General features: G+C 45.6%; 3 protein-coding genes and 1 pseudogene across 39 annotated transcripts; 1 reads left to right on the plus strand and 3 right to left on the minus strand.

Moving 5' to 3' along the window:
- Nucleotides 1-2,784: 2,784 nt before the first annotated feature.
- Nucleotides 2,785-35,932, minus strand: Otud5 (OTU deubiquitinase 5). 18 transcript variants are annotated; one of them, XM_087600268.1, is made up of 11 exons: nt 35,441-35,932; nt 35,011-35,286; nt 34,585-34,715; nt 20,866-20,959; nt 10,508-10,572; nt 10,263-10,419; nt 10,017-10,165; nt 5,786-5,989; nt 4,314-4,515; nt 4,116-4,229; nt 2,785-3,836 (listed from the first exon to the last, which is right to left on the minus strand). In XM_087600268.1, exons 3-11 carry the CDS (start codon nt 34,606-34,608, stop codon nt 3,715-3,717), a joined length of 1,131 nt encoding a protein of 376 aa, XP_087456394.1. In that variant the 5' UTR covers nt 34,609-34,715; nt 35,011-35,286; nt 35,441-35,932; the 3' UTR covers nt 2,785-3,714. The 18 variants fall into 18 exon arrangements, with proteins under 18 accessions (XP_087456394.1, XP_087456391.1, XP_087456389.1 ...); XM_087600265.1 differs by having other exon boundaries at nt 20,866-20,956; nt 34,585-34,697; nt 34,827-35,286; XM_087600263.1 differs by having other exon boundaries at nt 2,785-3,839; nt 20,866-20,956; nt 34,585-34,697; nt 34,827-35,286.
- On the plus strand, nt 24,848-25,819 carry Slc25a39-ps6 (solute carrier family 25 member 39, pseudogene 6; annotated as a pseudogene).
- A 2,375-nt stretch (nt 35,933-38,307) lies between the features above and the next one.
- Nucleotides 38,308-53,851, minus strand: Kcnd1 (potassium voltage-gated channel subfamily D member 1). 4 transcript variants are annotated; one of them, XM_087598964.1, is made up of 7 exons: nt 53,729-53,851; nt 51,173-52,370; nt 45,095-45,257; nt 44,913-44,996; nt 44,723-44,821; nt 43,884-44,134; nt 38,906-40,301 (listed from the first exon to the last, which is right to left on the minus strand). In XM_087598964.1, exons 2-7 carry the CDS (start codon nt 52,291-52,293, stop codon nt 40,067-40,069), a joined length of 1,953 nt encoding a protein of 650 aa, XP_087455090.1. In that variant the 5' UTR covers nt 52,294-52,370; nt 53,729-53,851; the 3' UTR covers nt 38,906-40,066.
- A 1,654-nt stretch (nt 53,852-55,505) lies between these two features.
- Nucleotides 55,506-85,458, minus strand: Gripap1 (GRIP1 associated protein 1). 17 transcript variants are annotated; one of them, NM_053807.2, is made up of 26 exons: nt 85,383-85,443; nt 83,322-83,388; nt 83,141-83,202; nt 81,262-81,288; nt 80,458-80,565; nt 75,797-75,935; nt 74,659-74,843; nt 74,416-74,463; nt 73,771-73,802; nt 73,629-73,676; nt 73,390-73,489; nt 71,309-71,386; nt 71,004-71,096; nt 70,180-70,314; nt 66,111-66,206; nt 65,638-65,850; nt 65,386-65,499; nt 64,321-64,398; nt 64,123-64,218; nt 63,936-63,992; nt 63,749-63,848; nt 61,962-62,092; nt 58,355-58,477; nt 58,103-58,196; nt 56,727-56,881; nt 55,506-56,068 (listed from the first exon to the last, which is right to left on the minus strand). In NM_053807.2, the coding sequence occupies exons 1-26, from the start codon at nt 85,422-85,424 to the stop codon at nt 55,976-55,978; spliced, it is 2,514 nt and encodes an 837-aa protein (NP_446259.1). In that variant the 5' UTR covers nt 85,425-85,443; the 3' UTR covers nt 55,506-55,975. The 17 variants fall into 17 exon arrangements, with proteins under 17 accessions (NP_446259.1, XP_087455068.1, XP_087455072.1 ...); XM_087598942.1 differs by lacking the exon at nt 81,262-81,288 and having other exon boundaries at nt 85,383-85,458; XM_087598946.1 differs by lacking the exon at nt 80,458-80,565 and having other exon boundaries at nt 85,383-85,458.
- Between the last annotated feature and the right edge of the window lie 20,316 nt (nt 85,459-105,774).

A 105,774-nucleotide genomic window follows, 5' to 3' on the forward strand; every position in this document is an offset into this window, starting at 1 on the left:
GCAACCTTTGCTTCAAAACTGTAATCTTACAGAAGAGCTGGTCCACTTTTTAGGGAAGGATAACATTCTTTATCACCGTCATCAAAAAGAAGGGGTGAGGCAATGGCAGTTTGGGACCTGTAGGCTGCTTTTTTTTTTTTTTTTTTTTTTTTTTTTGCTGCCATTATCCTACAGAAACCTGGTTAGACTTAGCCCCGTTACCGGGTCTAGCTCTAGAATCCATAATGGCAGGAGTTGGTTCTGGTGGGAGCTACAACTTTCTTGTCAAAGAGCTGGGTACTGAAAGGCTGAAGCAATGGTACAATTACCCCAGCCACATTTGTGTAAGTATCTAGGGGGCCCTGAGTCCAGGAAGACAGCCACACTACTCCAAAGACACACAGAAAGCTCGGCATTGTCAAGTACATGTGAAATCCAACTACTTGTATGCTGGGCAAGGACCAAAGAATCTGAGGTCAGACTGGGCAACATAGTGAGAATATGTCTTAAAAGCAAAAGGTCGGGGTTGGGGATTTAGCCCCTGGGTTTGGTCCCCAGCTCTGAAAAAAAGAAAAAGAAAAAAAAAAAAGAAAAACGTCTTCAGGTTAGTCTGCTGACTTCAGGACCCACACGGCAAAAGGGGAGAAATGACTTCCATAAGATGTTTGCTGACCTCCAAACATGTCTGTGTGGAACTCACATACCCACACATAAACCAAGAGGTGGGCATTTGCATTAAAGATATAGTCAGATACATTCAAGTAGACTTGTCCTAACCTCGTGCATGAAGATAAGTTCAGAATATCCCAGAAACATTCAGTGATATGACTTTACTTGTACTGTCCTATGGGGACACTTAACGCCATGATATGTCCCCACCAGAAACTTGACACACTTGTCACAAGGACAGCAGCACCTCCAGGTATGTACCTTCACAGGAATATTTGTGCTGTTCCAGAAATGAGAGACCCAGAGTCTGTCACAAGAATATAGTTGTTCCAGATACATACATGCGCTGCTCCAAAGCAGGAACATAGGCATCCATGTGCTCCAAACACCACATATGTAATGCAACCAAAAGCAGACCCAATCACATACACACACTATCAGACACGCGGCTTATCACTGAAAGTATCCAGACAAACTACAGATGTACTGTCACTGACAGACCCACGCAAACATGCACTTCTCTCAGATACCAGACACAAACTGTCATAGGCAGAGTCCCACACTCAGTCACCATCTGATACACCTGGAAACAAACACATACACACTCTACCACAAACAGCGGAGTTCAGAGAAACTGGTGGACTCAAGACACTGTAGTCATAGGCACAAAGCAGAGACGCTCCTTGGAGTCTCTCTTACCCCCCCCCCAACATTCCTAGTGTCTTCCTACGAGCCTGACAGGCTTTAGTGGAGGGGGAGATCTTAAGACACGCACGACAAGATAAGTAAGCATCACAGCCCCAGCCCACAAGTTTATTTATAGTACAGTTATTGGGATAGTCGTAGACAGAAGGGAGAGTGCGAAGGGGATCACACAGGGTTTTCTCAGGTGATCCCTCTGTCTTAAAAGACAGATAAGGATGGGAGCTGAAGATAAGGTTAGGGCAAATTGCAAGTAAATGCCAAGAGTAGCAAGAGGCAGGCTGAGGCCAAATGGTACAAACTTACAAAATACGGTAATAACCCCAACATTTGTGCTCTTAAGAATGTACCAGGTATTGTTCCCAGTAGTACATTATTGACCATACACATTCTCTGTCAATACTCACAAATCAGAGAGCATGAGGTAGCAGACATTAATGACCCCTGGAGTTGCAGATGGGGCACTTTAAACTCAAAGAGCGCCCAAAGCCACACGGCTAGACAATGCAGGTAGATTTTAAACACCCTCTTGGCGTGCTCATGCTTGAGCATGTATTTCAGATATCCTGCAGCCACCCACTGGGCAAGCCATGCCCTCACCCGTAGGGCCACCATACACAGTCTTCTGAAAGGACCCTACTTAGGCATAGGGGGAGGGGAATAATACTGTTCTGAGAAAACCCGAGGGCCAGCCAGCCTTCTCAGCCTGGGCTTTGCAAACCCTAGGAGGGATATGAACAGAGGTGTTAACAGACCCGTTTCATCCCCCCAACTTCTAAAATTCAGTTGGGCAAGGGCCACCTCTGGTCACTGTCCCTGATCTAGTCTAATTATCGATTGTTTATTTCTTTATCAGATTATCACAAGGATGAATTATCACAAGCATTCAGGTTGAGAGTGCAAGTTCAGACACAAGTCAGTCGTGGCCTCTGGCTCATTCATAGTCCTTAATTGGCCCTAGGCTCCCGAATGGAAACATGGTAGGTGGGAGTAGGGGCTTCAGTTTCGGTCGATTTGGTTCTGAAGTTTAGGACTTTTAATAAAAATGTCTCACTGTGTAGCCCAGCTGGCTTGTAACTACACTCTGTAGACAAGGTTGGTCTGAAACTCAAAAGATCCACCTGCCTCTGCCCTCCTCAAAGCTGGGATCAAAAACATGACCCAGTTGTAGAGTTATTTGTTGCTGCTTTTGTTCTTTTATGAAACAATCTTGCTTATGCGGCTCACGATAGTCTCAACCCGCCTGGGCTCTAGGGATTCGCTGCCATCAGTCTCAAGAGTGCACCCAACAAGAAGTTAATTTAATAAACAGAAGATCAAAGATGAACCCCAGCTTACAGACAGCACCTACTGGAGAACAAGCAGACCTCTGGTCAAGCCAAATCCTGTGCTTCCCGGAGGCCCGTCCACCCGTCCCACACAGAATAGAGTAGCTCAGGGAAACTGACATTTGGTTTTATTGTGCCAAGGACATTACAGATGGTGGATCTTGTCAACACCTGCAGTGCACGGGTGCCCCATCTGCTGAGGCTGCTCCCACTCCCTAAATTCAAATCTTGAGTAGTGGCCATGATTTCTGAAGACACCCCACTTCAAGCTTCCAAACAGATTAGCGGTGGTGGAAGGCAAAGCGATGCAGCAAGGTCAGACTGTCACTGTCCAAAGCCAGTCTGCCACCCGCATCTCCTGCCACTTCCCTCTGGCTCATATCCTTAGCCCTTCCAAGGAATTGGGGGCCGAAAGACAGCAGAAATCCATCTCCTTCTTGCCCTCTATGCCCCATGGCCAACCTGCCCAGTTCCAAAGCAGAATGTCATCTTCACAGGGCCAGCGTTGCTGTGTACATTGGTTTTCATTTGTTGATTTTGTGAGATAAAGCACATTTTAATCAAGAAAATTTTAACATTGAAGGCTCAGATTCTTCAGGGACTTAGGAAGGAAAATTTCCCACTCCCACTTTTCTTGTCATCATTGTTGGGTGACAAGTTTATCTGATCTTTAAGGAAGGACGAGCAGAAGACTTCCTTTGTCTGAATGTCTCTCTTCTGGGGCTGCCTGGCTGCCAGATGGTCTGTCTCTGTGGGTCTCTTGCCTACCTTCCGCACCCTGTCCAGAGTCCCCTGTGGAATGCTGAGATGGTGCTGTGCAGGGGGGCAATAGGGCACATCAGCTGGCAGAGACCAATGGTGGTGGCAGGGATGAGATGGATGGAGCGCATGGGTGGGCCAGCCAGAGGGAAGTGGAAAAGAAGGAAAAGAGGAAACAAAGGAAGGAAGCCAAGAGGGAAGAAAGCCAAAGAAGTTTGGGTGGCATTAAAGGGCAGGAGTGGGGGATCGGGGATGGTGTCCAGTCCCTGGGTCTCCATCAACTCTTGTCTGGGGGTGGGTCTCTGTGCACTTTGTTTTTCTTCATACTGTCTAGGTATTCCTGTTGGGACACTGCCAGCACCGATGCTAGGATCTCATCATCATCCCAATCATTCAGACCTGCTGGGCAGGAGAGAGAAGAGGACAATGATGATGGGGGGCACCTCGGGCCACTTTCCCTTATTTCTGTTTGATCCCTGGCTCTGGAAAAATCCATCCAGGTCTCCATCATTCATTGACTCCCTCAACTCTGTGAAGCCCCACTAGACCCACTGTGGAGAAAACCTTTGGGGCCTGAAATTTTCCCTCATGCCTCTGACTTGGAGAGATGGCCAGGGACTTCAAAAATCCTCCAGGCTCTCCCAACTTCCAGCTGGCCCATCCCCTAAGAGGGCTTACCAAAGGCAGAGGGGGACATCTGCTGGATGAGGGCCCGGCACTCCAGAGCAGGGTAGAGGGACACAAGAGGAGAGGTGGCCCGATCAGCCCCTGCTGAGAACTGACTGCTTGTACCTGAGGCAGATGAACAATCAAAGGTAGGGCCCACCAAGCAGAGCCTCTTAGCCCAAGCAGGCACCCTGAAAGCAAGTCACTGACCTGGTGCACAGGGTGAAGGAGGTTTGGCAAGAGCTAACACAGTGCCTGGGGAAGGGGGCTTAATGCCTAGCTCGGCATGCAGTTCAGGGTGCTCAGGTGACGAGGCTGAACTTCGTTGCCGTGGGGACCGACTAGTCCATTCCTCCAGGCCACTGGAGGCTGCTGCTGTGGCTGAACTGCATGTGGCACTGGCTTTCCGTGGCTGCAGTAGGGAAGGAAAAAGTGATAAGGACCTACACTGGCTATGACCCTCCTGTGCTGGAGTGCTTATACCCTTTTCCAGAATCCTGGCTACAGCATAGCTTTAATGTATCACAATGACTTAATCACTCCCATATCCTTAAAGGCATCTGACAAAGTCCTATTCTTTCAAGAGACCCTGATCTCATCTCCTGATTCAAACCCTGCTTTCCCCTTAGATTTGCTCTATAACCAGTCAGGGTGATCCTATCTCAAATCCCTTTTCTGTTCACAGCCCTCCCATGGTTTCTGCCTCATTCAGAGCAAAAGCAAAGTCCTCTCCAGAATTCACAAGCCACTATCCAACCTAGCCCCACTACCCTGACCGTACCCACATTCTGTTCAGCTTCAGGTATACCTAGGTTATACCAACTCTGCTGCCCTCACCCAGGCCTAGTTCTGTCCATGTACTCGGGTACCAAATTCCCTTTCTATGGGCTTTCTGCTGAGCTCTACCCTGATGACTGTTTAATACTGTGAACTCAAATCATCCTCACTCAGTCTCATGTATCCCCTGCACCAACTGTCCATTTTTCACCCATCATCCCTCCAACTCATTCATGAGGATTTTAGTTCACTTGGCTACTTGTGAGTAGCCTGAGGATAGGTACTTTGGCCTGCTAGGTTCACAATGTACCCCACTACACTAGGAATCTTCTGCTTCCTGCCACAGGCCTACAATATAAATACTTGCTGAACAGATTATTCAGCTCTTGTAACCAACAGTCATTCCATACCCCTCTTCGATTCCTCAGATGCATGCCTCCCTGCTTCCTACCCTAAAAATACAACCGACTAGGTCCCCCACCCCCACCTCTCCTGGTCTTGCACAACCAGAGTCACAGGCCTGACCAATGCCGTATCTGCCTCAACAGACAGGATCACAGAAGATAGTGAAGGAAAGGCTTTATATCCTCAGTACAGAACGTAGCATGCAAAGGGATTCCAAAAAAGCTGGTCTCTTTGTAGCTATCCATTGTTCCTTTGTGCTACCAGCAGTGGTGGCTGCTCTCTTCGTTTCTTAAAAGCTGCTCTCCTTCACTTCTTAAAATCAAGTGTTGAGAGTTCCAAGGTACGATGTCAAGACTAAAGATGAGATGAGTTATAGATGGGACTGGGAGTTTGCCTCTCTCCCAGATGTCAAAATTTCTTATTTTATCTCTGTTAAGTAGGGGTCAAAAGATAAGAAGTAATAGGTCTTGGTCAGGCCAATGACAGAGTCCATGACCCACCTGGCTGGGTCCCCGGACCTGGCGGGCCTGTTTCTCTTGATCCCTCAGCCACTGCAGGTAAGATTCTCGAGCCACCTGCTCCTCTATGGCCTCATTTGTGGCCTCCCAGTCTGTAGCTCGTTTCTTGTCTTCCAGCATTTGCTGTTCAATCCATGACTCTTCTGATGTCTTTATGGCATTCTTCATCAGGGACTGCTCTGCAAACTGCCAGGGGAGAGGAACAGGGATGTGCAGTGATGCTCTGAACCCAGGTAAGAGCCTGAATGGCTCAAGAAGGCAGGGCCTACAGGCCTTAGCAGAGACAACACAGAAGTTATTCTTACATAGTACTCCTCAGCAGACTGTGTACACATTCATCCATAACTGGAGAAAGCAGGCTTAGATATAAGACCTGGCATTCTGAATTCCTATGGTCAGAAATACTGGCCCAAACCCAAGATACCTCAAGTGAAGCACTAAGTCTGGAGATAAGAGGGGCTCTTCGGTCTAGGCCTTCGTTTAAAGAAGCCTCATCTAGCAATGACTCAATTTCACAGTGTTGAAGCCTTTCTCATATATTCCCAGATAAGGCAAAAGAAAAAGATGAACAGAGAAGTACAGACATGGAGTGGAGGCAGGAATCAAGCGAATACGAGGCTGAGTATGGCTATGTGAGGGAAGGAAGTATTGGTATCATGTGGGTGCTAGGACACTGTATGAGAAAACTTCACATCAAGTTGTAAGACACTAGGGCATTACTGGTTTGTTTTCAGACAGAGGGTCATGGCCTGGTCTGATCTTGAACTCACTATGAAAGTCAAGCTAGCCTGGAATTCATAGCAACCTTCCTGCTTCAGCCTCACAAGTGCTGTGATTACAGGCATGAGCTAGCTAGCACATCCGGAGATGATGCTAACGGAATAATAGAGAACGTCAATGTATATTTCAAGGATTGAATGCAAATACTGCTTCATAAAGTTTTGGTTAATGTTCCGTTTTTCAAAAACAATGGCTTGGTATGCAGCCAACCCAGGTTAGGTTTGAACTCATAATTCTCTTCCTCTGCCTCAAAAATACTAGAATTATAGGCATGTACCACCATGTCCCTAGTAACATCACTTTCATATACACATATATAACATACATAAAAGCATATATGCTAAACAACATAATTTTCTATCATGGTGCACACCAGGGGAAATATATGTAAAAAAGGCTAGATCAAGTCAATTTAAAAACAGGGCCAGCTGAGTGATAACAAGTGCATACACAAAAACCTGGGTTCCATTCCTCCAAAATGAGGAAAATGAAAACTAGGTAAGCCATCTGACCATTGCACAAGTAAAGCATAGGGATGGCAAATGGGCAGATGTAAGAGACCCTCAGCTGGTGATGAAGCTCAAGGGTGTAGCATTAAAACAATGCTCAACACATTTAACAATCAAGTAAACTTAAAAAACACTGAGAATGGTTAAAATTAAAAAGGTAGGAAGATGAAGTGCTGGAGAGAAGCGGAACAGAACTTTCATTCACTGTGATGGTGCCTGGAACAAATCAGGCCACTTCATACAAATAGTCTAGCAGCTGCTTACAAATCACACCATGGTTTTCAAATTCTGTAATTTTGCTTCCAGATATTAATAAAACTAATCATAAAATTTAAGTTCCTACAAAAACCTGAACCCAGCAGTTTACAGAAGCTTTGTTCATAATCATCAAAACCTGGAAGCAACCAAGGATATCTCTCAAATAGGTGAATGATTAAACCAACAGTGTGCCTCCACAAATGGAACAGTGATAACATGGCTAACAAGCCATGAAAAACCATGGAAGAACCTTAATGCATATTGCTACTTGAAAGCAGCATTTTAAAAAGCCTACATACTTATGAGTGCAATTACGTGACTTTCTGAAATAGGCAAAAACAGTCAATAAAGATCAGTGGCTGCAGGAGACAGAGTGGGGAACCTTCAGGGGCTGAAACTAGCTGAATGAATAGGTGCCTGAAAGATAGATGCACATTATTGTTATGCATCTGTCAAAACCCAAGGAACTTTACAAAACAAAGACTATTCCTTAATGTATGCTAATCGCTTTTTAAAGATTAGTTAAGAAGTAACGCTCTGGGGGCAAAACCTCCTAAAGAATTACAAATGTATGCAAAGACGAGCAGGCGGTGGCCTCAGGCATTAGAAAATGAATAGAATCAGTAACACCAAACACAAAGAGAGCATTGGGTATCACCGGACTCCAGGGGTCCAGTTAATGAGACCGCCCCAGCTTATACGGATATGTAAATAGCAGTCAGTAAGTGACTGCAGGGTGGTGCGGAAAGTTTTCTAAACTTTAAAGTGAAAATTTACTCAAAAAGGCTAAAATGAGGCAAATGGTCACAGGATTTTAACTAAAGACATCAGCAATAACCCTAAGTTAAATTAACATATACTTAGGTCGACAGACAGAATTCCCATCAGTGTGACTTCCTTCCTAACACTACAGCAGCCAAAAGGTGGGAAAATTCGTACGACGTCTGCCAGACAATCAACATCAACAGTCATGATCATATTCCCAATACATACTCTTGATGTATTTCTCTGTGCTCTTCTGCCCAAACCCAAAATCCAGGTTAAAATCATGAGAAGGACACCGAGAAAAAGAATTTCCCCGCAATACTTTTGAATAGTTCTCCTTAAAATTTTTGTGGTCATCAAAACAAGAGGAAGGAATGAGGCAGTAACTTCACATTAATATGAATGTCTGAATACCGGTTCACACCGGGTAACAAATGTACCAGTCTGTGCCTTGGGAAGAGATGGAACTGTATACTGAGAAAACTATTCTGAAGGTTGGCAAGACAGCTCAGGGAGTCAAGGGCGCCTGATGAACACAGAGAGCTGAGTTGTTTACAGACCTCCACACACCATTCCCCAAAATAAATAAATGTAAAATAATTTTGAACAATTAAGGCTATTAATTAGAGAAACTTTTTTTTTGTTTTTTTCGGAGCTGGGGACCGAACCCAGGGCCTTGCGCTTCCTAGGTAAGCGCTCTACCACTGAGCTAAATCCCCAGCACCCCCCCCCCCTTTTTTGTGTTCAATTAGAGAAACTTTAAAACATTCAGATTTTTAGAGAAAAAGAAAATAGTCAAGCCAGTAAAAGTTACAGATGAATCTTAAATGATGCTGCTATTAAGTTGAAAAAATTCATTCTGGAATAGCTACATACATGCAGCGTATTTCATATTATATGAGATTCTAGAAAAGACAAAACTGTGAAGTGGGTCACCAGATCAAAACAAAACCAGACAAATTCTTAAGAATTTGTTAAAATAAGAAGTCAAAGGGGACAAGTAAATGTGAGACAGAATCTTGGAAAAGGCTTACCAATAGGACACTGAGGAAATGTATTCTTAATGGACCCATACTGATTTGTTAAGGACAACAAATGTACTATGTTCATGTTAATCATAGCAGGGCATATGGAAATGCTAATATTCTCACAATCACTCTGCAAATATAAAACTTTTCTAAAATTTAGTAAAAAAGAAAAACAAGGCGCCCCTCCCCCAGGTTGGGGGTGTGTGTTGAAGTTGTTTCTTAAGATGAGGCAGGACCACCTTCTGTTTGTAGGAAGTGAAACCTGAATAGAAGTCTTCAAAATCCCCAGGAGGGGGTAAAGGGAAGACAGAGAAGAGGGAGGAGAGGGGGTGGGGAGGAGAGGAAGTGGGATAAGGAGTAGGGAAAAGAGTCAAGGAGGAAGGAAAGAGGGAGGATCAGAGGTGTCGACACTGAAAAGAGGGAGGATGGAGCAGGGAAGATGAGAGGATAGAGACTGTGAGACTATGAGAATGAATGATTATCTGCCAGTAGATGCTGGGCAAATGAACTGTAATCTTCTGACACCTAGGCGGCCTTGGGCCTGTGGGAAGGACTTTCAGTGTAGGCCCAAGCTATACAATCTGCTCAGAGGGTACGCTCCAGCAAGCTGCTCTGAAGTTGGAGAAGATCCGTGTGGAAGCTTGGCTTACTGTTTCAAGTTGAGCTCTATATCCTAAAAGGCCACTCTCAACAAGCGTAACATGAGTGAGCCATCTCATGGACAGGCACATCAAAACCACAGAATGAGTTCTGATCAACAGTAACTCACTAATTTTATATAGAGATGAAACTTGGGTGCAGACATTTTATGGGCTAACGGCAGAGCCAATGATCCATATCTAGCAAATACCTGGGGCACAGGGACCCACTTACCCCTGGTTTAAATGATGGCAGGCCCAGCCCCACACCAATAGTGGCCTTGTTAGGATTCACCACTGAATTATAGTGGATATTCCGGTGGTAGCTGACACGGATGGGTTCATCTTCATTTTGATGGATCCCATGGAATGTGTTGATAGGTTCTGCAGAGAAAGAGAAGGAGGGAGCATCCACAGGGGCCCAGTATGGTTGGCTCTGATGAGGAACCATTAGGCCCTCACCTACCCACTACAGAAGTACCTGTGCTATACTGATACACCTCCACAGGACGGTTGTACATCTCTGCCATAGCCTGCATCTCAATGTGGTTCCCATGGCAGTTGTTTTTCCGCTTCCGATTGATATAGGTGGTGAAGTCTTCTGTGACATAGTTGGAAAAGTAATCGGCATTCTTCATCTGTGGAACAGATTGGAAAATTAAGGTTTGTGTGCAACAGGAATCCCCCTACCCTCCTGCTGCCCCAAGGCCTCCCCCAGGATCTCACCAGATAGTCCATGCAATGCTTTCGCACAACCTCATGCATGTCCTGGTCTCCATACACCTGGTCAGCTGGGGGTGTGGGGACAAAACAAAGGAGAGGATGGGGTCAGACCTGTCACCACCAGAGCTCTGAGTCAGAGTCATAGAACATCATTAGGGAGCAGATGGGCTAAAGGATTAGGGAAACTCCCTTTTCTATACCAAGGCCCAGAAGCTTTGAGTTGTGATAGAGTGGTGGTAAATAACAAGCAAGGGCTGAAAACATGCTCAACATGCACACATCAGCCAGGTGTAGTGGTACATGTCTATATCCCAGCCCTCAGGATGTGGACGTGGGATGACCAGATTATCTTCATCTATCTCCAGTTCTACTATAAGTTCAAGGCCAGGATAGGCTACATGGGACACTGTCTAAAAAAATAGGAGCAAAGTTGAACAATCTTGAAGAGTGAAAGAGTACAGGGGTATACAGGTTAAGAGTAGTATGGTCAAGGGCCAGCAAGATGATTAGTGGCTAAAGGGACTAGTTCAACCCCCAAGATTCTACAGTTGAAGGAGAGAACCAAATTGTTCCTTTAACTTGTCCTCTGCCCTCTACATGGTATTCATCCCAACCACCATACCCACTGATAAAAACGAAATAACAAGTTTTTCAGTTGGGGACAGTGGTGCATGTGTTTAATCCCAACACTCTGGAGACCAGCCTGGTCTACAAAGTGAGTTCTAGGACATCCAGAGCTACACAGAGAAACCCTGTCTCAGCGGGGAAAAAAAGAGGGCAGTATATACCTATAATCAAGGTTGAGTAGTCAAGAGAATTGTCAAGTTCAAAACCTAGATCACATGAGATCTAGTGAGAGTCTATTTCAAACCAAACTAAAGCAAACCCTACATTAAATACCTACCACCACAAAAAATAAATTAGAATCTCTTTTTTTTTTTGAGACATGGTCTCAGGATGTAGCTCTGACTGGTCTGATACTTGACATGTAGACCAGGATGGCCTCAATCTTAGAGTTCTGCCAGCCACTGCCTTCTGAGTGATGAGATTTAAAGGCATAAACTACCATCTGGAACTCATTCTGTAGACCAGGCAGACACTGAACTCAGAGATCTCTCAGTCTCTGCCTCCTAGTGCTGGGATTAAAGAGGTGCGCCACCACAGGTGGCTATGATTAGAATCTTAAAAACTGAAGGAAAGGAAGGAAAACACTTTAAGTTCAGCCAAATAGTAACTAGTGAGGTAAACAGCCGGAGACAAATGAGTCTCTGGGTTTCCTATGCCTCCTCTGTGAAGTGGAAAACAAACAGGTATGAGCTGACAGGTTTCTTGTGGACAATGGACAGTATGTGTAAAGTGGTAGAAGCCCTCTATCATCCAATTCAATGGTGTACACAGACTGATTCCATAAAGCCTCCAGTGATGGTAGTAAGGGGCAGTTCACACCTGAGCCCACTGGCAGCTCAAGACCTGATGTAGTAAAAGAAATCGAATACAGTTTGCTGAGCAGTCATACAGGCTGAGGCACAGGAAGCAGGAGTCTCTTAATTAATGTGGGCTTGAAGTTTAAGTAGACCTGACTTTCACTGGCTGCCTTGAAAAGGGAATTTCCCTGTGTTTCCCCAGAGATACACAGCTCTAATGGGATCCCCCTGAGGCAAAGGGGCAGAGGATGCTAGGAATGGGAACATGCCCACCAAGCAAGCCTGCCAGTCTACTTCTCTGAAGACTTGCCAGAAGGTCTTCACTGCCCAGTGATTCCCTCCACAAGGGTTCGTGTGATATAGGAATCAAAGGCTGCACTGAGTGAGATAGCAAGTGGGCAGCTCCAGCCTCAAGTCATCCCAGAGGTGACGATACCTGAGGGGTGGAGGAGAAGGGGCTGTGAAGGCAGGAAGGGGTAGCCCCTTCACCGATGTAAACAAGGATGTGGCTTCTGTGGCCACACTCCCCCCTAAGTACTTCCAGTAAGTCACATGTCCTGCATACAAGCTGGGGGTGGGGTGGGGGGGCTGCTGCTGCTGCCTTTCTTAGAAGCCAGGACCACAGAGGCTGCTGTGGCTGCCTAGGCTGCTGGAGGAGCTATTTTTGTAGGCTCAGCTTGGAGGCAGTGCAGTCGGCAGCTGCCACAAACAGGAACTAAGATGGGAGTGAAGGGGTTAAATAGGGGTGAGCTATCAGGCTCAGTGAGCTGGGCTGAGATAATGGGAAGCATGTATCTCCTACAGAAGGTAACTTAAAGACCTGAGATTTCTATTTGTCAGAGCTAGATGCCAGATTTGGGAAAGGGGGTTCCCTTTATCTTGCCTTTGTCTGGTGAAAGTACGTGCTACCTCTTAGCTGTGCGGCACTGGACAAGGCCCTTCATCTCTGAGTTGAAATGCCTTCATCCATAAAGTGGGGACAGTAACCCTTCTCTTCTCAAAATGGTATTGTAAAGTAGAGGAGGGATAGAAATATCTCTCTATGGGAGAATATGGCATGCTAGGTTCAATCTTTGGTATGGGGATGGGACTATAAGAATTTGTCAAGTACCTAAGGCCTAAACAGTAGTCAAAACAGGCACTGCAGGCCAGGAACCTAGCACACACATGTCTTTATTCCCCACACCCAGGAACCTAGCACACACATGTCTTTATTCCCCACACCCAGGAACCTAGCACACACTTGTCTTTATTCCCCACACCCAGGAGCCTAGCACATACATGTCTTTATTCCCCACACCCAGGAACCTAGCACACACTTGTCTTTATTCCCCACACCCAGGAGCCTAGCACACACATGTCTTTATTCCCCACACCCAGGAACCTAGCACACACTTGTCTTTATTCCCCACACCCAGGAGCCTAGCACACACATGTCTTTATTCCCCACACTCAGAAGGCAGAGGCAGTAGGATCTCTGTGAGTTGGAGACTAGCCTAGAGAGTTCCAGGACAGGGACAGCTAGAGCTACATAGAGACCCTGTCTCAAACATAACAAAACAAACACAGACACTCCATTTGTTACGAAGACAGCAACTCCTATCATATTGCTAGTTACCCAGCAGTCAGTCAGTCAGAATGCTGAGAGACTTGCTTCTTAAGCCCTTCCTCATTTCTGGTGCACTTCCTCCACCAGAGGAAAGTCCCAAAAGCAGAAAGGAGGGCTACCCCTCCTATTACAAGCACTGCTAGTTCTCTTTACAGAATTCAAGGGTCCCAACGCTGGCCTTCTGGTGCCTGTGTTCAAAACTCTGACAACCAAATTCCTACCGAAGTAATAATACTACTGACCTCTTATGTTGGGTCTGTAGGTACAGGCAAGTTATAGTACTATAGGTTCATCCCAGATTCTATAAGAAAATAACCTGGCACTCATTATAAGCTGTTCCTTAATTTTTTATTTTTAGACACTTGGCTGGAATACTACTTGATATATGGTCCAGGCTGGCCTCAACCTCACAACAATCCTCCTCCTTCACTCTCCTCCCAAGTTATGGGGGTTACAGGTGTACAACACCATACCCAGTTTATTCCTTAATCACTAATATGAGGTAAAATACGAATATTGGTTGGTCGGTCGGTGGTGGTATACACCTTTAATCCCAGCACTTGGATGGCAGAAGTGGGTGGATCTCTGTAAGTTCAAGGCCAGGCTGGTCTATAGAGTGAGTTCCAAGACAACTAGGCTCACAGAGAAATCCTGTCTTGTAAAACCAAAATCATCATCATCATCATCGTCATCGTCATCTCTAGATCAAGGAAATACAAGCAGTACTTTCCCACCAAGAGAGAAAAAAAACCTTCAATGTAATAGATAAAGCATATCATAACTTAATATGAATTAGCTTTTCTAATTTTCCTAGCCCTGTCACTTCCGTCCTTTGGAAAACTCCTCTTCCTCCTCTGCCTCTTCCTCCTCCTCTTCTTCCTCCTCGCTCCACCAGGTGAGCATGTGGGAACTAGGATGCTTTTCCTTGGGGGGGGGGCGCAAGGTGGGAGAAGAATGGCCCACTGGACCCACAAATACAGGGGGAATTCAGAGAAAATGTTTTGAAAGAAACTGAAACTACTCCTCCTGCTAACAGTGCACTTGGCCATATGCACCTATTTTTCCCAGGGTCCAGATGGAAGGGGGGGTCCCCGTTATATTCTACCTCTGTTCCCTTTGTAAGTAGGACTTACAAATTCTCAGCACAGTACTATCATTAGTTTTACTACAGACTTTTAAAGCCCCTCTTTTGATCCTCACCCAAAACCAAAAAGAACAAAGTTCTGTGTGCTAGGGGTGGAAGGAGGCACTGATACAGAAGTATCTCAGCGGCTTAAGATCACATACTTAGCACATATTGGCACCAAAGGTAGAAAGGAGTCAATAGGTGGTCCCAAGTGACATTCCCCCAACCCACCTCATCCCCAGCAGCCACCTTATTCTCCTAGGGCTAGGCCCGATTCTGTCTACTTCAGTTTCCCTGCTAATCCATAAGGTATTAGTTGGAACAAGGGAAAGGCCTGGGATGGAGCAGAGATAACAAGTATCAGGCTGCACACATCCCTAGATTCAACATCAACCTTCTTCCCCATGCACCACACTTTGCTTTCCCTGAACATACAAAGATACGAGCAAGGGCTGGAGAGATGGCGCAGTGGTTAAGAGCACTGATTGCTCTTCCAGAGGTCATGAGTTCAAATCCCAGCAACCAATGGTGGCTCACAACCATCTGTAACGAGATTCGATGCCCTCTTCTGGTGTGTCTGAAGACAGTGACAGTGTACTTGTCATATATAAAATGAATAAATGTTTTAAAAATTAATTAAAAAAAAAGATAGGAGCAAGTGCATAGATGTGCCCACATATTTCTCTATTTTGCATGTCTGCATGCCTCAGCACATGTATAGGTCAGAGGACAACCTGTGAGAGTCTGTTCTTTCTCCCATCACTTGAGTCCTAAAGGCTCAACTCAGGTCGCCAGGCTCAGCAGCAAGCATTACTGGCTGAACCACTTAGTTCCCTTTACCAGCTCAAGTCCACAGTATTTCTAAAGGGCTATAAATGAAAAGTCCTCTATTGCTTTAGAGGGACATAGGAACCATCTACTCCTCAGGTTGCTACCTGACTGTTTCCCTACTATTAAGCTTTGCTAAAGACAGAAAGGCAAACTTTAGGGCTATGCAGATGGCCCAAGAGGTAAAGGCACTTGCTGCCAAGACTGACAACCAGAGTTCCATCCCTAGAACCTACAGGGTGGAAGAATGAAGGAGAGAACAGGCTCCTATAAGTTTTTTTCTGACATCCACATCCACATACTATTGTACACACACACACACACACACACACACACACACACACACACACACACACACGCATGCATGCACACACATGTTTAATAAGGAAAGGAAGCTTGGCTTTTGTGGGGAATTTAAAACCAAACCACACAAACGTGAGTAGACAGACACAGCTGCAAGGGCAACAGCAACCTAGTCTGCTCTCCACTGAACTCATGCTTTTGTGGGAACCCTGGCCTCAGTGAGGAAGCAGCAGCCAGGAAAAGGTCCTACCCACCTATCAAATAGCCATGGTAGGACAGGGTATACACACCCAACTGTCCCACTGGGCACAGACTATGGGCAAGACACATGACCTCAGACCTCTGGGAGATCCCCTGCCCCTCCCTCCTACCAATCTGAGGTAAGTTTTTCTGTTTGAGGATTCCCCTGGCAAAAAACGGGAGAACACAAATGAACCTGAGCAAAGAGAGGTCAAAGAAGGCAGGTGTACAGTAAATAAAGCATAGGAATCTACTATGTCCTAATACAATCTTAAACACTTGTTCTGAAATTGGCTGGCTGACCTAGATAAGACAGGGTATCCTGGCTTTCTCTTGAGGCCTCAGTTCCTTATTTTTATAGAACTGGCAAATCTAAGGCTGGGTGGTGGTGCATGCCTTTAATTCCAGCATCCCGGAGGCAGAGGCAAGAAGATCTCTGAGTTGGAGGCTAGCCTCATCTGCAGAGGGAGCTCTACCATCCAAGTTCTATAGAGTGGGTTCTAGAACAGCCAGGGCCACATAAAGAAACCCTGTCACAAGCAAACAAAATCTGTCAAATAAGAAAGCATGGTGAGCGGGGCTCGGGATTTAGCTCAGTGGTAGAGCGCTTACCTAGGAAGCGCAAGGCCCTGGGTTCGGTCCCCAGCTCCGAAAAAAAAAAAAAAAGAACCAAAAAAAAAAAAAAAAAAAAAGAAAGCATGGTGAGCATATATCTGTAATCCCAATACTCAGGAGGTTAAGACATGAAGATTGTCACAAGTTCAAGGTGCCAGAGCACCTGGTCTACCTGGAGAGTTCCTAGAGTGAGACCCTATCTCAAAACCCAAACAACAAGAAGAAGCAAAAATTTAAAAATGATCTAAGAGCTATCCTTCCCAGTACTGATGATCCATGTTCCAAGACCAAAACAATCAGAAGTGGGCCTGGCTAAAACTTCTGTGCCCTAACACAGTCCTAGCTACTCTATTCTGAAGCCCATGCAGGCACAAATATGTAGCTTCTACTTGGCCCAGAGGCTAGCACCATTGCCATGGCCAGAGCTAGACATTTCTGCTGAGTCAAAGCCAAATGGAGGGAAAGGGAGTGAGGCTCATGTTTCTAAGAGGTTATCTGAGCACAGCAGGGACTGGGTGAGCCACAGGATACTCACCTCCACCCAAGAGATCACTGATGCTCATAAATCTCTAGGAGGAGGTACAACCAGGGAGAAATGGGTACAAGCAATTGATACTGATTCAAAAGTGCTATCTGGATGTCAGAGGTAAAACAAAGGACAGAAAACCACCTACATAGGACCATCAACAATGGAAGAATAAATGCTTGTAGCTGAAAGAAGGAAGATCTAGAGAAGTCAAAGAACAAACTAAGAAACTAGGATAGTGATTCTAATGCATGACCCTTTAATATAGTTGTGCTACTTCACAACTGCAAATTTGCTGTTATTAATTGTAATGTAAATATCTGTTTTCCAATGGTCTTAGGCAAAAAATGGTTGTATTACCCCAAAGGGGGTTGCAAGCCACAGACCATTGGCTCCTAGGGTCATCTTTTCTGCAGACTCTACTGCTATCATTTCATTTCCCCTTCTATCCTTGACAGTGCTGAGTATCAAACCCAGGGGCCGCCGAGTGCTAGATAAGAGCTCCACTACTGAGTTATAAGAAGGCAGAAATGCCCTTCTCTTCAGAGCTTCAACTGATTCTATTTCATGGGATAATGATCCAAAAATTTCAGGAGGGCCTAAAAGCGCCCAGCTGGATATAGAGTGCACAATAGGGTCAGAGAAAGAACAAAGTGTGTATGTGTGCAACGCACTCAATTCCAGCCCAGTTACATGTTCCCTCTCTTAGTCAATACATGGTAAAAAGTTAATGCTTGCAGGCCCTTTGTACAAAGCCTGAGGTGATGGCCATCTGTCCCTGTATAAGCTAGACTGGAAACAGGGGGACAGCGGAAAGCCTGGGGACAAAGTCCCCTTGCCCGGCACGTGTTGTGTACTCTGCACCAGGGAAACCTCTAGAGGAGGCCTAGAAACCAGGGGCCACGTACTTCAGGGGAGAGCCCATAGGACTTGAGGTTTTACAGAGAAAAGCTGAGGGCAGCCCAGTCAGGGGAAATGTGTAGCCATAGTGCTGATAAGGAAAGGCCTTAAACCTGCTGTGGTCAGCTCTTCCTGTATGTTTGGGCCCCTTACTGGAAGGCCCCAATGGGGGGGTAGCTAAATAGACACACACATACAAAAGCTGCTCTTGACGTGGGTTACTATTCACACCAGGTGCTCAATAGCTCCAACCTGCCTCAGTGAACATCTGAGTCCAGATGCCCAACAGCAATCTTGCTTATTCTAACATCCATCCTGAGGCTAATATGGAACCCAGAAACTAATGGAGGTCCTCAGCTTTTCATTCTCTGCTTTCTTTTTATCCCTAAGATACTTCCAAACCCAGGTCTTTCTCTAGTAAGTATCCCAGGGAAAACATGACTTCAAGCCAGCCAGGTAGAAGGGTTGTGATTTTTCTCCAAAGCAACAGAAACCATTACCTGAATAGCTCGTGCTTAATAGAAGGGGTAAGTGGCCCTTCGTCCCACCCATTCCACAAATATTTCTAGCTCTGAGAGACAACTGAGAAGAGCAGCCAGGCTTTACTAGTGCTACTGTTCCATGATGACCTACTATGTATCAAGTGTTAAAGGGATTTACCAAAGTAAATCAAACCATAACAAAACATCAAAACCATCCCAACAGTGGAGTCCTTTAACCCATTCTTCAACTAAGGAAAGGGTCCAGAAAAAAGAGTCACTTGCTCAGGAGCGGTACCTGAACCAACCAGCTTATAACAAACATACAGGTCACCTAGAAACCAAGAACAGACCTAGAAAGAACTGATAGAGTCCCAGGGAGCACCACAATTTCAGGGAGGGGGAACCAGCTTAAGAGCCACGTAACAGTTATAAACTAGGACTAGAACTAAAAGCAACATCTTCTGATTCCCAGTTCAAAGATGTCAGAGAACGATTTTCCTTCAAAGACAGCAGAATCACTGGTGTGGGAGAACAAGCCACACTCTAGTCTCCGTTCATGTAAGTATAAGATTTCATAACTATATGTTTGGTCAAAGATTCATAGCCACAACAGACTCAAAGATCGAGCTTGGGCTTAGCAAACAGTATTAAGAAATTACTAATTCTAGGCTGGCACAGTAGCATATGCCTTTAACCCCAGCAATTGGGAGGCAGAGGCAAGTAATCTCTGAGAATTTGAGGCCAATCTGGTTTACATAGAAAGTTCCAGGGGTTGGGGATTTAGCTCAGTGGTAGAGCGCTTGCCTAGCAAGCGGAAGGCCCTGGGTTCGGTCCCCAGCTCCGGAAAAAAAAAAAAAAAAGAAAAGAAAAGAAAAAAGAAAGTTCCAGAACAGCCAGGACTAACAGAGTCTCAAAAAAATTTTTTTTACCAATTCTTAGCTGTGCATAGTGATGTGCACCTAAAATTTCAGCTCTTAAGAGGCTGAAGAAGGGTGATTTCAAGTTCCAGGCTAGCCTAGGCTAGAGAATGAGACTGTTCAGAAAAGAAAAAAAAATGTTGCTAGCTATGACAACAACACTTTGCTTATGTTAAAATGAGAGAAAACAATGTAGATGTATCTGTTAAAGAAGCACAGAGAAATACTTATGAATGAAATGATAATACAATGTAGTTCATAAAGTAAGGCTATCCATGTGTTAATCACTTTGTGAAGCTATGTCATTAAATCTGAAAGGGTTCACTATTTTCTCTACTTTTATGCAAGTTAAAAGAAAAAACTCTAATATAGAAATTTGTAGAGATCTAGATTTTTTTTAGATAAGACAAATATAGCCTTGGCTGTCATAGAACCTGCAATGTACACCAGATTGTCCTTGAACTCAAGGAGATCTAACCTGCTTTTGCCTCCTGACTAAAGGTATGCTTCACCATGCCCAATCTCACATACACAGGAATAAACAAGGGCACTAAACAGACACCATCCCCAGTATACCATACAAGAGAAATCTCTGGGAACAAACTCGTACATACCAAAGTGACAATATGATACAGTTAACCCACATACAAAATCCTGACTCTACATACTTTTATATAACCCTGGACAAGTCTCTCCCCACTTCTGAGACAATTTTTGGTTCCACATTCACCTAGATTTGGGGATAATAAAAGGGTTTCCACACCAGGTGGTAGTGGTGCACACCTTTAATCCTAGCACTCAGAAGGAACATGCAGACAGATCTCTGAGTTCAAGACTAGCCTGGTCTACAGAGCAAATTCCAGGATAGCCAGGGAGGTCTACACAGAAACACTGACTTGAAAAACAAAACAAGGGGCTGGGGATTTAGCTCAGTGGTAGAGCGCTTACCTAGGAAGCGCAAGGCCCTGGGTTCAGCCCCCAGCTCCGAAAAAAAGAAGCAAAAAAAAAAAAAAAAAAAAAAAAACAAAAAAACAAAAAAACAAAAAAAAACCAAAAAACAAAAAACAAAAAAAAAAAACCAAAAAAGAAAGTAACTAACCAACCAACTAAACACCCAACTGTCTGAATAACTAAGTGGGTTTCCTGGAGTCTTGGTAGAACAGTATGTCAATAGTGATGCCCCTTTATCACTACTATTGCTGTTATCATTACGCACTTAACACAATCCAAGACCAGATGCCAAATGTTAACTTGAGCTCTGTGCCTGTTTACCCTAAAATATCAAGCAGTTACCTCTGCCTCAATCCTGTCTCAAGGACTGCTATTGACTACTAGGACACAGCTCAGAAGCCTTAAGCCCTTCAGCCCTCAGAACCTAGGCAGAGACTCACCTACAGCCCGGAATAGACAGGCACCATCCTCCTTCATCTGCTTGATGATGAAGCCTTTCTTGTCCCGCAAGGCCTTTTCAAACCAGTGTTCCTGCTGGGGGAAAGAGTGGGAAGATCAGCAACAGGGAAGCCCATACACCTTTTCTCCACGGTTCTGCCTTCGAGTGCCTGAGAGGACCAGGTGATGGCCAAAAGGATACTGGGAAAGTCACAGCCCTTCTTGACTACTCTGTGGTCATGAAGCAGGAGACTCAGTCAATGAACAAGAAAAAGACTTAATCCCAGAGAGATTCCCAGATTCTGCAAACAGAAACTTCATCTGCTTTCAGATCCCTGCTCTCAATCTTCCAAGACCTGGCCCAGGCAGCCAGGGACCTAGACCTCCTAAGTGCCTAAACGTGGTGCTTTATCAAGAAGTTTCATCCTGGAAAGAAAGATGCTGAAGACAGTACCTAACTAGAACCCAGATCTTGAGCCCATAAACATGGGGAATCCTAAGATATATTGTGTAAGGCAGAAAATGAACCAAGTATGATCTCAAGTGTGTGCAAACACACTTCTACATATTTAAACAAGACTCTACATATGCATACACACACACACACACACACACACACACACACACACAGCACAAAATTGGAAAAAAAAGTAGACAATAAAATATAATCCCTAGGGGCAGGAGAGATGGCTCAGCAGTTAAAAGCACTGACTGCCCATCTAAAAGACCTGAGTTCAATTCCCAGCAACCAGAGATGGTGGCTCAAAACCATCTGTAATGGGATCCAATGTCCTCTTCTGGTGTGTCTGAAGACAGTGATGGTGTACTCATATACATAAATAAATACAATCTTTTATTCCTAAGTATTAACATTATAGATGATTTTATTTGCCTCTCCCAATAAAGATATACAATTCATTATCCAAAATTCCAAATCTCAAAATGCTTTGAACATCAAAAGACTTGAAAAAATACATAAAATTCAAAGTCTTCACCTAATTCATGCCCCATCATAACCTGAATAGAATATACAAAATACCCTACTTGAGGGTCAAGGTTCAAACATTTTCATGCAGAAACATTTAGGCACTTGATCATGAGATGCTGTTTCAGTCTCTGTTAAAGTATTATATAATACAAAGTATAAACACCAGGAAACTTTGAAATTCTGAATAGTTTCTAAATTTCAAATCACATTTGATTCCAAAATGTTTGGTTAATGAACCTATAAAACTCATACTTCTAGATTAAAATAATAATGACCTTGACAGTTTAAGACATTTTCATTTCAAAACAAGGAGCAGGTATTTCTCAGGTCCCTCACGCCCTCTGCTGGCTACCAGAGGCAGACAGCTTGACCTAGCAACACAGCTGCACCACAAAAGAGGAAGCCTGTTCCTAGGGGACATTACCCTACCTAGGAACTTATAGGCTCCCTGTTAAAGATGACCACAAAGCCGCATTTTTGTACCCTACTACAGGAAATGGATAGAATCCATCTCCTGGAAAAACCAGAGTAGGTATAGTGCCTGGAGGTCTAAATTCCTGGTTTTCAACTCAGCCGGCTCCATCACTGCATTGTTTCCTGGTGGTAGGGAAGCTGCCTAAACTCATACCAGCTACAAAAATCGAAAGCAATTGGTCTACTGATATATCAGCCAAGATCACATGAGTTTTGTCAGGACCTAAAGAGGCTCTGTAATACCATATACTGGTGAGGTGGTCACTAAACATAAAAGAGGAAAAAACTGGGGCAGGAGAGATGCCTCAGCAGTTAAGAACACTGACTGTTCTTCCAGAGGTCCTGAGTTCAATTCCCAGCAACCACATGGTGGCTCACAACCATCTGTAATGGGATCTGATGCCCTCTTCTGGTGTGTCTGAAGACCACAGTACAGTGTACTCAAATGTATAAAAGAAATTTTTAAAAAATGTTTTAAAATTAAAGGCTTACAGGTGTAGACCCAAGAGGGAAAGACCAACATAAAGGAATGTACAAGGGCTGCAGAGATGGCTTAGCAGTTAAGAGCACTGGCTGTTCTTCCAGAGGGACCGGAGTTCAATTCCCAGCGATGACATGCTGGCTCACAACCATGGGATGGGAGCTGATGCCCTTTGTCATGCAGGCATACATTCAGAGACAGCACTCGTATGGATGCATAAATAAATCTTTAAAAAAAGAGAGATGTACAACCCACGCATGGTGGGGCATGCCTTCAATTCCAGCACTTGGGAGGCAGAGATGAGGCTAGTCCCGAGCCCCCAAAGAGATGATATACAATGGAAATACACTCAGAAAGTCCTAGGTGATTGTCTAGACAGAGGATGAAGATGGACAAGGGAAAACCTAACCAGCCCCACCCTTTGGACCAGGAAGGTGTGTCAACCTTTGTAGAGATGACAAATACACCTGTAAGCCTTTAATGTGCTTCCCTGGACAGCACAAACCCATCTGTTTGTACACAACCTTCCAGCAGCCCAGGTGCTTGTCCTGCCCTGGAGGCTGTGCACTAGCACACTAACTAGTTATTCTTGAGTTTATCCTTGCCCACATTGTTAGCCATCTCCCAGAACCACAAGGACTAACTCACTAAGGGGTGTCCAGAAGAGAAACTTTTAACTATAACCCCACACCTTAAAAAGGGGAGAGTTAAAAGAGGGAGAATGGCATTCTCCCAGGTATAGGTGGAAGACAGAAGTAGAGACAAGAAGAGAAAAAGGGGCCTCCTAGTTAATCATCTCACAAAATATGAGTCATCCTGGGACAGGCATTGAAGACACAAAAATGAATCAGACTTGGTCTCTACCCTGATAAACTTCGAGGGGGTTGGGGATTTAGCTCAGTGGTAGAGCGCTTGCCTAGCGAGCGCAAGGCCCTGGGTTCGGTCCCCAGCCCCGGGGGAAAAAAAAAAAAAAAGACTGATAAACTTCGAGGAGAGGGGTAAAAAAAAATACACAATGACGACATACAGTTTGAGTGGGGCTGAAAAACAGATGAATGCTCCCTGGCTTTTGTGAAGCAGGAAGAGACCTTAACCTGACATTAAGGGTGGCAGTTGAGCAAAGAATCAAGACTTGCTTGGTAAGTGGATGAGAAATAAAATTATTTCTGCCACCAAGCATCAGAGATGCTCAAAGCCTGTCAACGTGTATAGGAGAGCAAAGATGCCAGCAAAACTAGGCAGCTAAGCAGGGAAAAGCCAGAAAGGATAAACTCATATTAGCTGAGTGCCTATGCCAGGTGCCAGATACAAAAGTGACCTCATTTCATTGTCCTCACTACAACCCAAGTGGCAGGAAACATTACCCACATTTCGCAAAGGCAGAAAGGAGCTGCAGTCTGGGTAGTAGCAAAGCCTAGTAGTAGAAATGGAGCACATGATGTACTATGAGCAGTGACACATACCTGGTAGCAAGTCCTGGAGAAATTCTAAATGTGCCTAAAAATAAAGGAAGTCTGGCGAGACAGACCTTTTGTGCAAGTAGGGTGTGGGCCCTATGGTAACTGAGTGGCGTCTAGATCTGCATCTAGAGGATGGACCACTAAGCATCCACTGGCCTTGGTTTGAAACACTAGGGCTCTAGCTTTCTCCCTCTCTCACTTTGGGAAGAAAATGTTTAGGAAGTGCTGGAGGGCTGGAGAATAGTCCAACAATCTACAGATTTATTCTGTATTGGTGTCCTGGCCCAAAAAGATTAAGTCTCAGCCCTGAACTTTACATGTTCAAGACCAATCCTGGAGCAGAGTCTGTCTCTCACTCTCTCCCTATCTTTGAGCCTTAGCAAAATGACTAGACAAAGCTGTGTGACACCATGGTATCAAATCCCAAGACCTAAGACAGGACCCTGTTTAAAAGCTGATTTAAAAGCCTAAAAGCTGGTGGTGTGAGGTGGGCACGCATGGACCCTGCACGGGCCGCAGACCTATGGGGCCGCCAGGTTGTGGGGCAAGGACCGGCTCAGAGCCAAAATTGGAACTCCAAGATGGATGATCAGGATCCTGGGGGCATTAGCCCCCTTCAACAAATGGCAGCCTCCAGAGCTGGGGCTGTGGTCACCTCCCTCTTCATGACACCCCTATATGTGGTGAAGGTCCGCCTTCAGTCTCAGAGACCCTTGGTAGCTATCAAATTGACAACTCCCTCCAGATTCTGGAGTCTTTCCTACACCAAATCACCCTCTACTCTACAATCCACACATACTGCAGCTCCCATACTGTAGTGGTGTCCTGGAGCCCCTGTACCTGTGCCCAAATGGTACTCGCTGCACCACCTGGTTTTAGGATCCTACACTGGCACCTTGGATGCCTTTGTGAAGATTGTGAGGCATGAGGGCACCAGGACCCTGTGGAGCAGCCTCCCAGCTACTGTGGTGATGACTGTGCCTACTACCACCAGCTACTTCACGGCTTAATACTAACTCAAGGCCTTCCTATGTGGTCAGTCCTTGACCTCTGACCTCTATGTACCCATAGTGGCTGGTGCCCTCACCTGAATGGGCATTCTGACAGTGGTCAGCCCCTTGGAGCTTGTGCGGATCAAGCTGCAGGCTCAGCACACGTCATACAGTGAACTGGCTACCTGTGTTCAAGCTGTAGTGGCTCAGGGTGGCTGGTATCTCACAGCTCCTCAAGATGCACCCTTCTCAGCTCTTGTACTGGGTCAACTATGAGCTGGTGAAGAGCTGGCTGAGTGGACTAAGACCCAAGAACAGACATCTGTGGGCGGCAGCTGTGTGGCTGGTGGCATCTCAGGAATGGTGGCTGCCTCCGTTACCCTACTCTTCAATGTGGTGAAGACCCAGCGACAAATGTCACTGGGAGCAGTAGAGGCTGTGAGAGGTTTCCTCCCCAGGATCATCAAGGCTGCACCCTCCTGCGCCATCATGATCAGCACTTAAGACTTTTGCAAAAGCTTCTTCCAGAGGCTCAACCAGGAGCAGCCTCTGGACCACTGAAGGCTGAGGAGTAACTGGCTCGTGCTCAGGTGGGAACAGGAGACTGAGCCAAGTGCCTTCCCTCCCAGTCCAGTCACCTAGGCTGTCCTCATCTGGATTCCTGCTGTTTCCCTTCCCAGGATTGCCACTCTCCCACCTCCGAGTTCAAGACCAAATCTGACGGTTGCCCTGCTTTGTATCCCTATGTTTCTTATAGCTTGGCCCCGAGGAGCCAAAAGCCCGGGTCAGGCAGTATTCCCAACCATTTGTTCCTTGTCTAAAGATGATGATCTTCTGTAGGGAAAAAAGTATAAAAGCCTAAGAGAAGTTGGAACGGGCTATGGAACCACTGATTTAGGTTTCGATGCAGTTCTACCAACTAAAAGCCAAATGATGAACTGCAATAGTGTTCCAATCTGTGAAATAGGAATATACACTTCCTAGTAAGTGGGATAGTAGGCAGTACTTCTGGCCAGTAGAGTGAAGGGGAGCAGGTGAGACAATGTCTATGTACCTTGGGTGCTGTCTTTAAATTCACTATATAGATGGAGATCTGCCTGCCTCCTATATAGAGTGCTGGGATTAACAGGGTACCATATCTGTCTGGAACTTTCTTTCCAAAGTGCTATCAAGCCAGCCACTTCAGGTAGATGGAAAACATGGTAAAACCAGTATATATACCTAACACTGCAGTAGAACATCTCTTAATGAGTTCCCATCCCCTCCCTGATCTGGATTAGGCTGAATGATGACAACCTGAAAATATCAGACCTAATGCCTAGAACCTGTATGTGATTTAAAAGGATTTTGCAGAAGTGACTGAGAATCTTTAGATGGGGAATTCATATTGGAACATTAAGTGGGGCCTGAGCACGATGTCAGTTGTGGATGTTAATTTACTTTCAACTTGACTAGACTTGCAATCACATAAAAGAAAACACTACATGTGTTCAGAGAGTCTCCAGATTAAATCTAACTTATCACCTGAATGTGGGTGACACCATTAAATATAGGCTGGGGTCTCAGGCTGAATAAAAAGAGGAAAAGGAAAAAGGAAGTTGAGCATCTGTATTCTTCACTTCTTCCCTGATGCAGCATGATTTGCTGTCTTACATTCCCACCGCCATGCCTTGCCCACTCTGATGGGACTGTATCCCCCAAATAAATCTCTCAAGCTGCTTTTGTCAGGTATTCTGTTACAGCAACAAGAGAAAAGAAATAGTACCCTAGGTGGGTTGGGGATTTAGCTCAGTGGTAGAGCGCTTGCCTAGGAAGCGCAAGGCCCTGGGTTCGGTCCCCAGCTCCGAAAAAAAGAACCAAAAAAAAAAAAAAAAGAAAAAGAAAAAAGAAACAGTACCCAGAAGTGGGGTCACTGCTGTGAATACTGTTCAGACCATTTGTAAGCGTCTGGAGGTGGCTGCAGGAAGAACCTGAAAAGGTTTAGTTCTGTGGGCTAGAGAAGACCTGGAGTTTCAAAGTAGAGCTTAACAGTCTACTCTGGTGGGAATGTGGAGTAACAGAACAGACAGAAATGTGAACAACAAAGTCCTGGTTAAAGAGATCTCAGCCATGTATAAGGACTAGAGGCCATTTGTTTTATATTCTGGCAAAATAATCTGGCTCGTTATGCCCACCAGATCATTTAAGCAAGGTTAAATTCAAAAGTAATGGACTAAGTTGGTTGTAGAAAATGTGAAGTCAGCATAACCTCTAGGTTTAGAGTTATTACTGTGGTTACTACTTATTGCATTAATCCACTGAGGGCACACAAACCATCCAAAGCTGGAAATGTACAGTTTGGTGAGCAAAAAAGCATAAACCAGGTTAAAGTTTTAACTAGGTATGGTGGTTATGTTTATAGTCCTAACATTTGGGAGGTAGAGACAAGAGGATTAGGAAGTCAAAGTCAGCCTGAGCTATAATAACCTACTTTGAGGCCACAATGAGCTACATTAGACCCTAACTCAAAAAATAAAGTTACAGATAGAAATAAGCAGTGTGATGAGGAAAGGAGCTTTAAGAGCTCGAATACCTTAAAGTTGAAGGCAGTATGGTTTGGACAAAGTGGCTAGAAGTGTAATGAAATTTGTGCAATTAAGAAAAACTCTAAGTTCTATATTATACATATATAATATAGCAAGACCCTACATACCCAGGAAAGGCTCCGGGCTATAAAACTAAAAAACATAATGCCAAAAAAAGCAGAGCCTCTAGAGTAAACTGCAGGAAACACTAGAGAAGACAGAGAAAAGGCCACAGCACCTGCGCTTCAAGGAGACTAGGTTCCATCTTGAGCTGGTAGCATAACTTGACATCATCCACATCATGTGGGTTTTCAGACATCCAGAATTCAACAAGGTGAAGCCATATACCAAGGTATTTCGTAGCAGGGTCAGATTGCCTGCAATAAGACCCTAAGAGGCCATTTTATGAAGCTATGAAAGTGATGCTTTTTGCAGAGGTAACCTCAAGGGTATTCGTGATGCCAGAAACATCTGCCAAGGAAAGAAAGCTTTAGGCCAGTGGTCCTCAATCTTCTTAATGCTGCAACCCTTTAATATACAGCTCCAAACGTTGTGGTGATCCCCCCAACCATAAAACTATTTTCAGTATTATTCCATAACTGTAATTTTGCTACTGTTATGAATCATCATGTAAATATGTTCATGTGTTTTTTGATGTGATTCTGTGAAAGGGTTTGGCGCCCAGATTGAGAGCCTCTGTTTTAGGGGCTGAGTGAAGCTGACTCAAGATAGAGGCTACATATGCTCAAAGCACCAGAGCTGATGACGGTACAACTACCCAAGCTTGTTAGAATGCAGGTGATGACATAAAAAGCCCAGGTAATGGGCTTGAAATGAGAGCTCAGGGTTTTCCCTGGTGGGTTTCAGTCTTGCTTTCATTTAATCTCTCTTTGCTAATATCCTCATTCCTCTCTTCTGGAATAGGAATGTTTGCTCATTGTCATTGTACATTAGATAATGCAACTTGTTTGTTAATTTTACAGACGCTCACAATTAAGTCTCACTATGCAACCCTGGCTGGTCTAGAACTGCTTAGATCTACCTGCCTCTACCTCCCAGTTGATGGTATTAATAGTATACACTACCTCACCAGGCCTTAAACTTAAAGATTTTTGAACAATGTTAGAACTGCTAAGAATCTGGCTACTCTTACGATGAACTAAATGTGGTAACCTACCTTGAGACAGCTATCAGATGCAAAGGAACAGGAGTAAAATGTTGATATTTAAAGGTAATATGTTTGGGTGCCAAGTTGAGAATGGGTAGACTTGTGATGATTAACCCCCATTATTAACTCAAATGGATTTGAAATTACCTAGGAAACATACATCATGGTGTGCCTCTTAGGGAATTTCAAGAGCATTAACAGAAGAGCGAAGGCCCACCCTAAACATGACACCACCCAATGGGCTTGAGGTCCTATACTTAAGTAGAAAAGGAGAATGTGTAGCCACATCCACCTCTCTGCTTCCTGACTGCAGACATGTGACCAGCTGCCTTACACTCCTGCCACCAGATGCTGTAAGATGTTCAGTAAACACCAACACCTTGATTTTGGTTGGCCAAGTAAAAACCATTTTGAACTTTTGACCACCAAAACTAAAACGGAATTTATCTGTTGTTCTAAGCCAAACAGTCTATAGTTATTTGTCACAACAACCGCAGGAAATTAACATGTCCCCGTTGTAGTACCCCTTTGGTATGTGAGCTCTAGGGCTTTGTGGCTGAGACTACACACAGCAAGGCTTCCATTCTGTATGATCCGCCTCCCTAGAAAGGGTTAGAATTAAAAGGCAGTAGGGGCTTGAAATCCTCCCTCTCAGCCTGGGAAGTTGCTGACCCAGCCTGTGGGTAAAAGAGCTTCGAATAAAGGGGGAAGGGTACAGGGAAGGATGGCAATAGCATTGGACAGATGTCTTCTCAGAGCCCATGGCCAAGAGGTGTTTAGTATTCTAGGCCTCACAGCTTTGTCCCAGTAAGCTTGGAGCCAACACCACCCCCTCACCCAAAACACCCAGGAACACTGGCTCTGCTCCAGGGGTAATAAACACAGGCAATCCATCCAATGAGAAACACAGACATACTGCTTCTCTAAGGATCCACACAAGCCTACCAGAATAGAAGAAAGAGAACCAAGACCCCACCCCCAAAAACTATTTCTGGGTCACCGGAGGATTAAAAACCCCAAGATCCTATTACTTAGTGATAAAAACAAAAAAGTACAGATAAATGCTATACCATGACATGCTCTGAACACATGCTATCATGCTATCCAAAAGAGACAGTTACAAAGGACTATGTTATTGTATGATTCTACTTGTTTCAGAATAGTTCAATTCAGACAAATTAGTAGGTTGCCAGGAGCTGGAAAGGGATGAAGGAATGGGGGAGGTGTTAAAAGCTATAAAGGGTTCTATGATATTAAAACATTATAAACTGGTGACAGAAGTACAATTCTATGCCTATTTTGAAAGCCACTGAATTGTACACTTTTTATTTTGGTTATTTTAGACAGGGTCTCAACACCCTTAGCTTAGGCTAGCCTCAAAGTTTTAGCAATCTTCTTGCCTCAACCTCCCAAATGATGGGACTGCACTCATGAGCCATCACAGCAGAAAATTGTGCACCTGAGTTTCATCACAATAAACAAACACAAAACCACCAAAGAACTTATAACATCTCCCAAGAAAAAAGAAGTGCAACACTTGCTGAAACATCACAGCACATCTTCTAAAAGATAACGTTCTAGATTGGCAGTAGTGGTATAGGAGGCCCTTAGGCCCAGCACTCAAGAGGAAGAGGCAGGCAGTTCTCTGAGTTCAAAGGCCAGCCTGGTCTACAGAGTAAGTTCAAGGACCACCAGGACCATTACATAGAGAAACCCTGATCTATCCCCAGAGCCAATGGGTCCCACATAAAAACCCCATAAAGGGCGAGAAGAATGTAAAACAGAAGATTAAAGATGAGACTACACCTTTCTTCAGGGCAATGAGTCCACTCTCCTTGCCTCTGCCCATTTAATAGGTAGAAAAACCAAGACCTAAGCAGTGTGGGGTATGATGATGCACAGCTTTAAACCTGGGACTCAACAGTCAGAGGCAGGTCAGATTTCTGAGTTCTGAAGCCAGTCTGGTCTACAGAGTGAGTTCCAAGACAGACAGAGCTACAAGAAACAAACAAACTAACTAACTAACTAACTCCAGAAACAAAAGACCTGGAAAAGAAAACTGCCCAAAGACCACACAAAAGTTTAGTATAAAAAAAGGACTCAAATCCATGTTGCCAGGGCAGGGACTATATCCTTACCAGCCAACTACCCAATTCCAGATGGGCAAGCTTCTAGATGCCAAGAGACTGATGGAAAAGCCACTTGAGAAGATTATCCTGGGGCAAATTACTCATCCTGAGCAAAAAGAACTAGCCAAGGTGGGCAAGGCTAGATGTTTACACTCTATTAACCTTCATGAATTTTGCCCTAAATGAGAATTCTACAATCATAAAACAGTTCAACAGTTAACACGAGTTTGAACTCCAGCCTGCCCAGCTCCAAATCACAAATTTTTTCCACATATAACTGTGGAACTTGATAGCTGGCTACAACACTGCCACACATCATCCTTAAGCCTTAAACCAAAAAGGCTTTGACTTGCACATCAAATCTGGTAAAGAAGCAAGATGGAAAGAGAAAGAATCCAGCTCCTCTTCAAAACATAACCACTATTCACTATCAAGTTCAGGAATACAGGCTTCGAAATCCCTTAAACCCAAAGCTAACTGACAAGTGACACATTAGCGAGAGTAAAGGAAAGTCAGGTGCAGAGAACAGAAGCTGTAATAGTTCACTCTGCAAAGCGTGATGGACTGAGAGGTAGAACCCAGACACATTGACTGTACTGCTAAACCTAGCATCTTCCACCATCTCAGCATGTTTGCCCCTTTCTCCAAGATCTCAATGAATTCTCCTGGCTTAGGAAGCTTATAAACCATTGTTTTCAGTGGCTAGGCTCTCAGTAAGGTGACCATGCCTGAAAAAGGAACCTTATGACATCATTTCTCCAGGACTCCAACCCAAGGTACCTAAAGGAAACACGAGTACATATTCGTAGGACTGGAACCAGAGTTACCATTCAGATTAATCATCTAATCATCATCCTTTGTCAGTACTGAAATAGCCTCTAGGTTATAAACATCTGCAACAGCTGTTGACCAAGACTGGAGTAGCAGGACCAATATCCCTTCTTCTCATCCTCAAAAGGCCAGGTGAAGCAGGGAGACTAGGAGTAGCTCCTCTTTCCCTTTGTGCCCACAGTAGAAAGCCTCTCCCAGTCACAGGGAAGAAGAGCAGGTTTCATGAGTCCGTCAGATTTCCAAGTTCTTATGAAGACAAATATAAGGGCAGAACTGCAAGGAATATATATATATATGTATATATGTGTATATATATATATATATATATATATATATATATATATATATATATGAATGTGGCCTTTTGCATCTCCAACAACAACATACCTTCTCTTTCCTCTGTAAGGGGTAAAGAGACTTTACAAGAACCAGGGATTCATAACTCCTGGACCCAGTAGACAGTGGTTGTGTGCACACCTGTAATCCCAGCATTTGGGTAGCAGAGTACAAGGCCAGACTGGTCTACAGAACAAGTTCCAGGAAATGGAAGGATACACAGAGAAACCTTGTCTTGAAGAAAAATAAAACGAAAAACAAAACAATAACTCCTGGACCTGACATCTCTGAAGCAGATGATATGTTCTACCAGAAATGACAGAAAATGAACAAGAACGGTGGATGTGAGACTGCAAAATAGGAATTTTTCAGATAAAAGGAAATGGAACGTAAGAGAAATTTCCAGAAGTGGGAAGCATCAACGGAAATAGGGTCAAGGGATGCCTCAGGACCTGACAGCCTTCTTGGTTCTGACCTGAGGGTAAAAGTGTTATGACCAGAACACCCAGGTCCTCTGTCCAAAGAAGGAAGCCTCTGGCCATATTGACGATGACTTCATGTCCTCTCCCTGGTGAGAAAGAATCACCTGGTGTGGTGGGAGGCAAGCTGCATGCCTAAGCAAGGACTCAGGCTTCAGTCCCCAAGGCAAAAGAATCTCTTGTCCCTGAGGAAGATGGAAAGAGGCCGAAACTATTTTCCTCATTATTGTATCCTTCCCATGTCTCTGAGGTTCAAATCAACCCCAAAGAGACTTATGTTCCTAAAAGCCTCCTATGAAGAGGGTACTTCATAGTTGTCTTAGATGACAACCCCAAAAGATTCAGGCCTCAGATCCTAAGGTGTAGAACAATCTCTCAAACGACTAATGTGATGTTGAGACTAAGACGCCATTCCTCAGGAAACCTATGATCAGGCCCCACTCAGTCCTGGTGGGAAACGTGATCCTGTGTGTGTCTGAAGAACACCTCAAGTTCCATGAGGAGGAACTTCAGCATTACCTCTACAAACAGTCTTTACTTCCACATATGGGGTTCCTGTTCCTAAGGAAAGCCTTATATATCCTTCATAGAACACTCTCAGGCCCTTGAAGGCAGATTTAGAGAGAGACCTCTGACTTTGCCTGAGTCTCCAAACTGCTCATGTCCTGAGGCTGGAGTTTCTGAGGCAGGGATTTCAGGCCAGACTTAAATAGGTGAGAGTTCTCCACAAGAGATGGAGCTCTTCCTGAGAGAGACTAAAGTTTTTTTCCAAGGAACTTAATCTGGGTTTAGTGACTTGAGAGCTCTTTTCCTGTGAGATTAACAGCTCAACCCCTTGGGTATCAGAGAAATACAGATGCGCAGAAAGGGAAAACTGGGATGTTGAATCCCTGAAGTAAATTTCAATAGGTAAGACATATATCCTTAGGGGAATATATGAACTCCCCCCGGAAAGAGCATAGACACCAGCTTGTGACTGAAAGTGTGTCCCGAAGAAGTCCTCTTGCCTGGAACATCAAGTGTGATCCACAATTCTGATTCTAGGTACTGGTTTTGGCCTTTGTCCCTAACCCGTAGAGAATTTTATCTCCCAGACAGAAGTTTCACAACATGTGAAGGGATGCTTTGGAAATCACTATCTAATAAAAGTTATATGGGTATACTCTAAGCCTTCTATTCTACAAGGAGGTCTAGGTCCCCAAACACAGGTTTAGGACTCCTGAGGGGGCTGCAGGCATGGCTGGTGAACAGACTTGTCAACTGCAAAAGAAGAGGGAAGCCCTTCCTATCACATGAAGGGTTTAGGTTTCTTGGGTTTACTTAAACCAAGGACACTCTCTTACTTGAGAGGTCTGAGGACCCCTCTGAGGACACTAACCTTATTTGAGTTCTTTGGAGAGGGAATCTCAGACTTGTCCTAAAGGAAAAAGTCACTGAACCAAGTCCCTTAGAGAGTCCTGAGATCTTCCGAATCTCAGGAAGGGCTCCAACCTACCTATGACTTCTAGGGACTCCCAATGCCAGTCACTTAGATGAGATCTCAGGACCAAGGCTGACAAATAAGCACTGCAAAAGAGCTCCCAGCACTTATCTTGGAAGTACCTTAGCTTACTTACTTAGAGCCCCTAACAGCAAGTCCGGGGGGGGGGGGGGGGGATGAGCATTTCATCACGCCTCCACCACTAGAAAAGAATGCCAAGTCCAGCAACAAGACCTGGGATTCTTGGACGAATCTCAAACATTTCCTTGGGTTCCTTTCTCAGTCTGGTAGACTCACTTGCTGTTTCTGCCAAACAGCCCCTCACCTTCCAGCCCTTACCTGTTCTACAGTGGCGGGATCCATGGCCTCGATTCGTGCTGCAGCAGCTTCATATTCGTCTTCGCTGTTGTAGCCTGCTCCGACCTCTTCACGTTCCGGACTGGCCCCGCCAACTGCGCCAACGCCGGGAGCTTGACGCCGCCGCTTGCTGTGCCCGGGCCCCGAGCAGCAGCCGCCCACGCCCACGGGACCACCCACGCCCACCACCACCCCTGCCGCGCCCACCCCCGCAGTTGTCGCACCAAGAGCGTCACCGGGACCGCCGCCGGGGCCACCAGGGCCCCCACAAGGAGGTGGAGAAGCCTGCTGTGGCCGAGGGCCCGCGACTGCGCCAGGCGGCACGGCTAGTGCCCAACGATGAAGAGCACCAGGCGGCCCCGGTAGCGGTCCCTGAGGTGGTGGTGAAGCCCGGGGACGGGCCCCCACGACGCCGGAGTCACGGTCGCGCTCTCCTCCGCCCACGCCCGTGCCGCCGCCGCCCACGCCTACACCCCCACCGCGCCGAGGCGCTGGGGGCAGCGGCCCGGGCGGCGGCGGTTCGTTGGCCGGGTCGGCGTCGGGAGGTGGCGGCTTCTTTTTGGGGAGAATAGTCATGGCGGCACCGCCAAGTACCCCACAGCAAACCAGACGCGGAGAACGCCGGGAGAGAACCCGGATGAGGGGGCTACTGTTGTGCGCGAGGCACGATGGGAACAGCGAGGCCTGGATAAAGAGATCGGGACACCGGTTCGAGAACCGCAGGCAGTAAGCAAGTCACGCCCAGAGGAGATCCCGAATGTGAAGTTCGATAGGATGGTACAAAGATAGATTTGTCGTAGCCTATTCTCCCTCCAAGTCCAGCCAAGCTTACTGCTACCTTGTTCCGGGATTCAGCTTCTGAGGAAACACAACCAAAACAAGCGCCTCTTCGCCCCGCCCCTCCGCAGGTTCTTGAACTACCGGGTGGGGCCTCCCGGGCTGTGCGCATGCGCAACAAAACACAGCCCCGCCTCCTGCTCGGAAGTACGTGGGCAAAATGCTCGCCGCGGTGACAACTGCAGACACCAGCCAATTGAAGAAGTGCGTAAAGCCTTGACAACACCCACTAGCCAATCCGGGTTGAGCGCTCACTCTCTCGAGTCCTCCGTCTCAGATTTCAAAGTCGGCAGCCTTCGTCCCAGGTTCTTTTCGGTTCTCGTTCTATTTACTTCCCCCGAGGTTCTAACCCACTGGCGTCAGCACTGTGGCTAAACAGAATGGTCTGTCTCGCGCACAGTAAGACTCGTCTCTTCAAGGATCCCATCTGGAACTCAATCACACTCACTGGAAAATATCAACATTCCCAGAGCATATCGTCCCCCGTGGCGTCACTTCCCGTTCCTCCCATCTGCAAACCTGAAAGGGTGGGCCCTACTTCACCCTGGCAACAATCGTCATCTTGCGGTGATTAGTTCAACAATGCTGTCCATCACTTCAGATGGGCCAACCGCTAGACAGACCTGCACCATACCGATAGTTAAGTATTTGGCGGAAAAACACGCCTTCTCTGTCACCTCCGCCCTCTTACCCTCACGTTCACCTCAAGCTTATGTCTATTGCGCAGGCTCGGTACAGGTTTTACACCACCGCCACCACCATTAAAAAAACTTAGTTTACTCAGGAAAGGAGACTATTTACGAACCAAGACTGTCAGCAACTAGTGTCTCCCGGGGTGTTGGCAAAAAATCCTTGCTATTGAGCAGCTTAGACGCTAATACTAGCTTGACCCTTAATGTCTGAGTGTTTGGAATAAGTCAGTTAACATCCAGTCTATTCTCTTATTTCTACTTCTCTATAGATTAACAATAATTTTTCTTTCTTTTATTTTTTCTATTTGTTTGTTTCGAGAAAGGGTTTCTCCGTGTAGCCCTGGCTGTCCTGGAATTCACTCTGGCCTCTAACAAGATCTGCCTACCTCTGCCTCCCGAGTGCTGGGATTAAACCGCTACCCAGCAGTAATAATTTCTGTGTGTTAGAAACTAATGCCAATAAACGACCTGGTTCTGTGCATTGCACATAGTAAGTGCTATATAAATTAGAACCCGTGTAGTGCAGAAGAATCGTGGACTTTGATTCTTTATAAAGAAGACATCAGTTCTAGGCATACGTGGATCATTATGAACTATTAACCTTATACAAATCATTGTCTCTTTTGAGATTACCTAACAAAAGTGCAATATCAAAACCGGTATTATCATCACTCTGGAGGCTCAGGCAGTAGGATCAAGAGCTCAAAGCCAGGAGCTGGAGAAACGGCTCAGAGTAAGATGGCTTAGTCCTCTTCCCAAGGACTCACGTTCAATTCTAGCACCCACGTTGGGGCTCACAACCACGTGTAACTCCAGTCCCAGGGAACTGACACCCTCCACTACACATGCATGTGATGAAAAATACATACATGAAAACAAAACATCGTAAATTAATTTTAAGAAATTGTGTGTGTGTGTGAAAGAGGGGGATGGTGGGAGAGGGAGAAGGAGGAGAGGGAGAGGGAAGGAATTAGTTCAAGGGTAGCCAGGACTACATGTTGGGACTGTCTCCAACAAAAGATATTTGGGGGAAACAGAAAGACCACCTAACCTCCTCCCTTCAGATGAAACTTTTTTCCCTGAAAGGTATCAGTAATTCGTGGGTAAATATGGGTCCTAGTAAGGTTTACTGTTCCTGTGTCTTCGTAAGAGGAGGGGACTCATAGCTACAGGACTTCCGTGGTCAGAGATTTCTGCCAAATACCTATAAACATTACCCTGAGTTGTCTAATGGCTGTCTTCAGACCTGTATATCCCATTTCCTATTGGCTCTCTGCTCGGCATCTAAAACTGAACTCATATTCATGACTAGCCTTCACCCCATACTTACTATATACCTAGTATGGTAGGAATCTCCTTCAACAGCAAAAGACCCCCTTAGCTAGCCATTGCCCAGACTAGAAACTTAAAAATCAAATTTGACTGTTTCCTCTTCTCCAGCTCTCACCTGCTATTAATTCCAAGTTCTGCCCATTCTATCTCTGGAATTTCACGCCTCTCCAATTCTACTGCTATTATCCTAGCCAACATCCCCTACCAAATGGACTACCACAAAAACCCTTGGCTGATCCTTCTTCATCTAAGACTTTTACTCCATAGCTTATCCCCCATGGCCAAAATTATCCTTCTGAAATGCAAACGTATTGCCTTGCCTGTTTCTGAGTCTTCAGTGGTTCTCTCCCCGCTCCCCCCCTACTATACCTGGGACAAAGTCCCAAATCCATCTCTGTTTCAAAAGCCTTTTGCAATTTGTACTATCTACTTCCCTCCTTCAGTCTTGCACTCACTCCCCTTTCCAGCCAGTTTAAAACTACTTTCAGTTCCCCAAAGGCCTTCCACTCATCCTGACCTCCAGATCACTGGACACACTGTGCCCTCCACCCACGTTTTTTACACTTGATCTTAGCCAAAAGGCCGAGAAATGATCCACCCACGACTTTAGCCTCCCATCTCTTGCTTGACTAACTCCACCTCCTTCCTTGAAGTCTGGCCAGTGTAGGTTACCTGGCCATCTACATGCTTCTGTAATGCAGCAGTCTCAGTTATACCACACTGTACTGTGATTGTTTGTCTGCCTTCCATGCCTATCTAGGAACATTAGATCTAATAATGCTACTTTGCCCGTCAGTGTACCTTAGTGCTAGTACATAAGTGGCTGTTAGCAAATATTTGGTGAATGAAGAAATTACTATCTCTACTTCAAATTAACAACTTGACACAAAGAGTGAGTCTCTCATCCAAGAACTGAAATATGTCAATCTGAATCCAAGATTGGTCTTCACAGGGCTCTACACAACTCAGTCTCATACTAGCCTGGTGTAGCTGGTATCCAGAATAGAACAATATAATGGAGGAGCTATCCATGAGGAAGGGGGATTATTACCAAAATCAGTAATCATTCTATTAGGGTTAGATTTATAGGTTTTTGCTATCAGGAAGCATGGTCTTAAGTTCCCCCTCAAAGTAACTCCATGTTGCTCTAGATCTTGGCTTCTCCTTCTATGAATAAAGGATCTGGAATAGAATATTACCTAAGGTACATCAGTTTTAGGACCATCCGGCCTGTTTCACTGCCTACAGAGACCAACTCTTCAAAGCACCCTCTTTCATTTCTCTATGATCCACATCTTCAAGAAGACAGCACCCATCTACCCATCTACCACCCATCTACCCACACCAGTGCCCCTTCACTGTTGAAAGAAAGTGAGACCACAGTGTTCTTAACCCCTCAGCCGAACCCAGCCCTCAAAGTCAATCCACAGAGTCGGTAGATGTTCGGTCCACATCTCTCCTCTTAGGTTTTATTGACTGATGAAAACTTCATCTTTGTCAGCTGCCAGCTTTAGAGGGACAGAGCTGGAGACAAGGGAACCTGAGATAACGTGAGATTCGGTCTGAGAGCATAGATCCAAGTGACCCAAGAGGGAGGAGAAGACAGCGAGCAAAAGGAGTTACAGCAGAGAAGGAGGCGATATCTTCTATCTCTCCCAGGGGTCAGGAACAATTTTGTCCTCTGCCCACACTATTTCTGGATTTCTGCCCAAGAATATGAAACCAGCCCACGCCAGCTCTTGCTGGATGTTAGTCTCTTATCTCAGCAGGTCCAGACTGCAGACCAACCCAAGAAGGGAGCACATCAGAGAAGAGAGTAGTTAGATGTGGCCCATCTGATCAGAGCACATGTATATGCTGCAGCGAATTGGTCCGAGGCTTTGCACATTGGTATGACAGCAGCTGCTATTGCTAGTTTGCTGGAGGCCCAGCAGAAGACAGGAGGCAGGAAGTCACTTCCAGCAGCTAGCCAGGGGAGGGTAGTGTTTGTGCTATCTCTTTGTTGGGAGAAGCAGCCTGACCCCCTCAGGCAAAGCTTGAGGGTAGCAGGTCACTACAGAGGCCACAGCCCATTAAGCCAGCCCAGGGTTGCATTCCAAGCTTCCAAATCTGGGAAATGCTGGGCCTGAGAAGGACAAAACCTTGCCCCCTAGAGGCTAAATTAGAGTTGAGGGTTCTCTTCCCTGAACCCCCAAACCTGCGCAACACAACCAAAGAGAAGAGAAACTCTCAACTCTTGTCAGACCAGACCTCAAATGTCAGACTATAGAAAGCTTTAACCTGCCTCAGAGGGCCCAAGGGAAGAGGCATGCAAGAGGCCAGCTAGGAGAGAGAGGCCAGTCCCAGCATGCTGGGGCAAGGAGGCCAGGGACCTATGGAGTCCCATGCTTCAAGCTCCCACAAGAAAAACTGTCTGAACTGAGGGAAGTTCCTCGTTCCCTACTTCCCCATCAGATGGGCCATTCTATGAAACTCCATTGCATAGTTCTTGTCTGGGGGCATAAGGAGTTCCCGGGTCTGTCCCTCTTTGCCTCCCCAAAATATGGCTTTGGAAAGGAGTTCCCAAGAATAAAGAAGGCCCTCTGAATGGGCAGGCCCATTCCTCACAGGGAAGAGATCTTGACAGTCTCAGGGAGGAGGCACGGAGTAGCCAAGCTGGAGTTCCTGAGGGTGGTGTTAGCCATGCCACCACTGCCACCGCCACCAGGGGAGGAAGGTTGACTCTCATCTGGCGTGTTGGCAGGAGGGGTGGGGATACTGATGATGGCAGCCACGAAGTCCCGGCTCTCACAGTTCAGGTCAAGGCTGTCATGGGGCTTGGCATTGAGGCTTGAGCGGCTGTGAACAGGGGTGGGGAAGATAGGATACTCTTAAAAAGCCAGCTGAGTAGTTACCATACAGTTTTCACAGTCATTAAACGCCTACTGGGTCCCTTGGACTGTGCTGCAAATTCTCTCTGCATCCTCAGTTATGGCAAGGGACGTGGATTCTCGAGTCAGTTGGTCTTAGGTTCAAATCACGATCATTACATCCCTCTTTAATTGTAGCATGGAAATAAAAAATTTTCCTCAGATGAAATAATAAATGAGACAAGGTGCCTCAACACAGTATGCACACACACACAGTTTTGTGTGGTGCTGAAGACTAAATCCAGAGCCTTGTCATGTTTGTCTATGTATATGTGCATTCCTGGTACCCAAGGGAAGTCAGGACAGGGCATCAGATCACTGAAACTGGTGTGAGGGAATGGTTATAGGTGCCAGGAATTGAACCCAGATCCTCTGCAAGAGCATAAGTACTATGTATTTGTTTTGTTTCTTCCAGATAGGGTTTCTCTATGTAGCCCTGGCTGTTTTGGGGCCAGCTTCATAGACCAAGCTGGAACTCACAGAGATCCACCTGCCTCTGCCTCTCAAGTGCTGGGATGAAAAGCATACACCACCACTGCCCTGCCCAATAAGTACTCTTCAAGCACAGAGCCATCTCCACAGTCCCTCTTGTCATCTTTAACAATGCCAAAATTACTGCAAGAGTCTATACTAGCAAAAGGTAATGGTGGCGCCCACCAGAAATTCTGCCACTCGAGAGGTTAAGGCAGACAGATCCTGAGTCTAAGGCCATCTTTCGGCCACATAGTGAGACTCTATTTCAAAAACAAACCAAACAAACAAAAAGTTTAAAAGTCTACGCTAGCCAGGCAGTGGTGGCATGTGCCTTTAATCCCAGCACTCTGGAGGCAGTGGCATGTGGATCTTTAAATTTAAGGCCAGCCTGGTCTACAGAGTAAGGTCCAGGATAGCCAAGGTTACATATAGAGAAACCCTGTGTGTTGGGGTGGGGGAACAATGTGTGGAAAAGGTCGACACTAAGAATAAAACTGAGTTCTCATTCCTTCCTGATTGTCTACCTTCCTGTTTGTCCCCCACTTTCTACTCTGTGAATAGTAGTTTCCTTGCCAGACTCCTGGTGTACTGAGGCCTCTGGACATTTGCATGGGCTAAACACTATCTGGAAAATTATTCTTGTAGTTACATATATATATATGTATGTATGTATGTAGTATGTATGGCTCACTCCCTTGCCTCCTTCAGACATGGACTCAGACACCATCTCAGAAAAGCTTTGCTTTTCTTTAAAAAATTTTTTAAGAATTATTTTGTGGGGCTGGAGAGATGGCTTAGCGTTTAAGAGTACTGGCTGCTCTTCTGGAAGTCCTGAGTTCAATTCCCAGCAACCACATGGTGGCTCACCACCACCTGTAATGGGGTCCAATGCCCGAAGACAGCTACTGTGTACTTGCATACATAAAATAAATAAATCTCAAAAAAAAGAATTATTTTGTGAATGGAAACTTCTAGTTTCTTTGGATAGTTAGTCAAATGATATTTTCCTGAGGCAGACACAAGTGAAAGGACATAGCAATCATGTGAGAGGACCTGTGAGGAAGGAGTATAAATATGACCCCACAGACAGTGGGAGACCAGCACTGAGCATTGGTTTGGTTTGCTTCAACTCCCTATTCTTCTCTAACAACATGCAGGTATTGGTTCATTTTAAGAGCACTGAGCTCAACTTGTGGTAATGCCTCCATTGAGAGAAACTTGAAAAGAACTGCTTGTGAGGTTCCTGAGCCAGGTTGCTACTTCCCGAGCCCTTGCCTCTTAGGCCAGTTGGCGAGTCTGGTGGTTTCTTCAGGCTTGACCTGTAACTGCTGGTTCGTGCCTGGTGTCTGCCTGCCTATAGGACTGGTCTGCAGCTACTGAGTTGTATTTGGTGTTTGCTATGGGACTGAACTGGTGAGAAAGAAGATTAAGTTCACCTCTGCTTGGTTGTGGGCTAGAGGAAAGGTTGAGCCCGTATTAAAAGTAAGTTGCAAAAAATTTATGCCTACAATTTTGTTTTATTTCATGTGCATAAGTATTTTGTCTGCATGTACCACATGCATGCCTAGTGTCTATGGAGGTCAGAAGAAGTCATCAGATCCCATGGGACTGGAGGCAGAGGTGGTTGAGGACCACCATGTATGGGTTCTTGGAATCAAACTTGGGCCCTCTTCAAGAGCAACAATCGCTCTTAGCCACTGTGCTATCTTGCTAGCCCCAGAAAAGCTTCTCTTGACTACACTACTACAACTGCATCTCCCTACACATTGTTCAGTGACAGAGTATTCAACCTTTGTGAAGCCCTAGGTTCCATTCCCAGTACTAAAAATGGTATTTATTTTTTGAAATAGGCCTCACTATATAGCTCTGGCTGAACTTGAACTCACAGATATCAGGGTACATTTGCCTCCTGAGTACTGGGAATAAAGGTTTGTGCCACTACTCTCAGCCTGGAAAGAGTTTTTTTAAAGAGAAAACCTGAGGCTAGAGGAATGGCTCAGTGGTTGAGTACTGATCTAACAGAGGACCCACACTTGGCTCTTGGCACCCACATCGAGTAGCTCACAACCTCCCGAAACTAGAGCGCCTGGGGATCTAAGCCTAGGGCTTCCATGGGTAACTGCACTCCCATGCACATGCCCACACTGAGATAGTAATTCAAAATAAATCTAGAACTAACCTCTGTACCATCCTCTGCTCAGTATTCTTTGGCCTTTGTTCCTGATTTCCTTTTCTTTTTTCAAAATATTTTTTAAAGATATATGTATTTTATGTGAGTACACCATAGCTGTCTTCAGACACACCAGAAGAGGGCATTGGATCCCATTACAGATGGTTGTGAGCCACCATGTGGTAGCTGGGATTTGAACTCAGGACCTCTGGAAGGGCAGTCAGTGCTCTTAACCACTGAGCCATCTCTCCAGCCCCCGATTTCCTTTTCATTGTGCTACTTACAAATGTCTGACCCAGTATGCAGTCTGGATTTGTTTGTCAATTGCCTTTTCCTATTAGAACGTGAGTTTCAGGACACAAGAATCCACCCTCTCTCCTAAGCCTGTGTGTGTGTGTGTGTGTGTGTGTGTGTGTGTGTGTGTGTGTGTGTATGTGTATGTGTGTTGGGGGAGATAAAACCTAAGGCTTCCAGCATACTAAGCAACGTTCTATCACTGACTGACATCCCCAGTTCAAGTGATTCTCCTGCTGTAGCTTCCTGGATGGTTAGGGCTATGCCCTTATTGCTATTCCATCTAAAGTACCTAAAAGAATGAAGGGCAGATGGCAGTAATGTTTGCGTTCTAGCACTCGATGGCTGAAGCAGAATTATCATCAGTTTGAGGCCAACTTGGTCTTAAACAAAGCAAGACCCTGTATTATAAAATTTTGAAAAAAAATGAAGCGTTCCCAAGACAAACTAAAGGTCCTTCTTGTACAGAGGAATTTGGGGTTGGACTTTACTTGCTAAGCCTACACTCACAATCTCAAACCCATGATCCAAATTCTTCCCAACGGTGGTCAAACAGGTGAGCCAGGTACTTACCTCTGAGGGGCAGGGCTCCTCCGAAGACCCGCTAGTGTGTCTAGCTCCTGCATGCTGCCACGGCTGACAGACGCAGTAGAGTTGGCAAGGCGGATGGCTCTGCGCTCTCCCCTTCTAGAGCAGCAGGATGAAAACAGGCTCCCAGGCCCCATTGGCTGGGATGATACTGAGGTACTGCGGCTGGTGCGACCACCCAGTGAGACAGCTCCAAGGGCCTCACTGAAAGTGAGCTCGTCTGTGAACTCATGACACTGTGGGCAGAAGGGAAGCAGGAATCACAGAGTACCCTATGTCATGAGAGCTGGTACAACTCCCAGGTCTTTGCTTAAGAAAAGTCAGTCCTTCCTGCTTCCTTGCCCATCCTAGAAGTCGCTTTTTATTCTTTGTTTTGTTTGCTTTGGTTTGGTTTGGTTTGAGACAAGGTGCAGCCTATGTAGCCTTGGCTGGCCTGAGATTCACTATGTAGACCAGGCTGGCCTGGAACACAGAGAGATACAGAGATCATCTGCCTGTGCCATAAGACTTGGGCTGGAGAGATGGCTCAGTGGTTAAGAGCACTGACTGCTCTTCCAGAGGTCCTGAGTTCAAATCCCAGCAACCACATGGTGACTCACAACCATCTGTAATGGGATCTGATGCCCTCTTCTGGTGTATCTGAAGACAACTACAGTGTACTCATACAAATAAAATTTAAAGATATTTTTGAAAAAAAAGATTCAGCCTCTTAAAGTATCATGTGATCTCTACAATTGAGTGCTACGGCTTCCATGTCAATGAGGTTGGTGTCAGGCGGACCTCCCCCCCACCCACTACCAATGCAGCCTCCTGTTTGGCCTCACCGTAGTCTTCTCCAAACAATGCAGCAGATGGTGATGCTGTTGTTCGAAAGCAGAGCGGCTCCTAACGCACAGCATCTGTCCCTCCCCACTGCCACTGTCCTAGAACAGACAGAGTAGAGAACAGGTGATGAGCCCCTTCCCCTCCTATCCCTGCTCACCCTCCCCACTCCCAGTAAAGGCCCATTCCCACCTCAAGGCCCCCATTTTGCTTATACTGCAAGAAGGCGTTGGTGGTACCACTCTTTGCCAACCGGATTCTTGCCAGGCGTACCTTCTACAGAGAGGAGACAAAAGGTCAGATAGGTGAGCCCAGGAGCAAGACAGGCTTGGGTCGTCAGGAATGCCAGTGCTCAGAAGGAGAGACAGAGTTACCTGCTGTGCTCGGCGCTTGTCAGCACGCTGGTTCTGGTGGTATATACGGCTGAAGTTAGACACAATGACTGGTACAGGCAAGGCAATGACCAAGACACCACTAAGTGAGCAGATGGACCCAAAAATTTTGCCTGCGATGGTGCTAGGCACCATGTCGCCATACCTGGGAAAGACAGAAAGCATGCCAAGGTTAGAAGAGGTGTTTGGTACCCCCATTCCACCCACCCACTCCTGCCACCTACCTACCCCTGCCACCCACCCATTCCTACCACCCACCTACCCCTGCCACCCACCCACTCCTGAAGTGCTCAATACACGTTGGCAAGCATATGAACTTTCTGAACTTCAGCTTCTTTCTTTCTCTCTCTCTTCCTTCCTTCCCTTCTTCCTTCCTTCCTTCCTTTCTTTCTATCCTCCTTTCTTTTAAAGTTTTATTGTATGTGAATGAGTGTGTGCCTATATGTACATATGTGTGTCACATGGATGCTGGCCGGGTACCTGACTAGGCCAGAAGTGAGTGTCAGATTCACTGCAACTGAACTTAATATGGTTGGGAGCCACTATGGACGTACTGGAAAGGAAAACTGGGTCCTATGTAAGAGAAGTGTTTTTAAACATGAAGCTATCTTTCCAGCCCTAATTTCACTTGCTTTCTTTTTAAAGATTTATTTATTTATTTGTATGCATGTGAGTGTTTTCATATATATATAGTGCACCTTGACTGGTTGCCCATGGAGGCCAGAAGAGGGTGTCATATTCTCTGGAACTGGGGTTACAGACAGTTGTAATGATCACATGGAAGTCCTGGAATTTGAACCCAGGTTCTTTGAAAAAGCAGCAGGAGCTCTTAACCTCTGAGTCAATTTATTTAACCCCAGCTTGAGTTTGTTACACTAAAAAATTTTGAGAATTAGCATTTAGGAATTCCATAACAAAGGACAAAATGTGGAGAAAGACCTCTCTAGTCCCTTGCAGTAGAGGTCAAATGAGAGAGAAGCAGGGCTGCCTTCAGTTTCTATATCTGCTGTCCCTATGTAAGCTATGCATTGGGCATCACTGTCAGCTGGAAATCTACTAATACTAAGCAGAAAGGAAAACAAGAAATGAAGACTGGGGAGAGTCCCACCAACACAGGTCAGATAAGAGGCTCTGTATTGGGGCTGGGGATTTAGTTCAGTGGTAGAGCGCTTGCCTAGGAAGTGCAAGGCCCTGGGTTCGGTCCCCAGCTCCGAAAAAAAAAAAGAACCAAAAAAAAAAAAAAAAAAGAGGCTCTGTATTCCAGGAGTAGTCCCTACATTTTCTAGAAAGGAGCTTTTCTTTTTATTTTATTTTATTTTTTATTCTTTTTCAGACAGGGTCTCTCTGGTCTTTGCTGTTCTGGATTCTCTTTGTAGACCAGGCTGGCTTCAAACTCAGAGATCAATTTGCCCCTGCTTCCCGAGTACTGGGACTCTAAAGGACTGTGCCACCACTGTCCGGCTTTCTCTTGGTAGATAGGTTGGCCTTGAACTCATAGAGATCTGCCTGTTCCTATCTCCTGAGAGGAAGGACCCTTCCTCCCAGAAGAAGCCTTGAAAGAGCCTCAAAACTCCCCTGCCTTCCTCCAAGCCTCCCCTCTCTGATAGAGGTAGAGCAGAAAGAAGCAACTGCTTACTGACTTGTTTTGTAAAAGAGGAAAAGAATTGCTCTTTCTTAGTCTTTTGAATTGTATGTGGTGTTGCTGTTATCATTGTTTTGTTGGGCAGCGATTCACATATCCCAGGCAGACCTCAAACTTACTATGTATCTGAGGATTACCTTGAACTTCTGATCCTTTCGCTTCTATCTCCCCAATTCTGGGATTATAGGAATCCTGCTGGATTCACGTGGTGTTGGGAGATTGAACTCAGAGCTTTAGAGGTGTGAGGCAAGCACTCTATCAGTTGAGCTTTCTTTTTATGTCCAGAGCTTTTCATTTGATCTAAGCATTCAGGACTCTGTTCCAAGGCCTCCATGACGTGAGCATTTCCAGCTATGTGATAAGTCACCTTGGACTAAGCCTCACTTCCGAGCCATGAGATATCACATACTATCACAGTTGTTCTGAGGTCTGCATGTAGCAAAAGGCATCAAGATATCTACTGCCAACTCAACTGGTAGGACTCTTTTTTTTTTCTCTTTTTCGGAGCTGGGCACTGAGCTAAATCCCCAACCCCCTGCTGGTAGGACTCAAGATTCATTGATTTGGTGCAATCATGAACTTCCAATCAAAATTAATCACTCCTTTGAGAAACTTTTGTGCTTCTATTAAGGCACTGACCAAATTCAGTCATTCATTCTAGGGATAGTGAATAGCAACAGCCTACATAATTCTAGCAATGGGAAGAATTTAGAGAAGAATCACAGCATCTGCTCTGCACAGTATCTTTATAAACACTGTAAGGAGGCTGGGGGAATGGCTCAGTCAGTAAAATACTAGCTGTGCATGCAAGTGTAAGGACCCGAGTTCAAATCTCCAGAATTCATAAAAAACACTGTATCATCAGTGGCATGGGCCTATAATCCCAGCCCTGGAGGGCAAAGATCAGCATAGCCCTGGAATTCAGTGCTCAGCCAATCTAGCTAAGTGGATGAGCCTCTGTCTCAACAAGAGACCCATCTCAAAATATAAAAGTGGCAGAATGTGGTGGCACGCACCTTTAGTCTGAGCACTTGGGAGGCAGAGGCATGTGGATCTCTGTGAGTTTAAGACCAGCATGGTCGGGGTTGGGGATTTAGCTCAGTGGTAGAGCGCTTGCCTAGCAAGCGCAAGGCCCTGGGTTCGGTCCCCAGCTCCGAAAAAAAAAAAAAAGACCAGCATGGTCTACATAGCAAGTTCCAGGCCAGTTAAGGTCACACGGTTGAAAGCATGTGTTGTCAAAAAATACATACCAACAGAGGCCAACAAGAAGTCCCAGCTGCAAAGAGCTTGCTTACCTTGCAAGGTTGACAACCTGATTTAAATCCCTGGAGTCCAGGTAAAGGTAGAAGGAAAGAACCAACTCTAGGAAGTTGTCTTCTGACCTCCACATACATGCTATTACATGTACATATGGCTGACACTCATACACCATACATACTTACAATAATAACTTAAAAATACATACAGAGTGAAGGTACACATTCACACACAAATGTGCGTGCGCACACACACACGCACACGGGTGCACACACATCATGACAGACAGAGAGGAAGCTGTGAATTGTGGTACAAGCCTAGAATCCTGTTGAGAAGGATTAAAAAATTTATATATAACCCTTTACATATTCTTAAAAATAGGGTCATGCTAGGTAGCCTCTCTGGTGTGGAACTTGCCTCCTAGCACTTAAGAGACAGAGACAAGAAAAGGATTCACATAAATCTGAAGCCAGCTTGGTGTACAAATGGAGATTCTGCCACAAAACTAAACAGTATTTATGAGAGCTGGGACAGAGCCTGTGGCTACTGTGGTGACATGTTGGGTTTAGGCTCCAATAATGGCCTCCCCCGCTAAAAAAAAAAAAAAAAAAAAAAGAGCATGGTGAGATGGCTGGTTCCATTCACTGCATCTCTCTGAACTGTTTCCTCTCAGGGATTGGCAGTAAAAATTAATATGGATTTAGCCAGGTGGGTTCCCTGGGCCTGGAATCCCAGTACTCAGGAAGCAGAGGCAGGAGGATGGTGAGGTTAAGGGCAGCTTGGCCTTCTCAGGAAGAATCTATCTCAAGGAAGAGAAAAGTAATGCTAAAAATAACTTCTGGAAAACATCAAGAATCACTAAGTCCCAGAGGCAATGCTTGCACAGCAGACGATTCTAGAAGGCTGACAGACTTGACATGAATCCTCAAAAAAAAAAAAAAAAGTGATAGGAAACTGTGTATCCTGTGGCAGAAGTATTCAGAGAACTCACATGGTATCACTGAATCCTCTCCTAGTGACTGCTTCCCCCTTACAAAGGGGAACCTAACACGGTGCTTTGTGCCTACAATCCAAGTAGAGTTAGGCTGATGTAGGAAGGTTGCTTTTGACTCTGAAATCACTTGGACTAAAAGGCAAGCCTGGGCTACATAATGTAACACCATCTCTAAGAGAAGGAGAAGGAACCTGAAAAATAAATTGCCAGGCAAGGGCACTTTAAAAAAAAGAGAGAGAGAGACAGAGAAGGAAACTGGGACCCTCAGGAAGTAGGAAGAGAAAGAGTGACAAAGGTCCTAAACTCTGACCCAGAAATATCAAGGTATGATCAGTGCTGAGAAGGATTCAAAACTTTAAATATAACTCCTTACACATTTTTAAAGATAGGGCCATGCTATGTAACCTCACTGATCTGGAACTTGCTCTGTACTCCAGGCTAGCCTCAAATTGACAGAGATCTGCGTGCCTCTGACACTTAAATGCTGGGATCAAAGATATACCACCACACCTTCTGACTTGTCTCATATAATTTTAACATGTATTTATTTTATAGCTATGATGAGTACACTGTCGCTGTCCTCAGACACACCAGAAGAGGGCATCAGATCTCTTTACAGATGGTTGTGAGCCACCATGTGGTTGCTGGGAATTGAACTCAGAACCTCCGGAAGAGCAGTCAGCGCTCTTAACCACTGAGTCATCTCTCCAACCCTAATTTATTCTTTTTAAGATGGGATCTTACTGTATAGTTTCAGCAGTAGAACTCAATATGTAAACCAGGCTAGCCTTGAACTCACAGAGCCCCCCACCTGCCTCTGTTCCTGGGGTGTTGGGACTATAGGTGTGTTCCACTAACCAAGTTAAATTTTATTATTTTTTTTTACGATTTATTTATTTATTCTATATAAGTACATTGTCGCTGTCTTCAGACACACCAGAAGAGGGCATCAGATCTCATTACAGATGGTTGTGAGCCACCATGTGGTTGCTTAGATTTGAACTTAGGACCTCTGGGAGAACAGTTAGTGGTCTTAACCGCTGAGCCATCTCTCTTGCCCCTAAATTTTATTTTTTTAATATTGATTTATTTCACTTTACATGCCTGAGTGTTCTGCCTGCCTGCACAAGTGTGTACCACATGTATTCAGTGTCGAAGGAGGTCAGAATTCAATTGGAACTGGAATTTCAGATGGTTGTTAGTTGCTATGAGGGTGCTGGGAACCAAACCAAGTTTTCTTAACCAGTAAGCCATCTCTACAGTCCCTTAAATTTTATTTTAAGAGATTTATTTTGCCAGACTTGGAGGCAACATACATTTAATGTCAGCACTTTGGAGACAGAGGCAGGCAGATTTCTATGAGTTCAAGACCAGCCTCGTCTATATAACAAGTCCCAGGCCAGCCAAGGGTGCATAGAGAAATTCTATCTCAAAAAAACTACAAACTAAAAAAAATATGATTTATTCTTATTATTTTCTATTATGTATATTATGTAGCTGTGTGCAGATATGTGCACAAGTGCGCAGATGCCTAGAAGGCCAAAGACATCAGATCCTCAGGAACTGGAATTACAGGGAGTTGTGAGCCATCTAACTTGGGTACTGGGAACAAAATTTGGATCCTCTGCAGAAGCAGTGTATACTATCGTGCCAATTCTCTAAAGCCAGCTCTCTGAATGGTCACAGATTACCAAACTAGAGCTCAAAAGGGGATCAAGGAGACAACCATGCTGTTATGTATCTGTGATCCCGGCCACTTGGAAAGTGGAGGCAGGAGAATAATATGTTTGACTATACATAGCATGACAAACCTGTCACAAAAATGGGGTGGTAGAAACTGGGTGGTGGTGGTGCATCCCTTTAATCCTAGCCCTTGGGAGACAAAGGCAGGCCGATCTGTGAGTTTAAGGCCAGCCTGGTCTACAGAGATAGTTCCAGGAGAGCCAGGGCTACACAGAGAAACCCCATGTAGAAAATCAACAGTAACAAAACAAAATCCAAAGCAAACAAAAAGAGGGATGGCAGGCAGAGGCAGAGCATGTATTTTGTAGGGATGACGTCCATCACCATAGAAGCGTTGAGTTCTGGTTCTAGCCTTCCTAATGTACCTTCCTAATGTTACAGAAAGGGTATGTTGGCCAGCTCCCAGCTCAAGGTCTATACTTACCCAAGTGTGGTCATGGTGACAATGGTATACCAGAAGGCAGCAGGGATGCTTGTGAAGTTGGTCTTGCTGGTGCCCTTCTCAGCATAGAACATGACAGTGGCAAAGATGATGATAGCCATGGTGAGGGAAAAGAGGAGGAAGCCTAGCTCGGAAGCACAGCTCTTGAGGGTGTAGCCCAGAATCCGCAAGCCCTGGGAGTGCCTGGAGAACTTGAAGATTCGGAAGACCCGAAACACACGTAGGGTGACAAAGGCACCAGAGACGTCATCGTTCTTGGGCACAAAAAGCCCAATGTAGTAGGGCAGGATGGCCACCACATCGATGAGGCTCATAACACTACGCAGGAAGCGGCAACGGCTGGGGGCTGCAAAAAGCCGCAGAAGGTATTCCCCGGTGAATATGAGCACACAGGCCGTGTCCATACAGAAAAAGGCTGTAGGGAAGCGGTCACCACACGGCTGCTCTTTTGTGGGCCACCGTGCAGGACCACGGCATGGGATGGTCTCCACTACGTTGGCAATGACTGACACAGCTATAAAGAAGCCAGTCACATAGTAGAAAACCAGTGCTGCAGTGCTTGTGTGTGGGTTTTCAAAGGCCCTCCAGAGTCGCTGTCGCAGGGAGCTGCCTGCTGGAAGGGCTGGACCTTCCCCGGCCTGCTCGGCCTCCTCATCTTCTGCCAGGCGCTCTGCATTCTCCTTCTTGCGGTCCCTATACTCTTCAAGACAGCAGTCACCAACAAGCTCTGGGACTAAGCCATAGAAGGCTAGCTCCTCATCAAAGGCCTGGATGCACTCCTGCCTGGGGCAGTGTAGTCGGCCTGTGCGATAAAAGTTCAGCACGTGCCGGAACATGTCAGGGTCACGATCAAAGAAGTACTCGCCAGATTCAGCATCATAGAAGAATTCCTTCTCTGAGCTGCCTAGCAATGTGTCTGGGTAGCGATCCAGCGTGTTCTTCCAGGTTTCAAAGCGCCGACCACTCACGTTCACCACCAGAACCTCATCCCCTCGGGATGCCTTCACCTCCGGTGCTGGGGGTAGGGGCTGCTGGGCTAAGGGCAGCCAGCCCACTGCTGCAGCCCTTGCAAATGGTAGCCATGTGGCCACACCTGCCGCCATCCTGCAGCTCCCCAGACCCTCGGAGACTTGGGGGTGTTGTATTTAGGAGAATGTGGCTATCTCCAGGATGGTAGAGGCTTGGAGAGACCCAGAAAAGGAAACCAGTGTGTGTGTGTGTGTGTGTGTGTGTGTGTGTGTGTGTGTGTGTGTATAAAGAGAGAGAGAAACAGAGACAGAGACAGAGAGACAGACACAGAGAGAAGGAACTAGAAAAACAGACAGAAGCTTGGGGGGATATTTGGGAGGTTTCTAAGGAACTGAGAAGGGGTTGATGTGCCAGAGAAACCAAGAAGGATCTTCAGGTCTAGAAAGACTGAGATGATTCTAAAGAAGTCAACACATTCCTGAGAGATGTCTGAGGGTGTCCAGAGGGACCAAGAAATAGGTTGGGAGTTGCTCACTCTCAAGAGATCCCAGTAATGGAGGGTCTGTAATCCTTCAGTTGGGTTGGAGAGGAGATGGGTAGGGGCATTCAGAGGGCTGAGGATGGAACCAGAGCTGTTTGAAAGAGGCCGAAGGGCTGTCCACACCCAGAAGACTGCCAGGAAAAGATCCCTGGGTTGGAGCCCCCTTGTAGATCACAAAAGGGGACTGGAGCATCTCAAGGGTAGCCAGGAGGTTGTAAAGATGCTAAAAAGTATCTCCGGAGTGACTAGCACTGCCAAGAATAGCCTGGAGGGTGTCTACAGGAGATCTAGGGAAGGCAGGAGAGGTTAGGATTGGGGCGGGGGTAGCTAAAGTGGTATATGGGACTGGCTTATTTAAGACGCTGGGAGACAGCCGGCAGAGAGGTTACCTGGAGGGGCTTAGGAAGTCTGGTTCATATCTGAAGAGCTCTAGGTGAGAACGAGGGAGTCTAGGGAATCCCGAAGGGCCGATACACAACTGTACTATAAAGTTGGATATAGCCCCCTAAGCACACAAGGGAAACTCAAAAGACTAGGCTAAGAGGAAGGGGATTCCCTCAAAATAGGTTGGAGAGGGGGCGGGGTATTGGAAGAAAGTTGGGTGTGTCTTCCGGGAGAGGGGTTGCTGAACCTTGCAGGATGCTGGTAGAGAAGACCAGAAGGCTGGGTCCCACCGTTGAGCGCAGATCTGAGGTAAACATACACCGAGGAGCTGGCAGTGTGTACCCAGCCACAGCAGTAGCAGCAGTGGGAGCAGCAGCAATAACAGCAGCAGTAGCAGCAGCAGGAGGAGGAGGAAGAGAGCAGCCACAGCCAGGCCTAGGAGGGAAAGGTGGCACAAGCGGGGGCGGGGTGGGAGACAGGGGGAGGAGGCTTCTGGGTCCTTGGAAGGAAGCTCTAGAAGGACAAGGTCCAGTGGGACCCCTGGGGACTGTTCCAGGATGACTAGGGCATGGGGACCGGACCAGGAAAAGACAAGGACAGAGCTATTGACGGTCCCCTCCCTCTCCCCACAGGGCTGTCCTCACCTGTGTCCCCGCTGCAGCAGCAGCAACAGCGTTGGGGCTGGGGGTACCAAATACCGGAGCTCCTGGCCCCCTCTGCAGAGCTGCTGAGTTCCTCCTCCTCCAGCGCTCTCTCCCCGCCCCTCTGGAGCTTGTCGGGAGATGAAGCGAGAGGCAGGGAGGGGCCACGTGGCTCCCAGAGCCCCCTCCCCTAGGACAGCTTGAGAGGGACCCTGGGGAAACTCCTCCTCCTTACATAGCTGGTTGGGCCTCAGTCGCGTCATCTGGAAAATGGGGGTGGCAGGGAGCTTTGCCAGTTCTCCCCACCTCCTACTTCCTGGACTCCCCCTTCTTTCTGCCCAGTTCCTACCCCCACTGCCCCTAGGGGCCCTCACCCCCACCCGTCTGAATCAGCAGCACTTAGCAGAACCAATCGATGGGGAGGCGTCTGTTAATGGCCCCAGAGCGGAGTGCCATGGGGAATGATGCAGTGCTGTGTCCCCTCCCTGCCCCCAGGCTGTGGAAAGGCGGGGAGAGGTGGGGGAGGGAGGGACTGGTGGGGATGTTTCTTTAGATGACCAGGCCTCCAGATCTGCTCTGGAGGGAGAGAGAGCACCAGTCAGGGCCCAACTTCTAAAGCAGACTTTGCTTGAGGGACTTCCAATTTGGAAATGCAAAATGAGGGGCAAGAGTAGTACCGATGGGGACAGTCCAGGTACCGCCCCCCTACCCATAGGCCCCTTGCCAAAAAGAGCAAGGCTTCCCATCTGTCTGTATCCAATGCCCTCAGCTCACACCTCCTTTCCATAGTGGGCCCTGCTGCTGGGTATCAGAACACCAAGTACCAAATGCCTCTGGGAGAAGTCTGTGAGTTCTAACCCCAGCTTTGCCAGTATGTCCTTGATCGGGTGACTTGTTTCCCCAGTTGTCAGACTTATCCCAACTTGACAGTGTCCTTTAGAGCATTCACTGAAGTACCACGAACAGGGTTGGCGTTGGAAAGGCCTGGCAGGAAGCCTAGTCTTAAGTAACTAAAGGTGTGTGAGGCAAGTGTAGTAAAGCGATTTACCCATCCATGCTGCTCACTTGCTTCCTTTCCATACTCCTGACTTGCCCTGCTTTCACTCACTCACTCTTCCACTCACAAAACCAATGATTCTACCCATTCCTCTCCATCCCATCCATCCAGAGTCAACCATTTGTCCACCTATCAGTACTCGTGTGCCTATCACTCCATAGCTTCACCCGGCATGGATGTGTCTAACTTTCCTCTTCCCCTTCCCCCTCACTCACATCTATATCCAGAATTGCACTCCAGCCATTGACACTTTACTCCCAACCCATCCATAAATCCATCAGTCTACCCATATAGTTAATTCATCTGCTTATCCACTTGTCCGCCCTTCTAGACATCCATCTGCCCATTTGTATCTCCATCTATCCATCCCCACTCCACTTACTGATTCATCTACTCATTTATTCATCCAGCCACACATCCATCTACCTAGGCATTTATTTCCCTGCTGCACAACCACCCCTTATTTATCCCTCGGTCCATCTAACCGCTTATCCCGCCTCCCATCGGTTTATCTACACCCTCAATTTTATGCACAGCCACCCACACAGATATATCTGTGGATATTTCTGCTCTACTCTCTTTGCGATGTCTGTCAGGAAGCAGGGGAGGTGAGGAGAGAAGGACTGCTATAGCCAGAGGTCACCTTGCCCATTGCCAGTGCAGTGACCACCCTGGTCCTAACACATCCCCCTCTCGGTTGAAAAGAATGAGATCAGACAGTCAGTGGGTGGGCCCATCTGGCCAGATAGTATTTTGGCCACATAGCCTTTACACACACACTCACACACATACACACGTTGCTGGAACATTGAACATGGACTGCACCCCCACCCAACACCCCCAGTCCCAAATGCAGAGTTTAGCCAGGCTTCCAGACATAAATTAAAAAATAAAATAAAATGAAACACAGTTGGTCTCTGGGAGGGAGAGTTCATGCACAGTTGAAGGCAGATGACCCTGGGAACCAGAGCCGAAAAGGAAAACTCCCTGCCCTTCCCTTAGGATCTCTTTTCCCCAAGGGCCTCTGCCATACATCAGGGTCATCAACACCAGCCACATACAGGCCTCTAGCCCCTTTAATGTCCATCTCCCAAACTATGAGATTTGGTGCCAGCCTCCATATTTTCCCACCGCAGCCCAAGGGAGTGAGTGGCATTCTGGAAAGGACTGGGATAGTCGAGGCCTGTAGATCTTTAGTTGGCTTCTCCAGGTTCTAGGTCTGGGTCAGGGGACCCCACGCATTCCTTGCTGAGCCGCACAATTTCTTGGGATAGAACTTCCATGTCCTAAGAAACAAACGAGCCATCAGGAGCTAGAGGAGGGGAACAAAGGGACAGCTCTGTTGGCAAATATGAGGTGTTATCTGTAGTCAGATAGACTGACAGTGGTATCCGGCCTTGGGCAGAAGATCCACCACCTTCTCTTTATAACAAATTCGAGCTTGCTTCTTCACGGCAAGACCTGGCTATGACCCCCTCAGTGATGAAGGAGCAGTTGGGCGGGGTAGGGGGAGTTAATGTGTGGGTGGATGTATGGCAGGCAGATCGGTTCACAAATGAACTTCGGAGAGGACAAGAAGGCAGGTAGGTAGGCAGGTGACAAGTAGGTGGGGTAAAAGGCAGATTGATGAATTCATGAAAGACCAATGCATTGGGAAGTGAATGGCAGCCTTGGAGATGAGAGTTTGACAGAGAGTTGGTAGAGCAGGTACATGGGGAAACGGGCAGCAAATGTATCCACGAGTGGGCGGAAGACAGATGGCAGACTGATAGGCTAACCAGGGAAGTTGATTGGAGGGTAGAAAAGGTGAACACAAAAGGGTGGTGCAGGACTGGAAGGTGGTAGTTGGGGCGGGGGGCAAGGGCCAGTTGGAAGGACACTGCCAGGGACGGTGTGGGCAAGTGGTTGGAGGGATGGATGGGCAGTCTGGTGGTCCACACTCGCCTTGTGCAAGTGCATGTTCTTGGTGAGTTGCTCCTCCAACATGTTCTGCAGCTTCTTGTTCATTTCCCGAAGGTTCTCATCGCCGGGCTTCACTAGGTCTCTCAGGACACTGCCCAGCCCACTTCGGTCTGTGTGGCCTGCTGCCACAGACACATCTGCAAGGGTCCAGGCTGTGAACCATCCCCTCAGCAGAGCCGGGGTTAGTGGGGGGAAGACTGGGCAGAACCAAAGGAGAAAGGAGGAAACAGAGAGCAGGCAAGAAGGGGGTGGGGTGGGGGGAGTCTTTGACATGGGAAAACCCAGCTGTTCTTAGTTATGCAACCCTGAAAAATAGGATAATTGCTAACTCACGGTGCATGTGACACACAGGGCACACAGTAAACCCTCAGAGCATGTCAGCAGCTATTACGGGGTAGGGAATAAAAGCATCAGAGAGCAGAAGAGGGATAAAGATACAGTGGATGGAAATGTATGGCTAGGTGGAGGCATGTATACTTGGACTCCTAGTGCCTGGAAGGTTCAGGCAGAATTGCTGGGAGTTTGAGGCTAGCCTATGCTACAAAGCAAGTACTGGGCCAGACAAGGCTACATAGCAAAATCCAGCTTTAAAAAAAAACAAGCGGGGTTGGGGATTTAGCTCAGTGGTAGAGCGCTTGCCTAGCAACCGCAAGGCCCTGGGTTCAGTCCCCAGCTCCAAAAAAAAAAAAAAAAAAAAAACAAGCAAAGAAATAAAAATGGAAATAGAACAATAGAGCTACAAGAGAAGATGAAGGGCTGGAGAGATGGCTCAGAGGTTAAGAGCACTGTCTGCTCTTCCAGAGGTCCTGAGTTCAATTCCCAGCAACCACATGGTGGCTCACAACCATCTATAATCAGGTCTGGTGCCCTCTTCTGGCCTGCAGGCATACATGCAGGCAGAAAGCTGTATGATGTATACATAATAAATAAATGTTTAAAAAAAAAAAGGGGCTGGGAATTTAGCTCAGTGGTAGAGCGCTTGCCTAGGAAGCGCAAGGCCCTGGGTTCGGTCCCCAGCTCCGAAAAAAAGAACCAAAAAAAAAAAAAAAAGAGAAGATGAAGTAGGTGAACAGAAAAAAAATACACAGTGAATAGAAAGCAAGGGAGAAAGAAGTGTCAATGAAAAGAGACAGAGAAGTCCAGGGAAAGCCACTAGAGCGTGGGGAAGGAGAGAAATGATTAGTACAAAGCAGAGGCCAGGCAAAAATGCGATGCTTCCCTCCCTGCTTTCCTCACCATGGCTCAGTGAGTCAGTAGTCTCACTGAGTTTCAAGAGGGGCAAAGGAGCAATGGAACAATGGAAAAGGAGGGGCAGGTGAAGGTTTCACTGGAGGTGAGGGCTGGAGTCAGGCACTGACCAATCCGGCTGTCCATGACGTAGGTCTCAATGATGGCACTTTTCCGACAGAGGTCTTCCGCCATCGAGGCGCTGCTCACCTCCAGGTGTTTCACCTGCAAGATGGTCCACCCCATCTCAGGCCCCTCGACTTCCCATTTTCTCCTGTGAGGAGGGACTCAGACCACTCTTAGACACCCTTCCCCCGCCCCCTTTCCCTGCAACCCCATCCCAGGGCATTTCATGGGAAGACTAGCATGCAGCCCGACAGCACCTTCTCCTCCAGCATCCATTTCTCCTGCTGTGTCTCGGCCAGCCTCTGAAACAGCTCAGCCACTTCCTCATCTGACAGCTCTGCTGGCCGAGGGGGCTGCGCCTGAGGACTGCTGGATAGAGACTATGAGAAGGAAGAAAGAGAAAAATCCAGCCATTCTCAGCATGTGGTGGGGGCTGGAGGCACGTGGGTAGGTATAGGCTCTGGGTGGAGGCACAGGCCACACACTTGGCACTCTTGGAAAACTTCACATTTCCTTTGTCTGACAGGGAGGCAGCCAGTGTTAACACCACCACAAGAGCATTGCTGAGAGGACTGAGGGAAATCCAGCAGCAAATGACATCTAATTCCCAGATGGCAGGAAATGAAGGCAACAGTGGGAAGAGCTAAGTGGTACCATTAAGAAGTGAGCAGGAAAAGCTAAAGGTGGGAGGGTTCCTGTAGGTCAAATGGTCTACTTTCCTCCACCAGCTGATGTCAAGAAGAGAGTACCAGAATAGACACAAGATACGTAAGGAACAAGCAAAATCAAGGTGTACTCCAAACGTGAATGCTAGCCGATACAAAGAAAAGACACTTTAGATGAAGTGAAAATTTCCCACCCCAGGGAAGGGAGAGCAAGCATCTAACGAAACCAGGCACTCACCATCTCAATTAGCTCTTTTTGTGAACGAGATATAGTTATTTTTACTCTTTTTATTTATTCACATATGTGTATGTTGGTGTGCAATTAGGCCACACAGGTATCGGTGCCCAAGGAAGTCAGAAGCAACAGTTGGATCCCCTAGAGCTGGGGTTACAGGCAGTTGTGAACCGCCTGATATGGGTGCTGGGATTTGGACTTGGATCCTCTAGAAGAACAGTCAGTGCTCTTAACTACTGGGCCACCTCTCTAGCCTCCCAGTTGTTTTTTTTTTAATTGAAAAAAAATGGTTTTAGCTGGGTGGTGGTGGTGTATGTGCCTTTAATCCTGTCACTCAGGAGGCAGAGGCAGGCAGATATCTGAGTTAGAGGTCAGCCTGGTCTACAGAGCGAGTTCCAGGACAGCCAGGGCTACACAGAGAAACCCTATGTGGAAAAAACAAAGAAGTTTTCATACAATATATTCTGATCAGAAGTGGTGATTAAGATCACTGGCTACTCATGCAAGAAACTGTCTAGAGCTCACTCCGAGCACCCACAGCCAGAGCTTCCTAACTACCAATATATCCGGCTCCAGAGGATTCCGATGCCCTCTCCTGACATCTGTGGGCATCTGCGTGCCTATGCCAAAGTCTAGGGGCTCTGATACCCTCATCTAGCCTCGGTGGACACTAAGCACATGTGGTACACAAACACACGTGAAAGGAAAAAATAATGAATACAAATGGGGCTGGAGACACTTCCTGCTCTTCTCGAGGACTCAAGAGCAATTCCCAGCACCCACATGACAGCTCACAGCCATCTAGAACGCCATGAGGGAGCCTGATGCCTTCTACTGACCTATGTGAACACAGGGAACCAGGCACAAATGTGCTGGGCAAATACTCATGCAGGCAATACCCATTCACAGAAAATAAGAAAAATAATTTTTTTAAAGATTGATTCACTTATTCTATATAAGTACATTGTAGCTGTCTTCAGCCACACCAGAAGAGGGCATCAGATCTCTTTACAGATGGTTGTGAGCCACCATGTGGTTGCTGGGAATTGAACTCAGGACCTCTGGAAGAGTAGTCGGGTGCTCTTAACTGCTGAGCCATCTCTCCAGCCCAGAAAAATAATTTTTTTTGGTTCATTTTTTTGGAGCTGGGGACCAAACCCAGGGCCTTGCGCATCCTAGGTAAGCGCTCTACCACTGAGCTAAATCCCCAGCCCCAAAATAATTTTTTAAAAAGAACTAATACAAGGGGTTGGAAATGTACCTCAGTAATAGAATATTCACCTAAACTGTACGAGGACTCTGGATTCAAGCCCCGCTACTGCAAAGAAAATATCTTTTTAGACAGGAACTCAGTATGTTGTCCAGGTTGGCCTCCAACTGCTGCGTTCCAGTGATCCTCCTGCACCCTAAACAGCTGGGCTCAAAGGCATGTGCCATTATGCCAATATGAACTAAGAATTTCTAATAATATTCTTTGGGTAGTGAAAATATGATACTTAGCTAGGTGGTGGTGGTGGTGGTGGTGGTGCATACTCTAACCCCAGCACTTAGGAGGCAGAAGCAGGCTCTCTGTGAGTTCAAGGCCAGTCTGGTCTACAGAGTGTGTTCTAGGACAGCCAGGGCTACACAGAGAAACCTTGTCTAGAAAAATAAACAAGACAAAAGAAATCTAAATAAAAAGTGGCTGGCAAGGAACATGATGTGACAGATGGCAATAGTAACAGTGATCAGGCTACATTGTTGAAGGAAATCAGTCACCAGTGGCTTATGCTTAAAATCCTAGCACTTTGGAGGCTGATGGCAGGAGGATTATGAATTCAAGGCCGGCCTGGGCTACATTGCAAGAATCCAATATCCAAAAGAGGGGGAAAACAATAAAATACGGACTAGAGAGATGATGGCTCAGGAGTTAAGAGCACTGGCTATTCTTCCAGAGGACCCAGATTTGATTTCCAGCAGCCACAACCAGCTGTTCTAACTCCAGTTCCAGGGGGACCTTTTGCCCTCTTCTGACCACTTAGGGTACTGCATGCATGTGCTACACCAACATCCACCCATTCTCATAAACTAAGAAAATCAAAATAAATATTTAAGGCCAGGCATGGTAGCACATGTCTTCAATTCCAACACTTGGGAGGCAAACGAGGAAGATCTCTGTAAGGTTGTCTGGTCTACACAGTGAGTTCTAGCACAACCAGAGCTATGTATAGAGATCCCGTCTCAAAATAAATTCGTTTTAAAAAGAGGAACATATAGCCAGACATGGTTGCACACATGTTTAATCCCATCACTCAAGAGGCAGACCAGGCAGTTCTCTTCCATGGTCTCCACAGCAAGTCCAAGGTCAACCAGGGCTACCTAGCAAGACACTGTCTCCAGAAAGTAATAATAAGCTGGAACAAGGGACTTCCTACAGGAGTAGGGCACTTCCCACAATGCCTTACTTTCCAGCACTAGGAGTGGTGGGATTAACCTACAGTTGATGAAACAGAGGGCCACAGAGAATAACTGAGCTGCCTCCTGAGTATCAGTCTCAGGTGGATGGGTCTGGGGGGAAGTTGATAGAATGCATTTGTCAGGTGCTGGGGTTGCAGCTCAGTAGAATGGCAGATATTGACATGTGCTTTGCATGTATGTATATGTGGAAGGCCCCAGGTTCAATCCTCAGTCTGAGAGAGACAGACACAGACAAGCAGACACATACATTAAAAAAAAAAAAAAAAACGGGGTTGGGGATTTAGCTCAGTGGTAGAGCGCTTGCCTAGGAAGCGCAAGGCCCTGGGTTCGATCCCCAGCTCCGAAAAAAAGAACCAAAAAATAAAATAAAATAAAAAAATAATAAAAAAAAAACCACAAACACATAAAGAGACAGAGAAAAAAATGCTTGTCCAAAGGTCATTGTAGACATTCTGAAGGGAGGGACAAATAGGGAACCTCCAGACTCACTTAGAAGGTGATCCTTACCCTGGCTGGGATGGCTGAACTCTCCTTTTCCTTCAAGATCTCCCGGTAGCTGAAGGAGGAGACGCTACTGCTGTCCCCTGTCTGGGTCCTGCTTGGTGAGTTCATCTCAGAGAGAACCAGCTCCTCAAGGCCTGCGTGTGGAGGAAAAGGCAACCTGGGTCCGGATCCCTTGGAATGACAGGGCAGCAACCAACAGGAAGAGACCTCATCCCCAAACTTGTCAGACATAGAAAGAGGAAAAGAGACACCCCCAGGCAAGCAAGCTCAAGGACTGGACCAGACAGAAACAAGGTTGGGAGTTCTGTTGGTAATCATGTCCAGTGGAAGAAAAGGAAGTGGGTGAGACTAAGGGAAAGGGCAAGGAATAGACACAAGATTCCAGCGGCAAAAGCACTCAAACCTAGGTGCAGAGAAAGGAAGACAGGGAGTTAAGAGCGCATGGTGGCTCACACACACATGCAGGGGAAAGCACAGAGACAGGATGTCAACACATGGTGGAGACTGACAGAAACCACAGAGCACATTTGGAGCAAAAATCAGAACAAAGATGGAGTCAGACTTGTAGCCATTTGCCTAGCTGCAATCCCATGTAATGAATAAGAAAGATGTATAATATAAAAGTCTAGGCCCAGCTGGGGTGGCACATGCCTTTAATCCCAGCACTCAGGGGACAGAGGCAGGTGGATCTCTGAGTTTGAGGCCAGCCTGGTCTACAAAGTGAGTTCCAGGCCAGCCAGGGCTACACAGAGAAACCCTGTTTTGAAAAACTAAACAAAATGAAACAAAAGACAAGGAAATAAAATTCTAATCTATTCCCCACTTGTTAATCTATTAAAATGAGAAATTACTTCAGGAGGCTGAATGTCTCAGGAGGAAGTTGATTTGTCACTTCCATGTCAATTGAACGCTTGCTGGGCATAGTGGGACATGCCCGCAGGTAGATTACTGAGCCAACGAGGTCAGGGCCAGTGTGGGCAACGGAGAAAAATCCTGTCCCCAGAATGAACATAGCTGTTCCCAATGTCAGGGAAAGGATCCTCAGAAAGGGTGCGGTGTCTGAGTGGGCTCCATCAGCACCCTGGTTGACAGACAACTTCCTCTAAGTCTGTCTGTGATCTAAGCCAAGCACTAGAACCGTTGCTGAACTTGAGTTATTCCAATGTATTTACAGCTACTCCCAACCAAGAAAAGGTAGAAACAATCCCAGTTTTGTGTGGGCGAGTCTTCTGCTTTCAGTGGGAGAAGCGTCGTGGGATGACTTAGCTGGATCCAGCCAAACATGGTGTCGGGTGTCAGTAACCAAACGCCTAGGAAGCTAAGGCAAAGCACCATGACTTTGAAATCAGTGATGCTGTCTAAATAGTGATGATGATGACGACGACGACGACGATGATGATGAGAACTGTGTAGTGCTGTCGACTATGGAAATCTGTCTCCCTTGATTCACTGTGAGTGTCTGGAGGGCGGAGGATAACTGGGGGCTGGGGGTGGGGCTTGTATCACAGATCCTAGACTTATGTGGTGAGGATTTCTAGAATCCAAGAATGGAAACGGTCAAAAAAGAAGAGAAATAAAGGCAGATACAGAGCAAACAGAAAGAACACAGGCAGAGAGAGGAACAGAGAAAGCAGGAACACACACACACACACAGGCGGGGGGGGGGAGCGTGCAGACAGTGCAAGGAGAGGAAAGAAAGAATACAGGCTGGATAAAAGGGCTGAAGCAAGGCTCAGGGAAGCATGGCAGGCAGCTCGAAGATGCAGCTTCCAGCTGTCCTGCCCTCTCACCTGTGCGGCTCTTGCTGTTAGTCAGGATCTCCTGCAGCCGTTCCTGCAGCTTATCAGCCCGCTTCCGCTCTAGGTGCAGCTGCCTCTTAAGGTCTTTGAGCTAAAGGTAAGGGGCGGGGTGGAGTGAGAGCTGTGGCTTAGGGGGCCCATAAAGAAAGGGCAAAGGTCACAGGCCTCGCTAGCTTACCACAGCACTGCCTTTCTTTTCCAGGATCCGCTGCCCGTCCACTGTGTCCTTTACCTCCTGTGGTTTGAGAAGGCACAGCTAGGCAGCTGTTGGCACAGATGCCTACCGCATATCCTGCCACCCTACCCCGCCTCATTGGGCAAGTGTGGGCCATGCCTGTGTCTGGGACCACAGATAACACACAGACCTGCTTCAGGTTGCTGATGGTCTTCACATGGCCATCTCGCTCTTCCTGGGCCTGCTGGAGCTGATCTCGAACATTCTGAAGCTCTTCCTCCTTGCCCTGCAAAGCCAGCACCAGCTCAGGCCACTGCATGAGAAGTCCCTGTTCCCCTGGAGGGTAACCCAGTACCCTGAGTTAGGAACACCACCATGCGACAGGCACCTTCAGCTCGGCAGCGTGCTGCTCCCGGCACTGCTTGAGGGTTTCCTCCTGTTCCTGCTCTTGCTGCAGTAAGGATTCCTGTAAGAACAGTCCCAGGTCTGCTCATGGTGCCCAAAAGACAGTGTGTTCAGTTAAGGACAAGTAAATGTCAGCCAAGTTCTTTGGGTATTTATGAAAACACCTTTTTATTTTGAGTATATAGCCTGCGTTGGCTCTGAACTCTTAAGCCTACCTCAAGGCTTCCGAGTGCTGGGATTTACAGGTAACTCACTGCCATTCCAGATGCAAGACATCTTGTAAGAAAACGCAGATGCCTTTAGGCAGAGATAGGAAGTGGCAAACTATACTATTCACAGAGTAGACTTACATTTAGATTTTCTTTATTTAACAAGACAACACTGCATGCCAGGAACATTCAAGTGGTTGTACATATTTTAAGTCATTTTCTATGAACTTCCTAAAATACCTAGACAGTAAGGCGTTATTGGCATCATTAATTTTGGTTTGGTTTTCGAGACAGAGTTTCTCTGTGTAACAGAGCCTCGGCTGTCCTGGAACTCGATTTGTAGACCAGGGTGGTCTCGAACTCAAAGAGATCTCTGCCTCCCTCTGGCTCCCTGGTGCTGGAATTAAAGGGGTGTGTCAGCACGTGTGGCTCATCACAAATAGCTCTGCTGCTGGGAACTGAACCTGAGGCCTCATTCATGCTAACCATGTGGTCTACCAATGAGCTATGATCTCAGTCTCTCCTATCCCCTTTCTGCCAAAGATGCAAATGGGCCATAGAAAGATGAAATACATTGCACAAGATCACACAGCGAGGAAGTGGCCCAGTCAACATTCAAACTTAGAGAACACCCGGCTGCAGTGTGTGTTCTCTGCTACAGAACACTGCCTCTTATTATTGTTATGAGTTTTCCAGGGAGTATAAATGTTCTTGTTAAAAAAATTAATATATTACCAAACATGGAAAGGTAATGTATTATAACTGTTTTGGGCAGAGGACACCATGAACAAATCTAGGAGGAAGAAATGCCTCTTCAAATCCACATCTAACCAACTCACCTCAGCTTCCTTCAGGCGCCGTTCAAACCAGCCCTTGGCTCCATCCATGGAGTGTACCTGAGCCTGAAGTTCTTCCACTGTGTGCTGAAGATTTTCTAATTCCCTTGTTCGAGCCTGGAAGGAGAACACAGACAGGAGGTGGGCAGCAGAGGACTGGCCACCTTGCATATCACCTACCTGCCACCATATCACCGGCAGCGACGCCATGGTCCTGAGCTGTTAGAGGAGAGAGGGTATTGTTACCGCACCCACCTTCTCCTCACGAATCTGCCCCCGGAGCTCCTCCTCCTGCCGTTTCTTGTCCTCATGCAGTTCTCGAAGCTCCCGCTCATAACGGGCTCGCACCCCCAGCATCTCCTTCTCATGCCGTAACCGGACAGCCCCCAATTCTTCTTTGTGCTGGGACTTCTCCTGCAGTGTCTCCATGGCTAGCTCATCCAGCATGACCTTCCTTTTCTCAGCACTCTGGGGACCAGGAGGGTGGGCCAAGAGAGTGCCAATTAACTTTATCTCCCAACACCACAAAATGACCACTATTCGTTCTATGCCCAAGGAACTAGCCAGACTCCACCTCTTCCCCTGCCCTTCCAACTGGCTGAGTCATTCACCAGTCTTTTTGGAAATGGTTGTTTTTTTTCTTCTCTTTCCACTGCCAAGATTTGGCCATAACACTTCCTACCCTCATGGACTAGGCCATCTCATTCCCTCTTCCCATGATGCCCCACCTTCCGAGCTTCCTGGAGATCCTGGATCAGCTGCTCCTTCTCCTGCCCCATTTCTTGTAGTTGTTCCAGCAGCCGGCTATTGGCCCTTAACGACTCCTAGTTCAGGAGAGAAGAAGAAATTGGGAAAGAGTCTCTGGTAGGTACCAATGAACTAGAACACTTCTGCTAGACCTTCCCCCCCGAATAAAGTAGCTATTACAATCTTAATCATAATGGGAGAAATGACAGACACTGCTACGTGCTCCTCAGTACTTTCTTCCCTGCTCCCTTAGAAACAGAATTTTTTTTTTCAGAGCTGGGGACCAAACCCAGGGTTTTGCGCTTGCTAGGCAAGCGCTCTACCACTGAGCCAAATCCCCAACCCCTAGAAACAGAATTTATAGCTGGAAATAGGACCATTTAAAGTATTTCTCCCTTCATAGACAGGAAGGGCCATGTGACTCACTTCTTGCTTCTTTGTATTCTCTTCTTTTTTTGACACAGGGTCTCACTATATAGCCCTGGCTTGCCCAGAACTCTCTATGTAGACGAGGCTGGCCTGGAACTCATGTGCCTCTCAAGTGCCAGGCTACAATCCTCTCTATTTTTTGGGACAAAATGTTCCATCAAAAGTCTTTTTCTTGAGATAGGACTTTATTTCAAACTTGCTATGTAGCCAACAGTGACCCTGGACTCCTGATCCTGCGTTTACCTCCCAAATGTTAAGATCACAGGCATTAGATATTGTGTCTGGGCTTGTTTTCCCCTTCCTTCCTTCTTTAGTTTTTGTTTGTTTTGTTTTGTTTTGTTTTGTTTTGTTTTGTTTTGTTTTAAGACAGGGTTAGAGCTGTGTGCCACCATGCGACTCTTTCTTCTCTCTCTCTGTCTCTCTGTCTCTCTCTCTTTCTCTCTCTCTCTCTCTCAACAAATAAACAAATAAGTTCTGGCAAGTTCTCTTAAAGAAAAACTTTCCAGGTTTGCGTTTTACCAATCTGTTCTAATATCAAAATCCCAGGGCTAATGAAACTAGTGCGCATACTCTGTAATATTTTCCAGATACTGTACCACTGTAGTGATGGATGACAGTTTTGGTCAACATGGAATAATGGTATTCCATTTCAGATTGCCTCAAAGATGGGTATGTTGGAAATAATAGCTGATTTTATTTTTCCATGTTTGGCTATCTTCAGAGTTTGCTTGTATCCTAGCATGTACTTTCTGTTCTTCATAACAGAAAGGAGACTAGAGTTGACCAGCCCCAGAGACTTTCTGTCCTCTTTGCAGCCACCATTGTTCTGCCTGAAGTCCAGGATAGCCCCCAACCAAGAGCAGCTGCCCAGGTGGTTCAGGCCAAGACATTTGTTTTCTTTTTTCCTTTTTGTTTTGTTTTTGAAACAGGGTCTCTCTGTGTAGCCCTGGCTGTCCTGGAACTCATTCTGTAGACCAGGCTGGCCTCAAACTCACAGAGATCTTCCTGCCTCTGTCTCCCCAGAGTGCTGGAATTGAAGGTGTACACCATCACATCTGGCTTGTATTTTCTTGGCGACTGGGTCTTGATTCCTTAATGAGACAATCCTACCTCAGTCTCCCAAGTAGCTAGGAATTGAGGTGAGCATCACTGGGCCCAGCTCGGGTAATTAATTTGTATCTAGAATTGGTAAGTGTAACTTAGGTGTTTATTATTATGATTTTTTGTTTGTTTTTGAGACAGGGTCCCACTATGCCTCCCTGGCTGGCCTAAAGCTCATGGAGATCTATCTGCCTCTGCCTCCTTGGAATGAAGGCCACCTGTTATGACTGGGTTTTTGTTTTTGTTTTTGTTTGTCACCTAGGCTGGCTTCAAATTCACAATCCTCCTAAGCTTTTTATTCTTTACTTTTCCATTTATCTATTTTACATTCATTTTATGTGCACAGTGTTTTGCCTGCATGTTATGTCTGTGTCCTACATGCATGCCTGGTGCCTGTGGAGGTCAGAAGAGGCCGTCAGATGCCCCGGAAATGTAGTTCAGACAGTTGTGAGCTGCCAGGCAGGCATGGAGAATTGAACCTGGGTCCTCTGGAAGAGCAGCCACTGCTCTTCACTGCTGAGCTGGTTCTCCAGCCCTGTGTGAGCTTTCTGAGTGATAGGATTATAGGCAGGAACCATCACAGTCGGCAGAGCATGCTCTCAAAAGAAAGGAAGGGACTCCTTACTACCATTCCCGGCTCCCTTTCCTCTCTCCTTCCACATACAATGTACATATGAAGGTGACCATCCAGGAAGCAAAGCACAGGTCTGTGTGAAAGGCTGTACAATAGCCAGGGAGAAGAACCCAGGTTTCTGGTGGTTGGATACCCATAATTCAGGACAGGTGTGGAGGCTCATGCCTAGAATAGCAGTTCTTGAGAGGCCATGAGTTTGAAGCTAGCTTGGCTACACATAAGTACCAGACTACCCAGGAACACATAACAAACAACTGTCTCAAACCAAATAAAGAAAAGAGAAAAAAGAATCCACCTTCATTGGCCTCATTCAGCCCTCAACAGCCTACTTGGTGCATCTTCCTCTCACTTTTGACTTCATTTCCTTCAGCCAAGGTCTCTCACTAAATCTGTCACTCACAGTTTCTGGAGATTCTGGCTAGCCACCAAGCTCCAGCTATCCTGGCATCATTCTGCCGCCCTCCCAGCACAGGAGTTATGGGCACACTTTACACATGGTGTTGGATTCTGAACTCAGTTCTTCATGTTTGCTCTTGTTACTACGTACTCTTGCCCACTGAACTAGCTCTCCAGCTATGCCCCGCCCCCTGCTGCCTCCTCCCCACACCTTAATATAAATCTCCTATGTAGCCCAGACTGACCTCGATCTTCCTATGTAGCTAGGATGACTTTGAACTTCTGGTCCTCCTTATTTCATTATGTGTGTGTGAGATCCTAAGAACTGAGATTACAACATAAATATCACAGAGCCTGTGTTATGCAGTCCTGTGGACTAAATCCTAGTGTGCTTTGTGCACACTATACAAGTACTCTGTTAACTAAGCTGTATCACCAGCCCTAAACCTGTGTGTGTGTGTGTGTGTGTGAGAGAGAGAGAGAGACAGACAGACAGACAGAGAGATAGACAGACAGACAGATACAGAGAGAAAGACAGAGAGACAGAGAGACAGAGAGACAGACTTACTATGCAGCCTCTTCTGTCCTGAACTCACTACATAGACCAAGTTAGCCTCAAACTCAGATATCTGCCTCGCAAGTGTTGGTATTTAAAGACTGTGCTACTATGTCTGGCCCCAAATTTCTTTCTTGACCCAGTATTATTTTAATTTCTCCAGGCTTTAGCCTTTATCCTAAAATCTAAAATCTGAAACTTTTCTTGTTTCTTTCAGAGAAAGTCTTACTATGTAGCCTTGGAAGTCCAGTATTCACTATGCAACCAATAGTGGCCTAAAGCATATGGGAATCCTCCTGCCTCATCAGCTACCTAAGTGCTAGGATTATACACATACACCAGTATATCTGGCTTAAAATCTGAAATTTTTTGAGTCTGTACATAACGCCACATATGGGAATTCCACACCTGACCACCAATGCGCACCTTTGATCTCAGCAGTTGGGCGGCAGAGGCAGGTGGATTTCTGTGAGTTCAAAACCAACCTGATGTACAGAGCAAATACTAGGACAGCCAGGGCTGCACAGAGAGCTCTACTTCATCTCAAAAAGGCAGGAGCACTAAAAAGTTTTATAAAATTACCTTCAGGCTATATGTATAAGGTATATTTAGATTTCGGTTTCATCCCTAAGATATCTCAGTAAATATATGCAAATATTCCCACATGAGACAAAATCTGAAGCAATCATAATAAGTATTACGCATGACAGACGTTCAATTTGTACATTATGATACCAGAATGGAAACTGACTAACTGAGAAGGCTTAGTTTTGCAAAAGTAAAGTTACCCATGTTAGGACATATAGGTACCAGGATGTTAAGAAGCCAACCAGCCATCCGGGTCTCCCTGACTCCAAAGTCTCTCACTATTCCTCAAGGGTAAATCTCAGCACTAGTGCCAGTAAACTACACGGCAGATCAGAAGACGCTTCACCTGGAGCTGGGAGTTGAGGTCGTCTTTCTGTCCCATAAGCTCTTCATAGTCAGCCTGTCGATGCTTTAACTCGGCTGCCAGTTCAGTGTTCTGTTCCCGAAGCATATTCAGTTCCTGTGTCTTTGCTGTCTGGATCTGGAGAATGTGGTAATGGGCAAAGGAATGGAAGGGAGCCCTAAGGCCCTGGAACCCCTGAATCTCCCAGTTCCGGGGAAACAGAGAGAGAGAGAAGTGTGAAGGGAGGAAGAAAGACTGAATGTTTAAAACAGAAAAGCAGGGAGAGGAGTGAAATGTTCGTGCAGTGATAAAGAAGTCACGCAGAATAGGGGTGAAGCTCTCAGACAGAGGTACCAGAAAACAAGCAAGGACAGAAGCACATCAATTCTATTTAGATAAAGTTAAAGGACAGGCAAATGAACCTATATTGTTAAAGGTCAGAATACTGGTTACTTCCAGGGATATGCTAACTCCAAGGGTAAAGGAACCTTCTAACACACTGAAAAATGCTCCTGACCTTGATCTGGAAGGTAGCCTTGCAGAATTCTAAAGGACACTGGATTTACTGAGTGTACGCTTAAGATTATTACATTTCATACATTTTATCAGAGAGAAAGTTGAATGCCAGAAAAGTAGGAGTAGATGGAGAAGAAGGCTAGAAACCAACAGAAAGGAGGAACAAAAACAGAGGCCACAGAAGGGTAAAGGGTCCAGACCACAGGTGAGAGAGAGAGAGAGAGAGAGAGAGAGAGAGAGAGAGAGAGAGAGAGAGAGAGAGAGAGAGAGAAACAGGGAAAGATCAGCAAGGGCTCCCAGGTATCCTGTACCTGCTCCAGAGCGGCCAAGCTAGTCCTCAAGGCATTGTTCTCAGCCAATAGCCCTTCCACTTGTTCCTGCGCATCTGCACTCTGGCTGGACACCTGGCCCCACCCCCACGACAGGTGAGAGCAGGTCCAGAACAGAGGGACAGGACCTACCCGCAGCCAAGAAAAGAAAGGAGACAGACACACAGACACACAGACCAGGACTAGGAAGAGCAAGACCCCTTGGGCCATGCTTGCCTGTAAGATACCAAGTCAGCTTGCTCACCGCCCTCAACCCCCAGCTCCCAAGCCCACCAAGTACAATGTACCTGATCTTGTAGGGCCCGCAGTGCTGCTGCATGCTCCAGACGCTCCCCCTGCCGCTGATCTCTTAGCTCTGCCAAGCTCTGTGGGAACAGGGATGTCAGATAACCCCATTCCAGACCTCATCCTTCCCTGGGCGGACGCAAATACACGGACTCCCTCTGTGACCACCTAAAAGCATGTGCTTGGCCCCTGTGAGTCTTGGACTAGCTGTCAGAGACTTCATGTTCACCCAGCGTCCAAGTGATACATACATCACTTACACATAGAGCTCTCAAACACATTCCCTCCCTCTTTCTCAGCCTTTGAGCACCTAGGACATACCTAAGTTCCTGAACCTAACTTCCAAGGGGTTCATATGCATCCAGATTCCAGCTTGGGAACACTAGGGGTTTCAGTCCCCAGGGACTGTAACTTTACCCATCTCCAGAACCTAAGAACCAGGAGTTGTTGATACACTTAACCCCAATGTCCCAAGCGCAGAAGCCTCAGTTCACACAGACACCTAGCCCCACATCCTAGAGATCTCAAACTCACAACTTCAGTTTCCAGCTCTTGAAGAAGCCTCAGACTGACCCATCTCCACCACCGCTCTGGTTTCCCATGACTGGGAATCTTTAGACCTAGATCACCAATAGCTCCTGAGGTTTTTATCCAGAATTGGGCCTGGCTCTCACACTGCAGTTTTCTAGGGTCCTTGCACCATATTCTCCCTTCCGAGTAACCTCAGGCTTGTTTCCTCTCCGGTAAAAGCCAGAGGACCTCAAGACTACACGACTGACATGGACAACTCACTTCCTAAACATCATAGAACCAGACCCTGAAGGTCTCAACTACCCCGTACTTGAAAAAGTTCACTGTTTACTCAATCCTTACGTCTTTGACCCCTAAGAGTCTCAAATGTACTGATATCCCAACTTTTTAACTGTTTTTTGAAACCGGGTCTCATTATGCATCTCTGGCTAACCTCGAACTCACAGAGCTTCGCCTGCCTCTGCCTCCTAAGTGCTGGGACTAAAGGTGTGCACCACCACTGCCCAGCTGATATCACAGCTTTTAAGGGTTTCAACATTACCAGTTTCTTATCTTTTCTCTTCTCTTGTCTTTCTCTCTTCCTCTTTCTTGCTTCCTTCCTTCTTTTCTTTCCTTTTTTCCCCTAAGACAGGGTTTCTCTGTATAATAACCCTGGCTGTCATGGAACTCACTCTGTAGACCAGACTGGTCTTGAACTCACAGAGTTCTCTGCCTCCTGAGTGCTGAGATTAAAGGCTTATGTCGGGGTTGGGGATTTAGCTCAGCGGTAGAGCGCTTGCCTAGCAAGTGCAAGGCCCTGGGTTCGGTCCCCAGCTCCGAAAAAAAGAAAAAAGAAAAAAAAATAAAGGCTTATGTCACCACCACCCATCTCCATCACCCAGTTTCTTTTTTTTTTCCTTTTTTTAAAAGGTTTATTTATTTATACATGAGTACACCATCACTGTCCTCAGACACACCAGAAGAGGACATCAGATCCCATTACAGATAGTTGTGAGCCACCATGTGGTTGCTGGGAATTGAACTCAGGACCTCTGGAAGAGCAGTCAGTGCTCTTAACCACTGAGCCATCTCTCCAGCCCCATCACCCAGTTTCTTTCTTTCTTTCTTTCTTTCTTTCTTTCTTTCTTTCTTTCTTTCTTTTTTTTTTTGGAGCTGAGGGCCTTGCACTTGCTAGGCAAGCGCTCTGTCACTGAGCTAAATCCCCAACCCCCATCACCCAGTTTCTAATGGGAGAGTTCGGCAACTACATTCACCCTAATTCCTGATCCCAGACTCCAGCAAGAGTTCTGACCCATACAAACTTACATACAACCAGAGTCCTTAGACTCCCACTTCAGGAATCTCTGATTCATATAAACTCCTATCCCAATTCCTGAGGCTCTTAGGTTTCTGAGTTCCCATTTTTCTAGCTCCTGGAGAGCTTACGCATACTCATCAGCTTGCTGTATCTCCAAAGCTCAAACATTCCAATCGGTCTCTAAAGACCTCATGCCTCCCCCCACTGCCAGTCCTGGTTCTCCACTCAAGGGATCTTGGGAGCCAGCCCCATCACCTGATTGGCAGCCTCAAGTTCCTGCTGTAGTTTTTGGGTGCGAGCCAACTGGGCTTTCAGATCAGCTTCCTTCCGTTGTTGCAATTCTTCAATTTTGTTCCTAGGGGTAATGAGGATATGGGATAGGGTATATTAGGCATGGCTAGAAGCCCACTCTCCCATTTCTGCCCCTGTAGCTTTTGGTTACTTTGCCTGGGCATGGTCCCCATTTTTCTGCTACAGACAACCCCAGTAGTTACCTGCTATCATTAAACAGTGTTTCCTTCTCTGTCTGTAGACGGCAAAAACTGGGCATAGAAAGACAAGACATAGATATGTCATTTCTGCAAGCCAACCCCTCTCTCTCTAGGCCTCCCAAAACCCTAGAAAAGAAAAGTATACCTTTCCTGTTTCTTTTTCAATTTCTCAGAGAGCTGAGGGAGAAAAAGGAAGGAGTACAGACAAATAATAACAGTAAGACTAATGACAAAATAAAATAAACAATAACAACATTTATAGAGACACCATACTGAGTCCTTCCTACAAGTTAGGCTTCACCTATATTCTTGCAGAATTCTCAGGACATCCTTGAGAACCGAAAACTACTGATTTTACAAATGGGTAAACTGAGTCTCAGAAGGGTTAAGCAATTTGATGGCTCAGTTGTCAGCAGCAGCAACGTCATCTCCAACTACCTCCCTTGGATTCCAAAGGTCATTATTTATGCTCCGAAAGTGGTGCCAATGGCCACATCACAGAATGGCTAGGCAGGGAGGCCTGGAAAATAGGATCCTGATTGGTTGTCTCAGCACGGAGCCCCCAGATTCTAAAGGCATTCTTATACGGATGAATTGGCAAAGCTTTGAGGCAACAGAAAGGATGGGGCCTGCCATGCACAAGGTAGAATGGGACCACATTAACTTATTCCACACTGAAAGTAACTCTGAGATTTGTGAGCCTCTGTTTCACATTTGATCAAACTGAAGCTCTGAGGAGGCACAATGCTCCTCTGAAGTCAGGAGAAAGCCAGGCAGCGGCAAACCCCACCTTAGCAAGTTCCTCCTGGAGTCTGGAGGTTTCAGCTTGCTTTGAGCTCTGCGGGTGGTAGGGGGGGAAGATAAGGGATGGAGTTGTTATCAGCAAGGATGGAGGAAGGCCTCTAATTTTGCTTGTCCCGCCTCCCTTTAGCCCATGAGATGGTGATGTCACAGACATCTCCATGGGCCCACAGACAGGAGGTAAGGTATCTGCTGTCTCCCAGCATCCCAGTCCCTAGAGACCCAGATTTACCTCTAAGCCTTGTAGCTGTTCCCAAAGCAACTTTTTTTCTTCTCTCTCCATTTCCCACTTCAGCTCCACTTCTGCCAATGGCATGGGAGACAAGGAAATGGGGAGTACATCTCCTGGTGGATCTCCTTGGCCCTCACTGACAGCGGAGGGCCTCACAGCCTCTTTCCCATAGCGCTCCTGCAGTGCTGTTGAGTAGAACGAGAAAGTCTGATAAAGAGCATCATCTCTGAAGTCCCTTGCCACATCTCAAATCAAATATAAGGAGAACTATTTATCCTTTAGCCTTTCAGGTAGCACAGGACCCTGCCCCAAAGGAAGCCTCGTTCAGGTCTGTCACAAATAATTCTTAAGATCCACAAACCTCATAAATCCTGTCTACCATGTTCCATACCATATTTACATATATAACCTTAATTCCTACTCATATTGGACCCAGCCTCATTCCTGATCATGGAACCGCCAACCACTACCACATAAGCCCTACTAACTCACCAAAGGCCACATGTCAGGCCCTGCTCACATTCTCCCAAGCTGCCTTTCTGCTTTTTCTTTTTTTAAAGATTTATTAATTATTAATCATATATATATATACACACACACATTATATATAGTCACTGTCTTCAGACACACTAGAAGAGGGCATCAGATCCCATTATAGATGGTTGTGAGCCACCATGTGGTTGCTGGGATTTGAACTCAGGACCTCTGGAAGAGCAGTTGGTGCTCTTAACCACTGAGCCATCTCTCCAGCCCCTGCCTTTCTGCTTTCATCCCAGACCCTATTTACAATCTGGGCTCAGAATCTTTCCAGTGTCCTAGTTTTGCTTAGTTAGCATCTGTATCTTCTTTTCAACACTCATTCTGCTATTTTCTAACATTTGCTATTTACCAGACACTGAACTAATGCAGAACGAAAGCACTTAATTGCGCCCTCTTCCTGGCATAGACATTCTGATGTACTGCGTAGGTGAACAAGTTTAGACTCAGAAAGATAAAATGCCTTCCAAAATCCAAAATCATATACTAGTTCGGGTAAGTCTCCCTTTGAAATTTCTTCTCTCTCCCACAAGAGGACTATACCCATCCTGGCTCTGCTCAAGACCTGAAGTCTCTCTATTTCTGGAAGGTCTCCATGCACCTGCCATGTTCTTCTGCAAGGCTGTGTTCTCTGCCTGCAGCCTCAGCAGCTCCCCGTCCACATGTGGTCCAGCTGCTCCAGGAACCCCTTCCTTGAGTTGTCGGTTCTCCAGCTCCAGCTGCTCCAGCTGGCTGCAGAGCTGAGCAGGGAGAGAGAGAGAGACGACAGAGACACAGCAAATCAGAACAATAGCCACCAGAACACACATGGCATTTGGCCGCTCAGTGTAGACTTCTTTAAATTTCCCACAAGAGCCCAAGGGTGTGGTTGCCTTTCCATGTTGTGGATAAAAATACTGAGACATATTAAACAACTTCCAATTTACACATCTGTTAAGTAGCAAAGGAAAAAAAGGGGGTGGGAATACTGAGAACAACCTTCCCTTTGCTGACTCCCAACCTCTCAGAGGCAAAGATCAACGGAAGTTGTTATCACCATGGACAGCCTCACCGGCACACATACACTCTCTCCATCTATAGAAAAATAGCCCAGGTCCCTGGATCCAAGGACAGCTCCCTCTTGACCGAGGCATCACACACAGCTTGCACGACATTTCCAGTGTAAATATATCTTACACGTCTTATAGTCCCGGTCTTTAGCTTTGAAGAAGTACACCATGAAAATGAAATAGAGCAGGCATACTGTTCAATCTCCTGGTTAAAACAATGGTTTCACAAGACAATCATCTGTCTTTGCTCTCAGATCGGACTACTGAGTGAGGCCCACAAGGAAAAATATTTTATTGTCTCAGATGCAGTATCATTTCTTTCAACCATTTTTTTTACCTGACTGGCTTCTATGCATTCTTTACCACTATGTCATCTTTCGTAAGATTAGCCAATGCAAAAAAAAAAAATCCAGTATTTTACCACAGCATTCTCTGTTCACTCCTTTCTGACCAGATATCAATTCCAATTAAATTTGTTGACATGTTTTATTTTATCTTACATGTTTGTGTGGGGATTTTTTTTTTTTACTTATTGAAATATTTTTATTATTTCTCAGATGTCCATAGTCTTTCTGTAAAAAGAATGTAGAAAAGCAGCTTTTAAGCTCAGAAACAAAGCAAATAAAACAAAACAAACTGCTTTATGGGGATTTTTTTGTTGTCATTGTTGTTTGGTTTATTTGTTTGTCTGGTTGATTGGTTCTTTAACACAGAATCTCACCATGTAGCCCTGGCTTGTGTTGGACTTAATATCTTCTTGCCTCAGTCTTCTAAATGCTGGAATTACAGGCATACACCATCACCATGCCTGGCTAGATTTTGTTTTATAGCATGGAATCACAAAACAGAGTTTAAAACTAGATTGCTTGGACATAAATTCCTACTTAACTAGGTGGGTGATCTGGGGACAAATTTACTTTACCTCCCTGGGGCTCAGTTTTCTTCATCCATTAAAAAAGGATACCTACTTGCACTACATAATTGTATTGTGAGAATTAAATGAATAGTGCAGAACAATTCAAATAGGAATAGAAGACAGCATTAGTCAGCTATCGCTATTCTTTTTTTTTTTTTTTTTGGTTCTTTTTTTTTGGAGCTGGGGACCGAACCCAGGGCCTTGCGCTTCCTAGGTAAGCGCTCTACCACTGAGCTAAATCCCCAACCCCCCTTTTTTTTTTAAAGATTTATTTATTTATCATATACAAGTACACTGTAGCTGTCTTCAGATACACCAGAAGAGGGCATCGGATCCCATTACAGATGGTTGTGAGCCACCATGTGGTTGCTGGGAATTGAACTCATGACCTCTGGAAGAGCAGTCGGTGCTCTTAACCGCTGAGCCATCTCTCCAGCCCCCAGCTATCGCTATTCTTATTTCTCCCCAGCCCACCCATAAAATATAAGTGTTCTGACCAGTTTATTGTCAACTTCACCCAAGCTAGGTTTTATCTGAGAAGAGAAAACCTTATCAGCTTATATCAACTTGGCACATAGTGGAGTCTATGAGACACCTTCTCGATGTTTTTAAAGATTTAGTTATTATATTTATGTGACTACACTGTAGCTGTCTTCAGACACACCAGAAGAGGGCCTCGAATCCCATTACAGATGGTTGTGAGCCACCATGTAGTTGCTGGGAATTGAACTCAGGACCTCTGGAAAAGCAGTCCGTGCTCTTAACCACTGAGCCATCTCTCTAGCCCATGATTAGTATGGGAGGACTCAGCCCACTGTGAGTGGTGCCACCCCTGGGCTGATGGACAAGGGTGGTATAAGCAAACAGCCTGAGTGATCCACAGAGAATAAGCTAATAAGCAGGGCTCCTCCATGGTCTCTGCTTCAGTTCCTGCCTACAGTTCCTGCCTTGGATTCCCTAAAATGATGGACTGTGAACTGTCAGTCAAATAAACTCTTTCCTTCCCTTTCATTTTGGGTCAGTGTTTTATTACAGCAATTAAAAGTAAACTGTAGCAGTAAAGTTACCCCAAAATTAAGACCATTCTGTGGGGTTCACAACTTTATTTCTAGAACACAGAATATATAGCAGATCCTTTGATTGGTCAAAGGAACAACTGAGCTGAGGAAATGTCTTGGCAGGCTCTAGCAGCAGGCCTTCTGGTAAGTACCATCGGGGCCTGAGAGGAGTAGGGAGGGGATTATGAAGGAACCCAGAGCGATGCAGAAAATCACTTCCAGTAGTTAGAAGAGCACCAGAGAGCTCCAGGGACTCAAGAGAGAGCTTCATAGCAGACGGTATTAATTAAAGAAACAGCAGGGTCAGATCTAGAGGGCAAAATAACTTCTATGAAATAGTGGAGTGGGCCAATACAGAGAAGTCCAAGTAAGGAGATGAGAAAGCTGCAGAAGCAGGGGAGATGAGAGGTGGTAGAGCGGAAGCAGGTCAAAATCACACAATGAATACAAACATGTCCCATAGTAAGCAAGCACTCTTCCACCGAGTGACAGTCCACATTCCTCAATATAACACTCCTCCCTCTCATTTACCTTCTTTTGTTCTCCCCATCCACTATCTATCTATCTATCTATCTATCTATCTATCTATCTATCTATCTATCTATCTACCTATCTATCTATCTACCTATCTATCTACCTATCTATCTATCTATCTACCTATCTATCTATCTATCTACCTATCTATCTATCTATCTATCTATCTATCTATCTATCTATCTATCTAAGTATGGAAGGGATGAGGATGTGGCACACTGATAGAATGCATGTTTAGCATGTGGGATTCCTGGGTTGGATCTTCATTGTCATAAATGAGTCAAGACATAGTCTAGAGGGAAGATGAACTAACGAGATGTCAGTAGTGAACAGTTCCATAGCTGATCCTATATAGGAGGCTTTAAGTGACTTACATATGTTTAACCACTGAATCCTCACAAAAGCCCAGTACGGCAGGTGCTTCTAGCATTACCATTTCCACTTTCAACATTTGGGAATCAAGAAACAGGAGGCTCAGTGACACATTTAACATTCTACTTAGTGGGGTTGGGGATTTAGCTCAGTGGTAGAGCACTTGCCTCAGCTCCAAAAAAAAAACAAAAACAAAAACAAAAAAACAAAAAAAAACAAAAACAAACAAACAAAAAACCATTCTACTTAGTAAAATATATAGCAAAGATACTCAACTAAGCCTTCTGGCTCCAGAGTCACTACTTAGAATTACTGACCATTAAACCACCTCTCCTGGCATTGTAAGTGCTTAAAGATTGGTTTCTGTTGTATTTTGTTCTGAGCTTCTTTTAAGTATTTTTTCTCTAGTCTTTGATTTGTCATGTAGCCAAGTCTTGCCTGGAACTGCTATGTAGCTGAGGATGACCTTAAACTTCGGATTCTTCTGTCTCTAAAACCCAAGTGCTAAGAGGAGCCCCTTCACCACAGCGTGTGCAATATTAGGGCTCGAACGTAAGAATGCGTTCCTGACTCAGGCACTCTGGCAATAAAGCCATATCCCAAGCCCCTGGGTGATTTCTGGTGTTATTTTTGACAATTTCTTACTGTATACACGCATCACAATCATATTGCTCATTTTGCCTTTTTAAGGCATTATATTCCCATCAGGTGAAGCCTTGGAAATAACACTCTTTTTCCCTACAGCATATTTTTCCTTAAAACCCACTGAAAACTCACAAACTGTTCAACCATGGAAACAGAAGACTACTAGGAGAATAAAACAAAGGATTTCCAACTGCTCAGAAGGGTGTCAACCAGGATATTAAAATCAGTAAGGAGATAGAGTTAGCCAATCCAGGATGAATTACCTGGAAGAAGTGGAACCCCAGATTCATGTCAGATGAAGGAAAGAAAAAGAAAATGGAAGCAGTTCAAACACTTTTCCATCCATGTTAAACAATAAGAACTTTACTTAAAGCCCCAGAATACACTGGGGCTCCATAGCACCAGCCCAAACTATACAAATGGAGACTTGAACTAAATAAAAGGAGTGGCTTAGGGACCAAATAAACTCAGGGCTCAGAGGATCTAATTCCATGAAGGTATTTGGCCCCACCTGTCAATTTACTGCCCCCAGCAACAGACTATGGCCTGTTTCAGCACCATGGACAGTGCTCGGCGCCAGACCCTGTCCACCCTTTACTGCTGAGCTTTCAGCCTAGGTAGCTCTCGCCCATGCATACACAGGTGCACCATTCCCATTTCCCCCCTCAGCTATCCCGGGCACCAGCACCTTGCTGAACTCGGCCATAAGTGTACTGTTCTGCAAACGGAAGTCCTCCTCCTGGCTGTGCAGCTTTGCCTGCAGCATCTCTTTTTCACTCAGCAGTACCTCCACTTCCTGCAGTGGCAGACACGGGCCAGGACTCCAACAGGGGTAGAAAGGATGGGGATGTAGGTAAAGAAGGAGAGAGAAGGGAATAATGGTATTGGGTAGGAAGCATATAGGATAGAAAGAATGGGGCGATATATAGGAAGAGGGAAGGAGAGAGATAGAGAGAGCAAAAGTGACATGGAGAAGTACGGAAAAGGAAGAGGAAGGTAAATATAGACAAGGGGATGCGGGAAGAGAAACAATGATGGAGAGATAAGAAAAGGGGAGAAGATGCAGAATGGGAGGTTGATCAGGAAAAAGGCAAGAAGAAAGGAACAGAGAGGTATCAACAGGGAAAGAATGGAGCAGAAAGGAAAGAAAGAAGGAAGATAGAGGAATGGGAGGAAGAGAAACAAGAAGTCAGAGGGGAGAACAAGGAAAGAGAGAGAGAGGTGGGGAAGAGACAAAAGGAAAGTTGAAGAGAAGAAGCAGAGAGCAAAGTAGGAGAGCAGACAGAGTCAGTGTGGATAATGAAAAAGGCGCAAGATGCAAAGGGTGCAAGACAAACATGGGGAAAGAAAGAGAGACAGAGAAACACACAGCAGTGAGGAAGTTGCAGATACATGGGTGTACATAGATAAAGGCCAGTACAATGCCACCAAACAGAAATATCCCCACTGTGACAGTCTTGCACACATATTCACCCACCAAAGACCCCCTTACCTGAGCTTTCTTGCTCTTGCTTAGTGCCTAAAAGGAAGGGCGGAAGAGAGCTAAAGTGAACAGCAATGGACCCCCCTGTGGGATATGGAGATACTGCAGCAGGTGTTAAAGTGAGGGCAATGGTGGGTTGTGGGATGGAAAGATGTTTAAACACAGAACTTGCATAACAACTGGAAGCCCACAGAAATAACAGAAGAAATGAGTGAAGTACAGTTGAGGATGCTGCCGCCTTCGCGTCACAGCACCCAGAGCCTCCCTTTCTTCTAAGCTCTTGAGGGCTTGAGGGAGAGGGCGGAACTGTGTCTTGGAATGTAACCCTTTATATACTGTATCTCCCAGCTAATCAACTGTTGCTTCGTCACTCCATCTGTTCAGTGTGTTTCTCTCTCATGTAACATAGCAACTTCTACCCTTCTGCTTGGCAGCCAAGGATAATTTCAGGCTTTGGGAAGAAATCAACGCCCTATCAAAAACTCCCACTTCCCAACTGCTGGATTTTCCTGAACTCATTCATCCAAACGAATATTTTTTTTAAAAAATCTATTTATTCCGTATTATTTTGTGTGTCTGTGCACATGCGTATACATGTCACAGCTTACACATGGAGATCAGAGGACAATTCCCCCTAGGTTTTCTTTTTAATTGTTATTTGTGTGTGTATGGGTGCATGCACTGCTCTTGGAAACCAGAAGAGGGCATCGTATCCCCTGGAACTGGACTTAAAGCCCTTTGTGAGCTGCCATGTGGATGCTGGGGATAGACCTCTGGAAGAGCAGCCAGTACTCTTAACCACTGAGCTCCAGCCCCTCATCCAAGTATTAGTCAGCATGTACCATATGCAACATGAACACAGAGCAATGAAGAAGGATAAAAATAAGGATCTAGACTGTCTTTAGAAGCCATGCTAGACTCTATTCTATCTTATCTTTAAAGGATCCGAAAGGTGAGTTTGGTCTCATGTCACCAACAGGACCAGGACAAGTGGATGGGGTAGGAACAAAAGGAAGCGGTGTAAGTGGAAGACAGGAGACAGACTCAAGGCAGATTTACTGATAGACCTGACTAATTAAAAGTTAATGAATGAAGCCCCATGTGGTACACATGCCTATAGATCCAGGTACTCAAGAGGTTGAGGAAGGAGGCCAGCTTGAGGCCAGGAATTGGGGGAGTAGTCTGAGAAACACAGCTAGACACCCTTTTCAAGACAAAGTTAATGAGATGTAGCACAGGAGTAGAGGCAGCTTAGAGCCAGGGGTGGTGGCTTACTCCTGTAATCCCAGAGTTTGGGAGTTGGAGACAGGAGGATGAGGAATAGAGGATCAGGAGTTCAAGGCCATATTCAGCTGAATATAAGCACAAGGCCAGTCTAGGCTTCAAGAGAGTCTGTCTTGTAAACAACAAAAAGATCACGTTTTAGCCTTTTGGCTAAGATCAAACATGGAGAGCTTGTCTAGCATGCATGAGATCCTAGGCTTGATCTGTAGCACCGCAAAAACAAAACAAAAAGTGAATGAAAATGAATAAGCAATTGCTATTAGACTAAATTAAAATCAATCAATAAATTAAGCAAAGCCAGGCATGTCAGCACACATCTATATTCCCAGCACTTGGGAGGCTGAGGCAGGACAATCAAGAATTCAAGGCCAGTCTGGGCTACATAGCAAGATCCTGTCTTAAAAGAAACACACGCAAAAATTAAGTAAGATTAGGTTAAAATTAGCCAACTGAAGAAATTTCTGTGAAAAAATACTTCAAATGACTATAAGAAAGCAGCATGTGACATTAGGTCTGCTTCGGTGTAGGTGTGTTCACTGGGAATGAGTCAGATGGATAGGGGCGAAGCAAGTGGTGGGTGGATGGGGTAGGCGGAGGGAGGTACCTTTTGAGCTTTACTGAATTCCTTATCCAGGTAGGCGACCTTCTGTCGAAGACTGGAAAGTTCTGGTGCAGGGAAAGCAGGGAATCTGAGCCTCAGGAGGTAACAAGGAACTGAAGGGTCATCTTATCAGGCCTCTATTCCCCCCAAAACCACCCCATCTAATGAGACGCTCTTGGCTCACCAACACCATTCTTCCGGAGTTCATCTGAAAGCTGGTAGTTATTTGTCCGGAGTTCCAGGAGCTGTGTCTTTGGAGGATCCAAGAAACAAAAATATTTGTCAGGAAAGCATTCTTACCCCCACATGAAGCAAACAAGCCCCTAAGTCCTAAAGATTGGACTGCTATCGCCTAAGCACTTCCTTCGTTGCTCCTTAAGATCTTTGGATACTGGGGTTGGGGATTTAGCTCAGTGGTAGAGCTCTTGCCTAGCAAGTGCAAGGCCCTGGGTTCGGTCCTCAGCTCCGAAAAAAAGAAAAAAGAAAAAAAAAGATCTTTGGATACTGTATTCTTAAATGGGCAAGCAAGCCCTGAACCCCAGCTCCACCTTGTTCAGCTCCCCCTGTAACCACACTGTCCTGCCTAGACTCAGAATGCCCCTTTGGCCAGCAGTGGGGGCCCAATTCTTTCCCAAGGAAAGAGAATCTGGTCTTTCTCCTTCCCAAGTTCCATGAGTCAGGGGGATGTTGCTCAAGGTCCTGTGGAACTGTCAAGGTTTTCAAAACAAGTGAGAATCCCCTTAAGTATAGAATTAAGAGGAAGTGCAGCATGGGCCGCCTCACACAGTCCATGTATATCTTCCAACCTTGGAGAGCCCTGAATCTGATTCTTCGCAGAACCACCCACTGTCCCCTACCCCTGTTTCTATATCCCTCTCAAAGCACCAGCTCCACCTCTCTCAGCACACTGGTTTGCTCCAGATCAGAAGGCTTAGCTATTATAGGATCTTTCTTGTCCTGGTCTCCTCAAGACCCAGATATCATCTCTCCTAATCCTAGGCCAACTGGAATACCTTTCTACCCACCTTGAAGTCCCTCTCCAAAAGAACCCAATAGTTTTTCCTTACACATTGCCCAAACAGGATAAACCTTCCATGTTCAAGTATCTATCTACCCACTCTTCACAAGATGTCTTTAGTCATGATCCAATAGGGATGACATTATGTCTGTCCCTCAGGATCTCTCAAATACCCTTGGGTGGGCCAGTTGAACTAGTCTTATTCAGAATCTTCTGCAATTTACAGCGGTCCTCCCCATTTATGGTCCAGTGAACTCACTCTTAGATCCTCAGTATCTCTCAAGTACAACAGCTAACTCCCGGGTCAATGGAATACTTCTGCTCCCTCAAGCATTCTGCCCCCAACCTACAGGACTCTAAGGCTTCCCCATTTCAGTCTTTCCCATTAATGCTCTCTCACAAAGTATCCATTCATTGTGCAGTGCTATCATCCCTCTCAGGATGCCCTGAAAAGGATCAACAGGTCTGAGTACCAGGTCAGACTACTCCCCCAAACCCAGTGATGTCCCCTTTCCTGAACTCCCCAAATATCAGTTTTTAAAAATATCCTCTGGTTCTTCCTCTAATCTGGGTTAATGGTATTACCCACTCAGAATGCTCTTCTCCCCAGTTCTAAAGGAATCACCCCAGTCCATGAAATTATACCCCTCCCTCCCTACCTCCCTCCCTCCCTCTTAGGATCTTCTACCATCAATGGCACAGCAACTCTAGGGAATAGATTCATAGACTTTCCCTACTCCCCTAGCCTAGTGGTATTGGTATCTCCCACAAACTTTCCACCTCCCACCAGTTCATGGTCTTGTCCTGTCAAATCACCAACCAGCGCCCCCCCCCCCATGACGCAAATGGCCAAATGCCTGCTTCTTCTCTCTCCAGACAAAATAATTTCTCCTCGAAATCTCCATCCTTTAAAGTCTAACATCATCACCATTTAATGGTATGCCCTACACATGAACCGAAAGGTCTCACCCCGAATCCGGACTGAGAAAGGATTCGCCTAAAGACGTTCTACATTCCCTACAAGGCTAACAGAATTCAACCTTCAGAACCCACGTAGAATCTTCGAAATCAATAAGATCGCCACCCAGAGCCTCAGTTTCCCTTCCCCAGACCACCCGCTTATACTTAAGACCCATCCCAACCAAATCTTCAGAACCGACGGCATGTCTTCTCTCTACCCCGCCCCCAGTCTCCTAGACGGGTGGTCTTCCCCCCATCCAGCGGCACCTGCATCCGTTGAAACTCCTCTTCAGACAGAGCTTGCGCCATGTTCCTCCCCCCACCCCCCGCAAGCTTTGTGCGCAGCCGCAGCTTCTGCGGCCTGTCAGTGCTAAGGTCGGAGCGAACCACTGACCAGCAATGGAGGGGAAACAAACTAATTCAAATGTTCAGCATTTTAGAGAAGTAGAGAAGGCAATGATGCTTAAAGTTCATAAAATTTTTTCTTCGGTTTTTACAAAATTGTAAATAGTTTGTAAATTTACAAAATTGTAAATAGTTTTGAGCATTTATAGATTACTCATTGCTATGTGACATTATGGTATCCCTGTATCATGAGTGGACTCGTCGAGAGGGAAGTAGTCCTCCGACAGAAAATTAACCTTCCGCGAAGCTCCTTTAAAGAGAAAGTGACTTAATAACCATGGAAATGAAAGCGGAAGCTTCCTCGGGTCTTGTTCCGGCCCTCCTAGGGTGACCCCAAAGGGGAATCCCGCCTCGCGTAAAGTCCTTGACCACCCACCCCTCATTTTTTTTAAAAAACGATCTGACAATGATTTTTATTAACACAGTGCTCATGTTAGGGAAAAGATCTAGTCATTGAGAAAGCTAAAAATTCGTGAGAACAGTAGCAAATAAAACAAAAACAGAAAACCCCATTACAAGTAAAAACAAAAACTAGCTCCATGAAAAGGTTTGATAACACACTCAAGGTTCTGGATGTGATCCCCAACACAAAAACAAAAACGAAAACATCAGAAAAAAAGTATTTAAATGTGTCCTAAGTATCTCAGATCTGAAAAACACTGTTGCTCATTGTATTCTTATAGAAGTGAAATTGTTTTCCTGCTGTGGGAAATATATTGAAGCAGGACCCTTGTAATTTGAAAGATGTTATTGATAGATGCTGTCTCTCCATATAAATGCAGTCATTTAAAGGGTACCATTCAATAACTGTTCTGACGCCTATGTTGTCATAATCCACTTCCATCCCCCTTAAAGGTTCTTTCATTCCACCCCTCCTCCTACAGCCAGAGCAACATTGTTTTTCTTTCCGGCTGAACTACATTTGTCTATTGTAGAACTTCCTTCAGATAGAATGCGATACAATGTACTCCTTTTGTATTTCCTTTTCTTTTTCACTTTTGGCTCTCACAATTCACCCAAGTTGTGCTGTTATCAGATGTTTTTCTCTTGTCAGTGGATAGAATGTCCTATTATCCATATGCCACAAGTTGTTTATTCATTCTTTTAGTGTTGCTTAACTTATGTTTTTGTTATGAAAGAAAATGATTATATTTTCATGTGTTTAAGGACTGTTTTAATGTCATGTCATGACATGTCATGTGTGGGGTGTGTGTGTGTGTGTGTGTGTGTGTGTGTGTGTGTGTGTATGTGTGTGTGCGCTTCTGGGGGTCAACCCAAGACTCTTGCAAGCTAGGCAAATGCTCTATTTTTGAGCTATCTGTTTAGTATATTTTGAAAGAAAGTTGGAGTTTATTAAAAAACAGTTTTTGGGGCTGGGGATTTAGCTCAGTGGTAGAGCGCTTACCTAGGAAGCGCAAGGCCCTGGGTTCGGTCCCCAGCTCCGAAAAAAAGAACCAAAAAAAAAAAAACAAAACAAAACAAAACAAAACAAAAAAAACAAAAAAAACAGTTTTTAGCAGGGCCAGGTGACACACACCTTTAGTGGTCCAGAGCCAGGGCTCTGTGAAAGAAAGAGAGAGAGAGAGAGAGAGAGAGAGAGAGAGAGAGAGAGAGAGAGAGGAAAGGTGTGTGTTTAAATATAGATTTAAGCGCAAACACATCAACAGAGAGAGAGACAGAGGAGATAGCTTGGGAAGGGACAGTACACATCCAGGACATGGCTTTGAGCTTCTCAAGAGAAGTTAGTGAGGGTTTTGTGTTATCATTGTTTGCTTGGTTTTAGTAGTGATGAAAATCAAACCATTGGATGTGTACATGCTAAATAGGCCCTCTGCCACTGAGCTACACGCTCAGATGTACACACATACACACACACATACACACGCACCGTCCCATGCTACTAATTGTGAACCTGTCACATAACAAACAAATTAAAATAAATAACATGTGACTCTGACTTTCTTACATTGTCTGTCCAGTCTCTGAATTGGCTTTTGGTCTCACACTTCAAGTTTCAAGAGTTTCTTGTATATTCAAGATGTTGAAGCTTTACTGCAATATAGTTTATATTTTTTTCTCTCCACTTGTGTATTAGTCAGAGTTCTCTAGAGTAACAACTTATAGAATGGATGCCCCCCTTCCCCCTCCTCTCTCTCTCTCCATATACATACGTTTGTATAGTCTGGCTCATCCAACAGTGGCTGGTTGTGAATAGAAAGTCTAAGAATCCAGTAGTTGCTCAGTCCATGAGGAAGTAGGCTCTAATGCCAGTGAAGGAATGAGCTTCTTAGGGAAGGTGAGAGCAAGCAGACAGAGAACTAGCTAGCTTCTTTCTTCCATGTCCTTTCTGTGAGTGTGGCTCAAATTAGAGGGGGATCTTCCTTCCCACCTCAAAAGATCTAGATTAAAAGTGAGTCTTTGCGGGGCTGGGGATTTAGCTCAGTGGTAGAGCGCTTGCCTAGGAAGCGCAAGGCCCTGGGTTCGGTCCCCAGCTCCGAAAAAAAGAACCAAAAAAAAAAAAAAAGTGAGTCTTTGCATTGTAAATAATTTAATGAAAACAACCACTCAGGTGTGCCTGGTCATTTGGGTTTTAGTTAATTCCAAATGTAGTCAAGTGGACAACCAAGAACAGCCAGCACACTTTACCATTCATTTTTCATCCACATTTATCAGACTAGTCACACACACACACACACACACACACACACACACGGATATGTATCATACATGTCAACACATGTATGATACATATCTGTAATTATGTCTGTATGTACTTTCAACAAACATGAATAGTGATATTCTAGTACCACATACTTGATTTGTTATAGACTTCCTTTCATGGATGCTCATAGCTACCTGTAACTCCATAGCTACTGTAAGGGAATCCAGGGCCTTCTTCTGGCCTCTCTGTACACCCACACATATACTCAACCCATACACACAATTAAAAATACATAATAAAAACAAGCAAACTGGGGGCTGAAGAGATGGCTCAGCGGTTAAGAGCACCGACTGCTCTTCCAGAGGTCCTGAGTTCAAATCCCAGCAACCACATGGTGGCTCACAACCATCTGTAATGAGGCCCGATGCCCTCTTCTGGTGTATCTGAAGACAGCTACAGTGTAGTTATATATAATAAATGAATAAATCTTTAAATAAAAAACAAACAAACTGTTGAAGCACCTAGGTGTCCTTGGGAAATAGTAGCACTTAACCGTTAAGTGCTTTTGTCCAGTTGCTTTTGGCTTTGATCTTGAAGTTTCCACATCAGTTTCTTTTGTTTTGTCTTTCTTTGTTGCTGCTGGGTTTTTTTCTTTGTATGTTTTTTTCCAAAACAGTGTATAGGCCTGGCTGCCCTGGAAGTTTTTCCATAAATGAGGCTGGGCTAAAACTCACAGAGAATGTACTGACTCTGCCTCCCAAGTGCTGGAGTCAAAGGCATGTACTATCGCACCCAGTTTCCACACCATTTTCTAAATGACTTGAACCAGCTCCTCTTTTGACCTCACCACCCCACTTCATGAGGTTTTTATTCTACATTTTGTAGTAGTTATATTACACTCCCTTCTAATCCAGATCTTTAGGGTCAGAAGAGAAACCTTTAATCCAGATCTTTTGAGGTGAGAAGATCCACTTCTAATCTGGACTGTGCCTTCTGCTGGAAGCCTATTATCAAAGGACGAGGAAGGAGGAAGCTTTTGTTCTTTGCCTGTTGCTCTTTATTACTTTTAGCCCTTGCTAGCAAGTCCATTCCTTCACTGGCATGAGATCCTACTTTACCAGGAGCCGGCCCAGCCGGAAAGGGTTGAAGTAGAACATAGAGTTGGATGTAGGTCAAAAGATTGATGATCTCTGGCCTTTTAATTTTCTGTTCTGTGCTTCAGTAAGCGCTGGGAAACTTAACTCTTATTACTTTATAAACTTACTGTATAATTCTTTGGCAATTAACATATGCTGTATAGCAACAGGGAATTCAGAAGAGGATTTATGGCTAGTGCTCCTTTTTCTGGCCAGGCAGCCAGAAGCCTCTTGCTGGCCAGGAAGCTCATTAACTCTTTTTGAACCAGAGAGAAAAAGGAAAGGAAAGATGTCACTCACATAGACACATACTCACCAGGTGAAGTGGGAAATGGCTGTATTACCTTTCTTTATTACTTTTAGCTCTTTATATCCTTAATACAAAAAGTTCCCAATATAAGAATGAATTACCTCAGATCTGGAGAGATGGCTCAGTGGTCAAGAGCACTGCCTGCTCTTCCAGAGGTCCTGAGTTCAAATCCCAGCAACCACATGGTGGCTCACAACCATCTGTAATGGGATCTGATGCCCTCTTCTGGTGTGTCTGAAGGTAGTTACAGTGAACTCATATAATAATAAGTAAATAAAAATCTTTTTAAAAAAAGAATGAATTACTTCATAGATAAAAGGGGAGTAACAGAAATATTCCATTAACAAGGTCAAATCACTGTTTCATTCTATGTTTTATCCTAGTGCACACCTGTGGCTTAATCCTTGGACTTTTCCTTGAACACAAATTTGTCCCAAGCATATTTCTCTCTTTAATGTGATTATGAAAGCCTATTGTATTTCTTATTTATGCAGCCTTTACTTACTATTATGAGGAATGGGCACATTCTATTCTTGATTCTAACTTTATAACATCTTTTTAGCAAAAGAACTATCTCTTCAGTTTTTCTTCCTAAGATCATTATAATCAAATCAGGAACTTTATAAAATCACTAATTCATCTAAACAGCATTAATTCATGAGAGTTCATCTTCATGTTGATCAGCAGGACATCTGATCAATAGGGGGGGCTAACACTCAGGGATTGTTATATTGATTTAATAATGAGAGGAAAGGCATATCAGATGCAAGAAGCAATCCTGAGATGACGTCTCTTTGGGACCTTGCTTCCTAGAGCTCACCCATTGCATACCATGCAAAAATGGTGGGCCACCTCCAGGAAGGTCAAGGTCATTTGCTAGTCTTAGCCTTCCATGGATGGATCCTGACATTACTTTTTGGGGGGATTCCATTGAATACTGAAGATCAGCTGAGACATCTAGCTTTGTGTGTGTGTGTGTGTGTGTGTGTGTGTGTGTGTGTGTGTGTGTTCTATAAGTTCTATTACTCTAGAGAACTCTGACTAATACAAATTTTGCTACCAGAAATGGTTCTAAAGCAACAGAAGTTTAAGGATAGATATGATAAGTATCTGGAATAGGTTTCCCAATTTACCAACACCTCTAGTTACCCAAGCATCTCCAGTCGCTCCCTCTCCTGGGAGCTTGGAGAGTTACTGAGAGCCTGTGGTGTGAACAAACTTAAAGAGGCAAATACGTGGGGTTGGGGATTTAGCTCAGTGGTAGAGCGCTTGCCTAAGAAGCGCAAGGCCCTGGGTTCGGTCCCCAGCTCCGAAAAAAAGAACCAAAAAAAAAGAGGCAAATACGTTTGATTATCCTGATTCACCAACTGTGAAAGACAACAGATTTGGTGTCTTTGTATAGGAAACTTTCAACAATTTGTGGGAAAATAAAGAAAATGATTCTTCTGGTCTGGTGCTTCTAGCATCTTTGGATAAGTTGACAAAGGATAGGAGTGAACTCCATTAGAAAATTAGCCAACTTCTAGAGTCTCAGAATATGGTGGAGGGCAACAGTGAGTTCAGTGATAGAACTGACCAGCTCCAATGTGCACAGTCTAGAGTTTTCTAAATGTGCCCTGGAAGAGAAGCTTCTATCCAGCAGCCAGAGGCTCAAGTTGTGGAAAATCAAACTGAAGCCCCCATACAAGGTTGGCTGAATTAAAGTGAAAATTCAAGTCCTACCCTCAGAGGGTTTCCATGGTTAGAGCAACGACATTAATTGCCAAAGAACGGTGTCCAGGCTGGTTTTATATGAATTTAACATAAGTTAAAGTCCTCTGAGAGGAGGGAACCTCAATGAAGAGAATGCCTCCATAAGATCAGGTTGTAGGTCCAGCTTTAAGGCATTTTCTTTTCTTTTTGCTTTTCTTTCATTTTTCTTTTTTTGGTATATTTATCATGCATACATCATACATCTTTCTGCCTACACGTATGCCTGCAGGACAGAAGAGGGCACCAGACCCCATTCCAGATGGTTGGAGCCACCGTGTGGTTGCTGGGAATTGAACTCAGGACCTCTGGAAGAGCAGTCAGTGCTCTTAACCTCTAAGCCATCTCTCCAGCCCAAGGCATTTTCTTAATTAGTGATCAATAGGGTTGGGCCCAGCTCATGGTAGGTGGTGCCATCCCTGGGCTGGTAGTCCTGGACTCTATAAGAGAGCAGGCTGAGCAAGCCACGGAGAGCAGGCCAGTAAGTAACATCCCTTCATGGCCTCTGCATCAGCTCCTGCCTCCAGGATCCTGCCCTGCTTGAGTTCCTGTCCTGACTTCTTTTAGTGATGGGCAGTGATATAGAAGTATCAGCCAAATAAACCCTTTCCTCCCCAGGTTGTTTTTTGGTCACGATGCCTCATCACAGCATAGAAACTCTAAGATAAATGGGATCCTGACACCTGGGATGGGGATGTGTGCTTGGATCCTACTGAAGCTGAGAACTTTGAATCCTCTGAGTCTGAAGGGCTTTTCTCACCTGAGGAAGTAATTTCTCCGTCCACACCAGAAGATGCACTCACAACCCCCACACCCTGTAATATTGCCCTTTTCACCTCTGACTGAGTAAATTAATCCTCCATTGTCTGTTCAACCAGCAGTGACTTTCTCTGAAGGAGATGCCAGGCAGGCAAGACAATACTGACGTCCCACAGTGCCCACCAACAGTTGCCTCTAGACCTATAACCAGATTAAAAGGGTCAACAGACTCCTAGAGGCAAGGTAGAAAGTGTAGTCCATGAGGAGACGTGCTACACTTCACTATGCTACAGTACACTAAAAGGCTTCATGAATTTGCTAATTCATTCAAGCAGAGGTCTGGGGAATATGTGTGGAAATAGATTTGTTTGTTTCTTTGTTGTTTGAGACTGGGTCTTTCTGTGTAGCCCTGGCTGTCTTAGAACTTACTCTGTAGACCAGGTTAGCCTCAAACTTAGAGATCTGATTGCTTCTGTCCCTCGAATGCTGGGATCAAAGGCATGTGCTACCGCCACCCAGCATGGGAATGGATTTTAAGGGTGTGGGATAATGCTGGAAGGAACATAAAACTAGGTCAGGCTGAGCAAGATGCTAGTTTTAATATAGAAACTCACAGAGTTAAAAGGTGTTAAAAGACTGTGTGAATGGTTGGCTGAAGCTTTCGTCAAAAACTGGTCTACTGAGCTGGGTAGTGGTGGTGCAGGCCTTTAATCTTAGCACTTGAAGGCAGAGGCAGGCAGATCTCTGTAAGTTCGAGGCCACCCTTGTCTACATATAGAATGAGTTCCAGGACAGCCAGGGCTACATAGATTAACCCTGTCTCAAAAAAACAAAAATAAAAGCAAATCAAAAAAACCAAAACAATAACAAGACAATACCCGACTGAGAAGGAGTTAGATATACCTGATATCCCTGGGTTTAGTGTTGATGGATGGAGTTTAAGACTTGGTGAAATGGCATTGCTAGAGCGGGTGCTCTGGGTAAAACCTAGTCCTCCACAATGGGAAGACCCAAAATATACGCCCTTCACTAATCCTATAAGACACGAAATGGTGAGATGGGTATCAGCACATTTGAAGACACATGCCGGGCTGGAGAGATGGCTCAGCGGTTAAGAGCACCTGACTGCTCTTCCAGAGGTCATGAGTTCAATTCCCAGCAACCACATGGTGGCTCACAACCATCTGTAAAGAGATCTGGTGCCCTCTTCTGGTGTATCTGAAGACAGCTACAGTGTACTTATATATAATAAATGAATAAATCTTTAAAAAAAAAAAAAGAAGACACATGCCTTTTCCCTTGACATTGGGGTTGGAGACACTGCTGCTCGGTTAGATGAATTAAACACAATGAGTTTAATTGGGCCTTGAAATAGTAGGAGCCAGGTGGCAGCACTGAATTGACAAAGGCAAGGCGATCTTAGTTATCATTATGGGCAAAACAATGTTCATGATGGAATGACCTGTAATGGTCACCACAGACAGTGAACTTTATGGTGGCATGACTCAAATGGACCTTTGGTACTGGCTAATCAATTATGCCGTGGAATAGATAAGAAGTCTATTGCACTTTTGTTTGAGTTCTGTAAGTGGAAAGATTCTCAAACAAATTAAATTGAATATGGCAAAAGGGCATCTTGGCCTGTAAACTAATTTCCAGGCGTGAGCCAGTTTACAGACTCAGAACCCCTTGAATGAAGGTATAGTCAAGTTCCCCTGAGGAAGGACCTTAATTCCAAAGAGTTTCACTGTTAGCCTTTCCCCAGTAATTGCCCAGAGGGACCTATAGCCTTTTACAAGGATGACTGTACACTGGGGGAAAGGAAACAATCAAATTTGCCATGGTGTATTACATACTGGTTCTAAATTGATGATGATTCTAGGAGACCCCAAAAAAACACTGTAACCTTCCAGTTAAAGTAGAGGCTTATAGAGGTCAGGTGATTAATACAATTTTGGCTGAAATCTGATTCACAGGAGGTCCAGTGGGTTCCCGAACTCATCCCATGAGTATTTCCCAAGTTCAATAATGTATAATTGGGATAGATATACTGAGGAATTGGCAGAATTCTCACATTGGTTCCCTGACCTCTGTAAGGGATATTATGGGTGGAAAGGCTAAATGGAAGCCTTTAGAGTTGCTTTTGCCAGGAAAAATGGTGAATCAAAGATAATATTGTTTCCCTGGAGGAATTTCAGAAACCAGTGCCACCATCAAGGACTTGAAAGATGTGACAGGGGTTGAGGGTGGTTCCCACCACAGTTTTCTTTAACTCCCCTATCTGTCCAGTGCAGAAGACTTATTGCTGTAGGAATGGAGTCTTGTAGCACCCCTGTTGGGAAAAGACAGTAGCAAAGAAGCATGTGCCACGTGCCAGCTTCATCTGGACTGTGGGATAGTCACTTTTCCCCTTCCCTAAGTTAGGTACAGAGTACAAGGGAGACTGGGAATGGAAATCTCACATCAAAGCAGTAGTCTGTTTGCTTTTTTATGTCTATGAGTACTGTATCTCTATGTACACCCGTCTGCCAGAACAGGGCATTGGATCCCATTACAGATGGTCGTGAGCCACCATGTGGTTGCTGGGAATTGAACTCAGGACCTCTGGAAGAGCAGGCAGTGCTCTTAACGGAGGAGCCACTCTCCATCCCCTGGCTGTTTCCTTTTTCCGAATCTGTTATATCTATTCTTTCATCATAAAGAATCATGGCTACTGTCAAAACCGAGGGTAGTCTCTGAGGTGCTCAAGAGAAATACAGACATGAAGTCATGGAGAAAATAGGAGCGATGGTAAAACAGTAACGTTGGGGATTGTTTTTTGTGACTTTTCTTACTAGTCTGAAATTATTTTAAAATAGAGATGTTAAAATTGAGCGCAGTCGGGGTTGGGGATTTAGCTCAGTGGTAGAGCGCTTGCCTAGGAAGCGAAAGGCCCTGGGTTCGGTCCCCAGCTCCGAAAAAAAGAACCACAAAAAAAAAATTGAGCGCAGTCTAGTGGGATCCGGTTTGCCAGGCCCCTAGATTCCATGCTTAGTGTGTGTTCAAACAGAGACCCACACAAGAATTTTGTATCTATAGTTCAGGAAGACAAATTAGCTTTCTTGTAATGGCTCGCTCTGTGCTTAGAACAGACTAAAGCTAGTCTCTTAGAATGAGTCAGGAACTCGCCTCATGTCTTCAAAGTTCACAGAGAATTGGTCTTATGTTTCCCTTAGGGATTCTCTGACTCCCCTACTCCTCCCCGCTGACATTTTGTGTCTTTTAAAGAATTTGCTATCACGGGGTTGGGGATTTAGCTCAGTGGTAGAGCGCTTGCCTAGCAAGCACAAGGCCCTGGGTTCAGTCCCCAGCTCCAAAAAAAAAAAAAAAAAAAAGAATTTGCTATCAGAACTTTTGGTATACTAGGAAGTCCCAGACTCCAGGGAAGCAAGAAGCTCCCAGGATCCCACGGGGATGACTTAAGATGAAATACCCCACAAAGGAAGACAGAGCCTATAGAGCCCACCTCCAGTAGATAGGCACAGCCCCTAGTTAAGGGATGGGGCTGCCCCTGAATCTCGAAATCTTTAACCCAGAATTGCTCCTGTCTAGAGAAAATGCATGGACAAAGAGTGGAACAGAGACTGAGGGAAAGGTCATCCAGAGACTGCCCCACCTACGGATCCATCCCATCTGCAGACACCAAACCCAGACACTATGGCTGATGTCAAGAAGTGCTTGCTGACAGGAGCCTGATATAGCTTTCTCCTGGGAGGTTCTGCCAGAGCATGACAAATACAGAGGAGGATGCTCGAAGCCAACCATTAAACTAAGAACAGGGTACCCAATGGAGGAGTTAGAGAAAGAATTGAAGAATTTGAAGGGGCTTGCAACCCTGTAAGAATAACAATGCCAACCAACCAGAGATCCCAAGGACTAAACCACCACCCAAAGACTCCACATGTACAGACCCATGGCTCCAGCTGCATATGTAGCAGAGGATGGCTATTGGGAGCGATGCCCTTGAATCCCTCCATTATTGATGTTATTATTATGGTTAGAATTAAATATGACTGGGTTGGGGATTTAGCTCAGCGGTAGAGCGCTTGCCTAGCAGGCGCAAGGCCCTGGGTTCGGTCCCCAGCTCCGAAAAAAAGAAAAAAGAATTAAATATGACTGGGTTCATGGAAAATCCCCAGCCAGCTGCAGAAGACTAATACAAATCTGGTGGTCAGGATGAATAATAATATGATAAAGTTGTGACCTTGCTGAGAAATACATCTGACGTCAGGATGCCCAATGTGATGTCCTGTAACCTTTTTGAAAAACCAACATCCTGGGGTTGGGGATTTGGCTCAGTGGTAGAGCGCTTGCCTAGGAAGCGCAAGGCCCTGGGTTTGGTCCCCAGCTCCGAAAAAAAAAAAAAAAAAAAGAACCGAAAAACCAACATCCTGCTGACCAATAGATATGACAAACCTGTGACCTTTCTAACATCCTGTCAACATCAGCTCATTCCATGACCACACGAATGTTATGTCCTTGGCCTGTGTAAATGTTTCTTATTTCCCCCCTGCCTCTGTTACCCCTGTTATGGTATAAATTCAGCCTTGGGGAAAAATAAAATTGTCGCCTTGATCAGACTCTTGTCTTGGCGTCCTTCTTCGTGTCTCTTGTCCCCCATTCTCTTCCAGGTACCCTCAGCACCCTCACTGACAGATGTCGCCAAGTGTGCAGCTGTTTGGAGGTCTCCTGGAGGAGAACATCATCCCCTGTGAATAGACAGGCCTGTCTTCCTTCTTTGTCAGAGCCTTTGCTCCCGGCTTCTGGCAACCATAGACTACCCAACCTTAGTTTAGAGGCTTGGTGTGTGTTTCTCCCTGGACAATGCAGATCTCAGTGGTGAGTGATGGGACAAGCATTCTACAATCACCTTTTGTGACAGGACTCAGGGAGTCATTCAAGACATGAAGAATAGGGTTAAGAAAAAAGATTTAAAAAAATTCTTAGGGGCTGGGGATTTAGCTCAGTGGTAGAGCGCTTACCTAGGAAGCTCAAGGCCCTGGGTTCGGTCCCCAGCTCCGAAAAAAAGAACCAAAAAAATAAAAAAATAAAAAATAAAAAAATAAAAAAATTCTTAGATTCTGTAGGAAATATTTGTCCATGATACAAAAGATAGTGCAGAGTTAGTGACTGTTTAATGGATTGGCTTGCTTGTTGCTGAAGTCTGCCCTGTGTAATGAATAAAGTTGTGTGCTTTTTATGTTCGAGGTTGCCTCTCTCTGCATGGATGAGCAGCCCCAGGTACGTGGATTAAAACCTTATACCCTCATGCTATTGCAGCAGTCATTTTGTCAATCTGTGCTCTGTGGGTTGCACTCCTGAGGTAAGGCCGCTATGGGGTCTTACAACATTTTGGTGCATCAGCCAGGAATTGCACACCCCCCCAGACCACAATTGGCAGGGAGATTGGAGGTAAGCTCGAGCAAATCTGTGTTTTGTGTTCTGTGTTACTTTCTGTTTTGTCTCTGTGTCATGTTGTCTCGTCTTTGTTTCATGTTGTCTTGTGTTGTCTGCGTCTGCTGTCTGAAAGGTTCGAGTCCCTTCAGAGGGGGGTTCGAGTCCCCCGCCGGAGAGGGGTTAGAGTCCCCTTGTGGTCACTGTGGGTCCCGTGAGGGGCTTACGGCTGTGACAGGCAGATGTGCTAGTTGTCACAGGCCACAGGCCCTAAAGGATGCTTTAGGAGGAGAAAGGAATCTAGAGGACGCTCTAGAATCATGTTGGGAGGTGGGATCAGATGGTCTGCCTCATCCTGGAAGCAGCTAAGGTTATGCTGCAGTTTGGGCCAGGTACTGAAGGTATCAGGCATCTGTGGACATCATTTATAGGATGCTTTGTCTTGGTATTGTTTGTCTAGTTTGTTTTCTCTGGTACTGTTGGGTGTCTTTTGGCTTTTGTTTCGTTTATTGACTTGGACTGACGACTGTGTTTGAAATCATGGAACTGCCTGTTTTGTTTGTCAAAGAGTTTTACTTGGTCCTCTTGGTGCTTAACTTGAGAATAATTGGCTTGAGAGAAATTGTTTTCTGCCAGGGAGTTTTGTCTTTCTCTCTTGAGCCTCCTCCCCAAGGAGAGATGCCCCTCCCTTTGCTCCCCTTGTCCAGTCTACCTGCTGTAACAGTTCATCACACATGGACTCCAGGTTAGCAAGTGACCCTGTCTCAAGCAGGCATTAGCAAGAACCTGAAAGCTTTACCTTGGATCCTGAAGAAAGAATCTCCCTGTTGCTTAGACATTCACAGCTTCTAAGGAAGGGACATCACAGAGTGGGGAAGTGTGGAGCTAAGGGTGGCAGGCAAGCAGGCCTGCTAGCAAGCAAGCTGCAGGCTGCACGTGGGCAGTGGCATAGTTCAGGCCAAGTCTGCCTAAGAGGAGTTTCAAGGTGATGAGCCCGGCTGGGGCTGACGCTTTAACAGCAAAAAGATAGAGTTAGTGATTGTTTTTAACTATTATGAGACTTTTGGCCCTGAAAAAAATTCCAGTTGCTGCCTTCAGTGGCCAGACCTTCAACACTTGCTCACAGAAGGAGAGCGTTCATTAAGAGTTCTTTAAGGGAGCCTGCCTTATCTGCTGGCCCTATTCCAAGAGAGGACTTGGTCTCCAACATTAAGTCACCTTCCCCATTAGTCATCATGGACACAGAGAGTGCCTTTGATCCTATCCCCACAGCAGTCAGTTCCTGCCCCTGTGGTCAAAATGTCCCAGGTTGGGGGGCAGGGGAGCCCCTAAAGTAGTTTCAGAAAGAGTCTGCAGCAGACTGTGAGGAACTTTGTTTTGCCAGACAGAACAGGCTTTACTCTAGGATGATGAGAGGAGACAGTCTTGGCACCAGCTCTTCAGCTTACTCCCACTGGAGGCTGTGACCAAGGCCAGGATCAATGTTTTCTTTTCCATGGCCCTCTAACCCAGTGAGACAGCTTAGTGAAGGGCTGCTACTGAAGTCCTGGGAGGGCTGTAGTTCTATTAAAGGCCAGTATTCCAGGGTTAGCAATTTCTTTATTGGATGTAAGAGGCAGGAAGCCCCGCTCAACTGTGACCCCTGCCTCAGGAATGGCAGCAGAAAGAGTCCTTGTAGCCAGTTATCTCTCACTATAGCTTACTCTCTGATACTGAGGCTTCAATCGGATCACACACCCCTGGGCGAGCCTCCTTCGATACTCAGATGCTATTTTCTCCTGGTCGCTTGACTCAAGGTGTCCAGGCGTGTATGACAGCCTGGAAGAAACTTCCCCCCTAAAGCAGACGAGCCATACAATTCTTTTGTCAGTTATTTGGTATCTAGCACCCAGGTCCTAACCATCTCTCCATCCTTTTGTTATGAGTTCTTACTGGAAACCTAGCGTCCTTCAGAGGCTGGGTCTCAAGCTGACACTGAAGGGAGGTACTCCTTAAGGGAGAATCTAAGTCCAGAGAGACAGCCAGTAACAGACTCTGGCTGCCCCTCTGCTTTTCTTTCTGTTTCACAGGCACAAAGCTTGCATTTGTTTTTGCACTGGCCTTTTCATCCCAAGAAAGCTTCCTCGTTTAGCTGTGTGACTGAATGCTATTTGTCACCTGACCTGGTTGTTCCACCAGCTCTCTCCAGGATACCCCCTAGCTTTCTCACCTGGCCCCTGTTCTTAAGAATTTTACCACCTAATACACTGCATTGTCTGATTTATAACCTCCCGTCCTGCTAATATGCATGTCCCAGATTCCCATTGTGAAGGTTCTAATTCTAAAACAAGGGGATGGTGCGTCCCCCTAAATAGTAAATTCAAATCCGCGGGTTGAAACCAGGATTGGACATGTAGATATACTTAGGGTCTTAGAATGTTTCAATCAGGTGCTGATACAGGGATTATATTTACCATAATATTGTTTTAATATATGTGCTGCCGAAGCGAGCACTACCATAACATTGTTAAAAGAGCCTGTGCATTCCTACTCCTCAGCTTCTGAGCACCCACCCCAAGAAGGATCCCATGGAGGCGCTGAACATGGTGCAGGGCACACTCAACTTCATCTACAGCCTGCGTTCCACCAAGAGGAGCTGCTTGCTCAAAGAACTGCACCGCTTCGAGTCCATTGCCATCGCACAAGAAGAATTGGAAGCTCTGCCACCCACTCCAGGACAGCTGAGATGTATTCTACTTTTTTTTTTTCCCGGAGCTGGGGACCGAACCCAGGGCCTTGCGCTTGCTAGGCAAGCGCTCTACCACTGAGCTAAATCCCCAACCCCAAGATGTATTCTTCTACAATGTGATAGGGTTTGGCTTTTTTGATAACGCAATTCTGATTGTTTCAGGAACCCAAATTGAATTGTCTATTGGAGTTATTTTGAGAATTTCAACAATGGCAGTCAACATGTTATCTTTTCCTTCTATGTATCAACATATTATTTAACTTTCAGTCATTGATACTGTACTGTACTGACATGGGGTTTGCTTATTTCTGACATAATATGCATGGGATACCTATTTATGTCTTTATTTTTTTCTGATGGTTATAACTCAATGTTGAGTTTTCTCCAAATTATTTAAGATGTTTGATATCAGTTAAAATTTTAATTCTCTGCCTGGTGGCATCCCTTTTGTGATATTTCATGGTAAACATTTACAATCATATAAATTCATTCAATTTTTAAACTTCCACATCTGTCCAAAATGAAGCAGTGTTTTAAGTATATCTGACTATTTTAATTTTGACTCACACTGTCTTTAAGAGTCAGAGGTTAATCAGAAAGAACAATTGTCTGGCCCCTCTTTTACATAAACCATACAGGCTAACAAGTGTACTTCTTTCTGATTGGCTTTTTACCTTTAATTTCCCAAATTTGAACAGTGAATTCTGGTTTGTAAGAGAAAGGCAGTGCTTGGACACTTCCTGTGTCTTAGAATATGGTTAAAGAGAGCATGAAAAAAGTCAGAAAAGGCTTGGAAAAGAGAAAATGAGAAAGAGAAAAAGCTGAGAGCTGATATCAAAATTGGTTCTCCACCTCCCCTTGGTTGTCCACCCTGCTTCCCTCTCTGTTGGGCCCCCTAGTAGGCTTACTTTTGCTTATATTTTTTGGCACGTGGACATGTAATCGTGTAACCAGCTTTATTAAACAACAGGTAGATAATATAGCAGCAAAACCTATTCAGGTATATTATCATAGGCTAGTTATGGAGGATGCTTTGATGATGGCCAAGCTCACCTACACATCTCCTCCCAGCCCAGGCAAGGACATTTTTGTCCTTCAGCCAAATGAGGCCAACATTCTTTTCTGCCTGTTGTCCTGATGCCTTTGCTGAAACATCAACAAATTGTCACCCCTGCGTGCTGAGCTGGACAGTCAATGACAGGTAAGAGAGTGATATGTTCACGGGATAAAGGGCCTAAGACAAGAGGGCCGCCATTAGCTGCTGCCTTATCCCATGATGGACCCTGGCCATAAGATTCTCTTGGCCATGTGACAAATATCACTCCAACCTAAGACAGATGCAGTTCCCAAGGGGCTCATTCCAGAACAGCATGGCCATATGGTCACCTTTTCATTTGACTATAAGGAAGGGGGAGATGTTGGGAGCGATGCCCTTGAAACCCTCCATTATTAATGTTGTTATTATGAATAGAGTTAAGTATGACTGGGTTCATGGAAAATCCCCAGCCAGCTGCAGAAAACTAATACAAACCTGCTGGTCAGGATGAATAACGATATGATAAAGTTCTGACCTTGCTGAGAAATACATCCAACGTCAAGGCGCCCAATGTGATGACGTGTAACCTTTCTGAAAAACCAACATCCTGTTGACATCAGTTGACCACACGAATACTGTGTTCTTGACCTGAGTAAATGTTTCCCACTTCCCCCATCTCTGTTACCCCTGTTATAGTATAAATTCAGCCTTGGGAAAAAATAAAATTGTCGCCTTGATCAGACTCTTGTCTTGGCGTCCTTCTTCAATCTCTTGTCCCCCATTCTCTTCCAGGTACCCTCAGCACCCTCGTTGACAGATGGCCTTGTTGGTCATCATTGGGAAGAGAGGCCGTTGGTCCTGTGAAGGCTGGATGCCCCAGTGTAGGGGAATGCCTGGGCTGGGAGGCCAGAGTGGGTGGGTGGTAGAAGGGGAAAAAATAACTTCTGGCATGAAGCTGTTCAAAGCCGTTGTCCTCACTTTTATCAGTGAGCATTTGTTAATTGTACAAAATAATGGGTTTCATTAAGACATTTGCATACGCGTCTATATTTTAATCATATTCACTTCTGGTATCCTCTCCTGTCCCTTTCTCCTCCCACACTCCTCAAGCAGTCCCTTTTTTTTTCCCCCGGAGCTGGGGACCGAACCCAGGGCCTTGCGCTTGCTAGGCAAGCGCTCTACCACTGAGCTAAATCCCCAACCCCAAGCAGTCCCTTTTTATTTTCAAGTATTTTTTTTTGTGACCCAGTGAATTCACATGGGGGAGGGGCGATTTACAGGAGCATGAGCCTGAGCCCCTTATCAGTGGCCACCACTGAAGAAAATGTCCCATTCTCCTTCTAGCAATCATTAACTGCCAATACCTCCTCAGAGACGGTGAGAGGTTGTTACTAGCAACATCCTATCGATCCTCAGGGCTTGTGGAAAGTTGTGACACATGGGTTTTCTCTGGAGCCCTGGTTGATCTCTGAGTTTCCAAAGATCTTTCAGTCTAGCTTCCCAAACCTAGCTTCTTTTATAATTTTAAAACCATGGTGTGTGTGTGTGTGTGTGTGTGTGTGTGTGTGTGTGTGTGTGTGTGTGTGTGTTAGTGTTAGCTGGGAAGTGGTGGCATGTGCTTTTCATCCCAGAACTCTGGAGACAGAGACAGACAGAGGAGTTTGATGTCAGCCTGGTCTACAGAGTGAGTTCCAGGCCAGCCAGGCTACATGGAGAAACCCTGTCTCAGAAGAACAAAACAAAACGAAACAACAACAACAACAACAAAAATCAACCCCCAAGCCCCCCAACAACCCTGAGTGGATAGGAACTGGAGAGTTGGCTCAGCTATTAAGACCAGTTGTTGCGGGGTTGGGGATGTAGCTCAGTGGTAGAGCGCTTGCCTAGCAAGCGCAAGGCCCTGGGTTCGGCCCCCAGCTCCGAAAAAAAGAAAAGAAAAGAACAGTTGTTGCCCTTTGAGGACCCAAGTTTTAGTCCCAGCACCCATATGGCAGCGTACACCTGTCTATAACTCCAGTCCTAGGGGGTCAGATGCCCGATCCTCTGACCTCAGGGAGTGTCGGGCATTCATAGGTACACATGCAGGCAAACCTCTTGTACACATAAAATAATAAATAGTTGGGTGTGGTAGCATGTCTTTAATCCAGCATTCAGGAGGCAGAGGCAGACAGAGCTGTGACTTGGAGGCCAGTTTGGTCTACATAGTGAATCCTGGGACAGCCAAAACTATGTAGTGAAAGGCCCTGTCTCAAAAAATTATTGTGTATGTATAACAAAATTGGCTTTTTTGGGGTTGGGGATTTAGCTCAGTGGTAGAGCGCTTGCCTAGGAAGCACAAGGCCCTGGGTTCGGTCCCCAGCTCCAAAAAAAAAAAAAAAAAAAGAACCAAAATTGGCATTTTTTTAATGTGAAATTCAGGGGCATTAACCAATTATAACCATTATACTTGCAATGCTTAGCCACTGATATATTTTCTGAACTCTTTTATCACCCCAAACAGAAACTGTAGCCTTAAAATAATAATCTCTTATCCTGGGGGATAGAGAGAGGACTCAATGTTTAAGAGCACTGACTACTCTTCCAGAGGATCCGGGTTCAATTCCCAGCAACCACAAGGCAGCTCACAACTGTCTATAACTCCATGATCTGATGCCCTCATACAGACTACACATGTAGGCAAAACACCAATGCACATAAAATAAAAAATTTATTATTCTGAACTTCCCAGTCTCTGATAACCTTTGTTTTACCTTCTCTGTAAATTGCATAGTGTACCTACCACATATAAATGAGTTACACAGTGTATATCCTGTGTCTAGGTCATATCACTTGGCAGAACTGTTGTCTGTGTTGGTTGTGGCCCAGTTATTTCTCGAGCATGAGGCCTTACATCTTGAAATGTATTCTTCTACGTGTTTATTGATTGGTTGTTTTAAGGTTTTTGAGACAACGTCTTGCTATGTAATCCAGGTGCAGGGCCTAGAACTGCCTGTGTTCAACATGCTCGCCTCAAACTTGAGATTCGCTTGTCTCTGCTTCCCAACGAGTGGGATGAAAGAGGTATAGCAGCATGTCCTTGTTCTCGATTTTTATAATTATCTCTATTTCTTTGCCTTTATTTTTGCAGTGTATTATGGAAGGTTTTGTATGTCAGTGCACCGCGCACATGCAGTGCCTGAGATAGCCAGAAGAGGGCATCAGATCGCCCTGGGACTGGGGTCCCAGATGCTCAAGAGCCACAGCGCAGGCAGGGTTTGGGAATTGGTTCTTTTTTTTTTTTTTTTTTTTTTTTTTGAGGGGTTTGGGAATTGAAACCCGGGTTCTTTGGAAGGGTAGCCAGCGCCCTTCGCTGCTGCACCATGTCTCCAGCACCCTTCTTATTTTTACAATGTCGTTCTTGAGGCAAGGTCTGACGTAGATCAGACTGGCTTCAAGCTTGGGATGTAGTACAGGTAGGTCTCGAGCTTCTGGTCCTTCTTTCAATCACCTTCCAAGTGCTGAGATTACCGGTGCTTTTTGTTTACCCAGCAGGCTACTTTTGTTATTTGTGTGGGTTACGTGAGAACACGTCATGACCCACATGTACACCATGGCTGTTCGAAGACAACGCTGTGGAATTGGTTCTCTACTTCCACCGTTATGTGAATTCAAACTATAGAACTCCAGATGCTCAGGTTTGTAGCAAGTGCATTGTGCTCTCCCATTATCACCTGCCCCTTGGGCTTTTGAGACACTGTAGCACAGCCTAGCCTTAAACTCATCACTGCCATCTTCTTGCTTCAACCTTGGGAATGCTTGGATATGCTCCAGCATGCCTCATTGGTACAGGACTTCCCTTCCTGCTTCAGCCTCCTAAACATTGGGTTTCTTCTCTCATGGAGAAGATGCAGTAACCAGGACTGGCCATTCACAGGCACCAGTCTGGTGGTGATGTTAAGTACTAAGTCTGATGCTTGTCCTGTTGATCAGTATATTGAAGAATCATTAGGAAAATATTTCTCCCAGCTTTGAAGTGAGGTGTGTAATTGCACTCCTCAAGAGGGAGAGGATCGGGCTGGAGAGATGGCTCAGTGGTTAAGAGCACTGACTGCTCTTCCAGAGGTCCTGAGTTCAATTCCCAGCAACCACATGGTGGCTCACAACCATCTGTAAAGAGATCTGATGGCTGGGGATTTAGCTCAGTGGTAGAGCGCTTACCTAGGAAGCGCAAGGCCCTGGGTTCGGTCCCCAGCTCCGGAAAAAAAAAAGAGATCTGATGCCCCCTTCTGGTGTGTCTGAAAACAGCTACAGTGTACTCAGATATAATAAATACATCTTTTAAAAAAATGAGGCTACATATGTGTACTTACCTTCATTTACATGCCCCAAAATGTCAAACTCATGTGCCTCCTATTTTTTCTTTTGTTGTTGAGATGTGTCTGTATACCCTAGGCTGCCCTTA

The sequence above is a fragment of the Rattus norvegicus genome, chromosome X (genome assembly GCF_021556685.1).
Source record: "Rattus norvegicus strain SHRSP/BbbUtx chromosome X, alternate assembly SHRSP_T2T, whole genome shotgun sequence".
Lineage (NCBI taxonomy): Eukaryota > Metazoa > Chordata > Mammalia > Rodentia > Muridae > Rattus > Rattus norvegicus.

Bases quoted from the DNA above. Each gene is read 5' to 3' on its own strand.
- Otud5 (XM_087600257.1), bottom strand. From the start codon at position 35,551: ATGCGCACAGCCCGGGAGGCCCCACCCGGTAGTTCAAGAACCTGCGGA. The intron at 35,287-35,440 runs GTAGCAGTAAGC...CTCTTTATCCAG, and splicing joins AAGCTGAATCCCGGAACAAG to GCCTCGCTGTTCCCATCGTG. The intron at 20,960-34,584 runs GTAAGGGCTGGA...TCTTTCCCCCAG, and splicing joins ATCCCGCCACTGTAGAACAG to CAGGAACACTGGTTTGAAAA.
- Kcnd1 (XM_087598964.1), bottom strand. From the start codon at position 52,293: ATGGCGGCAGGTGTGGCCACATGGCTACCATTTGCAAGGGCTGCAGCA. The intron at 44,135-44,722 runs GTGAGGCCAAAC...TTCTGCCCACAG, and splicing joins ATTGTTTGGAGAAGACTACG to TGTCATGAGTTCACAGACGA. The intron at 40,302-43,883 runs GTAAGTACCTGG...CCCTGTTCACAG, and splicing joins AGGAGCCCTGCCCCTCAGAG to CCGCTCAAGCCTCAATGCCA.
- Gripap1 (NM_053807.2), bottom strand. From the start codon at position 85,424: ATGGCGCAAGCTCTGTCTGAAGAGGAGTTTCAACGGATGCAG. The intron at 64,399-65,385 runs GTGAGTTGGTTA...CTGTTCTTACAG, and splicing joins GGCGCCTGAAGGAAGCTGAG to GAATCCTTACTGCAGCAAGA. The intron at 64,219-64,320 runs GTGCCTGTCGCA...CTGGCTTTGCAG, and splicing joins AGCACGCTGCCGAGCTGAAG to GGCAAGGAGGAAGAGCTTCA.